The 104,048-nt window shown below is 43.1% G+C and overlaps 1 protein-coding gene and 1 long non-coding RNA gene across 5 annotated transcripts; both read left to right on the forward strand.

Moving 5' to 3' along the window:
* The first annotated feature begins 8,906 nt into the window (after window positions 1-8,906).
* On the forward strand, window positions 8,907-74,484 carry asph (aspartate beta-hydroxylase). 4 transcript variants are annotated; one of them, XM_061731532.1, is made up of 12 exons: window positions 8,907-9,093; window positions 25,576-25,737; window positions 27,230-27,274; window positions 28,491-28,559; window positions 55,286-55,375; window positions 59,290-59,418; window positions 61,059-61,105; window positions 64,296-64,502; window positions 66,541-67,192; window positions 68,952-68,996; window positions 69,695-69,742; window positions 71,114-74,484. In XM_061731532.1, the coding sequence occupies exons 1-12, from the start codon at window positions 9,051-9,053 to the stop codon at window positions 71,119-71,121; spliced, it is 1,545 nt and encodes a 514-aa protein (XP_061587516.1). In that variant the 5' UTR covers window positions 8,907-9,050; the 3' UTR covers window positions 71,122-74,484. The 4 variants fall into 4 exon arrangements, with proteins under 4 accessions (XP_061587516.1, XP_061587514.1, XP_061587515.1 ...); XM_061731530.1 differs by lacking the exon at window positions 8,907-9,093 and adding an exon at window positions 23,212-23,364; XM_061731531.1 differs by lacking the exon at window positions 8,907-9,093 and adding an exon at window positions 23,212-23,364 and having other exon boundaries at window positions 69,698-69,742.
* A 4,642-nt stretch (window positions 74,485-79,126) lies between these two features.
* LOC133451776 (uncharacterized) lies at window positions 79,127-83,188 on the forward strand. The gene is made up of 4 exons (XR_009783211.1): window positions 79,127-79,270; window positions 81,417-81,490; window positions 82,784-82,867; window positions 83,062-83,188. It is a non-coding gene; the product is annotated as an uncharacterized LOC133451776 (long non-coding RNA).
* The last annotated feature ends 20,860 nt before the right edge of the window (window positions 83,189-104,048 follow it).

Below are 104,048 nucleotides of genomic sequence, written 5' to 3' on the forward strand. Positions count from 1 at the left end.
TTTGATTATTATAGTTTGATACTTTGAGTTGAATATTTTGATTTATTTTGTTATAATTCACCTGGAGGACAAATAGCCACTACAATCATAATTATTAATATAATATAATTATTATTTTGTCGGGTTTGGTCCGTGTTTTTCCTTCCTCTCCGTCAATCATCCCTCTCAGTTCCAGGTATTGATTGATTTTTTTTATTGAAATCTTTATTTTGAGCATATTAATTATAAATAAAAAAGAAAAACAATTTAACCAAACATCAGAAAAGAATACAAATTGTCATGACCGGCTCTAAGTCATGGCAAAATAGGGGACAAGAGACGGAAGTGAAACAAATAATTTATTAAGCTTACCGAAAAACAAACAACTGAGGTACCATAACCAACAGAAAAAGCCATAAGGATCCTATGGAGTGTGGAGTCAGTAAGTCAGTAGTGTGTGCGAGTGATGGATGAGTGAAACATAGTGTAGTGCAGGGTGTGTGGATGGAAAGAATACAGAAGAACTAGAACACAAACAAAGACATGGAGAGCTGAGGGAAGGTGTTCTCTCCTAGAGATCTTTAGCCTGAGGTGCAGCTGCTTATATACTCAGAGCTGAGGGACGGTGTTCTCTCCTAGAGATCTTTAGCCTGAGGTGCAGCTGCTTATATACTCAGAGCTGAGGGACGGTGTTCTCTCCTAGAGATCTTTAGCCTGAGGTGCAGGCTGCTTATATACTCAGGATGGAGACACCGGGCCCAGGTGAATCCAATGAGCACAAGCAGGCAATCAACCGTCAATGAGCAGGTTCTCCAGTTTCAGGACTACCTGGAATGTTAGCGTGCATGATGCTCCATATTAGGAGTAATCTATATAGGGGCATCACAAGCAGTCATTAAACAAAATCAAAGGGAAATAAACCTTCATGCCCGAGAAGAAAGAAGTAAAAAACTGAGGTTTTACCCCTTGTTTCTTTTCCAATTTTGTTTGAATACAAAATAAAATAAATATAAATAAATATAACAGCAAGGTTTACTTTATCAAAAAATATGCCTGTTATTACATTATAAAAATATTACAGCACTTCATTGCAATATTATACCTGAGCATTAAAATAAATGATATAAATAAATGATATACCAGAGCACTTATAAATAATATACCTAACACATAACACATATATATATATATATATATATATATATATATATATATATATATATATATATATATATATATATATATATATATATATATATATATATATATATATATATATATGTGTATAAATATAGAAAAAATCATTTCTTTGTATTTGTTTTGACTCTGTAAATGTTTCATTGTTTCAGTCTTTACTCAGACTGTTCCATATTCTCACTCCACTGTCTGAAATGCAACATTTACTTGTGGTTGATTGCTTGATTTGAATACAGGTGTATTGATTAGATGGATTGATTGATCAGCGGTGATTAGATCAGCTCCAGGACTTTCAGCTGACCTGGGGCCTGTACTACGACGCAAGTTCAACATACCCAGGATATCTTTTCCTTATCCAGATTCACTAACCCGGACAATTACAATCACGCTAAGCGGTCACACGACGGTGGTTATCAACTCGGTATATCAACCCAGGTTTCTCCAATCTGGATATGAGCGCGTGCACATAAAAGGGGCGGTGTTTTCAGCGCATGACCAATCGCAAGCATGGAGAAGTCCGCTGTCAGAGCCGCTTATTTCAGTAGCGAAGAGCAAACAATAATTCTACGGAAATATGATGAGTATAGGCATATAATACAGGCAAAAAGCAACACAGTTGCAGCTGCAAAATGAAGGAAAGACAGCTGGCAAAAGATCGCTGACTGTATAAATGCGTAAATTCATAGGGATATAAACATATATTTGAATATTCTGGGAATCTTAATCTTAAACTGTAAACCATGATCAGCAATATTAAAATAATAAAAGGCTGTATATATTGGTTCTATAACTATTGTTGTTGACCGATAACTTGTGCTGATGCTGTACCAAAGAATTGGGTTTTTTTATTTATTTTATTTTATTTTTTATTTTTTCAGGAGGGGGGTATTTAGTATTTTAAAGTGACTTCTCAGAATGTTCGAGGGACGAAATTGAAAATCCCTTTTTTGCTATCCCCTTACAAATGCATCTTCTTTTTGATTTCTTCTTGATTTATTTATTTAATTGGTATTAGTTTTGGATTGACTGTACATCGGATTTTGGGTGATGATTTGTTTTATTTATTCATTGATTGATTTATTTTTTATTTTCTCCTCCACCTCTTTTTTCTTTTTTTTTGGATCGTTCATACAGGTACTCATCAGGGAAAGCAAAGGGGTTTTGGTGGTCCCTGAATACGCGTTCTCTTCGGAGGGATCCTCTCACGATCCGCGCACCAAGCTCCACTGGATTCTCTTCGAAAGGGCATGCCATTTTCCAAGAGAGCTGATTGGTCAGTGGGCGGTGCTTTTACACCCGGCGATCTGTATCTGGAACATAACCTGCTCCGGAGCAGGTTAGCTGTTCAGCATAAGTTACCATGGCGATGTGCCCCGGTAAGAAGTGAACCACCGTCGTAGTCCTGAAAACCCAGGGTTAAACCTGAAGTTACCTCGCTAACCCCAAATCCCGCTTCGTAGTACAGGCCCCTGGTCCTGCAGCAGGTCTGAAGTCCAGGACCAGGTCCACGTGGTCCCTGCTGGACTACAGGTGAAGAAGAGAAAATGAACTTTGTTTGAGAGCCGTCTATTAAAGTTGTACTGTTTCTAGTGTTGTACGTTGTATTGTTTTGGCATGAACAGACAGTAGTCCATCAGTAAAGCGTTAGGGTTAAAAATGCCTAAGATTTGTGCGGAAATAGGCTGTAATAACAATAATATCCATGATCCATCCACACGCTCACAACACTTCCAAAACGATGTGGGGAGAGGGCATGGATGTATTATATAACGGGAGAGGGGCGACCACGCACACGTAGGAGACAGGAAGGTGATACCATTTCATACCATTGGCAGAAACGGTAATGCGTGATCTTCTGTATAGAGAATCTTTGGCTGTACTTCTGAAGCAGGGGCGGAGCTACAGGGAGGGGGCGGGGCTACAGGGGGCGGGGCTACAGGAGGTGGAGCTACAGGGAGGGGGCGGAGCCTTCCCTCAGCCAGGAACCAACCGCCGCAGGCGCTTGTTCAGACCGGTCCAACGGGCCCAACGAGTTCTGGTGTCAGTTTATGGCTGAGCCCTGGAGCCTTTTCTCACACTGGGAAATCATTAACACAACATTATCACAACTCCCAGCATGCTTTGCTGCCGGAGCCGAGTTCCTACAGCTCAGGGCAGCGGCTGCAGTCACCGAACCGTCGGCCAATCAGTACAGAGAGTCACCGAACCGTCGGCCAATCAGAACAGAGAGTCACCGAACCGTCGGCCAATCAGAACGGAGGTTCTGTCGTTGCTCTGAGTCTCAGCCTCCAGGTTCAGGGGTACCAGGGGGTACCAGGGTACAAGGGGTACCAGGGGGTACCAGGGGGTACCAGGGTACAAGGGGGTACCAGGGGGAACCAGGGGGTACCAGGGTACAAGGGGGTACCAGGGGGAACCAGGGGGTACCAGGGGGAACCAGGGTACAAGGGGGTACCAGGGGGTACCAGGGGGAACCAGGGTACAAGGGGGTACCAGGGGGTACAAGGCAGGGACGTAGCCAGAAATTTTGAATAGGGCCTGAAGAAAAGTGGGCGGGACAACTTTTGCCAGAGGAAAAATCAATATAATATCCACTAATGCCTAGCAGAAACAACCTTAAGGTTAATGATTCTATGACCTATTTAAGTGAAACATCGCACCCTGCTGTCCTCAAGTGCACACTGACACAGTCCAGGCAAATTCATCGTACCACTTCAATGAGAAACACCGTGGTTTCCCATGACGCACAGTGTAGGGAAACTTCTTCAATTTTGGCTGGGCAGGTGGTTCATCTAGTTGCGACAAATCACTGGGTGGTCCTTCATGCTGGCGACCGGGGGGAACAGGACACGGCAATGTCCCTGCCCGGCTGAGGTGACGCTGGTGGGGGGCGGCGTGCTGCTAGTCTCTGGAGTGGGAGGTGTAGGAACGGCGGCGTGCTGCTAGTCTCTGGAGTGGGAGGTGTAGGAACGGCGCTGATGCTGCTAGTCTCTGGAGTGGGAGGTGGAGGAACGGCGCTGATGCTGCTAGAAGGTTGTGGCTCATTTTCGAGTCTAACCCTTTTAAAGCCAAATTTACTCAGTTTACTCTGAGCCATGAATGCTGACTAACTTAGCTAATTGCATACGCTGTCTGAAAACAAAATTAAGCAGCAGCGAGCGCAGCACGCAGTGTTCGCCGGAAAATCATTGCTAAAGTTAGTTCCGTTGTAACAGTTGACAGAGAATAAAACGTTTTTATTATTAATACATTTTTATACGTTTTTGTTTGCTTGGAATGTCAATGTTAAGCATATTTTTTAATGAGTGAATAAAAAATATCAATAATAAAAAAAAATAGTGAGAAAAATCATGCAAGTTTTCTCAGGGCGGGCCGGGCCCTGGGACAATCAAAAAAGTGGGCAGGCCTAGGCCCGCCCTGGCCCTGATATGCCTACGTCTCTGGTACCAGGGTACCAGGGGTACCAGGGGGTACCAGGGGGAACCAGGGTACCAGGGTACCAGGGGTACCAGGAGGTACCAGGGGGAACCATTGGGTACCAGGGAGTACCAGGGTACCAGGGGGTACCAGAGGGCACCAGGGTACCAGGGGGTACCAGGGGGAACCAGGGTACCAGGGGGTACCAGGGGGAACCATTGGGTACCAGGGAGTACCAGGGTACCAGGGGGTACCAGGGAGTACCAGGGTACCAGGGTACCAGGGGGTACCAGAGGGCACCAGGGTACCAGGGGGTACCAGGGGGAACCATTGGGTACCAGGGAGTACCAGGGTACCAGGGGGTACCAGGGGGAACCATTGGGTACCAGGGAGTACCAGGGTACCAGGGGGTACCAGGGGGAACCATTGGGTACCAGGGAGTACCAGGGTACCAGGGGGTACCAGGGAGTACCAGGGTACCAGGAGGTACCAGGAGGTACCAGGAGGTACCAGGGGGAACCAGGGGGTACCAGGGTACCAGGTACCAGAGTACCAGGGGGTACCAGGGGGCACCAGGGTACCAGGGAACCAGGACCACTGAAGAAAAAACTGTTCTGAGAATAAAGTCAGAATTCTGACTTCCTCACTTTTTACTCACTGGCATGAACTCACCACGATTGATCTTATTTATGTTTTATGTTGTTTTGTTGTTGTTTCCTGTCTCTTGTGCAGCACTTTGGTCGGCTGTTGTTGTTGATGTTTGTTTTTTTGATTGGATCCCCATTAGCAGCTACTAATCTTCCTGGGGTCCACCCGTAAGTTCACATAGAGTGATGAAAAAGTTCAACTAAAATACAAATTATAATAAGGAAAAACTTACACTAATGGTGACAGCAACCATTGCAGCAATAATTAAAACTATGATAACAATTAAGTAAAATTACAAAACAAAAAAACAGAAACAACAGAAAAAAATAGTACCCAATAATAATAATAATAATAAATAAATAAAATGAAACAGAAATAATTATCTCATACATCAACTTAAGGAATAAAACAAAATAAAACAGTAACAACAATCTTAATCATCATCATCTGTGAGTGTGTATGTGTCTCTGCCCGTGCCTTCGTCGTGTGGCTTCTACCTATTACTATATATTACTATATATTACTATATATTACTATATACTACTATATACTACTATATATTACTATATATTACAATATATTACTATATATTACTATATATTACTATGTATTACTATATATTACTATATATTACTATGTATTACTATATACTACTATATATTACTGTGGGCTGTCAGATGACATTTCAGTAGCCTCTTGAAACCGAGTTTTGTTTTGTTAAAGCACTCTGTTAAAGTGCTTCTTAAATAAACTCAACTATGATAAAAGGATTTATAACTCATTAACATAAAAACACAAACCAAAGTACGTTGTAAAATAATAAAACTATGAACCCAATAAAGCTGTGCGGTTGTTTTATGTGTAATCTGTTAAGATAACATGTTTTTAGGAGTTGATAAATGAAACCAGAGCTGCTTTCTTCCCTCCTGAAATCAACTTAATCAGAATATTTGTACTTTTACAGATATTTATCTGTTTTAGCAAGTTAATGTGTGTTTACTATTTTGATGTTTTATAACAATTGTAAATTGCCGGGGAAGTTTAACAGCGTCGGGACGGTCCGTGAACGCCTCGTGAGGTCCGTGAACGTCTCACCGCCGGTGTTTTGCCAATTTCTGCTCCTTTGCCAAAAAATGCTCCATAGGGGTTTTCTACCTTTGCAGAGCAACAGTTTTACTGCGTTTTACTCCCTAAACCACTTCCTTGTCTCTTGCCAGGCCGTCATTGTAAATAAGAATGTTCTTAATGACCTGCCTGGCTAAATAAAGGCGAATGAATATTAAATAAAGCCATATAATTTTTTGTTATTTTTCTCTTTATCGTATAATGTTCACAAAGTGTAATGCAATTCATGTCATGGGTAGTTTATTTCGAAGGATCAACTACTCCCATCCCATATTATCGATTTTACATTGTGCAAGAAATGATGGACGTGCCAATCAAACTTTGAAAATCCACTGTGCGCATGCGCAAAACCACAAAATAGCAAGGATTGGCAGAACACCGGAGGTCCGTGAACGCCTCATACTGCCGAAGACACAATAAATCAACAAAACATCACAGACAGATAACATGTGTAACAAAACATAAAAACAATAAAAACAAGTAAAGCAAACATACAAAAACAATGCAAGACATAAAAACAAACGGTATAGGCTTTAAATTAAAACAAACTAAAGTACACTAAAACTAACCATCACAATACATTAAACTATAAGGTCCGTGAACGTGTCTTGGTCCGTGGTTTATGAAAATAAGGAAAAAAGAGGAAAAAAAGAGGAAAAATAGAAAAAAGAGGAAAAAAAGAGGGAAAAAAGGGGAAAAAAGGAGAAAAAATGAGAAAAATTAGAAAAAGAGGAAGAAAGAGGGAAAAAAAGATGAAAAAATGAAAAAAGGAGGAAAAAAGATTAAAAAGTATATTAGTGCGTGTGTGAATGAATAAATGAGACGTAAAACGTACATTTCTTTGTAGAAAGGCGCTTTATGAAAATAAGGAAAAAAGAAGAAAAAAAAGGAAAAAAAGAGGAACAAAGAGGAAAAAAAAGAGGAAAAAAATAGAAAAAGAGGAAAAAAATAGAAAAAAAGATGAAAAAAGGGAAAAAAATAGGAAAAAATAGGAAGAAAAGAGGAAAAAAGAGGAAAAAAGAGGAAAAAATGAAAAAGAGGTAAAAAAGAGTAAAAAAGGAGAAAAAGGGAAAAAATGAGAAAAAGACGAAGAAAGAGGGAAAAAAGATGAAAAAAGGAGGAAAAAAGAGTAAAAAGTATATTGCGTGTGTGAATGAATAAATGAGACGTAAAACGTACATTTCTTTGTAGAAAGGCGCTTTATGAAAATAAGGAACAAAGAGGGAAAAAAGAGGAAAAAAGAGTAAAAAAGAGTAAAAAAGTATATTAGTGCGTGTGTGAATGAATAAATGAGACGTAAAATGTACATTTCTTTGTAGAAAAGCGCTTCATGAAAATAAGGAAAAAAGTGGAAAAAAAGATGAAAAAAGGAGAAAAAAAGAGGAAAAAAGAGGAAAAAAAGAGGAAAAAAAGAGAAAAAAGAGGGAAAAAAATGAAAACGAGGAAAAAAAGATGGAAAAAAAGAGTAAAAAAGTATATTAGTGCGTGTGTGAATGAATAAATGAGACGTAAAAGTACATTTATTTTTAGAAAGCAGCTCCATGGGAGGAGGAGGAGACATGGATATGGTTGGGAAGGTGCTTGAACGTCCCGCGGCCGGAGGTCCGTGAACGTGTCTCGGTCCGTGCTTTATGAAAATAAGGAAAAAAGATGAAAAAAGAGGAAAACTAGAAAAAAGAGGGAAAAAAGAGAAAAAAAGAGGTAAAAGAGAGTAAAAAAGGAGAAAAATTAGAAAAAAAGGAAGAAAGAGGGAAAAAGATGAAAAAGGGAGGAAAAAAGAGTAAAAAGTATATTGCGTGTGTGAATGAATAAATGAGACGTAAAACGTACATTTCTTTGTAGAAAGGCGCTTTATGAAAATAAGGAACAAAGAGGGAAAAAAGAGGAAAAAAGATGAAAAAAGAGTAAAAAAGTATATTAGTGCGTGTGTGAATGAATAAATGAGACGTAAAACGTACAATTCTTTGTATAACGGCGCTTTATGAAAATAAGGAAAAAAGAGGAAGAAAAGAGAAAAAAATAGGAAAAAAATAGGAAAAAATAGGAAAAAAATAGGATAAAAGAGGAAAAAAGGAGAAAAAAATATGAAAAAAATGAAAAAAGAGGAAAAAAGATGAAAAAAAGATGAAAAAGATGAAAAAAGTATATTAGTGCGTGTGTGAATGAATAAATGAGACGTAAAAGTACATTTATTTTTAGAAAGCAGCTCCATGGGAGGAGGAGGAGAGATGGATTTGGTCGGGAAGGTCCGTGAACGTCCCGCGGCCGGAGGTCCGTGAACGTGTCTCGGTCCGTGAACGTGTCTCGGTCCCTGAACGCCTCACGCTGCCACGTTCACCCTAACGGGGGGGGCGGGGCCGGGATTACTCCGTCCACACGGTTGAATAAGCCCGGACCGTCGCCCCTCCCATTGGCCCGGGCCCGCGGAGGCCCCGCCCCCTTCCGCAGGGGCCACGCCCCCTCATTGGCCGGGCCGCCTGTCCATCACCCGCCCCGGCCAATGAGCGGGCCGCCCTGCGGGCAGGGGGCGGGGCCAGCGGGCAGGGGGCGGGGCCAGCGCGGTTTACGGGAGTTTTATTCCGAACTCCGACACATTTCTCTCTTTTTTCTTCCTTTCCGCTTCTTTTCCAGGATTATCCAGCAGAACCTGATCCCGGCCCGGTTCCGGTCCACACTCAGCAGCGATGGCTCCCAAGAAAACCGCCAAAGGCCACGCCAAAGCCCGAGGTTCGTGCTCGGGCCCGGTTTAATCCCTCGCTGTTTTTAACGGGTTTACAGCTCGAACCGGGTCAGCTGGTCCCGGTTCTGGTCCTGGTCCTGGTTCTGGTTCTGGACCAGGACCAGAACCAGGTCCACGTCACGGTAGCTGTTAGCCGCAGAGGCTAATGCAGATTAACGGGTTAAACTGGGTTAAACTGGGTTAAACTGGGTTACAGGAGGTTCTGGTTCTGGTGCTGGTTCTAGTTCTGGTTCTGGTCCTGATGATAGTCCTGGTTCAGACCTGGTCCTGGTTCTGGTTCTGGATTTCACGTGTCACCAGTTGTGGGTGGGATGTGGCTACACACACGTATACATACATACATTTACACACACTTATATACACACACACTCACTCACACACACATAATCACACACACATAATCACACAGATATATATATATATATATATATATATATATATATATATATATATATATATATATATATATATATATATATTTATATGGATGTATGTATATATATATATATTAGGGCTGCAACTAATGATTATTTTAATAATCGATTAATCTGATGATTATTTTTTCGATGAATCGGATAAAAAAAACAAAACAAAAAGCACTAAATTCCAACCATTCGAAGACAGAACTGACGGTGCAGATAATGTTCAGAAAGTTCACAAACGGGTTGCTCCTTGAACATCCTGAGCTTTTAAAGTATTGATTAAAAACAAACTAAATCGACTAACACAGAAAACATAATGTTTAATACACATGTATGCTTTACATCTGCCAAATATATAAAAATAAAGTGCGCAAAAGACTCTTTTGTGCACAAGTTTTCAGTGGTATACTTTGTTTAAAAGGGACCTGAGCTGTCAGAACAATAAATAAATTATAAAAAATAAAGAAAAATACAAATAAGAAACAGGATTTGTTTGAACATTAATTTGTTCTCTCACTGCCTTCACTCAAAAAACTAAGAAATGTTCTTATTTCTAACCTAAAAATGCCATTACACCTGATAAAACACATCACTTAAAAGGTTAGCTTTTAAGTGACGGCCAGAAATGATATCATGCGCTTTTACATTTTTATCCTGTGCGTTAATCGCGCGTTAAAAAAAAATTGTCAGCGTTAAGAGGACGCTAAGTTAACACGTTATTAACGCGTTAACTTCGACAGCCCTTTTATTTACATACATACATACATACATACATACATACATACATACATACATACATACATACATACATACATACATACATACATACTCGCACACAAACACACTCTCCTCCACCAGGGCCGATGCTAACTGCTAACCCCTCGGGGCCCCGTTCTGGACCCCGTCCAGGCCCCAGAGCGAAGTGGGCGGAGCCTCCTGGTGGTTGTTGTCGTTGTTGCAGTTTTTATTATCCGACGCGGCGACACGGGAACTACTCTGGGAACTGGGAGTTAAACTTGAAAGAAAATCCTGTTACCACAGCAACACAGGGGACATCACTTTGGGGGGGGAGTTGGTAGAAACAGACTTTTATTTATTCATGTAATTTACAGCGTAAACTTTTTAACTATTTTATCTTTTAGGGGTGATGTGATACATTTCTTTGTAGGAAGACGCTCTATGAAAATAAGTCAATTTACTTGTATTAGTTTACAGCGCAGTCTTGAACATCCAATATGGCGGCGTCTTTGCCGTATCGCAGCAGCGGGCAAGAACACTGGATGGGGCGTCTACGTATATATGTCTATGATGGTAACAGCTACTGCTGCTACTGCTGCTGTGACACGTCACTTCCTCCCAACGGCAGGAAGTGCCGTGCGGCTCTGAGTAGTACGTCCGAATTAATGCATACTACTGATATTTACTCAAAAGTGTGCCAAACTTAAGTATACTTTTTGAGTACCGTAGATGACCAAATAGTCGCCCGCGCGCAAATACGCGCCTGTGCTCTAATAGCCGCCGGGGGTCCGAGCACATTTGGCATAATAAACGCCGGTTCAATTAAACGCCCGGGCGACTACCGGTAATAACCTGGTAATAACACTGTATTTGCATTGTATTGTGTACAGTATCGTTCATACTGCTCTGATCAGCTCCGTGTGTCGCCGTTACACAGACAAACTGTCTTTGATATCAGAGCATGTGAGCGGAGTGAAGCGGCGAGGGGATTCTTTATTATTTTTAATTTAATTTTTTTATATATTAAAATCCCAAAATATCTGTACCGTTTCTGATTGGGTGTGTGCACTGCAAATCATTTTTAGACACTACAAAGAACGCGTACCGCAAAAGTTGTGTCTCGGTGGAGGAACCCGGCGTCCAGCAAAATGAGAAGAGAAAAAGGAGTTCAGCAGACAGCGCACACACTGAAGGCTGATTTATGGTTCCGCGTTACACCAACGCAGAGCCTACGGTGCAGGGTACGCCGTAAGGCTGATTTATGGTTCCGCGTTACACCAACGCAGAGCCTACGGTGCAGGGTACGCCGTAAGGCTGATTTATGGTTCCGCGTTACAACAACGCAGAGCCTACGGCGTAGGGGACGCGGCGACCCGCTCCGTACGTGGAAATGCGTTCTTTTTTTTGCTATTAAAACATGATTTGTAATGTGAATTTGCAAAACTTAAACTACAAATAATAGTTTTTGACGTAACATCAGAGATTGTGCATGCTCTCTGTGAAAGGATGAGGTAAATCTGGTCGCAGCTGCTTCAGCTGTGATTCCTTCACGAGGAGCGACCAGGATTTCAAACACGCTTGATTTTTTTTGCGATCTCACGATTTGTGATCGGGAGCTCATCGTGAGGTGTTGTGTTGTGTACAGTGTGTACAATTTTAGTTCCAGTGGTACTATGGTGATCTCATATGTTCTTTGTAAGTAATGGTCTGGTGCTGCTCATTGCAAAAATAAATTGTAGCCTGGTGCAAATACCCGCCTGGTTCTTATAAACGCCTGGGGTCCAAGTGGATTTAGCATATTAAACGCCCGGGCTACTAAATGGTCATCTACGGTATATACTGTTTAGTTTGGCATTTCGGACGCACCGCTGGTCTGGTTTTCCTGTCGGGGTATTTACAAGTTTAGCAAAGTACCAAAACAAAAGTATGTCCCTGCCAGGGGACGCGGATGTTGCCAAAATAACAAACTAAGCAGCTAAGGAAAAAACACAGTTCTGTCTAACTGTCTAATAAGAATACCAAAGCCTGTCCGCCTAACGACACTAACCAGTGGTAAAATACAGTAGTAGCAACCGTCCCTTACCTAGTCTTCTTCGTGGTGTCTGGCCGTCCTCTATACCAGGTCCTTCCAGTGGGGGGCGCAGGCGAGTGCAGCAGCGTTGGGTTCGGCCAGGTCATCTCCAGTGCATTGGGGGGGGGGTATGCATCTCATGATGGTTCATTGTTTGTGGTTCCCCACACACGCGTTCATGCATCAGAGCATGTTAATTTCCATTTCTTCATGGATGCCTTGCAGCTCCTTCGTCGACCCGCAAACAGTTTAGGGTTTTCCAGACGGCCCATGGTTGGTCATGGCCAGTTGCAAGACATTCATCTGGGATGATGCCTCTCTCTGTCCGTTGGGTTGTCTGGCTGCCCAGGCTGTTCCACTGGTTCTGCCCTGGCTGTTCCACTGGTTCTGCCACTCCGTGGTCCTGGTGACGGATGGTCCCCAGTTCTGGACTGGTAACCAGGAAGCTGCTCCAGTTCTGGACTGGTATCCAGGAAGCTGCTCCAGTTCTGGACTGGTATCCAGGAAGCTGCTCCAGTTCTGGACTGGTATCCAGGAAGCTGCTCCAGTTCTGGACTGGTATCCAGGAAGCTGCTCCAGTTCTGGACTGGTATCCAGGAAGCTGCTCCAGTTCTGGACTGGTATCCAGGAAGCTGCTCCAGTTCTGCAGTGGTGTCCAGTTCTGCTGCTTCTGCACGTGAGCCGTTTCTGGGGGCGAGGTGTTGGTGCAGTGCCAGTGAGTGACGGTTGTCGTGGACCTGCTTGCTGCTCTGCTTTGGCGGTGACTGCTCTGCGGATGTCAGGGGGTGGGATGCCTGAGAGGGCGTAGAGGTGGAGGTGTGTGGGGGTTGTTGTGATGCAGAGGTGGAGGTGTGTGGGGTTGCACCCAGTCACTATCATGCAGGTCTCGTTGAGGACAGGGTCCAGTTTGCGTGCGTGACTTGATTTATAATAGTGCTGGGCGGTATACCGATTCATACCGAATACCGGTGTTTATTTTTCTTATGATATGAATGTTTCATACACCGTAATACCGGTGAGTATGTACAGTAGCTACACAACGTTGGGAACGTAGCGCTACGCTAGCGCCGCTGGACACTGTTAGTGAGGGGACTGTTTAGCAGCAGTGATGCACCGACTGTTCGGTAACCCAAATTATTCGGCCGAAAATGTCAAAAAAACACTTTCGGTGTTCGGTGGAATAAGTGGGAAAAAAACCGAACAATTAATAAATGCGTTGTAATATAAGGAAATAGACTGGCCGCTCCCGTAACGGTTGCACCACAAACATAAATCATTGGCCAACCAAAAAGTAACCACATAAGAATTTTACCAACATTCACCAGGAGGTGGAACCAAAACAACATAATGCTGGAAATTAAAACATGTTCAGTTTTTTATGTTCAATAAATATTTTCTACCTTGTAATTTGTTAAAATATTTTTTTTCTTTGAAAAGCCTAAATCAAATTAATTTGATTTGATTTGACAGTAAAATAAGCCATTCTAAGCCAATTTACTGCAGCAATTCCTTTCCAAATGATTAGAAAATGTGGTTAACACCCAGTTGTGCATGAAAAAAAAAATACCGTGATATACCGTGAAACCGATATAATTCTGAAAAATACCGTGATACATTTTTGGTCATACCGCCCAGCACTAGTTTATACCATGCTGGGCGGGAGTATTGGGCGGTTGGGAAGCGTCGGGCTAGCGCTGTGGTAGCAGCGTGCTTGGGTGGGCTCCCCACTTGGGAGGTTGTTCCTAACCTAGTGTGACTTAGCATAGACTCTACCTACGTGATGCCTGTAGGGGCCCCGTCTTACACCTGTAGGGGCCCCGTCTTACACCTGTAGGGGCCCCGTCTTACACCTGTAGGGGCCCCGTCTTACACCTGTAGGGGCCCCGTCTTACACCTGTAGGGGCCCCGTCTTACACCTGTAGGGGGCCCCGTCTTACGCCTGTAGGGGCCCCGTCTTACGCCTGTAGGGGCCCCGTCTTACACCTGTAGGGGCCCCGTCTTACACCGTGTCCTAACTGCATTAGCGTCAACGACTAAATCAATTCCATGTCTTTATTTTCTATTGGACTGTCCTAACTGGACGCAGCGACACGGCGTTTTGAGCTGAACATTTGTCGGACGCCCTGCTTCTATTCTCTTCCTGTCGCTCGCGTTGAAAGCCGGTTGAAAGCCGGTTGAAAGCCGGTTGAAAGCGCTGTAGGAAATGGTCACGGATGAGGAACGGCTGATCCAGTTAGTGTAATTGAGAAGTTATCTCTATGATTCCTGCTCATTTCACCACAAAAACCTCAATAAAGTTCAGCTGCTGGAGGGAGATGGACAGAGAGACGGACGGACAGAGAGATGGACGGACGGAGAGACGGACGGACAGAGAGATGGACGGACAGAGAGATGGACGGAGAGACGGACGGAGAGACGGACAGAGAGACGGACAGGGAGACGGACGGAGAGACGGACGGAGAGACGGACGGAGAGACAGACAGAGAGACGAACAGGGAGACGGACGGACAGAGAGACGGACAGGGAGCTGGACGGACAGAGAGCTGGACAGAGAGACGGACGGACAGGGAGCTGGACGGACGGACGGAGAGACGGACATAGAGACGGACGGACATAGAGACGGACGGACAGAGAGACGGACGGACGGAGAGACGGACGGACGGAGAGACGGACGGAGAGACGGACGGAGAGACGGACGGAGAGACGGACAGAGAGACGGACAGAGAGACGGACGGAGAGACGGACGGACAGAGAGACGGACAGAGAGACGGACGGAGAGACGGACGGACAGAGAGAGGGACAGAGAGACGGACAGAGAGAGGGACGGACAGAGAGACGGACGGACGGAGAGACGGACAGAGAGACGGACGGAGAGACGGACAGAGTATTTACAGCATCCATGCCATGTGGAAAAGGCGTTGTGTTTGCACGTTATTCTTAGTTGCTGTGATGTGTCTGAACGTAGACGTGAGAGGAAATGCCTGCAGTTAGGACACGGTGATCTGGTGACGTTTACAGCAGCAGACGCCGCCTGGGCGGGCGGGCGGGAGTTCCCACACCCGCCCGGGCGGGCGTTCCCGCACCTCAAACCCAGCCGCCCCCCGGGGGCGTGGCGTCTCTGGAACAGGGACAGCTCGGTGTGAGGTGCAGGATACGTTTCCTTGCTCTGCAGCTTTCTGCTGTAGCAGACGCCGGGTTTAAACGTGCCGTTTGCAGCTCGGATCCGCGGCGTCGTAAATATGTCCCTGATGAAATCCTGTCGGAGTTTTACCGGAGTGTTTCCAGTCCGAAGCCTCAGGCAGGACGACAGTCGTGTCAGTCGCGTCACCAGGGACATGTGGATTCTAGTGTGAAGAGTTTCACTCACACGCGGCTGATGCTAAAGCTAAAGCTTTTTTATTTTAAGATTTAATTCCTCTTTCCACAGGAAAACTAAGGTTTATAGTTTACAACTTGTATCATCTTTTAGAGAGTGACATGTCTGCTGTCTGTGTTGCTGCACATTTTGGACATAATTATTACCACAGGAAGCTGAAGTTAATAATAAACTATACTCACTCTTTATAACTGAGTGTAAATCATCTCTAAGAGTCTCTAAAGTGAAATATTGCTCAAACAGACAATGCATGATACGTTCTCATCTCCTAATTTTTATACCTAATAATAATAATAATAATAATAATAATAATAATAATAATAATACAATATCAGTGTCATAGAATAAACTTTATTGATCTCCCAGAGGAGAAGTTCAATTGTGCAGCAGCAAAACACACACACTTAACGGTTTACACAAAATACACATGAAAGTATGACAAGGTATAAAAAAGTATATCCTAAAAAAAATAAATAAAAATAACCAATAAATAGCTAAATAATAAAAAAAAAAGGGCAATATAAAATGTAGAAAAATGAGCAATGTACAAGAGAAAATAGTAAACCCAAAAATGGATAATATTTACATGTGCAAAAATGGACCTGCGTTAGTCGTGTACATGAGACGACAGTATTGACCAATTTATGGATTTTTTTTATGGATTTTTCACTGTGATCGGCAAAATGGGGATCGGCAGATACTGGTTTTGGTGATTGGTGATTGGTGATTGGTGATTGGTGATTGGAGATCGGTGATCGGTGATCGGTGATTGATCGGTGCATCTCTGGTGGTTCTGGACCTCAGACCTGCAGAGAATGAGGAGGAGAAGGTGGAAGAGAATAGAATGTCTGTATTGTCATTTGTTCAGATACAACGATGCAATCCTCTTTAAGGTGCATGGTTTAAAAAAAATATATATTAAAACAACTATAAAAATAAATAATCTCTAAAATGACACAAACAGGAAGACAACAAACGGTATTCACATTTGGCAGGTATTGTACGGTTGTAAATGTTCAAAAACATGCAGGACGGCGGCTCGAGGACCAGGAGTGAGGATTCTCACTGATTTAGACGATGTTTCGGAGGATTCTGACTGATTTAGACGATGTTTCTGAGGATTCTCAGGAAGTCCAGTCTCTGCTGGGCCTTTTTGATGATGGTGGTGTTGACCCTCCAGGTCAGGGTGTCCTCTATTTCCACGCCCAGAATCTCCACACAGACCCCGGTGATGAACAGGCTGAATGACTGAAGTCTCTGATCAGCTCCTCAGTTTGTGCAGACTCTTCCCCCGGAAGAGTCTGCAGGAGACGAGTCCGACCACAAAGAGAGAAATACAGACTCAGAGAAGCTGCCCATGTGGCCGGTAACGATCAGCGGACGGTCCGTCCAGGAAGACCTGTTGGGATGGGAGGGTTAGCTGTCGGGCCCCGGGTCGGCCGGCCCAGCCCCCCCCCCAGCCGGCCCAGCCCCCCCCAGCCGGCCCAGCCCCCCCCAGCCGGCCCAGCCCCCCCCAGCCGGCCCAGCCCCCCTGTAGCCGGCCCGCCCCCCCCAGCCGGCCCAGCCGGCCCGGGGCGCTGAGGGATTTTCTCCAACAAAGCCAGGAATGGCAGCGTTTCCTGGGCTTTGTAGTCGGGGCTCGTGTGGGTCCAAATCCGGCTCATGGAAGCCAGATGGGTCTGCTGGGGAGGGGGCGGGGCCAAGGCCGGGGGCGGGGCCAATGCCAGGGGGCGGGGCCTGTAGGGATGGGGGCGGGGCATGTAGGGGGCGGGGCCAATCCCGGGGGCGGGGCCAAGCCCGGGGGCGGGGCTCTTGTGTAAGGATCAAACTGAACAGTGTGTTCAGATTTGAGAGTGAAGGAACTGAAAGTTCTCAGAGGACCAGAGAGACCCGGTGGAACCAGGAACCAGGACCAGGACCAGGAACCAGAACCAGAACTAGAACCAGGAACCACAGGAACCACAGGAACCATGCAGGACCCGGCAGGACCCCGCGGTCGGTTCCTGATTCTTACTCTTCTTCTTCTGGACTTTTCTGTTTCCAACGGTCGTCCAGGTGTAAACGGACTCAGAAAATTAGAACATTGTGATAAAGTTCTTTATTTTCTGTAATGCAATTTAAAAAAACAAAAATGCAAGCCTTTTTTTTCTTTTTTATTGCAAGCCTTTTATTATTTTAATATTGCTGATTATGGTTTACACTTTAAGATTAAGATTCCCAGAATATTCTAATTTTTTGAGATAGGATATTTGAGTTTTCTTAAGCTCAAATATCCTGTTTTTGTAAATGCATTACAGAAAATCACAATATTCAAATTTTCTGAGACAGTCCTGCAGATCAATCATTTTTACTTATTTATTTAGCCTTTATTTTAGCAGGTTAGTCCCTTTGAGATCCAGGATCTTTTTCAAGGGAGACCTGGCCAAAGATGGAGCTTTAAAAGTTACAGACAAAACAACAACAACAACAGAAATAGAAGGACAAATGCAAAATACGTCACAAACAGAGCCAGTAAATAAGTTACAACACTTAAAAACAGGCACATGCACCAACAGTCAGCTTTAAAATCAGACACTGACACTAATTTAGCTCCAGGTGTTTTTGAGTTTATTCCAAGCAAGTGGAGCAGAAATAAAGGTTTTCTCCCCTGATCGGTGCTTGATCTGCAGGATTATTTATCATTTAAAACTAAAACTAAAACTACTGACGGCTTTAAACTTGATCAGAGAACAAATGTAACGTGGAAGTTTTACCTAATATAGTTTTGTATATGAATGATAATCTGTAGACCTTCCTACTGAATGTTTTATTTAACGCTTTATTTTAATTTCTTGTTTTCTTATATTTTAGCAAAAGTTTATCTTCATATTATTTTATTATTGTGTAGATTTATTTTAGTTTTTAATTTAAAATATTTTTAGATCAAAGGTATTTTATTCAGTTCAGTGTTTGTTGTGCTGGACTGACCAGCACAACAAAAACTGACCTGAATAAACTACTGGTATTGCTACAGATATTGCTAATTAATAAATGAGAATGGAAGAGAAGGAGGATGATGGAGGGATGATGGAGGGATGATGGAGGGGTGATGGAGGGGTGATGGAGGGATGATGGAGGGATGATGGAGGGATGATGGAGGGATGATGGCAACCTCTCAGTGCAATCTGCAATCATGTGTTGTGCCACAAAGGGAGTGCTGGTTTATTTTTTAAGGCTTAATTATGGTTCTGTTAAACCTACGCCGCAGGGTACGCGGCTACGCCGTAGCCTGACGTAGCACCTCCCAAAAAATGTAACTACACGTCGAGGCGACGCAGACCCAACGCAGACGAGAGGGCTTCTTTGTTTTTTTGTTTTTTTGGGTTGTTTTGTTTTTTTGCACAATAGTTGTCCTGATCTCTTTGATTCACCGTGACCGTAAAAGCCAGAAGCTAAACAAAGTATCAGCTAGCGCTCTGGGGGGTTTTGCACCGCAGAGAAATGGAGTGACGGAGAAGTCCGAAGGTTGGCGACGGCGTCACGGCGACGGCGTCACGGCGACGGCGTCACGGCGTCACGGCGACGGCGTCACGGCGTCACGGCGTCACGGCGACGGCGTCACGGCGGCGGCGTCACGGCGACGGCGTCACGGCGACGGCGTCACGGCGTCACGGCGTCACGGCGACGGCGTCACGGCGGCGGCGTCGGCTCTGCGTTGGTTTAATGCAGCGAGTTATTAATAAAATTGTCTTAGGATAGTCATTAATGATTAAAGTTGCACGCAGCGCGTGCACGCTTGCACGTGCAGTTTTCACCAATAAAGGTCAAGGACTCAAACCTGAGTCCGATGACACCACCACGACTCTTTATGTCAAACCATTCAAACGTTATGGCAGAAAATATTAAATACTGATTAGCTACTAGTATTACTTCCTGTTTAGCGTTGAAGTTTGACGCGGCGCCACGGCCACGCCATTTCACGAAAACTCACGATTTTGATAACTTTTCATCGTTAACGTCTTTTGCGTCTCCTGAGCGGGTTTTATGTGGAACGGACGATCCTGCTAGGAGGAGTTCGTTAAAGTACGACACGTGAAAATGGCATAATTGCGCCAAAATGCAGGTGTGTACCGATTTTCGTGCATGTACGTCAAACCGTATCGTGGGGCTTGAGGCACAAAGTTATAGCAGAAAGTAGGAACTATCAAATATGGACCAATCAGATGAAGGGTGGGCGCGTCTAGCGTCGCCACGGTAACGCTTTTGACTGATAAAAGTAATACCCATCGTTAGTGCTGGGCGGTATACCGGTTCATACCGAATACCGGTGTTTATTTTTCTTATGATATGAATTTTTCATATACCGTAATACCGGTGAGTAGCGCACACAACGTTGGGAACGCCGTGCTATGTTCCGCTGCCCCGCGGAACGTAGCGCCGCTGGACACTGTTTGTGAGGGGACTGTTTAGCAGTAGTGATGCACCGATTGTTCGGTAACCGAAATTGTTCAGCCGAAATGGCAAGAAAAACCTTTGGTGTTCGGTGGAATAAGTGGGAAAAAAACCAAACAATTAATAACGGCGTTGTAATATAAATAGACTGGTAACGTAACGGTTGCACCACAAACATAAATCGTTGGCCAACCAAAAAGTAACCACATAAGAATTTTACCTAACATTCACCAGGAGTTGGAACCAAAACAACATAATGCTGGAAATTAAAAAATGTTCAGTTTTTTATGTTCAATAAATATTTTCTACCTTGTAATTTTGAAAAGATTTTTTTTTTTTGAAAAGCCTAAATCAAATGTATTTATACTAGTGTGGACATTAATGTTTTTATACAATATTTCCTCCTCATGACAGTAAAATAGGCCATTCTAGGACAATTTACTGCAGCAATTCCTTTCCAAATCATAAAAAATGTGGTTAACACCCAGTTGTGCATGAAAAAAAAAATACCGTGATATACCGTGAAACCGATTATAATTTTGAAAAATACCGTGATATAAATTTTTGGTCACACCGCCCAGCACTACCCATCGTCACAGGATGGAGACGCACATTTTGATGTAGAACACACCTGGGTGCACGTTACGGTTCGTATTAACGGCCGAAGAAATGGCATAAATTGCGCCAAAATGACACGATTAATTCAAAATGGCCAACTTCCTGTTGGGTTTGGGCCATGGTGCCAAGAGACTTTTCTTTAAGTTGTGACATGATACAGGTGTGTACCGATTTTCGTGCATGTACGTCAAACCATATCGTGGGGCTTGAGGCACAAAGTTTTCTAGGGGGCGCTGTTGAGCCGTTAGGCCACGCCCATTAATGCAAACCATTAAATATCAAATTTTTCACCAGGCCTGGCTTGGTGCAAAATTTGGTGACTTTTTGGGCACGTTTAGGGGCAAAAAGGGCCTTGTTTCGTCAGAAGAAGGAATAAAAAAATAAATGAATGATCAAAATGAATCGATCAAACGGCACCAGTGGGACCAGCAACCACGCTGTGGCTAGTTTTTGAGAACACTTTGGCGTCTGGCATGAAGAGGTCTGAGCCAAACATTATATTAGTGGAATAAATAATGTTTCCAGAGGGACGGCTTAAGGACATTTCTAAACATGGGGGAGAATAGAAAAGAAAGTAAAAGGCACAACAGCAGAATAACTTCTCACCACCATTTGTTTCCCTGGTGATCAGCTGGACGTGTGGAGCTCCGTGTGGAGGAGTGGTGCATTGTGGGTACAGCAGCTCTTTATAGCCGGGCCTGGGCTGCAATAAATCTGCAGGGGCCCCGTCTGCGATTTGGGATCTCTGCCCAATTAAGGGGCTGTTTCTAATCACCGCAGGGCCGTAAATGCAAAGCCTGCTGGGAGTTTGAGTCTTTATGGAGGTTCCTTTGTTTCAAACCATGAGGTTGATGTTAGATAGGCGTTAAGGCACTGACTCACCAAGCCGACTGTCGGCCGTCGGGCCGTCAATGAGCGTCGGTGCGTCGGCCGGGCTAGTTTCCCCGGTGTGTCCCGCACGTCGCCACAGGTCGGCCGCCCGTCGGGAGCTTTTCAGCCGATTCCACATGTCGAATCGGCGTCAGCCGTCGGTCAAACAGCTCACTCTGTGATTGGCTGTTCCCAGAATTTCCCAGAATGCTTTTCGTCGTCATTTGCCTTTGCCATTTGTCCTTTAACTGAATAAAAAAAAAACATGGCGGACATTTCTTATTTTTTAGTGAATAAAATCAATATTTTGAGTTAGTTTCTGCATAAAAATGCGTTTTTATTACATTTCTAGTGAGAAATATATATTTTACTTTCATAATATTCACTCAGTGAATGTACATAATCACTCGTTTGCCCGTTGTTGTGAAGTGTTTTTCAAACCGCGCCAGAATAAGGGCTGATTTATAGTTCTGCGTTAAATCAACGCAGAGCCTACGCCGTACGCCGTACCCTACGCCGCACGCCGTACCCTACGCCGTACGCCGTACCCTACGCCGTACCCTACGGCGTACCCTACGCCGTACCCTACGCCGTAGGCCGTATCCTACGGCGTACGCCCTACCCTACGGCGTACGCCCTACCCTACGCCGTACGCTCTGCGTCGATTTAACGCAGAACAATAAATCAGCTCCGGAGCCGGCAGGCAGAAATCCCTAAATTTTCGGAGCAAATTTATTAACAGGCGTAGCTACAACTGTTAGATTTCATCTATTAAACCAACATTTATCTTCCTAAATGATTTATTTCAGCCCGCGGAAATTCTCCACAGAGCTGCAGGTTTCTCCCCGGGGCGACGTCGACCTGGCGATCACGTCTGTACGTGAGGGTGGGTGGGCCGTGGGGTGTCGTCTTTGCGGTGTGTCCAAGTGCTTCTTTTTGAGCCCGACACAGGTGGCGCGAGGCGACACAGCAGTCGGCCGACAGCAGTCTTTAGGTAGAGGCAAATCCATCATTGTCATCACACAAGCTTTTTCAAAGCCTTTAACGCATCAATTATGATTGAGGTTGTAGGAAGGAAGGAAGGAAGGGAGGAAGGAAGGGAGGGAGGGAGGGAGGGAGGGAGGGAGAAAGGAGGAAGGAAGGAAATGAGCCTGAAAGAAAGAAAAAAGGATACATTCCCGTTGATACGTTTTCGTGTAACAAACATGTTGGATCTGAGAGCGAGATAGATTTATAGTTACAAAGGTGGAGTTGAATTGGTATTTTTTTAATCTTCATTTTTATCGTTATTGGGATAAATGCCAGAAATTATCGTGATACATTTTTTAGTCCATACCGCCCATCCCTAGTGCAGAGATCGTACTGAAGAGAGACGCCTCACTCCGTTGGAAAAACATGTCTGGGGACAATTGTCGACAACTTTGATTATGGATTTTTGTCGACAACGTCGCCGGATCATTGCAGCTCTAGTTTCCGTGGCGACCCCCCCCCCCCCTTGTCCTTGTCCTGGAGGACGGGGGTCTTTGGGTCTTTGTTCAGCTCTACCAGCTGCTCCGGGTCTATTAATATCCTGGAACGACCTCGGAGCCTCAGTCCCGCCGGGGCAGAGGACGCGGACGGTCGCTTCTTCAGGTCTGAGCGGCGCTGAGCGGCATGGCCGACCCGGCGACCCTGGCGGAGGCGGCCTCCTGCCCCGTCGTCACGGCGACTCCAGCGGTCATAGCTGCAGAAGGTGAGGGGAGCAGGGGGGGCGAGCGGAGTGGAGGTCGCCGTTGCTACGGTACCTGGAGCTGGATGGAGCCTGGATCCCTGAAGACGGACCCGGGTCTGAGCCGGGTCTGAGCCGGGGCAATAAAAGATCAGGTTTAACTCCCAGAACACGACGGGAAATTCCAGCATTGCTGCTTAAAGCGTCTTCTGCTGGCGCCGCTTCGGCATGAGCGGCGTCCTCGCTTCTCCCTAGCAGGAGTCCTCGGTCCCTCGCCGGAGTCCTCGGTCGCTTAGGTTCTTTAGGTTCTTAGTCTCTGAAACCCGAACCCTCGCCGGCTACAAAACCTGCTCATTCTCTCACCACTATTTTAGTTCCTCCCATCATGGAGGACTCCAGGAATAGTTTCTTTCTCCCATCCTGCATTGTGGGAGACTCCAGGAATAGTTCAGGGATCTGATCTGCAGGATCGGAGCAGATACCGATGATGGTGTTTACTAGTTCTGTCCAGGATCGACTGCTTTGATGGAGTTGAGAAGGAAACGGTTTCAGGCCCCGTTTCCACGTATCAAAAACTGTGGTGTTTTCATGCGTTTTGTTCATTCGTTTACACGAAAACGAAGCTCAAAGTTTCCAAAAACCATCATTTCTGAAAACTCCGGCCAAAGTGTAGATTTTTAAAACTCCGTCTTCACGTTTGCTTGTAAACGGAGATAAACGGACATTTATTCTTCAGAACGTCACATTATGAGACAGAAACGTCACCAGCGTCATGAGTGACACCTGTGGTTACAATTAGTTTGTAACCGTCAATATTTTCTTGTATTTTACCTGTTTTATATTCTAACGTCACACTTAAAAGTAACTCCACTTCTCTGTCACTCCAAACCAAAGACTCTGGTTCATCTTGGAAGTAACTGGAAGTTACTCGTGTCATTTGTTGATGTTTTTTTCCAGGATTCTGATTGGCTAGCATGACTTTATCTTCTCGTTACACTGCCCCCTGTAGGTTTGGCTGCTCATAGCACCTTAACAGATATTTATGCAGGTTCCTGGAAATGATGGTATTTTTATAAACGTAGAGGGGAAAATATCCGTTTTTGTAAATACCCGGCTATGTGGAAACGTGGTCTTATTCTCTGAAACGTTCCAGTCTGGCCAGACGTTTGTAAATTAACTTGGTTAAGAGGAAAGTTGAAGATTAGTCCTGAGTTTTTAAATCTAAAGACATAAATGATCCGATTGTCGTGGATCTGAGCTGCAGAACCTTTTTCAATTCAATTTTATTATATTTTATCTCAGGAAATCCCAGGTGTATGGTGCTGTAGAACGAACCAGCATCCCTCCACCTCCATGCTTGACAGGGGGGTCTGAGGTGGTTCTGGACCCGGGGGACTAGACCTGGTTCTGGACCCGGGTGATCAGACCTGTCCACGCTGGTCTCCCGGGTCCAGAGGATTCTTGGTCCAGAGGTTTTGCTGGTTGGTTCAGGTCCAGGTTTGTGGACCTCGGTCCTGCCTTGTTGAGCCGCATTTTGTAATAAACGTCCAAAATGTAATAACTTTTTCATTTCATTTTGTAATAAACTGCCCCATTTTGTAATACATCTTGCCACATTATGTAATAAGTTATTGCATTTTTGAGAAGATTATTATAAAATACACTTGCAACTTTTTTATTTTCTAGGAAATGTAATAACATGGTGCATTATGTAATAAAACCTATTATTGTTGTTTGTTTAACAATTTATACAAGAGTGACTTTTGTTGTTTTTTTATGCAATTTCCCTCAGAGCTATGTAGCCAATAAATCTATGTATAAAACTCCAAATATAACTTTAGTTTCCAATTTGAAGTTTGGAATTATATACTGTAGGCCAATAACAAACAAATAAACTATGTTTTAGAATTGTTATTACATAATGCACCATGTTATTACATTTTCTAGAGAATAAAAAAGTTTCAAGTGCATTTTGTAATAATCTTCTCAAAATGGAATAACTTATTACATAATGCGGCAAAATGTATTACAAAATGCGTTGGGGTAGTTTATTACAAAATGAAATGACAAAGTTATTACATTTTTGGACGTTTATTACAAAATGCACCGTTATTATAAAATGCGGCTCAACACGCCTCCATGTTTGCTGCCCGGCTAATGTCTTCCCCTCCTAGCGTTGGGCTGTTATGCTGTTAGCATGGATGCTAACGTTTGCTAATGTTTTTCCTCTTACAGACGCGACTAAAAGCCCGTCGGCCAGTAAGAACGGGAAGAAGGCGGAGTCGGGCTCCGGCGGCAGCGGCTTCTTCACCTGGTTCATGGTTCTGGCCCTGCTGGGCGTCTGGACGTCGGTGGCCGTCGTCTACTTCGACCTAGTGGACTACCAGGGCGTGCTGGGTGAGTACGGGACACGCCCCCTCACGCCGGGACACGCCCCCTCACTCTCACGGGGACACGCCCCCCCACCTGGCCACGCCCCCTCACGCATGGCGACCCCCCCCAATCTCACCCAGCCGTAGTACCAGGTGTACCAGTAGGAACAGGTGTACCAGTAGTACCAGGTGTACCAGTAGTACCAGTAGTACCAGTAGTACTAGGTGTACCAGGTGTAACAGTATTACCAGGTGTACCAGTAGTACCAGGTGTACCAGTAGTACCAATAGTACCAGTAGTACCAGGTGTACTGACTGCAGTCTGCGTGCATCCTCCTCCACACATCCACCAGGCCGTGGGAGGTCGAGACCCGCCATTGCTGAAAAATAAAGAAACGCTGCAAACAGAAACAAACGCAGCTGCAAATAAAATAAACGCTTAACAAATAAATTAAACGCTTAGCAAATAAAATAAATGCTGCAAACAGAAACAAACGCCGCTGCAAATAAAAGAAACGTAAAGAAAGTAGAAAACGATATAGAGATCCAACAAATCCATTATTTCCAGCTAAAATTGTTGAAATTTCATGAATTAGTAGACTATAGTATTCTGCAAATTATGTTTAAAAAAAATAATAAAATAAAAAATAAAAAAATTTAGTTGCAGCGGCGCTTGTTTTTACTTGTAGCGTTGTTTTTATTTTCAAAGCGTTTATTTTATTTGCAGCGGCGTTTGTTTTTATCTGCAGCGTTTCTTTAATTTTCAGCGGGTCTCGGCCAACGTGCATATGGAGCTAGAACAGTCTCATAATTCACAAATGCACACTCCGATCCACAAATGCAAAAGGACAAAACTCACACGTGCGTAGGAAAAGATACACAAATGTATGTTTGATGCTACACACAAATATAATCTGATTTACACACGTTTTTTTGTCTGTGAGCTGCGCTGGATTTGCGTGTGACTTTTGAGACTCCCCTGACGTGACTCTATCCATAAATGCGTTATGCGAGTCACGTCAGGGGAGTCTCAAAAGTCACATGCAAATCCAGCGCAGCTCACAGACAAAAAAACGTTTGTAAATCAGGTTATATTTGTGCATCAAAAATACATTTGTGTATCTTGTCCTACGCACGTGTGAATCGGTCCTTGTTGTGAATTTTGTTCTGTGCATTTGTGAATTATGAGACTGTTCTAGCCCCATGGTCGGCATGGCGACGGCGACCCCTCACCCTCACCTGCATGCAGGTAGCGGTCGGCATGGCGACGGCGACCCCTCACCCTCACCTGCATGCAGGTAGCGGTCGGCATGGCAACCCGTCACTCTCACCTGCATGCAGGTAGCGGTCGGCATGGCGACGGCGACCCCTCACTCTTACCTGCATGCAGGTAGCGGTCGGCATGGCGACGGCCCCCGCTGACCCTGATCAGCGCTAACGGCTGCTAGCTGCTAGCTGCACGGAGCTTTTCCTGGTTGAACTTGTGTGCTAACGTGTGTTTTGTGTTCTGCATGCAGACAAGGCTAAAGGCTTACAGATTAACCTGTCTGAGACGCTGCAAGGTAAAAACCTTCATCATTCTGCTGTTTTCTGCTGTTTTTCAGCTGTTTTCTGTTTTTTCTGCTGTTTTTTCTGCTGTTTTTTCTGCTGTTTTTCTGCTGTTTTCTGGTTTTTCTGCTGTTTTTCTGCTGTTTTTCTGTTGTTTTTCGGTTTTTCTGCTGTTTTCTGCTGTTTTTCTGTTGTTTTTTGGTTCTGCTGGAACCCGGTTCCAGCCGGACCGGCTCACTCTTTAGTTTAGTTTATTTCGGTCATGACCTCACAAAAAAAGAATAAAAATAAGACAAACATCAAAATAACTTTTATAAAATTAAAAATGACAACAAGGAAACGAATACACTGTTCCAAGAAAAAATTACAAAAAAAAAGTTTCCATTGCCTAAGGCCTCAAAAGGATTATTTAAAGTAATGAAATAAAAGCAAGAAGTAAGAGATAAGACTGCCAGTAAAACGTGTCTCTTTATGGAAAGTTGTTGTAATATCAGTCTGATTAAATCCACGTATTGATTAATTGATTTGAAATCTTTATTTCAAGCTTATTGATTATAAATACAAAAAAAAAAACAATTGGGTCGCTGGTTCACTTAACTTTCTTCTTCTAAATTTGTGACAAAAACTGATCCTTTTAAGGATAAACATTTCTTTAATGAAAAATATACAAATATTAATTTGAAATAAGAAAAAAATGTGGTTGAATTTGGTTTGAACTTTTTTTAACTTTCAGTCAAATGGAAAATAAAAATGTAATACATTTTTTTTGCACGAATGATTAATGAAAATATTGTGACCTTGTCAGTGAAGGAGCTGTAAACAGCGTTCCTACGGGGGCTTGAAATCCTTTAAAGTGCTTGAATTTCAATGTTCAAATAGTTTAAGTGCTTGAAATTATAACTTGTGTCTTTCACAAAATTAGGATCAGACTATATAGTTTAATTATTAAAAGGAGAAATAAAACCAGTAAGATGAAACATAACTAGATGTTTACAGCACGATACAATGTACATAACTGTGTTAAAAAGAGGAAAAAATAATTATGAATATATATATTCCTGTAGATATTTTACCCCAGCGATAAGGTGCTTGAAGATTTAGAAAATGACCCTTGAAAGTGCTTGAATTTGACCTTGAATAATGAGTAGGAACCCTGTGTAAATGACTGAAGCTGAACGTCCTGCCGAAAACGCCACGTTTGACCTCTGACCCCGTTGGTTACCTGTGCAGGTAAACTGGTGGCGTACGACACCGACGGCGATGGCGACTTCGACGTCGAGGACGCTAAAGTTCTGCTCGGTAAGTGAGGACTCTGGTAAAACACGACGACCGCTTTTTCTGTAGGAACAAAAACTGCACAAAACAGAGGTTTGGGTTTCCTTTGGAAGGCTAACGAAGCTAAAGCTAACAAAGCTAAGGCTAACGAAAGGATGACCGGCGCCTTTTTATACCGTCATTAACAGTCGAGATCAGCAAACACTCCAGGACCTTTTGTAAACATTTGAATTTAGAATCCCGATCTTTGGTCTCTGAGCCGCTTCTTTTTGTTGGGTAGGAGATGCTGTACCTTATTTATTTTAGTCGGATGCCCGGCTTGTGTCGGCTGTTTTTGCCGTCAGATGCCCGGCTTGTGTCGGGTGTTTTTGCCGTCGGATGCCCGGCTTGTGTCGGGTGTTTTTGCCGTCGGATGCCCGGCTTGTGTCGGGTGTCTTTATCGTCGGATGCCCGGCTTGTGTCGGGTGACTTTGCCGTCGGATGCCCGGCTTGTGTCGGGTGTTTTTGCCGTTGGATGCCCGGCTTGTGTCGGGTGACTTTATCGTCGGATGCCCGGCTTGTGTCGGGTGACTTTGCCGTCGGATGCCCGGCTTGTGTCGGGTGTTTTTGCCGTTGGATGCCCGGCTTGTGTTGGGTGACTTTGCCGTCGGATGCCCGGCGTGTGTCGGGTGTCTTTATCGTCGCATGCCAGGCTTGTGTCGGGTGTCTTTGCCGTTGGATGCCCGGCTTGTGTCGGCTGTTTTTGCCGTTGGATGCCCGGCTTACGTCGGATGCCCGGCTTGTGTCGGCTGTTTTTGCCGTTGGATGCCCGGCTTGTGTCGGCTGTTTTTGCCGTTGGATGCCCGGCTTACGTCGGATGCCCGGCTTGTGTCGGGTGACTTTATCGTTGGATGCCCGGCTTGTGTCGGCTGTTTTTGCCGTTGGATGCCCGGCTTGTGTCGGGTGTTTTTATCGTCGGATGCCCGGCTTGTGTCGGGCGTCTTTATCGTCGGATGCCCGGCTTGTGTCGGGTGTCTTTGCCGTTGGATGCCCGGCTTGTGTCGGCTGTTTTTGCCGTTGGATGCCCGGCTTACGTCGGGTGTTTTTGCCGTTGGATGCCCGGCTTGTGTCGGGTGTTTTTGCCGTTGGATGCCCGGCTTGTGTCGGGTGTCTTTACCGTCGGATGGGTGTTTCCATCCAACCTACCTATTTCACCAAGACAGTTGGAAGAACCTGACCCTGCTGAGGGTGTAGAGCTGCTCCACTAGGGCTGGGGATTTTTAAGAACCTTAAGAGTCTTAAAAAAGATTCTTTAAAGCGACACTACGTAACTTTTCCACCTTAATATCATATTTCCAGAGTCATTGTGATGGTACATCAACTTCCAACAGGTTTAATGAAACCTCTGTCATGGTCTGAGGGGGTCTGTATCGCCTCCACTGGCACTATGTAACTTTGAGGAGCATGGTAGGAACCATGCCACACTAAAAAACTACAAATCGTTACGACTTTGACTGCTTTACGGCATACGTCACTTCCCCCTCCTTCCCGATTCGCAGTCGAGACGAAAATGGGCGGGGCGTGGAGCTCAGAGCTCCGCAGAACCTGTTGCTGCGTTGCTGCTGCAGCAGCAGCAGCAGCAGCTCCACACAACAGACGTGGGGAAAAAATCCTAATTGTTTAACTTTTCACCGGTTTCCTGCTCGGAGGCAGAACCACGCAGGCCAAGTATCTGATATAACAGAGTAAAAGAGTGAAAGAGTCGTCGGCTCGCTTTGGATCGCGGCTGTAACGACCAAACACACAGTAAAGCCTGATTTATGGTTCTGCGTTAAATCGACGCGCAACGTGCGCAACGTACGGTGCGTATCGCCGCGTACCTTACGCCGTAGGCTCTGCGTCGATTTAACGCAGAACCATAAACAGCCTTAAACCACAAACACTCACACAGACCGGGGTCGGATCAAAACACGGGTTTTATTCCCCACTTCTCCAGCTAAACGCAGTTGCTGGCCAGCTCTCTGCGGTGCAATTAACCCCAATCTTCAGATAAAACTAGTTTGTTGAGGAAAAAATATTAACTCTTATTTGTAGCTGCAGAGGAAAAAAATAATCTCACGAGAAAAAAAAAATATTGCTCACGCCTCGCTCGGAGCCTCTTCAACATAATATGGCAGTCAAAAAAAAGAAAAGTAAGAGGGATACAAAACATGTACTGTATGTTTTACTATTATACAAATGTATTGAAACACATGGGTCTTCAGTAATGATTTCATATGGATCCAGACCGTTAATAATCATTATTTTCTCCATATACTGCTCCCTGGCTTCCTTGTTTAAGGTATCCCGGTAAATTCCAGTTCCTTTCCAGCAGTTTAACATCTTTTTTTGCGTTCCTTCTGTTCACTTGGTGAAACAGAAAAGCGTCCCGTGTTCTCTCATCAAAACAAATGCAGCGACGGGACAGGAGTTTTCCGGCAGTACGCGCTGGTGCTCATGGGAAACGTAGTGTTCTTTCTGGTAAAACACTACCGATTTTGTCCACAAGATGCCGCGAAACTCAGAAAAGCTGAAAGTTACGTTGTGCTGCTTTAAGTTTCGATTCGATTTCGATTCGATATTGATTTAAATGCTTTGATATCGATTCAGTAAGACGTAGACATACACAGATACCTGTTGGCAATTTTCATTATTTTTATTTTCATGCCTATAACACGTGGCATGTTACTTCACATAGAAATGAACTGAGCAATTAAACTTATCAGCACCGTCATGGCTCACTTGTGCATTTGTACTGCAGTACAAAAGTAAAAAAAAACACATGACAGTTCCGTGTCAACATGATCAGCAGGTTTGTCGTGTTGCCGCGCCGAACAGCCACACGACAAACCTGCGGATCATGTTGACACCGAACTGTCATGTGGTTTTTTTTGTTTTTTACTTTTGTACTGCAGTAATGACTTGTTGCAGAAACTCCACCACCTTCTCTCCTATTGGACACAACTTGTCGTCACATGGGGGCACGGTGAAATCAAGAAATGTTCAATTCGGAGCGTTGGGTTGTCAGGCTGCATCCTGGAACTCCTGCTCTAACAACATCCTCTAAATGAAGATTGTTTGCATGTTATTTGCATGTGGTTTCCATGGAGGTTGGTGACGGCCGACCGACCGGTCCCGCCCCCAACACCACAGAAACTGGGGAATCCAGAACCAGTTCTTGTTGAGAAACCGGTTCCCAGTATTTCAATTCCTTGTTTGCAAATGATTCCCTTATCGATTCCAGTGGCCGCGAATGACGTCACCACGCACGTTGTGTAGATACGCAACGTGTAAACATTGTGTAAACACGGGGACAAAGCGGCATAAACGCTCGAAAGTTTGGTTTCATTTTACCAAAAATGATAACAGGGTGACAATACTTGTGATGTGGACATTTCAACAAAGGGAGGAAACTGTTGGGGCTCGGCCGGCTGATGCTTTCCTCCACAACTCTCGGAGTCGGCCGGCGTGGCCAGAAGAGCCGTGCACTCGGCCACGAGAACGAGCCGGGCCGCCCCGGCGGACTGAAGCTCGTCAGCTCATCTATGGGAGAAGTTTAAGAGCATCTACTGCTAACTTCTCCTGTGGACTACTAGCCTACCGCTAACTTCTCCTGTGGACTACTAGCCTACCGCTAACTTCTCCGGAGGACTACTAGCCTACGCTAGCTTCTCCTTTCATCAAGGCAGGGAAGAGTATCGGACCAGAATAGATTGCAGTGACTAAGTTTGTGGTGTTGAACATGTTACTGGACATTCTTGTGTAATTGCCACAGAATCATTTGTTGTATTTAGTTAATTTTTACAGAAGAATATTTTATTAATATTTTATATTAAATACATATTTTATATTACAAATAATTTTGTGGGGACCCCCTGGCACCATTGATGCAGGGAAAGACAGATACGTAGGAAGTCGGGACAACATATACCGCGACTGGAATCGAACCCACGTATAATATAAATTAAATATTAATACTTATTCCAGTGATTCTTAACCATAGGGCCGCGGCCCACACTTGGGCCGCGAGCGCCATCTAGTGGGCCGCGACAAAAAATCAGTTTTGTACGTGTGGGCCGCGAGGGCCGCGGGACTGCATAGCAACTCCCAACCAAATGAGGAGAAGAAGACACTCAGCTAGCTGTACGTGTAATAGTAAGAGAAATGGTGTGTCTTTATAGAGAAAATCCTTCATTTTGCACAGAGTAGGTTTAGATCCGCCAGGATCAGGGATCGATTACTTGGGTCTGCGCACAGAGCGAGCGAGCGCGGCGTGATCATTTATCCTGACGCGTCCCTGAAAATAAGCTGACCATCTTAAAATATGTTTGGGTCCACATACAGCTGTGAAGCAGCTTTCTCCACAATGAACATAATTAAAACTAAATATCGTTTCAGGCTCAACAATGAACATAATTAAAACTAAATATCGTTCCAGGTTCATCAATGAGCACCTTCACATGTGCATGAGAACCTGACACAATCCAGCCCAGATTTAAAGTCCTGACAGGAGAAATTAGAGCTCAGTTCTCTCACTGAACGACAGAAAGTGGGGACATAAGATTATAAGAGGGGAAGAAAGAAAAACTGCAAAACTGTTCAATTGTTAAGATGTGTTTATATTCATTTATTATAAAAATGTGTTGAGACAATTAACAAAGAAAAGGGGAAATTCAAACTGCTGGTAAAGAAATAAAATAAGATAGCATTTGAAAAATAAAATAAAATCAATTTTATTTTTAAGAGAAAAAAAAATGTGTAATTGAAGTTACACATGTTAATTGGCAAATATGTACTTTTTTAATATAACAGTCAGATGCAGATGTTGATACAACTATGAGGCTACTTGAATATATATATATATATATATATATATATATAATATATATATATATATATATATATATATATATATATATATATATATATATATATATATTTTTATTATGATGTTCTGGACCTTCGCTTGAGTACATTTTCTCTAAATGGACCTCTTAAAGTTGAATACCCCTGCTATACAGTGTTAATATTTAACGGGCCCCGGGCCACTCTGTACTGAAAAAATTGGGCCCCAAGGTCAGAAAGGTTAAGAACCCCTGACTTAAACAATGCATCCGGCCAGGCCGTGGTATACGCTCATTATATCACAGCTGAGCGGCGTCTCCGGCCCGACGCCAAGGGATGTGTTGCTTTTATAAAACGGTTACAAATAATGTCAATATGAAAGATGAATACACAATCTATTTGATGTAGTCTTTAATTAATCAGAAATGCATATTATCTACAGCTACTTTTTTCTACCTGCTGTAACCGTCAACAAATCTGTACCAGTTGGTTGTTGTCATGGAAACATTGTTGCTTCCCTGACGTGGAATGATCTGCTGTGATGAGACTTTAGAATAGAAGCCGTGGTATAAGCTCATTATACCACAGTTAACAACCAATCAGATCATTATACCACAGTTAACAACCAATCAGATCATTATACCACAGTTACCAACCAATCAGATCATTATAGCACAGTTAACAACCAATCAGATCATTATACCACAGTTAACAACCAGTCAGATCATTGTACCACAGTTAACAACCAATCAGATCATTATACCACAGTTAACAACCAATCAGATCATTATACCACAGTTAACAACCAGTCAGATCATTATACCACAGTTAACAACCAATCAGATCATTATACCACAGTTAACAACCAATCAGATCATTATAGCACAGTTAACAACCAATCAGATCATTATACCACAGTTAACAACCAATCAGATCATTATACCACAGTTAACAACCAATCAGATCATTATACCACAGTTAACAACCAATCAGATCATTATACCACAGTTAACAACCAATCAGATCATTATACCACAGTTAACAACTACTGATGCACCGATTGTTCAGTAACCGAAATTGTTCGGCCGAAAATGGCAAAAAAACACTTTCGTGTTTGGTGGAATAAGTGGGAAAAAAACCGAACAATTAATAAATGCGTTGTAAAATAAGGAAATAGACTGGTCGCTCCGTAACGGTTGCACCACAAACATAAATCGTTGGCCAACCAAAAGTAACCACATAAGAATTTTACCAACATTCACCAGGAGGTGGAACCAAAACAGCTGGGAAATTAAAAATTGTTCAGTTGTTTATGTTCAATAAATACTTTCTACCTTGTAATTTTGTAAAAGATCAGTCAGACAACACTTAAAGTCTTTATACTAGTGCAAACCTGTATTTATACTAGTGCAAACCTGTATTTATACTAGTGTAAACCTGTATTTATACTAGTGCAAACCTGTATTTATACTAGTGCAAACCTGTATTTATACTAGTGTAATAAACCTGTATTTATACTAGTGTAAACCTGTATTTATACTAGTGTAAACCTGTATTTATACTAGTGTAAACCTGTATTTATACTAGTGTAAACCTGTATTTATACTAGTGTAATAAACCTGTATTTATACTAGTGTAAACCTGTATTTATACTAGTGTAAACCTGTATTTATACTAGTGTAAACCTGTATTTATACTAGTGTAAACCTGTATTTATACTAGTGCAAACCTGTATTTATACTAGTGTAAACCTGTATTTATACTAGTGTAAACCTGTATTTATACTAGTGTAAACCTGTATTTATACTAGTGTAAACCTGTATTTATACTAGTGCAAACCTGTATTTATACTAGTGCAAACCTGTATTTATACTAGTGCAAACCTGTATTTATACTAGTGCAAACCTGTATTTATACTAGTGCAAACCTGTATTTATACTAGTGCAAACCTGTATTTATACTAGTGCAAACCTGTATTTATACTAGTGTAAACCTGTATTTATACTAGTGTAAACCTGTATTTATACTAGTGTAAACCTGTATTTATACTAGTGTAAACCTGTATTTATACTAGTGCAAACCTGTATTTATACTAGTGCAAACCTGTATTTATACTAGTGTAAACCTGTATTTATACTAGTGTAAACCTGTATTTATACTAGTGTAAACCTGTATTTATACTAGTGTAAACCTGTATTTATACTAGTGTAAACCTGTATTTATACTAGTGTAAACCTGTATTTATACTAGTGTAAACCTGTATTTATACTAGTGCAAACCTGTATTTATACTAGTGTAAACCTGTATTTATACTAGTGTAAACCTGTATTTATACTAGTCTAAACCTGTATTTATACTAGTCTAAACCTGTATTTATACTAGTGTAAACCTGTATTTATACTAGTGTGGACATTAATGTTTTTCTACAATATTTCCTCCTCATGACAGTAAAATAGGCCATTCTAAGACAATTTACTGCAGCAATTCCTTTCCAAATCATTAGAAAATGTGGTTAACACCCAGTTGTGCATGAAGAAAAAAATACCGTGATATACCGTGAAACCGATTATAATTTTGAAAAAATACCGTGATATAAATTTTTGGTCATACCGCCCAGCGCTATAAAAACCCTCACTTGTTCCCGTTGCTCCACAAAGACCTGGTTCAGTTTGGTTTCTGAGTTCTGCTGACCTGAACCCGGTCGGTCTGTAGTCCCTGTTCCCTCAGTAGTTCCCTCGGTAGTTCCCTCGGTAGTTCCCTCAGTAGTTCCCTCAGTAGTTCCCTCAGTAGTTCCCTCAGTCGTTCCCTCAGTCGTTCCCTCAGTAGTTTCCTCAGTAGTTTCCTCAGTAGTTCCCTCAGTAGTTCCCTCAGTAGTTCCCTCAGTAGTTCCCTCAGTAGTTCCCTCAGTAGTTTCCTCAGTAGTTCCCTCAGTAGTTCCCTCGCTGCCTAACCTGATCACTGCTGACCTTCTCCTCTTGTTTCTTCCCTCCTTCTCTTCCTCCTCCGTTTAAACACCTTTTCCTCATTTTATCTCACGTTTCTTTTACGCCTTTTCTATGATTTCTCCACATTGTCTGGTCACTTCCACTCGTTTGCCACCTGACCATCCCTCCACCCCTCCGTCCCCTCATCTCCTCATCTCCTCATCCCTCCACCCCTCCGTCCCTCCTCCCTCCATCCCTCATTAGGCCTGAGCGGAGAGGCCGAAGTTCAGGGGGAAGCCGATGTTCTGGATTGGTTAGAAGAAGCGGAGGAGGGGGGCTCGGATTGGTTGAACGGAGTCTTCACGTTCCTGTACGGCCTGATAAACCCGACGGAGCCGCCGGAGGACGGCGAGGAGAGCGGGGGGGTCGCGACGCCGCGCAACGACGACGAAGAGGACGAGGACGACGACGACGACGACGAGGGAGAGATCAGACAAAGAGGAGCCGAAGACGATGGGAATCGGGGCCAAAAGATCGTCATAGTGGGGCTGCACAACCAGTAGCCCCCCGGTGGCCCCCGGTGGCCCCGCATGGTGCCCCCCCTCTGGAACACGGCTGGAACACGGCTGTAACACGGCTCTAACACGGCTGCTCTCAGGTGTCGGGGAAACGGCTAGTTCTCCACCTTCACCTGCTCAGATGTTTGCACCGTTTACAAACAGAAGTCCCACGTCCGACGGTAAAGCTGAGGAAACGTCCGGCTTTAGGTTTAGTTGGCTGGTTTCGTTTGAACTCACTTCTAAGGTCCTTTTTCAGCTTTTTTTGACCATTTCAAAGGGTCAAAATAGTCTTAAGGTGTGGTACTTTCGCCTTCCAAGTCGTCATGCTGCCATTTTTAAAGAGGTGCACCATTGATGGATCTTGGTCACACCAGGAACTTTGTCCTCTGAGCTCCAGCTGCAGGAACTTAATTCAATATACTTTATTTGTTGAACAGGGGCCGTACATAAACACGAGTGTAAATATTAGGGGTGGGTATTGCCAAGGACCTCACGATACAATACACATCACAATACCTGAGTCACGATACGATACGATATTGCGATATCCAAATTTTTTGATATATTGCGATATATAAAGTTTGCTGAAAACTGTAAAAAGCTTTATGGATCTTAAAATCCGAGTTGCACGTTCATCAGATTATAGTGACAATTCATGGGACAAACTGAGTCAAAACAATGTTTTATTATAACTATACAAGCTAAAGTTACAACATATTTGTATATGTTTTTCATATTATTTACATCATATGAAATTAACATAAAATTTTGGTATGAGGTTGCTTTAATTATGTGGCAAATGATAATAAACACAAGAAAGATGGTACTTCAATGAAAAATAGATATTTTATTCAACTTTGCCGCTGTTCATACAAAAAGTAAATAAAATGTCCTAAATCTAAAACCAAGGACAGGCACAGTGATCAGTCAGTATAGATATAAATACATAAATAAATAAACCTCTGTCCATTATTTTTAATTTTTTAAGGACAGGCAATTGTGTTATATAAAAAATAAATTATTAAATGAAATAAAACGTGAAATAAAACCTGAGCTCAGTGCAGGGCCCTCAGGGTTGGTAGAGTGGCAATGCCCAGGACTGTTAGGTAGGAGCACTGGGTGAAAATGGGAAAAAATCGGGGATAAAAAAAAATAAATAAAAAATCGATATTCAAATTTTGAATATCAATATTGAATCAGCTGGAAAAGTATCGCGATATATTGCCATATCGATATTTTTGCCCACTCCTAGTAAATATTCACGGTTGTAGCCAGTAATTTCCACCCTTCGTCCCTGCAGCAAATTAATGCCAGACAGAATCAGAACAGCAGACAAAGGAGACGAGATATGACATTTATACCAACAAAACACAACATTAAAAATACACGACTGAGCTAGATAAATATCATTAAACAATAAAACATGTTACAATTGATAAACTTAAGTGCTAGAGTTTGTAAAGTGCTGATGCAGATCTGCTTCTTTAAAGTGCTTTAATGCTCAGAGTTGTAAAGTTCTGATGCATAAGAGGAACCAGCTTCTTCTAGTTGTCTGTCGCCATGGCGACCTGGCTGGCACAACTCTTCTGATTATCGGTAAAATAACAGACAAGCTGATGTTCTGGGAATATCACAAATGAACATATTCAGGGAGCCGAACCGATCTAAAACAGGTTTTATCAGCTTTACCGTCGGACTGTGTCCCAACTTTGAAGCACAACTTTACCCCCCAACCTTTAACCCCTCCAAACTTTACCCCCCAACCTTTACCTCCCAACCTTTACCTTTACCCCCCATCCTTTACCCCCCAACCTTTACCTTTACCCCCTCCAAACTTTACCCCCAACCTTTAACCCCCCCAACCTTTACCCCTCCAAACTTTACCCCCCAACCTTTAACCCTCCAAACTTTACCTTTAACTCCCAACCTTTACCTTTACCCCCCAACCTTTACCTTTACCCCCCAACCTTTACCTTTAACCCCCAACCTTTACCTTTACCCCCCAACCTTTACCCCCCAACCTTTACCCCTCCAAACTTTACCTTTAACCCCCAACCTTTACCTTTACCCCCCAACCTTTACCTTTACCCCCCAACCTTTACCCCCCAACCTTTACCTTTAACCCCCAACCTTTACCTTTACCCCCCAACCTTTAACCCTTCCAACCTTTACCCCCCAACCTTTACCTTTAACCCCCAACCTTTACCTTTACCCCCCAACCTTTACCCCCTCCAACCTTTACCCCCTCCAACCTTTACCTTTACCGCCCAACCTTTACCCTCCAACCTTTACCCCCCAACCTTTAACCCCTCCAACCTTTAACCCCCAACCTTTAACCCCCCAAACTTTACCCCCCAACCTTTAACCCCTCCAAACTTTACCCCCCAACCTTTACCCCCCAACCTTTACCCCCCAACCTTTATCCCTCCCTGTGTCGAAAGTCTTGAATTTTTTTGTTTCTTTTTTATCAGCACAATCTTTTAAATGGGATTTTATACGACGTCATCCTGCGTCTGGACTTGAAGACGAACCTCAGGAACCTTTTTCTAAGAACTTGGTTCAGATGCAGAACTGATGACCAGATCTCCTGCAGCTCTGTTCAGAACTCCTGATTTTTATCCTGCTATTTATGTAAAAACTGTCCTGAAGATGTTTATTTCACCTCTTTAAAATCTACTTTTATTTACACTTGGATTATTTCATCAGTATCTGGTTTTTCCTGAATGGTGGCGTTAAGGCGCCGGACAACCGCCAAAAGTGTCGTCTCCGGACTCTGAGAAGGAGGCGGCGACACTTCACTTTGGTAAAGAAGCATGAAATTTAGCACAGATTCTCTCCAAGGTCTAACTCTTTGGGAAAAAGGCGCCTGCCACTCAAAATTCCAAGAGGGCGGCCCCTAAAATCTAAGATGTCCGCCCGAAAACGTGCTTTTTCCTTTATAACTCGAAATGCCTTGATTTTAAGCCCCATAAATATATTAAAGTTGAATATAAAGTTGGGTATTGTGGACATTGTGGTACCAAGTGTATGTCTGTATCCATTACGGTTCTTGAGATACAGCATATAGAAACTTGTATAAACCCGGAAAAGTGAGAATTTTGTAAGATTGATTGTTGTTATGAGAATATAGATTTATGAAAATGTTACACTCATAACCTGATATTTTCAGTAGGCTTACTTACTATTAAGACAACCTGACAACCTGTATTTAAAATCAAGGCATTTCGAGTTATAAAGGAAAAAGCACGTTTTCGGGCGGACATCCTAGATTTTGGGGCCGCCATCTTGGAATTTTGAGTGGCACGCGGCTTTTTCCTAAAGAGTTAGACCTTGGAGAGAATCTGTGCCAAATGTTGTGCTTCTTTACCAAAGTGAAGTATCGTCTTGTAAAAATGAGTAACGACGTGGACGGGGCGATTGATCTGTGCTAACTCTGTCGGGGGAAACGGACCGCGCCATAAAGGAGGTTTGACCCAAAACTAACGACAACCGAAGCAACAAAAGGACCCGCTTGTTCTTCTGTTTTGGTTTCAAACGTCGAGCATCGGAGGCTTCCGTTTGGGCCAAAGTTACGCTCACGCGGCAGCGTCGGCGCTCCTTCTAACTTATGGAGCTAAATCAAGGCCAAAAGTTTTGCTAATTTGAACCTGAAAATTCTTTTTTACAGTTTAAATTTTTTTTTTTTGGTATCAATCTTTTTTTCAGTTTCAGAACTTTTTATTTCAGTTCCAAATCTTTTTTTCAGTTTCACATCTTTTTTTTTCAGTTTCACTTCTTTTTTTCAGTTTCACTTCTTTTTTTTCAGTTTCACTTTTTTTTTTTTCAGTTTCAAATTTTTTTTTCAAAAAAATTTGAAACTGGAAAAAAAAAAGATTTGAAACTGGAAAAAAAAGATTTGAAACTGGAAAAAAGATTTGAAACTGAAAAAAAAAGTTCTGAAACTTTTTTTTCTGAAACCAAAAAAAAAAAAAAAAAATTGAAACTGGAAAAAATAATTTTCAGGTTCAAATTTTATTTTCAAATTAGCAAAACTTTTGGCCTTGATTTGGCTCCATACTAACGTGCCTTCGTCAAACCTTCCTGAACCACTTTGTCCCCACGTCTGGTTCCAGCGGCCGGAGCTAGCTGTGGCGCTAGCTGTGGCGCTAGCTGTGGCGCTAGCTGTGGAGCTAGCTGTGGCGCTAGCTGTGGAGCTAGCTGTGGAGCTAGCTGTGGCACTAGCTGTGCAGCTGCAGTCTGATTGGCCGAGGCCTGAACTGAACTTTTGATGGAGGCAACGCTCTGTGACATCACCGGGTTTAAGCAGAAAGATGGGGATGAACGACATTTTGGTTCGGGGTTGAAACCAACGTTGGCTGACGATTACCATGTTTACCAGAATATTGAATATCTGGGGTTTATACTTTCTGTAATGACATAAAGTCTACAAATTAGCCTTTATTTCTTTGTGTTTTTATGACGCGGCTCATGAAGCTCGGCCTTGTTGAGACGCATTTTGTAATAAACGTCCAAAATGTAATAACTTTTTTATGTCATTTTGTAATAAAGCCGCATTTTGTAATAAACTGCAGCATTTTGTAAAAACTACCCCAACGCATTTTGTAATAAATTTTGCCGCATTATGTAATAAGTTTGAGAAGATTATTACAAAATGCACTTGCTACTTTTTTATTCTCTAGAAAATGTAATAACATGGTGCATTATGTAATAACAATTATAAAGCATAGTTTATTTGTTTGTTTATTGTATTTTATTTTAAAGTATATGTAAAAGCTAGGCACACCAAAACCACATCAAGAATAGTTATAAACATCTAACAAACCTAAATGCTTCTTATAATACAGAACAAAACTCTGGGTATCAAAATTTAATCCATTCGTAAACATTGTTATTACATTTCCTAGAAAATAAAAAAGTCGCAAGTGAATTTTGTAAAATGTAATTTTGAAAAATGTTTTACAAAATGCGGCTTTATTACAAAATGAGATGACAAAGTTACATTTTGTGGGTTTTATTACAAAATGCGGCTCAACGAGCCTCTTTTCAGTCGGAGGTTTGGTCACGTGACCCTCCACGCCTGATATTTGGGGTTTTAGATCTGGATCCAGAAGTTCTGGTTCTGGTCTTGAACTCGTTAAACTTAAACTTTGACGGTTGAGTCAACGATGAGTCCATCGTCCGGGTTCAGGTTTCCCCTTAATCCTTCCCATTTTTCTGATTCCTCCTCCTATCAGGACACAGAACTGTGAAAGAAACCGGAGCCGTCCGGTTAGTCGATGCTCATTCTCTGATTCACAGGATTCAAATGGCAAGATTCAGAATCGATTATCAGGATCTGATTTGATTCCAATATTGATTTGGGTTATTTTCAGCTGTTGCATGAATTACATGACTGTAGTTCTGCAACATATTAATACTAGTATTATATTGAGATTCAACAGCAAGTATTGCAGCTAATGATGCTGTAAGGACCAATCAGCTCCCAGAATGCTGATAGAAATATATATATATATATATATATATATATATATATATATATATATATATATATATATATATATATATATAATTAGTTTTTTTTTTTTATATATAACTGTTTTCAGAAACATGGTGGGTCAGAATTACCAAACACATCCAGGGAGGAAACACAGACGCATGAAATCGCTTTTAGTTTTTCCCACATTCCGTTTTAATTGGTCTATTTCGGTTTTTAATTTTTGAGAATTTGTATTTTTAGCGTTTTATGCACATGTAACCCCAAGACAGTATATAAAGTAATAAGAAATGTAGACAATTTATGCAATTATAACTGAAAACTTTAATGTTTTCATACCTTTAAACATATTTAAAGGCAAAAACATGGCAGTAGTTATTCTGGTGTCCAACAAAACATTCCTTTTAGGGCATAAACACAAAAATACCAAAAGTTGTTATGTAATGAAGTAAATTAGATTAGATTATCCTTTATTTCTCCTTCAATGGAAAACTCACTTTGTGCAGCAGTAATTTAACACACATGCAGGGGAAGGGGTAATAAAGTAAAAAATATATAATTACGAAACATAAACAATATACATTGGAATGAAAATAAAAGTAGCTTAGTACGGGAAAGAAAGAGAAACAGTGCAAAAAAAGCAGGTAGGATGTGTTTGAGGTAGACAGATATTGCACGTTATAAATGAATCGATCTTTAAACATGCAAATCGATTTTTAGGACTGGTTTTCTCAGGTGAACGTCATTTGTGCAGAAAGGTTAGATTTTTACCGTCTGACTCTTTGGGAGACGATGTGTAAAATTCCTGCAGATAATGATAAGGATCATCTGACGCTGCGTCTGCAACGTCTCTCTCTCCACTGGTCATGTAAAGACTGCACCGGGCTCAGGCCGCCGTTGTTATGCTAGTGTGCTGCATTGTGGGTAATGTAGTGTGAAGTCGTCATCTCGTCGAGTATTTTAAATGTGCCGCCCACTGGTGAAATGAGAAGGATTATTCCTTAATAATTGGACCTAAACAGTGAAACTGAAACCCACGTAATCTGAACAAGTTCAGATTCCAGTTCATGTTCACGTTTTTTATTTGCAAATATGTTGCGTTCAGTTCGACGTTCTCACAGAAATGAACGTGTTCAATGAACGCGTTCATTCCCAGTTTTTTTGTTTTTAAATAATCAGAAAAACCATTTGACGGGACCGTGTTTGTTCTCTGTTCACTCCGTGTACTCAGAGTTGTGTGCAACACTCTCAAAGAGGGTGAGGAGACCTGAAACTTGGACTTGTTGCTGCATGGACTCTCTGAACCGACTGATCCGTGTCGTTGTCTGTAATGACTCGGATATTAATGCAAAAGGATTGATTTTATTTTATTTACCTGTAACGCTTGGTTGTCTTTATGTGACGTCAGATGAGAAACCTGGAGACGGAGTCAGGAGAGGAGCTAAGAAAGGTATCGTCCATGAAACTGTTCTCTGCAGTGACTTACCTACTCACCAGTGTGTGTTTGGGGAATTAAAACCACTAAAACTGTTCGTGCAGTGATTTATTTGAGACGGAGGTTTCAGTTTAAGAAAACGTGAAACCACGATTAGTTGGTCCGTACGTTTGCGTTAAATTAATTTAACAAATGAAAATAGGCTTAACATCTTACCAAGGCGAGTCCGTTTTGTTCAACATCCAACGTGATTTCTCTTCAAATGCATTACCGACGTGCTCCGGTGAAAAGCAACGTCGGCTTTGCAAACCTTTGCAAACCTTTGCAAAGACATGTTTTTATTCTCCGTATCGAGGCTGAAATTCTCCCAAACTTTTGAAGTTTTATTACTATCGTGCTGCACGACTCTCGGCAGAGATTGTATTGAAGTGAGACGCCTCACTCCGTTGGAAAAACACGTCTGGAGACAATTGTCGACAATGGAATTCATTGTTGACAATTTTGATTATCGATTTTTGTCGACAACGTCGACGAGTCGTTGCAGCCCTATCGGCTATACTGCAGTAACAAACAGGAAATACATTTGTTTCAAAGAATCAAGGTCCACAGATAGTTTCCTAAACCATTTTATTAAGCTACAAATATTATTAATCATTCAAATAAATAATCGTTTCACCAAATAAATTAAAAGAAATGTGAAAATCCCTCATGTCTCCGTCCTGCGGTAGCCGGCTCTTCTTCTCTGAATCTCTGTTGCCGTGGTTACCACCTGAATCTCTGTTGCCGTGGTTACCACCTGGCAGTTGATCCAGTAATGATATTAAAGTTATCAGGCAATTTGACCAAACTTGTTTTCTAGTAGTGTAGGTTAAAAGTGATAACCTCCACCTGCCAGCCAATCAGAATCCAGTATTCAGACAGACCGTGGTATAACAGGCCGATACCGATCGATCGGTGCATCTCTAGTCCGTTTTGTGACGAAACAAGTTTAACCCCCAACGCTGGCTGAGCTGTGTCGGTGGACCGGAAGGTCGTGGTTTGCTGTGATTGGATGCCTTGAGTTCTGAGTTCAGCTAAACCTGCACGATGTCTGGCGTTTGCACGGTAACGGTGAAACCTGAGCGTCGCTCCTTCGCCCAACGCCAAACGTCTCTGTTGATCGCCCCAGAGCCGCCGTTCCCCACCAGGGACGCACTGAGAATTCATGCCCGCACGGCGCACAATAATAGAGATGCATCGATTTAGTGTCTTCTCCCGTCCCGTAAGAGAAACGTCCAGACAAATCTATCTGATTTAATGTTAACATGATCATTGTGGAGCTTGATGGATAATTGACAGTTCATAGGTCACCTGACTGAAAGTCAGATGCAAATCCATCATTGTCATCAGCGCACAAGCTTTTTCTCCTCAATAATGTGATTGAGGTTATAGCTATGAGAGTAGCCGTGAGTGGCTCAAATAACACTAATAAATAACAAAGTTAATGAATGAAACAAATATAAATAAGCTTAATATCTCACCAAGGCAAGTCCGTTTCGTTCAACATCCAACGTGCTTTCTCTTCAAATGCGTTACCAACGTGCTCCTGTGAAAAGCAACGTCGGCTTTGCAAACCTTGTAAGTAATCTTTTTATTCTCCGTATCGAGGCTAAAATGCTCCCAAACTTTCGAAGTTTTATTACTATCGTGCAGACAACTCTCTGCAGAGATTGTATTGAAGTGAGACGCCTCACTCCGTTGGAAAAACACGTCTGGAGACAATTGTCCACAATGGAATTCATTGTTGACAATTTTGATTATGGATTTTTGTCGACAACGTCGACGAGTCGTAGCAGCCCTATCGGCTATGCTACAGTAACAAACAGAAAATACATTTGTCTCAAAGAATCAAAGTCCACAGATAGTTTCCTAAACCGTTTTATGAAGCTACAAATATTATCGATCGATCAAATAAATAAACGTTTCACCAAATAAATCAAAAGAAATGACAAAATCCCTCATGTGTCCGTCCTGCGGTAGCCGGCTCTTCTTCTCTGAATCTCTGTTGTCGTGGTTACCACCTGAATCTCCGTTGTCGTGGTTACCACCCGGCAGTTGATCCAGTAATGATATTAAAGTTATCAGGCAATTTGACCAAACTTGTTTTCTAGTAGTGTAGGTTAAAAGTGATAACCTCCACCTGCCAGCCAATCAGAATCCAGTATTCAGACAGACCGTGGTATAACAGGCCGATACCGATCGATCGGTGCATCTCTAGTCCGTTTGCGTGACAAAACAAGTTTAACCCCCAACGCTGGCTGAGCTGTGTCGGTGGACCGGAAGGTCGTGGTTTGCTGTGATTGGATGCCTTGAGTTCTGAGTTCAGCTAAACCTGCACGATGTCTGGCGTTTGCACGGTAACGGTGAAACCTGAGCGTCTTCCTTCGCCCAACGCCAAACGTCTCTGTTCATCGTCCCAGAGCCGCCGTTCCCCTCCAGGGACGCACTGAGAATTCATGCCCGCACGGCGCACAATAATAGAGAGCATTGATTTAGTGTCTTCTCCCGTCCCGCAAGAGAAATATCCAGACAAATCTATCTGATTTAATGTTACCATGATCATTGTGGAGCTTGATGGATAATTGACAGTTCATAGGTCACCTGACTGAAAGTTAGATCCATCATTGTCATCACAAGCTTTTTCTCCTCAATAATGTGATTGAGGTTATAGCAACGAGAGTAGCTGTGAGTGGCTCAAATAACACTAATAAATAACAAAGTTAATGAATGAAACAAATGAAAATAGGCTTAACATCTTACCAAGGCGAGTCCGTTTCGTTCAACACTCCGACGTGCTTTCTCTTCAAATGCATTACCGGCGTGCTCCCGTGAAAAGCAACGTCTGCTTTGCAAACCTTGTAAGTCATATTTTTATTCGCCTTATCGAATAAATATAAAATGCTCCCAAACTTTTGAAGTTTTATCACTATCGTGCTGCACGGCAAAGATTGTATTGAAGAGAGACGCCTCACTCCGTTGGAAAAACACGTCTGGAGACAATTGTCGTCAATGGAATTCATTGTCGACAATTTTGATTATGGATTTTTGTCGACAGCGTCGACGAATCGCTGCAGCCCTGATCAGATCAAATCCCATTTTAACAGTTTGAACCTCCAGTCCATCGGCTGATTTAGGTTCAGAAAGAAATCACTGGCTAAAACCAGAATTGATAGATTTCAGACGATGTGATTGGCTTGATTAGCTAGTTAGGTAGCCCGCTAGGTTTCAGTGGTTAGCGTTAGCCTTTGTGCGAAGTGTCTCAACGTTTTTATTGCCCTAGTTTGGAAAACGGCCAACGGAACCGCTTCTGTTTCTAGAAGTGTTTGTTTTCTAGCTGTTTGTAGACTTGTGTTTTTGTCTCCAGAACTTGCAAACCTTGCAATTCATCTTTTTATTCGCCATATCCAGGCTAAAATGCTCCCAAATTTTTGAAGTTTTATTACCCGCTACCGCTCGGCAGAGACGCTATCGTGCTGCGCGACTCTCGGCAGAGATCGAGAGACGGCTCACTCCGTTGGAAAAACACGTCTGGGGACAATTGTCCACAATGGAATTCATTGTCGACAATTTTGATTATCGTTTTTTGTCGACGAGTCGTTGCAGCCCTACTGGTGGACCGGAAGGTCGTGGTTTGCTGTGAGTTCTGAGTTCAGCTAAACCTGCACGAGCCTGGCGTTTGCACGGTAACGGTGAACCTTCGCCCAACGCCAAACCTCTCTGTTGATCGCCCCAGAGCCGCCGTTCCCCACCAGGGACGCCGGCCTGAAGCTCCGCGAGGCCCTGAAGCAGCAGCTGACCATGATCCACCAGAAGGTGGAGGCCCGGAAGCTGGCCCGGCTAGCGCTGGCCGAGGTCCGGCAACTACTGGCCCGGGAGGAGGAGGAGAGGAAGGAGCTGGGCAGGAAGGACCTCACCAGGGACCTCACCAGGGACCTCACCAGGGACCTCACGGCTCGCGTCAGGGACAGAGTGGCCTCCCGGCTCAAGGAAGAGGAGGACAAGATCGAGAGGGAAGAGACGGAGAAGGAACTGGAGACGCTCCGGAAAGAGAAGGAGAAAAGGCAGGAGGAGGAGGAGGAGGAGGAGGAAGAGGAGGAAGAGAGCAAGGAGGGCGGAGAGAAGAAAGGAAAGAAGGGAGGAGAGAAGGAGGAGAAGAAGGTGGAGGGGAAGAAGGGAAAGGAAGCTCCGAACGAGGACCCGGAGAAAGGGAAAGATCCAGGGAAAGAGAGGAAAAAGAAAAACAAAGCTGATAAATCTGTAAAGAAATGAAACCGGGGATTTAGAAACTCTGGTTCCAGAAAGATGTTAATCCCGCTGGAAGTAACTTCCATAATCCCAGGTAATCCCTCCAGATTCCAGGTAATCCTTCCAGATCCCAAGTAATCCCTGGTAATCTCTCAGATCTCTGGTAATCCCTCCAGATTCCAGGTAATCCCTGGTAATCCCAGGTAATCCCTCCAGATTCCAGGTAATCCCTGAGATCTCAGGTAATCCCTCAGATCCCTGGTAATCCCTCAGATCCCTGGTAATCCCTCCAGATTCCAGGTAATCCCTCAGATCCCTGGTAATCCCTCAGATCCCTGGTAATCCCTCAATTCCCACTGGAAGTAAATTAAGGGGTCAGGAAAGTTTCCTTCCAGAGGAATTTAGATCCCAGACGAAGTTCCAACGGGACTCCGTTCCCACTGGAATCCTTCTCCATCCCAAACAAAGTTAACGAATGAAACAAATTAATTTAACAAATGAAAATTAGGCTCAATATCTCACCAAGGCGAGTCCGTTTCGTTCAACACTCCGACGTGATTTATCTCCAAATGCATTACCGACGTGCTCCCGGGAAAAGCAACGTCGGCTTTGCAAACCTTTGCAAAGTCATGTTTTTAATCGCCGTATCAAGGCTAAAATGCTCCCAAACCTTTGAGGTTTTATTTAGTGATGCACCGAAATGAAAATTTTTGGCCGAAACCGAAAATAATAATAAACACTTGGCCGAATACCGAACATGGTTCTTCACAGTTTTTCATTTATTTTGCCAATTTTTTCACCATTGCATAAATCAAATACATTTGATTTAGGCTTTTAAAAGAAAAAAATCTTTTACAAAATTACAAGGTAGAAAATATTTATTGAACATAAAAAACTGAACATATTTTAATTTCCAGCATTATGTTGTTTTGGTTCCACCTCCTGGTGAATGTTGGTAAAATTCTTATGGGGTTAGTTTTTGGTTGGCCAACGATTTATGTTTGTGGTGCAACCGTTACGGAGCGGCCAGTCTATTTCCTTATTTTACAACAACGTTATTAATTGTTTGGTTTTTTCCCACATATTCCACCGAACACAAAGTGTTTTTTTGCCATTTTCGGCCGAACAATTTCGGTTACCGAACAATCGGTGCATCACTAGTTTTATTACTATCGTGCTGCGCGACTCTCGGCAGAGATCGTACTGAAGAGAGACGCCTCACTCCGTTGGAAAAACACGTCTGGAGACAATTGTCCATAATGGAATTCATTGTCGACAATTTTGATTATGGATTTTTGTCGACAGCGTTGACGAATCGTTGCCGCCCTGATCAGATCAAATCCCATTTTCAACAGTTTGAACCTCAAGTCCATCAGCTGATTTAGGTTCAGAAAGAAATCACTGGCTAAAACCAGAATTGACAGATTTCAGACGATGTGATTGGCTTGATTAGCTAGTTAGGTAGCCCGCTAGGTTTCAGTGGTTAGCGTTAGCCTTTGTGCGAAGTGTGTCAACGTTTTTATTGCCCTAGTTTTGAAAACGGCCAACGGGACCGCGGTTTGTTTCTAGATGTGTTTGTTTTCTAGCTTTTCTAGCTGTTTGTAGACTTTAGTTTTTGTCTCCAGAACTTCTGTCAGAAACGTCAGAACGGGTCCATTAGCAGATTCTAGTTCCATCTATGTCTAAGAGTTAAGTAGTCGACATTTCTGCCGTTTTAACATAAATGTTTCAATATGAATCAGATTTGAGTTGGATTTGACTGTTTTTGTTTTTGCCAATAAAGTTTTCTGGTCTTTGAAGGAGCAGTTTTGTGTGTAAATGTGTAAATGTGACGAGTGTTGATGAAACTCAGTTAGCCGCTGCCGCTAACTGTCACAAACCCAAATCAATTTTCTTCTTATTCAATAACTTCCTGATCATTGGATCAATAATAATTTTTATTAGTCGGTAAAGATCTTACAAAAACACACTGAAACTGTTCTTTTAACCCATCGCTAGTTGGACTAGGAGACATGGCCACTTCAGGGTTGAGTGCCTTGCTCAGGGGCCCAGAGTGGTGGGTTTCCATCTCCAGACCAGAACCAAGACCACTTCTGTAGACACTGGCACAGCGGGCGGCAACACAACATGTTTTACAGCCATATTGGACCAAAAACACAAAAAACTAATATGTCTGGAGCCGCAAAAAATGAAAAGTCTTGTATCAGATTAGAATGAAGACACATGTGCTGCATGTTTGTATATTAGTTATATTAGCTACTATCAAAATGACTAAGTTGGCTACAAATACATAAGAGTTAACATACCTGCATAAAAGTCTGCTCAATATCGATCACATCACATGACTCAGTACAATAATTGAGTTTGCTGGCGCTGAATTTATGTCCTTGATTGGCTGATCAGTGATGTTACCTGCCATTTTAACCTGCTGTAAAAGTCGCCCAAAACGCCTATCCAAGTTCTACCCAAAGTAAATGTAAAGCTGTTTTTGAACCGTTTGAAGTTCATGGATGGTTCTGGTCTCTTTTCAATTCAATTCAATTTTATTTATTTAGCGTCTAATACAACAGAGTTGTCTCTAGACGCTTTCCAGAGACCCATACCCAGAACATGACCCCCGAGCAGTTATTACATAAACAATGGCAGGTAAAAACTCCCCTAGTGGGAGAAAAACCTTAAGCCAAACAGTGGCAAGAAAAACTCACCTTTAGGAGGGAAGAAACCTTGAGCAGGACCAGGCTCATAAGGGGGGACCCTCCTGCCGAGGGCCAGACTGGGGGTCAGGGACGGCAACAGCACAGCAGGCAGGTGGAAGCAGCAACGGGATGACCAGGGGGGGGGACCGCAGGCCAGCAGCAGCTCCCGAAGCTCCGGCCCAATCAGCAAGTCCCAGGTTGGGGTGCAGGGTCAGGGAAAGGTTTGAGAAGGGGCAGGGCCAGGGAGAGGAGTGTTGACGGACAAACCTTCTCCCCCGCCTGCCCGGGCTGTTACCCTGCCCCTCTCACTTCCACGCTGCAGGTTCCGGTGTCCGGCAAAGGATGCTGCAACATGGACAAAAGAGAGAAAAGGGAGGAGAAGGGGGGGCCAGCACAAGAAACCACAGGAGCGACTCTGACACACTAGAGTTTACACTACCTAGAGATTTACCAACACCAGCTAGAGGTTTACTAAACACTAACTATAGGCTTTACTAAACAGAAAGGTTTTAAGTTTAGTTTTAAAGGTGGAGGTGGTGTCAGCCTCCTTAACCCAGATTGGAAGTTGGTTCCATAGTAATGGTGCCTGATAGCAGAACGCCCGCCCTCCAAATCTACATTTAGATACTCTAGGAACTACGAGTAAACCTGCACTCTGGGAGCGGAGAGCTCTGCCAGGAACATAAGGCACTATCAGGTCTTGCAAATAATGCGGAGCTAAGCCGTTTTGGGCTTTATACGCAAGTAATAAAATTTTAGATTGGATTCTGAATTTTACGGGTAACCAATGGAGCGACGCTAACATTGGAGAGACGTGGTCTCTCCTGCTGATTCCTGTCAGTACTCGTGCTGCTGCATTCTGGATCAGCTGGAGCCTATTCAGCAAATTACTTGGACATCCTGCTAACAACACATTACAGTAATCTAGTCTAGAAGATACAAACACATGAACTAGTTTTTCTGCATCACTCTGCGGAGGATTTTCCTAATTTTTGCAATATTACGGAGATGGAAAAAGGCTATTTTACAAACCTGATTGACATATGGTTTAAACGACAAATCCTGATCGAAAATAACACCAAGGTTTCTCACAGTTGCACTGGAAGCCATCGCAACACCATCTAGTCCCTTCCTAAGATGCTAGTTGTTACCTCAGGTAACAATCTTTCTCCCCCAACTGTCAGAATCTCTGTAACTACTACTATAATTCAGTAATCTCAGTTTGAACACACTGAAATAGAAGGTTTTTATTTCAGCCGGATATTAGTTTTGTAATCAGATGTTGGAGATGAATCTGTGACTTATTGGTTTGAAAACACACTGAGACACGGCCTTTAGCCTCATCTAGTGCAAGTTCAAATTTGATAACAATACCAAAAGAAAATGAGTATTTTACACATGTTTTTGTAAGATTATGTCTTACAAAGAGTTTTATTATAACAATTATGTCCCATGGGCATAACTTTTGAACCGTTGAAGATACCACGTACATATATCGTTGTGTTCAGCATTTCATTTGCTCTACAACTGCACCATCTTCTGGGCGAATGCTGCAGTTGCCCAGGTTTCTCTCATGACAAAAAGCCGGACGTGCTCGTCCCGCCCCAACACAGACGCTCGTTCGCTATGAGGGGACAGGAAGCTCCTGATTGGCCGGATGACTTGTCAATCAAAGGAGAGCGTACGCTCCATTTTAGCATCGCGCTCTCCCGTCTGAAAACGTGCAGGACGGAGTTACAGACGTGTAATAACGTGTTCTTCTCCGACCACGGTCCAGATGAAGAGGCTGTTTGTGGATATTTACTGGTATAATCATGTATTTTGGACTAAATACTTCACTGGATTGGATCTAATTCACCAGTGGTCCTCAACCTTTTTTCAGTGATGTTTCCCCCTGTGAAATATTTTTTCAGCCAAGTTCCCCCTAACCAGATATATACCACCCTAACCAGATATATACCAGCTGATATTTACCACCCTAACCAGATATATACCAGCTGATATACCACCCTAACCAGATATATACCAGCTGATATTTACCACCCTAACCAGCACAAAACACTTCTGGTTGTAAAAAAAAGACCTAAAACAGAGCACTTTGCCATCAGTAACTGATTTATTAAACAAAAATATTGCTGCTACGCTTCAACCACGACTCCATCGTCGGTCCAGGTGATTGACAGGTGAAGCAGGTGATTGACAGGTGAAGCCAGGTGGCATTTGACAGGTTAGGTCAGGGGTCTTCAACTAGATTATTCAGGGGGCCGCACTGCGTGTGCACACAAAGCGCGCAGGCGGAAAATTTGGGGGTTTTCAAAATGTATTTTGCACTCAAAGACGAACATTTATGTATATATAATACATTTGTGCTCAGGAATGAGCAGGAGAACATCTGTCTAGTTTACACATGAATTATGTATGAATTGTCTCCAGATTTAGTCATTGTGAATGTTAAATATAATATTCAGATAAAGAAATATTCTAAATGCAAGTTCATTTTGAAACCATGCATTGTACAAACTTAATGAAATTGATATTGACCTACTTTTAATAAAACACGCCATAATGACAAAGCACCACTTTCCACCGAGATTTCCTTATTTGAATATTATATTAAACATTTCAGTCCATAGTAGCCAGTTTGATGTTGTAAATAAGCAACCAAAATATTAACCATAAGCTCCTTTATTAATGACACATCTGTGCATTATATCAGCAAAACAAAACAATCACATTAAATTATAGGAGGCTTAGAAGTTCCATCTGAAATGCAAAGTCCTCATTTAGAGATTCAAATGAAAAACATTTCAGGCCAATCCTAGAAACCTAATGATGTAAACAAGTATAAACGGAGGTTAAAAACAAATAATGTGACAAACATTATCAGTGTGCAACACTGGCAAAAAATCTGTAGTAGTAAAAAACATCTCTAGCAGAGATTAACATGTACAAACTCTGTCCAATGAATCATTAACCAACTGAAAACTACCAAGCATCTTAAACTTTTATTAATTAACAAAATGCGATATGTAAACCATGTTAGTTTCGCTTACTTTGTCACTTCCGGCCGGCTGGAAGTGACAAAGTAAGCGAAAGGTGGAACCATCCTGGTGTGGGGGATACTCTGCGGTTTTAGGATAATAAGTTGAATAGCCTACTCCTGAAGATAAAATTCATTTTATGAATTTAGACTTATATTTTCCTCAATTATTTATGAAATATTTATTTTTAAAGGATTTTTGCATGGATGCTACTTTTTAGATATATGTATATTTTAAAATCTCGCGTACCCCCATTTGAGAACCACCGTAATAGACCTTTGGTTTGTACAAGATTTGTAAATTTTGGAGTGAGTGTGCACCGACTATGGGCTGGAGGGGGCGAGGGAGGGCCTCCATGCAGCGACGGGTTAACGGCCTTTTCCTTCACTGTCTTAGTGCAGAGAGTCTGGATTATCTCAGTTTTGTTTTTGAACTCTGCAAACGGTTTTCCACGCTTTATCTCCCCGGTTGCAACAAAACCTGCAGCAGTAGTGGAGTTTGAAGATGCAATCCACTTCTTAAATCTATTTTTGCACTCCTCTAATTTCTCCAGAAATAATGCAATCACACTTTTTCTCTCACTCCCAACTGGGAACTCTGCTGCAAATGTAGCATTTCTGTCCCTGGAAATGTCTTTCCATATTACTCTTTTTGTTATTGGACAACTTCTCACTACAGAGCAAACATTAATGATTCGCTCCAAGAAACGTTGAATCCTCTTTTTCTCCTCAGTTATTTTTCTGTTTCCCTTTGGCCGGTTTGTTTCCAGCAGCTCCTGCCTGGCGCCCCCTGCTGGTAGAAACACGCGTTGCAGGCTCTGATGCAAACTTCAATAACAGAAATGTTGAAATTTAATATTTATTCTACACATTTTTACAGCATTGGAAACGTTAAGAATGTTTGTGTCATGTTTGTCCTACAGAAACCAAAAATATATTCCTCCCCCTTCTATTTCCATTTTCAAACATTTCTGAAGAAGCTCCAGGAGCCACTAGGGCGGCGCTAGTGAGCTGTGGGTTGGTGATCCCTGATCTAGAGACCACCAACCCCCAATAAAGAACATGTTATACCGACTCTGCATGCTGGTCAGATCCAGCTTTACTCCGCTCTGATTGGTCGGTGCCTGAAGGGAAGGTTTGGGAAGTAAATTCCAACTTTCCTCTTCCAAATCTCTGAAACTCGGAGTCCCAACAGGATAAAAGTCTCCAGTTCGGTGAGAAGTTTCTGTGTTTGGGTTTTAAATGTGTGAACCGAACAGATCCGAGGCCTGAATGAAGGAGCAGGAACGAAGTACAAATACTGCGTTAGGTTGTTTATTACAGCAAAATCTGAGCCGGCAAAGGAAACCCAAACCTTTTACCACAAGTTGTGGTGCACAACTAGACCCGTTTACACCAAACTAGACCCGTTCAGACGAGTCTCTGCTGTATTTCTAAACCTCCCTCCGATGCAGGGCTGAAAGAGAGAGACGCCGTCGTCGCCTCCGGCCGCCACGAACAAGCAGCTGCTGCTCCAGAAGATCCAGAAGATCTAGAACCAGAAGGTAAGAGAACCAGAACCAGAACCTGGTCCAGAACCAGAACCAGAAGGTAAGAGAACCAGAACCAGAACCTGGTCCAGAACCAGAACCAGAAGGTAAGAGAACCAGAACCAGAACCAGAAGGTAAGAGAACCAGAACCAGAACCTGGTCCAGAACCAGAACCAGAAGGTAAGAGAACCAGAACCAGAACCAGAAGGTAAGAGAACCAGAACCAGAACCAGAAGGTAAGAGAACCAGAACCAGAACCTGGTCCAGAACCAGAACCAGAAGGTAAGAGAACCAGAACCAGAACCAGAAGGTAAGAGAACCAGAACCAGAACCAGAACCAGAAGGTAAGAGAACCAGTTCACGGTGGGATACTTCCACTGAGTGGCAGCGTAAACTTTCAGTTTGAGCAACTGGAAAATATCTAAAATGTAGGAAAGAGAATCAGGGCTTTATGCACTTCGAGTAAAATGTAGTCGAAATGTCGAGATAAAAGTCGAGATTAATGTTGAAATACAATTTCAAGAAAAAAGTCAATGTTGAGAAAAAAGTTGAAATCTCGAGAATGTTGAATTACAATTTCGAGAAAAAAGTCAAAATGTATTACAACTTTTTTCTTGAAGTGCACAATTAAAAAAAAACAAATAAAATCTTCCTCCTCTCAAATATTTTTTCTCCTCCATGGCCCTGATACGCTAACCCAGGGGTGTCAAATGTGCGGCCCGAGAGAGGTTTCCAACGCAAAAAAACGAGATGTTAATTTACTAAAAAGGAAGGCATAAATAATTGCCATGAATCGCAGCATATCCCATAATATATTTCTTCTACAAATCCATCGTTATTCCACAAAGCAGATGTGCAGCAGATGCAGCAGTTTGACATTTTTTAGTTTTCTAGAATGCATTTGCCGATTTTATTTCTTTGTAGACGGTCGTTTATTTTTATCAACTGACTAATATTATATATTTTCGCAGGAAAAATTTCACTACTATAGAAGATATTTATTGGGAGAATTTCAGTCTTGAATACGAGGATAGTGACAAAGTAAAACAGTTAAAAGAGAAGTGCTGACTTTTTGGGCACACTGGCGTAAATATCCGCGCCAATTTTTAAAAATAAATACACTTAATTGTACTGGAAAAATCTCTAAATCACAAAGAAACACTCTCGGATGTAATAAGAAAGATTTAGCTTTTAATTAAATTTCTTATAAAAAACCGAAATATAAAAAAAACATACTTGTTTCTGTTTATCTTTGTAAAATGATATTACAAGTATCTTATACATAATTTAAAAAAAATGAGAAATTTCAAGAAAAGATCCTGAAGAAATATATTTTACATAATTAGAGTGTAAACAAAGTGCATATTTCCTTTAAAATTAACTAAACTGATATTGCTTAGATAACAATAGTAAAAAAAAAAGAATTGGAGAAAAAATTTCGCACCGTTTTTGTTATTTTGAGCGTGCAGCCCACGAGAAAAAAATTGGTCAAATCCGGCCGCCAAGAAAAATGAGTTTGACACCCCTGCTCCAACCTAATTATTCCTTCAGTTAAAACTATTGAAATGTCTTGAATTAGTGAAAGATCATAAGAACATTTTTCAATTCAATTCAATTTTATTTATATAGCGTCTAATACAACAGTTGTCTCCAGGATCTTTCCAGAACCAGAACATAAACATAAACCCCCGAGCAGTTATTACATAAACAATGGCAGGTAAAAACTCCCCTAGTGGGAGAAAAACCTTAAGCCAAACAGTGGCAAGGAAAAACTCCCCTTTAGGAGGGAAGAAACCTGGACCTGGACCAGGACCAGGACCTGGACCTGGACCTGGTCCAGGTCCAGGTCCTGGATGACCAGAGGGGGTGGGGGGAGACCGCAGGCAGGTGGAAGCAGCAGTTTGGCAATATTTTAAACTAATCAATATACAGAAAAAATTTGAAAAAAAAAGAGAAAATAAGTATAATTTAAAAGGAACAGAGATCTTTGAAAAAAAAATAAAAAAAAAATTCAGGAGCAAATTAATGGAATGTTTTTTTTCAGAAACTAGAAAGGGGGTTTATTGCCAAGTTTAACACACACAAGGAATTTGTTGTGGTGATTGGTGCAATACAGTAAAAATAAAAATAAAAATATAAAAACAAACAAATATATGGAGATAAAATAAGAGATAGAATAAAATAAAATGTATAAACAGAAATGTACAATATGAGGATTAAAAAGTGCCGGATATGAGTCTTAATCGGTGAGCGCACCTTTGACCAGAATGTCCAATAATTCCACTGATGGTAGGAGAAAAGTGGGAAATAAATCCGCTGGAGTTGTTTCCCTAATGTTCATCAGCTCTTCCCTGGTGAAAGAGTGCCGGGAGTCATAGCAGAAAACTGCGTTATTTAACAAAAAGAGACAAAGTAACACGCACCAAATCACCGTGGCTGCCATCGTCTACGGCGCCGGAATCTCATGTGTGTTTCTGTAAAAGGTTTCAGTTTCTGGAACAATCTGGATACACAAGCCAAAGAATGCAAATCAAACATTACATTTAAAAGAAGAATAAAAGCCAGTTTGATGAAGAAATATCATAATAATTGTTAAGTTAGGTGGGTTTTCTTTTTAGCATCATTGTCTTATTTTTTTTTTTCTTTGAATCAAAAAAGAATAGAACTATCTGTGTTTGACAGCAGCTATTTTGTTATTTTATAACTTTGTTGTAGTTTTGTTTTTTTGTTTTTTTTCTTACCTTTATTGGAAAGTTGTCTTTTTAAATTGTGTAATTTGTTATTAGTTTTTTTTATTATTACATTAATTGAAATGTGATTTCTTAGGAAAAATAGACAGATAAAATAAGCTTCGTCTTCTTTCTGTTCCCTTTCATTCAAGGAAAGAGATTTATTGTAATTATATTGGACTGTTTAGTTTTTTTTTAATGAATGAAATAAAGTATAAAAATTAAATAAAATAAAAATGTAGCGCGTGTTGTCGGCCGTCCGTCCCCGCACTCACTTCCTGTGTCTGATTTGACCTTTTGTCTAGTGATGCACCGATTGTTCGGTAACCGAACAATTGTTCGGCCAAAAATGGCAAAAAAACACTTTCAGTGTTCGGTGGAATAAGTGGGAAAAAACCGAACAATTAATAACGGCGTTGTAAAATAAGGAAATAGACTGGCCGCTCCGTAACTGTTGCACCACAAACATAAATCGTTGGCCAACCAAAAAGTAACCACATAAGAATTTTACCAACATTCACCAGCAGGTGGAACCAAAACAACATAAATCAATCTATTCCAGGTTTAGATGAGGAAATCAAACGTTAGAGCGTGGAGTGAAGTGGTGCAAACATGTCAGCAGTGTGGAAGTATTTTAGAGTGGCAAAGAATAAAACAAGAATGGCTGTTTGACATGAATGTTCTGCTCAAATATCTAGAGGGGAAACATCTGCAAAGTCTTTCAGCTACAAGTTTGATTTATCATTTGAAATGATAAAAAACCCTGAGCGCTTAATGCATTTTTATTGTTTTAAGGCCTATGTTACAATGTTCAGTCAGTTAAGCCTAATGTAAGCTCAAAGATGGCCAAAAAATGTATTTTGCTAATTTATTTATTTTAAGTTATTGTTCTTTGCTGGTATAATGTCTGCTGGAATATTTAAGAAATGCTGGGAAATTAAAAAATGTTCAGTCTTTTATGTTCAACAAATGTTTTCTACCTTGTAATTTTGTAAAATATTTTTTTCTTTTAAAAGCATGCCTAAGTCAAATTTATTTGATTTCTGCAAAAAAGAAAGAAAAAGAAAAAATTGGTAAAATAAATGAAAAACTGCAAAGAACCATGTTCGGTATTGTTCGGTATTCGGCCAAGTGTTTATTATTATTTTGGGTTTCGGCCACAAATTTTCATTTCGGTGCATCACTACTTTTGTCCTCAGATGTTGTTGAGCCCGACCCCGAACCCGTGGAGGACGGGGAGGAGGAAGAGAGGGAGGAAGTGATGGAGGAAATAGTGGAGGAAGTGATGGAGGCCGCCGCGGCCCAGCAGGCTGCAGCAACACCACCAGGTCTGTTTGTTTATATCTTTATTTGTAAGGATTCCCATTAGCTCCGCCCTTAAACACAGCTAGTGTTTCTGGGGTCACATTAAAAACAATACATTTAAAACATACAGTTAAGAACCAGACATAAAGAAAGAAAACGAAATTAAAGCTGCAAACAGCGATGAACGGGCCCTTTAATTTTCACCAATTATGGTCAAGGACTCAATACCGAGTCCGATGAACCACCCATGACTCTTTATGTCAAACCATTCAAAAGTTATGGCAGAAAATAGGAACTATCAAATATGGACCAATCAGCTACTAGTATCACTTCCTGTTTAGCGTTAAAGTTTGACGCGGCGCCACGGCCACACCATTTCACGAAAACTCACCATTTTGATAACTTTTCATGGTTAACGTCTTTTGTGTCTCCTGAGCGAGTTTTATGTGGAACGGACGATCCTGCTAGGAGGAGTTTGTTAAAGTACGACACGTGAAAATGGCATAAATTGCGCCAAAATGACAGGATTAATTGAAAATGGCCGACTTCCTGTTGGGTTTCGGCCATGGCGCCAAGAGACTTTTCTTTAAGTTGTGACATGATACAGGTGTGTAGCGATTTTCGTGCATGTACGTCAAACCGTATTCTGGGGCTTGAGGCACAAAGTTTTTTCTGTATGGACCAACCAGATGAAGGGTGGGCGTGCTTTTTGGCGTCTAGCGTTGCCACGGTAACGCTTTTGAAAGAGAAAAGTAATGCGTGTCGTCGCAGGATGGAGACGCACATTTTGATGTATAACACACTTGGGTGCACGTTACGGTTCGAGCTGAATTAACTGCTGAAGGAATGGCATAAATTGCTCCAAAATTACACGATTAATTCAAAATGGCCGACTTCCTGTTGGGTTTCGGCCATGGCGCCAAGAGACTTTTCTTTAAGTTGTGACATGATACAGGTGTGTACCGATTTTCGTGCATGTACGTCAAACCGTATTGTGGGGCTTGAGGAACAAAGTATTCTAGGGGGCGCTGTTGAGCCGTTAGGCCACGCCCATTAATGCAAACCTTTAAATATCACATTTTTCACCAGGCCTGACTTGGTGCAAAATTTGGTGACTTTTGGGGCACGTTTAGGGGAAAAAAAGACCTAATTTCATCGGAAAAAATAAAAACAACAAAAATTCCTACAGATACATTAGGGCCCTAACACTGTCAGTGCTCGGGCCCTAAAAACACGACAAACCTACATTAAAAAGGTTTGTTCGTCAGGAAACTTGATCAACGAAAAACTTGATCAAGCCAAACTCGACAACGCCGGAAAGTAATTGTGTCCAACAAAACTTTCCTTTTTTGGGCATAAACAAAACAATTAAAAAAGTTATTTGTATGAAATAATAACTAAGAAAAAAATAACTCAAATATGCCTTTCAATATCCATTAAAAGTGCAAAAACAGAAAGAAGTGGCTACAGCTCAACAACGCATGTGTGAATTAAACGACTACTGGGATTAAAGTTCACCAGGCGAAAATGTAATAATGAAAAAAAAAAGATCTTTAAACATACGAATCGATTTTTAGGAATTAACATGAGAATCGATTTAGAATCGGAAAATTGATTTTTTTCAACACAGAATTAAATCTCTCTGTTCTTCTTTTTTCTCCAGAGCCTGAAGCATCTGAGCCAGAACCAGAACCTGAGGACCGTCCTGAGGTATGAACGAATGAATGAATGATCGAATGAATGAATGAATGAATGAATGAATGAATGATCTGAGCCAGAACCTGAGGACCGTCCTGAGGTATGAACGAATGAATGAATGAATGAATGAATGAATGAATGAATGAATGAATGATCTGAGCCAGAACCTGAGGACCGTCCTGAGTTATGAATGAATGAATGAATGAATGAATGATCTGAGCCAGAACCTGAGGACCGTCCTGAGGTATGAACGAATGAACGAATGAATGAATGAATGAATGAATGAATGAATGAATGATCTGAGCCAGAACCTGAGGACCGTCCTGAGGTATGAACGAATGAATGAATGAATGAATGAATGAATGAATGAATGAATGAATGAATGATCTGAGCCAGAACCTGAGGACCGTCCTGAGTTATGAACGAATGAATGAATGAATGAATGAATGAATGAATGAATGATCTGAGCCAGAACCTGAGGACCGTCCTGAGGTATGAACGAATGAACGAATGAATGAATGAATGAATGAATGAATGAATGAATGAATGAATGATCTGAGCCAGAACCTGAGGACCGTCCTGAGGTATGAACGAATGAACGAATGAATGAATGAATGAATGATCTGAGCCAGAACCTGAGGACCGTCCTGAGGTCGGTACCACGTCTTTCCTGATGAACTAAATCAGGGCTCGTCAACCCGCGGTGTTTTGGGAGAAATCTCACTTTATGCTCGAGAGCGGTCGGCTGTGCAAAAATGAATCAGACACACACTCGCTTTTGCTATAAGATATGAATGCATTTATTAAAAGCAGTGCACACAAGAAGACTCACACACAACTGCCCTTTGCTAGAATAACTGTGTCAGGTTATCCCCCGCAAATGACAAAACAACAGACAATTACACAGGGGCTAGGCGATGTACCTCTTACCTTAACACAGAAGGGCTGGAGAGCCGGAACAGTCCAGGCAGAGCAGCCATCAACCCGCTCGGCGTCCCTGCACAAACCCGCAGCAGACTCTAAACCCGGACTTCCGGCTCTCGCGTCTTTATACCTTTCTCGCGGAGGGGGTTGCCCCTTCAACCCCCGCCTGCCAGTTCCCCCGCCAAGTCTAAGTCTTGGTTCACACGGGAGCCAAGCACCTCTCTCACAGTTACATTAAACAGGTGCATAGCTGATATGACTGTTTTGAGAATCAAGGACATTCAGGACACAAAACTTATTTTTTCTTCCTTCATTACACCTCTTGGCCTGAAAATGTCCTAATTCAAAAACAAGCATAATACATGAGAAACAAGCATAGCATAATTAATATGAAAAGTTGAATTAAGGGCATTCCAGGACACCAAACATATTCCGCCTCTCACGCGGCTCTCTAGCGCCGCCCTAGTGGCTCCTGGAGCTTCTTCAAAAATGGTTGGAAATGGAAATAGATGGAGGAGGGAATTATATGTTTTGTTTTAATATGGTTTCTGTAGGAAAACATGACACAAAAATGTTTAACGTTTTCCAATGCTGTAAAAATGTGTAGAATAAATATTACATTTCAACATTTTCTATTAAGAGTACAAAAGAAATAATATTTGAGAGGGGAAGATTTTTTTTTAATTGTGCACTTCGAGAAAAAAGTCGAAATGTCGAGAAACAAGTTTAAATGTTGATAAAAAGGCAAACTGTGAAGAAAAAGTCGAAATTTTGAGAAAAAAGTCAAAATGAAAAGAAAAAAGTAGAACATTCTAGATTAACGTTGAAATACAATGTTGATAAAAAAGGTTTCGACTTTATTCTTGAAATTGTATTTCAATATTAATATCGACGTTTAGACTTTTTTCTCGAAGTGCACAATAAAAAAAAAATCTTCCCCTCTATATATATATATATATATAATATTTTTTCCGTACAAATTTTCGTTAACAGAAATGTTGAAATGTAATATTTATTCTACACATTTTTATAGCATTGGAAAACGTTCAGAATGTTTGTCATGTTTGTCCAACAGAAACCATATTAACACAAAAACTATATTCCCCTCACCCCTTGGATTTCCATTTTCAAACATTTTTAAAAAAGCTCCAGGAGCCACTAGGGCGGTGCTAGAGAGCCGCGGGTCGCTGATCCCCGTTCTAGACTCATGCAAACCTGGTTTTGGGCCCTAATTCATCAACAGGCGATACATTTTAGAAATTAATTTATCTGTGTTCCTAGTGCTGGGCGGTATGACCAAAAATTTATATCACGGTATTTTTCAAAATTATATCGGTGTCACGATATATCACAGTATTTTTCTTTTCATGCACAACTGGGTGTTAACCACATTTTCTAATTTCCTCTCATGAGGAGGATGCCTAAATCAAATAAATTTGATTTAGGCATGCTTTTCAAAGAAAAAAATATTTTACAAAATTACAGGGTAGAAAATATTTATTGAACATAAAAAACTGAAAATGTTTTAATTTCCCAGCATTATGTTGTTTTGGTTCCACCTCCTGGTGAATGTACTTTTTGGTTGGCCAACGATTTATGTTTGTGGTGGAACCGGTACGGGAGCGGCCAGTCTATTTCCTTATATTACAACCTACAACGCCGTTATTAATTGTTCAGTTTTTTCCCACTTATTCCACCGAACACCGAAAGTGTTTTTTTGCCATTTTCGGCCGAACAATTTCGGTTACGGAACAATCGGGGCATCACTGCTGCTAAACAGTCCCCTCACAAACAGTGTCCAGCGGCGCTACGTACAAGCGGAACGTAGCGCTACTGTACATACTCACCGGTATTACGGTATATGAAAAATTCATATCATAAGAAAAATAAACACCGGTATTCGGTATGAACCGGTATACCGCCCAGCACTATGCATTCCCCTCATAAAGAAATCTCTCAACATCGTTCATGACCGGCAGTCATTTCAGGACCGAGGTTAGCTCTCAGAAACGATCTTAGCTGGAGAAAAAACAGAAACGGGTCTGGACAAGGACACATGTCTGAACGTCTTTGCTGCTCTCCGCACATCTGGAACGGAAAGAAAATTGGTGTTTTTATAGGAGAGTTTGTCGCCGGGCAACAGAACGGACAGTTTGAGAAAGTCTAAATGGTTTGTTTAAGGTTAAGCTAAGAAGATTAGCTTAATCCTGGTTTTTGAGAAATGCTGGTCTCAGCTGAGAACCAGGTGATGGATGTTGGATGGTTTACTTCCTTCCAGGTGCTGGAGGAGGATCCAGAGGTGCTGGAGGAGGAGGAGCTTCCTGCTGAGGAGGAGGAGGAGCTTATTCAGGAAGAGGAGGAGCTTATTCAGGAAGAGGAGGAGCTAACTCCTGAGGAGGAGGAGCTTCCTGCTGAGGAGGAGGAGTTTATTCCTGAAGAGGAGGTTCCTGCTGAAGAGGAGCAGCTTCCACCTGTGGAGGAAGAGGTACGTGACGTAGATAGTGAGACATCATGTCCCAGTGGTTCTGTATTTAACTCCGCTTTTGTGTGAATAGAACCAAAAATTAAAGCTGCAAGCAGCGATGAACGGGCCCTCGCGTGCAATTTTCACCAATAAAGGTCAAGGACTAAAAACTAAGTCCGATGACACCACCATGACTCTGTATGTCAAACCATTCAAAAGTTATGGCAGAAGATCTATCAAATATGGACCAATCAGCTACTCGTATCACTTCCTGTTTAACGTTTAAGTTTGACGCGGCGCCACGGCCACGCCATTTCACGAAAACTTTTCATCGTTAACGTCTTTGTGTCTCCTGAGCGGGTTCTTGACCAAATCCGTAAAGATTTCAGCAAGTTATGAGTATTTTTGTCTGTACAGACCACTCACCTTCCAACAGCAACAACGATAGCGCGCCTAAGAGTGTCCTGTGGTAAGATGGCCGCCAGTGAACGACGCTGGAGACTCCGCCTTGAGTCATCCAGCCTTTATATATATCTATCCCGATGACACCACCCACGACTCTCGATGTCAAACCAGTCAAAAGTTATGTCAAAAAATAGGATCTATCAAATATGGACCTATCAGAAGAAGAAGGGGCGGGGCTAATTTGGACAAATGAAGGTCAAGGACTCAATACAGAGTCCAATGACACCACCCATGACTCTCTATGTCAAACCATTCAAAAGTTATTGGACTATAACATATCAACCAATCAGAAGAAGGGGCTAATTTGTATATATAATATACAAATGTATATATATATATATATATATATATATATATATATAATAATAGTAATAATATATACCATGAACCGGTTCCCAGCAGGACTGTTGATCATCTAAGGTCAAAAGGTCAGAAAGATTTCTCCATTTTCCAGGTTAAAGTATATGAAGTCTGTACTGACTGAGTCATGTGACCAGTTCTGTTTCAGTCTAATCACTCAGCAGCTGAGCTCTGGTTGCCCCGGCAACAAGAACCTCGACTTAGAACCTTCCGGTTTGGCTGTGAGAAAAAAACAGATTTTGCCTTGCTACAAGTTCTCAAATAACTCCGACCGTAGCTCCTAGCACAAAAACAAAGACATCGTGAGAGACACAGAACCTGGCAGATTCTGACAATCTTAATTTTATTCAGATATTCCTTAAAATGTGTTAGTAACGGCAGTGCGAAAACAAAGTGAGATTTTTTTGAAGAAAACTTTTGATTACATTACAGTCAATGGAGACCGAGGCAGGAATTGGCGTGGCTGTTAGCCCCCCCGTTTAAATTTTGTGCATACCCCGCCTGTCAAAGTCACATTTTATGAATCCCAACACGTATGTCTACATTCTGACGGAAAATTATTTGTCCAGCTTTCACGGTTTGGCCGTGAGCTCGAGTTACAAATAAAAATTAAGGTAATTTTTTTACTGTCTCTCCCACTCTAGAAAATGACAGCTCCACTCTAGATTTGACAAAAAAGTGATTTCCAGTCCTCGCTTGAGTGCTCATATCTTGAAAAGTGTACATTTTAGGAAAAAACTGTTTGGGGTTTGGAGAGAGAAGAGAAGTTTTCCTCCGTTTTGAAGTTTGAATGACATTTCTACGTGCAAGTATGAGAAAGTTAGGTGACTCAGAAAAAAGGTGAATTTTGTCTTTTTTTTCTCGACATTTTCCCATCCGCTTTGAATGGGTTTTTTTGGACGTTTTTTGGGGAATAACTTTGGGAAAAATGGGAATTTCAACACCAAAAGTCATAGCACACGATTCCCGGTCGAGACACACATGATTCGCCTGGGTCCTCCGAAATCTGTAGGAGGAGTAGCGAACCGAAATCTGTCCGGAAAATGAATAATAAGATGAAATCGTGCCTCTTGGCGCAGCCGTGGCACTAATAATAATGGATCCAGACCCTAGTGGTCTGTAGTGGACCTGCAGGTCTGGATCTGGAACCACAGCTAAGTTAGACCCCGGCTAAGTTTGTCGTGTCTCATGTTTTCTCAACATTTGTTCTCGTCTCTTGTATCTCTGGACTCAGGCGGCTCCTGCGACGGAGGAGGAGGAGGTTTCTGAGGGCATGATGGCTGACGAGCCGGCCGAGGAGCCGGCCGAGGAGGCGGCGATGGACGCCGGAGAGGAAGAACCGCTGGCTGAAGAGGAGGAGGAGGAGGAAGCTCCTTCACAGGACGCTGAGGACCAACCTGAGGTTCTTTCACACGACGCTGAGGATGAGCCTCAGCCGGAGGAAGCTGAGGAGGAGGCAGGACTTCCAGAGGAAGCTGAGGAGGAAGAGGAGGCAGCAGAGGAGCCTGCTGAAGAGGAACCAGTCACAGACGAAGCTGTGGACGATGCTCGGACAGAAGAAGAGGAGGAAGACGCACCTTTAGAAGATTACGCTGACGAGGAGGTGAATGCAGAAGAAGAAGCTGAAGAGGAGGAGGCAGCGCCTTCAGAAGCTGAAGAAGAGACAGAAGCAGCGATGGAGGAAGCTGTCGGGGGGGATGAAGCTGAAGAAGAGATAGAAGCAGCGACGGAGGAAGGTTCGGAGGATCCAGCAGCGGCGGAGGAAGAGGAGGAAGCTGCTCCTTCAGAAGACGCTGCTGTCGAGGAAGAGGAGCAAACTATATATGAAGAGGAGGCGGCCGAAGACGCAGCAGAGACAGAAGAAGTACAGACTCAAACAGCAACAGGTGAGTGTTTATCGGCTGGTCAGCGACTACGTTTACTTCAGTCAAAACTAAGGTTAAGGTCAATATTCCGGTTACTGAAACGTTCGGAATTAAAGCTGCAAGCAGCGATGAAAGTCCGATGACACCACCATGACTCTTTATGTCAAACCATTCAAAAGTTATGGCAGAGAATAGGGACTATCAAATATCGACCAATCAGACGAAGGGGCGGGGCTAATTTTCACCAATAAAGATCAAGGACTCAAAACCGAGTCCGATGACACCACCCATGATTCTTTATGTCAAACCATTCAAAAGTTATTGCAGAAAACAGGAACTATCAAATATCAGCTACTAGTATCACTTCCTGTTTAGCGTTGAAGTTTGACGCGGCTCCACAGCCACGCCATTTCATGAAAACTCACGATTTTGATAACTTTTCATGGTTAACGTCCTTTGTGTCTTCTAAGTGAGTTTTATGTGGAACGGACGATCCTGCTAGGAGGAGTTCGTTAAAGTACGACACGTGAAAATGGCATAAATTGCGCCAAAACGACACGATTAATTAAAAATGGCGACTTCCTGTTGGGTTTCGGCCATGGCGCCAAGAGACTTTTCTTTAAGTTGTGACATGATACAGGTGTGTACCGATTTTCGTGCATGTACGTCAAACCGTATTGTGGGGCTTGAGGCACAAAGTTTTCTAGGGGGCGCTGTTGAGCCGTTAGGCCACGCCCATTAATGCAAACAAATAGATATCACATTTTTCGCATCAAAATGAGCATAGTTGAATATCTCAAAAACCATAACAGCTAGCATGATGAGACTAAAATATGTTGTAGTCCAACGCGTCCCGGGTTTGTCACTGTTGTAACGATGTCTGTACGAAAAACCGTCCGAAATAAAATAGATTTTTCTTTTTAAATTGAAAGTTACATATTGCGAAAACTGTAATAAGTAGCATGATGAGGTTGTACGGTCCTTTAGTGCCAATCGGGCCGATTGTTTGTAAATTTGAACGATGTCTCTACGATAAAGTTCGGCCGAGCAATGAGCGTCCGAATTTTCGCCTTTTTTTGTGAATTTGTGATCAATCCCCGCCAAGCCGGGTACCCAGCTTCTCCAAGGTGTTCCCCATCTTGTTAAAGAGCTCAAAGACCCCTGCTAGCCTACGATTCTGTTCAAGAATCGCATCCAGCTTGCGGCCCTGCTCACCCAACGTTAAAGTCTGAGTGCGGAGCCCCGTGCTCAATCCTTCAGCAGCTTCGGGCAGCTCAGAAAGGGCCAGAACGGCTCCCGCAGACTTACGCGATTGTCGATAGGCCAGGAAAATCCCCACTCCAATTAGGAGAAATCCTGCTATCATAAATCCAATTATGAAGGCGTTCTCAATATCCTCGACGGATAAAATTTTGAGACACATCGGACGCCAGTTGTACGCGTCCATCGTGTATCCAGCAAAAAATGTCCCGTCGGGGCAGGAGGGCTCCCTTACCCCCTGACTTCTCGTTGCAAAGATTTGGTCAATTGTGCTGAGAGACCAGTTAATCAATTCCATGATGTAGAGTTTTCGGAGGAGTGAAAAAGGAGAGGCTCTGAAGTGACAGGACAAAAAGCAGGCAGGCAGGGAAGGTTGATTAATCTCGACATTTCGACTTTTTTCACAACATATCGACTTTTCTCGACATTTCCACTTTTTTCTCGAAGTGCATAAAATCTTATTTTATGTTCTCCTGCCGGACCGTGATACTGATGAAGTTTTCTCCCCGTTGCGTCTCAGGTTCAGCAGACGTGGCAGCAGAGGTGGAGGAGGCAGCAGAAGAAGGTGAGGAGATGGAACATCTGGGCTCACTCCGGGGACTCCGGTGACTCCGGGGACTCCGGTGACTCCGCTGACTCCGGGGACTCCGGTGACTCCGCTGACTCCGGGGACTCCGGGGACTCCGGGGACTCCGGTGACTCCGCTGACTCCGCTGACTCCGGTGACTCCGGTGACTCCGGGGACTCCGGGGACTCCGGTTACTCCGGTTACTCCGGTGACTCCGGGGGACTCCGGTGACTCCGAGGACTCCGGTGACTCCGCTGACTCCGGGGACTCCGGGGACTCCGGTGACTCCGGTGACTCCGGTGACTCCGGGGGACTCCGGTGACTCCGCTGACTCCGGGGACTCCGGGGACTCCGGTGACTCCGCTGACTCCGGGGACTCCGGGGACTCCGGGGACTCCGGGGACTCCGCTGACTCCGGGGACTCCGGTGACTCCGCTGACTCCGCTGACTCCGGGGACTCCGGGGACTCCGGGGACTCCGGGGACTCCGCTGACTCCGGGGACTCCGGGGACTCCGGGGACTCCGGGGACTCCGGGGACTCCGGGGACTCCGGGGACTCCGGGGACTCCGGTGACTCCGGGGACTCCGGGTACTCCGGGGACTCCGGTGACTCCGGTGACTCCGGGGACTCCGGTGACTCCGGGGACTCCGGTGACTCCGCTGATGTTTATATCTAAACGTTTGTTTCCTCGCAGCAGCGGAGTTTGCTGAGACGGAGGAACCGATGCAGGACGAGCCCACAGGTAACTGAGATAAACCCTCCGACTGAGACGGGTACGAGCTTTAGTTCAAATAACAAACCGGTACCGAGAATTGGACAACAAATGATCCGTGGTGCAGTCCTGTTAGATTTTACAGCTGCATTTGATGTATTTGACCACAAACTCCTTCTAGAGAAGCTGGAGTCTTATGGATTTAGACCGTCTGCATCGGCCTGGATGGAAAGTTATTTAATGCATAGATTGCAGAGAGTATTCTTTTAATGGAGATTACTCAGATAGCATATGTTTAGAATGTGGAATTCCTCAAGGAAGCTGCCTAGGTCCACTTATGTACGTCATCTTTACAAATGATTTACCTTATATGTAAGAAGCTAAGGCCCCGTTTACACGTAGCAAAAACGGTGGTGTTTTCATGCGTTGAATTTTGAGAAAAAAGTCGAAATTTTGAGAAAAAATTTAAGAAAAAAGTCAAAATTTGGAGAAAAAAAGTCAAAATTTTGTGAAAAAAGGATGAAATGTTGAGGAAAAAAGTCAAAATGTCGAGAAGAAAGTCGAAATTTTGAGAAAAAAGTTGAGAAAAAAGTTGACATTTTGAGAAAAAATTTAAGAAAATAGTAAAAATTTTGAGAAAAAAAGTTGAAATTTTGTGAAAAAAGATGAAATGTTGAGAAGAAAGTCAAAATTTTGTGAAAAAAGATGAAATGTTGAGAAGAAAGTCAAAATTTTGAGAAAAAAGTCGAGAGAAAACTAAAAATTTTGAGAAAAAGAAATTTTGAGAAAAAAGTCCAAATTTTGAGAAAAAAATTGAGAAAAAAGTTGAAATTTTGAGAATTAAAAAAAAAAAAGTTAATTTTGAGAAAAAAAGTCAAAATTTTGTGAAAAAAGATGAAATGTTGAGAAAAAAGTCAAAATGGCGAGCAGAAAGTCGAAATTTTGAGAAGAGTCGAAATTTTGAGAAAAAAGTCGAGAAAAAAAGTTGACATTTTGAGAAAAAAGTCAAAATTTTGAGAAAAGATTTAAGAAAAAAGTCAAAATTTTGAGAAAAAAGTTGAAATTTTGTGAAAAAGAAATGTTGAGAAAAAAGTCAAAATGTCGAGAATAAAGTCGAAATTTTGAGAAAAAAGTCAAACATTTTTGAAAAAAATTGAGAAAAAATTTGAAATTTTTAGAAAAAAGTTGAAATTTTGAGAAAAAATTCCAGAAAAAAGTCAAAATTGTTGAGAAGTGACTCCACTTCTCTGTCACTCCAAACGAAAGACTCTTAACAGCGTATTTATGCGGATTTGTGTCAATGACGTTATTTTTCAAACCGTAGAGGGGGAAATAGCTGTTTTTGTAAATACCAGCTACGTGTAAACGTGGCCTAAGAGGCTGAACTTCTCTCCTCCACAGAAACGTAGAGCCAGCAGGGGGTGCTGTGGTGAAGGAGCAGACACCCGCTGACGTCAGCAGCATCTGAGCGCGCTCAGAACCAGGATGCCCCCCTTCCACCTCCAGAGACGTCGTCATGACAACACTCCCCCCTCTGTCTCCAACCCTGCTTAGGTTTTTGATTTAGACGAAATGTGAGACCATGAATGACGTGTTAATTATTGTGGTACTTCTACTTCCTTTGAGTTGTTGTTGTTGATGCTTCCTCCTTTTCTTCTTCTGCTGTTTTCTGTTCAGGCTCTTTTGTTTTGTTTTGTTTTATTTTATTTTATTTTTACTACTTTTACCAGATTTTCCAGTCAGAGTCTTAATCTGCAGGTGCAAAACTCGAGTGTTTGGAACTTTGTGCTGAGTGTTTGTCTGTTGTTTGTGAAGTTCTGCTGCCAGAAAAACAAGTTCGCCGGAGTCGCCAGAGTCGCCGGACCCGAGTGGGTTTTGGGTCCGGAGGGGGTTCTAGTGGGTTCTAGAGGGTTCCCCGTTGAGCTGCATTTGGTAATAACGGTGCATTTTCTAATAAACGTCCAAAATGTAATAATTTATTCATTTTGTTTTGTAGTAAATCCGCTTTTTTTTAATAAACTGCCGCATTTTTAAAATAAACTGACACATTTTGTAATAAACTACCCCAACGCATTTTGTAATAAATTTTGCCGCATTATGTAATAAGTTATTACATTTTGAGAAGATTATTACAAAAATGCACTTGCAACTTTTTTATTCTCTAGAAAATGTAATAACATGATTCATTATGTAATAATTCTAAACATAGTTTATTTGTTTGTTATTGGCCGATATAATTCCAAACTGCAAATAGGAAACTAAAGTTATATTTGGAGTTTTATACATAGATTTATTGGCTACAAAGCTCTGAGGGAAATTGCATAAAAAAAACAACAAAAGTCACTCTTGTATAAATTAATTGTTAAACAAACGACAATAATAGGTATTATTACATAATGCACCATGTTATTACATTTCCTAGAAAATAAAAAAGTTGCAAGTGCATTTTATAATAATCTTCTCAAAATGCAATAACAAAATTTATTACAAAATGCGGCAGTTTATTACAAAATGAAACGAAAAAGTTGTTACATTTTGGACGTTTATTACAAAATGCGTCTCAACAGGGTTTCCCTCCGGAGTGGGTTCTCTAGTTTTGCCGTTTGTTCTTCTTAATGTTATTTCCTGATGCTGGAGCTCTACAGGTGAGGTGGGCGGGGCTACACTAGGGGTGGGCGGGGCTACATGTGAGGTGGGCGGGGCTACAGGGACCTGGCACCGCTAGTCTCCCACGGCGTCGACATCAACGCGGTTTTATTCTGAAACTTTAAACTTCCTGTTTCATCCGGACGAACCGATGAAACTTTTGTTTCGGGCTAAAGCCGGACCGGTTCTGTTCGAGCCGTCAGCACATGAACTTGGTGTGTGTGTGTATGTGTGTGCGCGTTTACCTTTTACCTTTTACTTCAGAACTTCCTCACCTGAAGCTTCAGATCTTTGAACTGTGACGTAAACGAGGACTCGGCCTCTTTTTTTTTTCCCAGCATGCTTAGCTGTGCCCGGCTAGCTGCAGACGCTAGCCTCCGTTTTTTAGCTTCAGTTGTTGTTGATAAAGATAAATACAGATAATTCCTGACGTTAGCGGTTACATTCCTGTGGAAGTGGGAAACGTTCTCCCTCCGGTGAAACCTTTTCTCTCTGCGTCGCTGCCTCAGGTGTTAAAGGGAAACGTGAGAAACCTTCGCTCAAACATTCCTCTTCCTGCAGAGATGCACCGGTTCTGCTTCCTGGTCCAAGCCTGTAGTAAACGGGTCCAAACCAGTACCAAACCGGTCCAAACCGGTAGTAAACTGGTCCAAACCAGTAGTAAACGGGTCCAAACCAGTACCAAACTGGTCCAAACCAGTACCAAACTGGTCCAAACCGGTTCCAAACTGGTCCAAAACCTGTACACTGCAAAAACTCAGAATCTTAACAAGAATATTTGTCTTATTTCTAGTTAAAATGTCTAATTTTTAGTAAAAAAAAATCTCATTACACTTAAAACAAGAGTCATCACTGGAAAAAAACCAAAAATTGTCATCTGTTTCAAGTAGATTCTCACTTAAAATAAGTAGAAAAATCTGCCAGTGGAACAAGATTTTTTTTGCTTGTAATGAGAAGATAAATCTTGTCCCACTGGCAGATTTTTCTACTTATTTCAAGTGAAAATTTGAAACAGGTGAAAATTGTCAAATAAGTTATTTTTCTAGTAATGACTCTTGTTTTAAGTGTAATGAGATTTTTTGACTAAAAATTAGACATTTTAACTAGAAATAAGACACATTTTCCTGGTAAAACGGGTCCAAAACCAGTACCAAACGGGTCCAAACCAGTTCCTTTGTTGGGGGTTAAACCACCTCGGAGTCTGAAGGTTCTGAACCGCCTCGTTGTCACGTCCCCTAGAATAGAATAAACTTTATTGATCAAATTCACTTGTGCAGCAGCAAACATACACACTCGACAATTTTTACAAAATATACACGAAAGTGTATATTTTGTACACGCCCTGCGATGCACTGGCGACCTGTCCAGGGTGAACCGGCCTCTCGCCTGAAAATAACTGGGATCGGCTCCAGCAGAGCCCCGTGACCCTGCAGAGGATAACGCGGGTATAGATAATGGATAGATAATGGATACACGAAAGTATGAAAAGCAATAAAAAAGTATATCCTAAAAAAATAACCAATAAATAGCTAAGTAATAAAAAAAAGAGCAATATCTGGGACTTGGACGGCTAGCGTCGGATCGGTGCATCTCTGTCTTCCTTGGCGACGTCAGAGTTGGCGTGATTTTGGTTTCACGCAGACCCACGTCGTGACACTAGCGGTAGTTGGGGTCGTTTGCCGTAGCTGTTTATTTTATTTTATTTAGTGTTTTGTTGTGATCCACCAGCTGGTTTTTGTACTTCCTAACACTTCGTGAGTCAATGTGAACTGAAACCTTTTTAACGTCAATAAGTTCGTTTCCAAGAAAAAGCCTCTAAATTTTTAAAAGGAACATTTATAAAAAGGACTGGGGGGGGATTTTAATGTTCAGAAAATGCTCTGAGTAAAGTTTAATGAAGCCATAAGCTGTTTGACGGCAGGTTTACGAGCCGCGTCTCTTCAGGACAAACTTGTTTATAAAGTAAAAGGCGGCGGCTAGCGGGAGGTTCCGCCGCCGCCGCCGCCGCCAGGTGAAGATTTGTGTGGTGATGAAATTATTACAGTGTTTTTGAGATGGAAATGACTTCGGTTTGTGTGAAAACGTCTGTTTTGGGAGCTGAAATAAAATGTTTGGGACGACAGAAACCAGTCCACTGTTTTCATTCGTGAAGGTTTTCACAGACGGAGCTTTACGGCGGCGGCAGATCCAGCTCGTCCGGGTCGGACCCGGGTCCGTCCAGTTACCAGCAAACTCAAGCCTCCCAGGATTCCTACAATGTCAAATTTTTGTGCTTGTAGTTGCTGTCAAAGGTTTCCTCCTCTAATTCGAAACTGGAAGACTCTTATCTTGTCCACCAGATGGCGCCGGTTTCCCACCTGACTTTTTTGTTTATTCAAAGTAGTACAATACAAATATCTTCTTTCTTTTTTAGAAAATTACTTTTTTATAAATTACTGCATTAAAATTACTTATTTGCCCTCTGGTGGGCATGCAAATTACTGCATTAAATGCATTTATTTGCCCTCTGGTGGACACATGGAGGAGGAAGACGCACCGCCTTCAGAAGATTACGCTGACGAGGAGGTGAATGCAAATGCAAATGCAAAATTACTTATTTGTCCTCCAGTGGACATATAAATTATTGCATTTAAATGCATTTATTTGCCCTCTATTGGACATACAAGTTACTGCATCAAAATACATTTATTTGCCCTCTTGTGGACACAGTGGCGGCCTTTGGCATCAGGGGGCCCGTTTCAATATTTAATATGGGGCCCTATTTATTATTATATTTGCCAGCTATGTGTCCTGCGTCCGTGACGCATTATAAGCTGAAAGAACGCAGTAAACGCATCCATGCGTCCCAAGGACGCACATATTTTCCCATATAAAACGATACATTGTGACCAAGTGTTAAAATCATAACCAGGACAAGAAACCAGGACTCAGCAGAAAAGGCCAGGATTCAGGTTGGTTTGCAACACATAATATATATAAGGATATGGAAACTTTATTGTCCCTTACAATCCCCTCCAATTAAATTAACAACAAAAATAATGAGTGCTCCGCGTTATTTTTGTCCAGCTGTGATCAGAGCACTCTCTCGGTCAGAGAAACGGAAATAAAAGAGAAACAACCTTCTACAGATTTGTTTTCAAAATTTAGCAAAAAAAATCAAAAATTCAAAATTCTCAACTTAAATCAACAACAAAAATAATGAGTGCTCCACGTGATTTCAGCACCATGGACAGCTGTTATTAGAGTTAGGGTTAGGGTTAGGGTTAGAGTTAGAGTGGGCGGCAGCCGCTGCTGTAGTCGCTGCAGATGCTGGACCAAAGAAAGAGGTCACTTTCGGAAGACTACTCACAGCTTTCTTTTTTATATCTGCTAATTTTCGCTTTTCAGCACCACTCTGGTATGTTCGTTTCATTTTTCTTGGATGTTAGCTGGTTAGTTTAATGGCGGTTAGTGATTTATTATTGTGTCTAGACCCTTTTTCAGCCTACGTCACATAATGTTGCGCGCGCATCTTGGCAACAGAAGTGGCGTTGTTCTCCAGCAGTTCTGAATGAAAGCAAGCATTTAACAAACTGTTCCCAGCATCAACATGTCTGGTTGTTGCGTATACGGTTGTACGAATCGCTATTCCACCGGCGGACTGAAGTTTTATAGGATTCCGACAGGAATCACGACCATTTCAGAGCCACGGGGACCCCGCACACCCGCTCCGCCCGCCACCGCAGGCTCTCCAGGGCCGGCCGGAGCCGCTCGGATCCTCCAGGGGCCGCTCCAGAACCTCCGGGGGCCACTCCGGACCCTCCGGATCCATCCTATATGAATGTAGAAAGACTAATTCTATTTTATTTTATTCCTTTATAGCTCTTACGGTTTGTTTGCAGTGCATTTAGACACTGCAAAAACAAGGAATAAAAACATCATGAACCATCAGTTTGAGAGTCATCCATCATCAGGGGAAGCTACAGAAATATTTTTTTCTCTCTGTGCGGCCCGGTACCAGATGACCCACAGCCCGATTCCGGGCCGGGGCCCGGGGGTTGGGGACCACTGCTCTAGTGGACACATGAATCACTGCATTTAAATGACTTTATTTCCCCTCTAGTGGACACATGAATTACTGCATTCAAATGCAGTTATTTGCCCTCTAGTGGACAAAGAAGTTACTGCATTTAAATGCATTTATTTGCCCTCTAGTGGACAAAGAAGTTACTGCATTTAAATGCATTTATTTGCCCTCTAGTGGACAAAGAAGTTACTGCATTTAAATGCATTTATTTGCCCTCTAGTGGACAAAGAAGTTACTGCATTTAAATGCATTTATTTGCCCTCTAGTGGACAAATAATTTACTCCATTTAAATGCATTTATTTGCCCTCTAATGGACACATAAATTACTGCATTAAAATTATTTATTTTCCCTCTAGTGGGCATATAAGTTACTGCATTTAAATGAATGTAGCCTCTAGTGGACACATAAGTTACTGCATTTAAATGCATGTATTTGACCTGTTATGGATATATAAATTACTGCATTTAAATGCATTTATTTGCCCTCTAGTTGAAATAAAAGTTACAGCATTTAAATGCATTTATTTGCCCTCTAGTCGTCACATAAATTACTGCATTAAAATTATTTATTTTCCCTCTAGTGGACATATAAATTACGGCATTTAAATGCATTTATTTGCCCTCTAGTGGCCACATAAATTACTGCATTAAAATTATTTATTTTCCCTCTATTGGACATATAAGTTACTGCATTTAAATGCATTTATTTGCCCTCTAGTGGACACATAAATTACTGCATTTAAATGCATTCATTTGCCCTCTAGTGGACACATAGATTACTGCATTTAAATGCATGTATTTGACCTGTTATGGATATATAAATTACTGCATTTAAATGCATTCATGTGCCCTCTAGTGGACATATTAATTATTGCATTTAAATGCATTTATTTGCCCTCTAGTGGACACATAAAATACTGCATTAAAATATTATATTTGCCCTCTAGTGGACATATAAATTACTGCATTTAAATGCATTTATTTGCCTTCTAGTGGACATAAAAGTTACTGCATGTAAATGCTTTCATTTGCCCCTCTATTGGACATAAGAGTTACTGCATTTATTTGCCCTCTAGTGGACATATAAATTACTGCATTTCAATGCATTCATTTGCCCTCTAGTGGCCACATAAATTACTGCATTAAAATTGTTTATTTGTCCTCTAGTGGCCACATAAATTACTGCATTTCAATGCATTCATTTGCCCTCTAGTGGCCACATAAATTACTGCATTAAAATTGTTTATTTGTCCTCTAGTGGACATATAAGTTACTGCATTTAAATGCATGTATTTGCCCTATAGTGGATACATAAATTACTGCATTTAAACAGGTCCACAGGTCCCGGAACGCACATAAAACGACGCTCAAAACAGCACAGCGTGCCACAGCAGAACTTTAACCCGCATTGCAGCGACAGTATCAGTCTTTATGTATAAAGTGGCATCTTGAGCAAAGGCGACTTCTGTGTCCAGCGGAGAAATGAACAAAACACACACTTTGTTAAATTGAAGGAGAATTCAAGGGACACCACGGCTCCTTTACGCACATGCTGCGCTGTGAGGTTTTGGGAGATGCTACTAAATAACTGCTAGTAATGACATTTAGAAGTTTTGATTTTTTTAGCAACGTTTTTTTGTGGAGTTTGAGACCCCTGGTGTAAGCGTTTCAGTAGTATCTGTGATCACATTTCAGTTGTATATGTGAGTGGATACATTTACAGTTGAATGTATAAGAGCATTTATGCATTAATGGGCGTGGCCTAACGGCTCAACAGCGCCCCCTAGAAAACTTTGTGCCTCAAGCCCCACAATACGGTTTGACGTACATGAACGAAAATCGGTACACACCTGTATCATATCGCAACTTAAAGAAAAGTCTCTTGGCGCCATGGCCCAAACCCAACAAGAAGTCGGCCATTTTGAACATTCTGAATTAATCGCGTAATTTTGGAGCAATTTATGCCATTCCTTCGGCAATTAATACGGCCCGAACCGTAACGTGCACCCAGGTGTGTTATACATCAAAATGTGCGTCTCCATCCTGTGACTACACGCATTACTTTTCTCTTTCAAAAGTGTTACCGTGGCGACGCTAGACGCCAAAACGTGCACCCCCCTTCATCTGATTGGTCCATATTTGATAGTTCCCCAAAAGTCACCAAATTTTGCATACAAGTTAGGCCTGGTGATAAATGTGATATTTCATGGTTTGCATTAATGGGCGTGGCCTAACGGCTCAACAGCGCCCCCTAGAATACTTTTCTCTGCCATAACTTTTGAATGGTTTGACATAGAGTCGTTGGTGGTGTCATCGGACTCGGTATTGAGTCCTTGAGCTTCATTGGCCTGAATTAGCCCCGCCCCTTCTTCTGATTGGTTGTCCCTATTTTCTGCTATAACTTTTGAATGGTTTGACATAGAGAGTCATGGGTGGTGTCATTTCTGATATGCTTATGGGGGACGGTGGCCGTGAGTGCGAGGGCCCGTTCATCGCTGCTTGCAGCTTTAATTCAGAATTATGTCCTTCACGGCACTTCATAAATATAGTTGTCTTTTACTCTGCTGCTTTAATTTGCAATATAAAACCATCAGGCCAACCTGTTACATAATCATATGTGATGAATGTCAGATAGTCGTGTTCAGCCTATAAATAGCTTTGTTGATCATGTGGACACGTTATGGCTCTGAGCGTAGTGTCCTTGGGCAAGACACTTGACCCACCTTGCCTCGTGAATGTGTATGAATGTTTGGTGGTGGTCGGAGGGGCCGTTTGGTCGATATTGCAGCCACGCATCCGTCAGTCTGCAGGGCAGCTGTGGCTACAAACGTAGCTACCACCACCGGTGAGAATGTGTATGAATGAATAATGATTTCTGTAAAGCTCTGGGTGCCTTGAAGGAGCTACATAAAACAAAGTCATTATTATTATGAGTGCATGAGTGTTATAGTTCACTGTGTTTGCTTCATTGGGCAGCAATGTGTGTGTGTGGTTATGTTTTTGTGATGTTTTTTTTAGGACACGCATAAAGTGTGGTGGTTGTTTTATTAATTATTATTATATATTATTATACTTATTATATATTATTGATTTTAGAGCATGTCATATGTACTCTCATACATGGATATGTTTTTTATAACTGATGAGAGCACACACAACTTGTGGATATGTTTTGTACTATTAATAATGTTGGGTATACATGCTTTTGAATGTTTGTGGAAGTGTAACGTCCAGATTTGTTGAAAATAAATTTGGCACACCCAGTCTTTCCTGGTGCACAGCCACTGATCTGGACCAGCGGCTTCAAATGCTATCAGTCCACTGAATAGGAATGTATCATGTGTAATCAGAGCCTTGAATGGTGTGAGTAGATACTGTCTACCCGGTAGATTTTTGTCATTATTCTTTGGGTTGATAATGGCTTTCCCAGCTGCTGCTATTGAAAACGAAACTAGATGTTTTGTAGCTAAAACCTAACCCTAACCCTCACCCTAAACCTAACCTTAACCCCAAATTCTAACCACATATAGAAAGCCATTATCATTATTCATATCATTATGTGTGTGTGTGTGTGTGTGTGTGGGCTCTGAAAGTCGGATCCCGTCGCCTCCCGATACTCCCTCATTGTTCAGTCCGAACGGCATGGCTCCCAGGAGTTCCAACGGAGCGATAGCAGCGATCTTGGCTTTCCTGCTGGGATCCATGGCCGCCTGTCAAGAGCCAGACTCTAAATCCCCGGAACTAAAACACTGGACTCTATCTTCTCTACTTCGGCCGGGGCTGCATTTACAAAATGTGAGCCTCTGTCTGGACTAATTAGGGCCCGAGCACTTACAGTACGAAGGCCCTATTGTATCTGTAGGATTTTTTTTTTTACTCGTTTTCCTTCCGACAAAATTAGGTCCTTTTTTCCCCCTAAACGTGCCCCAAAAGTCACCAAATTTGCACCAAACCAAGCCTGGTGAAAAATTTTATATTAAATGGTTTGAAATAATGGGCGTGGCCTAACAGCGCCCCCTAGAAAAATTCGTGCCTCCAGCCCCACGATACGGTTTGACGTACATGCACGAAAATCGGCAATATTTGAGAGTCCCTATTTTCTGCCATAACTTTTGAATGGTTTGACATAAAGACTCGTGGGTGGTGTCATCGGACTCGGTTTTGAGTACTTGACCGTCATTGGCATGAATTAGCCCCGCCCCTTTTTCTGATTGGTTGATATTTTAGTTAGATAGTTCCAATTTTCTGCAATAACTTTTGAATGGTTTGACATAAAGACTCGTTGGTTCTGCCATAACTTTTTTTTATCCCCGATTTTCCCATTTTTTTTATCCTACCTAAGTAACAGTCCTGCCATCCTCTACCAACCCAGGGAGGGCCTGCACTGAGCTCAGGTCTCCTCCTTAACCTGAAGAGTGAGCAGGCTCCATCTTTTCACCATCTTTCACAAAGGATCACGTTATTCCGGCTGGATCCTCCCCACCCCATCTGTTCCCCGGTTGGCCAGAGGGGGCAGTATAGCCCAGGACTGTTGCATGTTTTTGTGAGGGTAGCTCACATCCCTCTCCCCAAGGGAACACGGGGAGAACATGCAAACTCCACACAGAAAGATCCTTTCACCAACCCTACTCAGGGTGTGGCCCACAGCGTCCCCGGCGGGAATCGAACCCAGGACCTTCTTGGTGTGAGACGGCTGCACTACCTGCTGCGCCACCGTGCCCCCTGCCATAACTTTTGAATGGTTTGATTTAGAGAGCTGGTTTCATCCTCTAAATGTCCAGGCCTGAAGAATCTACATCCAAGTCATACAAGCTTCCACTGCAGCCTGAACGTGCACAAGGGTGCGAGGGCCCGTTCACCGCTGCTTGCAGCTTTAATTATGGTTTTTATTGCCACTGCAAGGTTTACACTAAAAATGTCATTGTACAAAGTACAATGAAACTAAAGCTCTTTTCTATTCTATTCTAAATTTTAAAATTTCTGCTTTGAAGGATATCCAGACAGATGTGATGATTGTGTCTCCATTCGCTCAGAGAAACAGTTTCCTTCCTACACCACAACTGAGGTAAACACTGCATTTATCTTTGTTTTAATAATTTTAGAATAAAAGCTTTTCTAACTTCTCTCCAAAGCAATCAGGAGTTATGAAAGAAACGTATAACATTTTAGTTCTATCACTGTTGAGGATTAATGGGATACTATCGCAAAAAATACAAAAAATACAAAAAACCAAAAAACATACAAACAAAATTAACTATTTCAATTTCGCATCACCTTCATTGTTTTGTCAGATTAAACTGTACATCTGTGGTAGTAGAACTGTTGGTTTGTGGCACCGCCGGGTATTTGTTGCTATACACACCCTTTCACACCCGGGTGTAAGAGCGTCGGTGAATGTGGTGGGGGCCAAGTCCGTCTGGCCGGGCCGTAGGAAGGACGTCAGCGCCTGGGCGGCTTCCTGTGTGGCGTGTCAGCGGGCCAAGATACACCGCCATCCCAAGGCCCCCCAGGAGCCGTTTCTCATTCCTGAAAGGCGGTTCAACCATGTCCATATCGACCTTGTGAGCCCACTTCTGCCATCTCAGGGGTTCACGCATCTCCTCACCGTGGTGGACAGGACCACCAGGTGGTCGGAGGTTGTTCCCCTGTCATCCACAACGGAGTGGAGACCCCAACCTTGCCACGTCGGCGGCGGGGACGTACCCCCTGCCCCGACCCATGCCTCTTCCAAGTTGCCTTTGGCAGAGAAATATAGTCGTTTTGGCCGAGTGGTCAGACCTCCTAAGAGAGGTTATTGACACTGGGTGTAGTATTGGTTGGGGGGTTGGTTGTACTGTACGTAATGTCTATTCTGAGTGTTCAGGGGGGGGGGGGGGGGGCTGTGTGGTGGACACTAGGTGGAGTTCTCACCTCAGAATGGACACTGGCCGTGGTAATGGGAGGAGTTACAAGGGGATAGAAGGAAGAGCTGTTACAGTTGTGTTGATGGATTTGTAAGGAAGTAAAGTTCACTGAGACTCCCTGCTCGTCTCATTTTACTCACTTCCATAGTATATTGTATTTACTGGTTAAATTAAAATATGCAAGACTTAAAACAAAGATGCCTGGACTTTGTAAGAAAATGTTGCACTAAATGTATATCATTTAGTTTGAGTATTAAAATCATCCATAAAATTTTATTGAAGGAAAAAAAATGCAGATTAAATCGCAATATTGGGGAAAAAAAATCGGAATTAGATTATTTTATCATTCAGCCCTAACACAAACACACTAAATATTGATACACATATATAAATATTGATAGCATATGTTTATGTTATGTCAAGGTAATGTTGATTTTTATATATTCATCTTTCAGGAAGAAACTGCCTCGATTTGAAAAACTTCACCTTACTGAGGAATCACGTGCAAAAAACCATCTAGCACCATCCTTGACAACCAGGTCTGCCTCACTCAGCTGCACCCCTCACTGTGTATTTCTTTGTACAATTTGTATAATCTTTTTGTATTTTTTTGTATAATTGCCCTGTAAAATTGTAAATAGGTTATGTTTATTTTTTATTCAAAACTGTCCCTTTTTCTTTTCTTTTCTTTTTCTCTCTCTACCTCAAACTGCTGCACCTTAAATGTTTATAGTGTTTATTCTGTATCATAGAAATTCCACATTTGTTTTATTGTTTATTCTATTTTATCACCAAAGAGCGAAATTACCGGAGTCAAATTCCTTGTTGGACAATGCCAATAAAGATGATTCCGCTTCTGATTCTGATTCTGATTCTGAACACGTCAGCCACAATGGGGGACACACCATCAGAATGCAACATGGGCGACCGCCTGAGATGTTGCATTTGTTCTAAAGTTCTACCTCCATGCTGCGACTTCGATAATATACATAAAATGACTTTTCATAGTCAGTACGTATATGCGTTCAATGGAGGTGAATACTTCAGAGAAGTTGGCCACCATAATATGTACAAGTGTCAATACTGCTTTCTAAAGGAAGTCAGGCATCAACAGGAAATGAGAGATGAAGAGGAGAGAAGAGGAAATGAGAAGAGAAGAAGAGCAAAAGAGGAGATGTAGCAGTAGGTCAGCGGAGGGACCAATCAGAGGAACACAGGAACTCTGATTAACAGCAGGTGTGACGAAGGGTGTCACTCTCTCTCTGTCCTTTGTGTGAGTTGGCTGTTCTTGACTCTCTGCCCCGCGGTAAGGAACATTTAGGGGTTTTTAGCATTGGTTGATTTTATGTCTAGTAGTTTTATTGTTAGGGTAATGTAGGGGTGCATGTATATGCACCCTGAGGGATTTGTATTTTATTTTTTTTTTTATTTTATTTTTTTTAAATATTTTTATCCCGGTTTTTTTCCCAATTTTTACCACCCTGTGCTCCTACCTACTGACAGTCCTGGGCATTGCCATCCTCTACCAACCCCGGGAGGGCCCTGAGGTATTTGTATTTTAATGATTTTAATTGTGGGTCTCTCTGTTTGTAGGACTGTAACTTTCACTGTTTTAAAATGTAGAGGTATGTAAAAGATGATTTAGATGAGAGATATCTCAGAATCACAAATACACCCAATCAATATTAGCGATCACGCACCTGTTTCTTTCACTCTGGGGAAGAGGGGGAGCGTATCATCCTCCAAAGTTTGGAGATTTAATACATCATTACTCAAAGACCCCGACTTTACTAACTTTTTTAAGAAAGAATGGGACATTTTTTTGCAAATTAACGACCAGCCGGAAATATCAGCAAGCGTTCTATGGGAAGCTGGGAAAGCAGTAATGCGAGGCAAAATAATTTCCTTTTCGTCAAATAAAAAAAGAAAAGACAACTTAAAAACAAAAGAATTAGAAGGTGAAATAAAGACGCTAGAGGAGGCCTTCCAGACTTCTGCAGATGAACGTATCCTTAGCAAAATAAGGAAAACTAAAATAGAATTAAATAAAATAATTGACGCAAAAACGCAGTTTCTAGTACAAAGGCTTCGCCTGGAAAACTTTGCACATGCTAACAGATCAGGAAAATATTTAGCCAATCAATTAAAAATAAACAAAGAAAAAACAACCATAACATCTATTAAGGACCAGTCAGGGGAAGTTACACATGATCCCTGTTTAATAAATTCAATCTTTAGAGACTTTTACTACAAATTATACTCGTCACAAATTGAACCATCTGATCAATCCATTAATGAGTTTCTTGGAGAAATTAACCTGCCAAAGTTACATCAGGAACAGGTTACGAATTTAGATTCACCACTCTCAATAGGAGAACTCCATGAAGCTCTTCAACATATGCCCAATAATAAAGCTCCGGGCCCAGACGGTTTCCCAGCTGAATTTTATAAGGAATTCTGGAGCATATTAGCACCAACATTTTATAAAATGATTCTAAATATTAGGGAAAATAAAAGCTTACCCTTAAATATGAACTCTGCTAATATTAGTCTTTTATTAAAACCGGATAAAGATCCCTTGCTCCCATCGAGCTACCGCCCAATTTCATTAATAAATGTAGACCTTAAAATAATTAGCAAGGCCCTTACTGAACGTCTGAAAAGAGTCACCCCTTCTATTATACATCCGGATCAAACAGGCTTTATTAAAGGTAGACATTCCTCTACTAATATTCGCAGATTATTAAATATTATAGATTATTCCAGTATCAATAAACAGGAAACTACTATTATATCCTTAGACGCGGAAAAAGCGTTCGATAAGGTAAATTGGAAGTTTCTATTGGCAACCTTACATAAATTTGGATTTGGTGAATCTTTCATTGACTGGGTAAAAATATTATACAGCTCTCCCAAGGCACGTGTAAGGACAAATGATCAAATCTCTACAAGCTTTACCTTGCAAAGAGGCACTAGACAGGGTTGCCCTCTATCTCCCTCATTATTTGCAATATTTATCGAACCTTTAGCAGCAGCTATTAGACAAAATCAAAATATTAAAGGTATACAATGCAAAATAGTAGAGCACAAAATAAGTCTTTATGCGGATGACGTACTCCTCTTCCTCCAGAACTCACGATCTTCACTATCACAGACAATCGCACTTATAGAGGGATTTTCATCTCTGTCTGATTATTCTATTAATTGGTCTAAATCCACCGTTTTGTGCGTGAACTGCAATTTTAGGAATATATCCAATACTCAATTACAATCAGGGAACATTAGATATTTAGGCATAAACATCTCCCCTAGGCTGTCAGAGTTAATAAAATTAAATTATGTTCAGCTTATAAAGAAAATAGAAGATGATCTTGCTAGATGGAGCTCTCTCCCCATTTCACTCATGGGTAGAATAGCCACCATTAAAATGATGGTTTTACCAAAAGTAAATTATTTTTTCTCAATGATACCATTCAAACCCCCTATTTCCTGGTTTAAATCGCTGGACTCAGGTGTTTCAAAATTTCTGTGGAAAAATAAAACTCCACGCATTAGTTTAAAGACATTGCAGAAATCTAAAGAATATGGAGGTTTAGAGCTACCTAACTTTCAGTATTACTTCCTTGCCAATAAATTACAGTATATTGTAAAATGGTCAAAGGATCATCCTTTAGATAGTCAATGGCTGGACTCAGAGCAAGTGTTTTGCAACGAACTAGGAATCTCAGAGTTACCATTTATTAGTCAAAGTATCAAACGTCATCAATGTTTCAAAAGCATTAATATTAGCACAACTTTATCAGCTTGGTGGGAATTTCTTAAAGTAGCTAAAATTTCACTTTTTCCATGTGACCGTACACCCATATGGAACAACCCAGACATCGTGAAAAATGATAAAAAGATGGTTAACTTCGTTCAATGGAGAGATCAAGGAATACGGTATTTACAGCACGTAATTGTAGGAGGACAGTTTGTACCTTTCAATATACTTATTGTTCAATACGGAGTTAGCAGGAGTAAATTTTTAGAGTATCAACAACTCAAGGCCATAATAAATAAAACATACAAAATTAGACAATTAGACTTACAACTTCCCGCTAAGATAATAGATTTATTAAATCTAAGCAATTTAAAGTTGTTATCAAAACTTTACAGGTTAGTGTCTAAACTGGACGAGTCAGTCTCTCTCCCGATCTCCAAGTGGGAGGCGGATCTCTCTCTGAATACCGACCAGCTTTCTTGGTCACAAATATGCTTAAATACGTTTACTATGACTAAAAACCCAAACTTACAACTTATACAGTATAAAGTTCTTCATAGAATACATTATACTGGACAAAGGATGTTCCAGATGGGCTTTGTCACCTCTAATATCTGTTCACAGTGCACAGAGAACACCCCAGATAATTATATGCATGCTTTATGGTTCTGTACACCGGTACAGAGGTTCTGGAAGGAGATTTGTGAGGATTTATCCACATGGATCGACCACAGAATCCCAGTGTGCCCCACGGTGTGTATATTAGGTCACCTGGGAGACACTCAAATAGATCCTAATTGGACACACCGGGTTCTTACTGCCTTATGTATCGCAAAGAAAACCATTCTAGTAAATTGGAAACAAAAATCCAGTTTATGTATTAACCATTTTAGGAATCTTTTATCAGATCATATTAGTAGTGAGATAATGTCTGCCTCCACTGAACAACACTCGGCTGAATTGCACTCTCTGTGGTCCCCGATTATTGGCCTCGTTACCTAGTGGGGGCGGGGGGGGGGGTGATCTCGTAGCCCTTGGGGTTGGGGGTCGGCTTGGGGGGTCTGGGGCGCGGGCCTCTGGTGGCCCCTGGGGGGCGGTGGGTGGGGCCGCGGGGTCCTGTCCCTGGCCGGTGGGGGCCTTGGGGGCCTGTGGGGGGGGGTACCTCATGGCGGTGGGGGGGGTGGCTGGGGAGGGCTCGGGCGGGGGGCGGTGGCTTGGGCGTCTCCGGGCCTCCTGGGGGGGGGCTGGGCCGTGGACGTGGGGGTCCCGCCCGGAGGGCCCGGTCCTGCCTGGGTGGGGGGTGGCTGTCTGCGCTGGGGGGGCATTGCTGCCTTGGTCCTCCGTCGCTGGGCGGGGGCCAAGTGCCCCTGCGGATGTGGGGACTCCGTGACCCTTGGGGTGTCCGCCGGGGTGGCCTCGGGGGGGGGGTGGGGCCGGGTCCGGAGATCGGGCCTCCCCTGACCGGGGGGTGCACGGGCGGGCGCGGCGGCGGGGTGGCGCCATTCCCAGGTATCTATGTCTTATGTTGTCAGTATGAATGGGAGGATGTTGGACCGTTTCCCCCTCCGTCTGGGGGCTCCGGCGGCTCCGGGGGCGCCCGTGGAGGTACGGTGGGGCCCTGGCCCGGCTCGGGGGGCCGGCCCCCGTCTACTGGATGGCCGGTGGGGGGACGCGGGTGTCTTATCAGGGCCAGCTTTGCTGGTCCTGCCTCCTGGCTTCGGCCTCCGCTCCCCCTCTTGCCCCCCCTACACGATTCATACGCACATAGGCGAAAGGCGGGGGGTCCGGGTCGTGGGGGGCACTGTCCCGCGTGGCCCGGCACTCCCCGCCTCACGGTTTTAACAGCAAATTAGACACTGCACATTCAACACTTTATAAATACACTTGACAAGGACACGTAGTTCGGGAGGGGGGGGGGGTCGGTGTCAATCGATACTTGGCCCTCCCTCCTCCCTGTTTTTATGGCATTAATCACATGCACTCAACACAAGGGGCGGGAGGGGGTCCCACATCACCCGCGTTCCCTCACCGGCCTGGGCCTCGGACGGGTGGGTCGGGTTACCCGGGCCTGGCGGGGCCCGCCGTGCAGCCTGGGGTGCCTTCTGGCGGTGCTGGACCCCCCCGGGGAGGGGGAAACGGTGCGTGATTGTATGTCTGTGTCGGTGAGAATGCGGTATGGAAGGGTCCTGCCATGGAGGATTTGAGCCTCCATTGGCAGGACATCAAAAACTTAATAATTTATCAATATTATATTATACAAAGATGGTTATTATTATTTTTATTATTATTATTAGTAGTATTATTATTATTATTATTATGTATAGTATATTATATTATTATTAGTATAGGTATCGGATAGGTGAATGGATGAATGAATGGGATGCCTGGGTCTGGGGCCCTCCGTTGCCGGGCCTGCGCGGGTGTCGCCTTGTTGGGGGGTTCCCTCTCTCCGGGCCCGTCTCCGGTCCCCCCCGCTGCCTCTACGGCGGGGCGCCCCTCTGGTCTTGGAGGGCCACTTTCGTGGGGGACGGGTGCGCCTGCCCGCGTCGGCGGCCGGGGCGGCTCTGTCTCTCCGGGCAGGCTGGCCCCCTGCCGGGTGGGGGTCGTTGGCCTGAAGGGTGAGGGCCTCCTGGCCGCGTGTCCGGCCCGGACCGGGTGGCCGGGGATTGCCTGGGTCGCGGTCCGCCGCCGCGGGATCCCTGGCTGCTTCTTTCCGCGCCGTGGGGGCCCCGCCCGCGGGCCCCCTCGGCCGCCGCCGGGCGGGGGGGGGGCCTCGCAGGCGGTGGGTTGCCTCCCTCCTACTTCTCCCCTCTGTGGGGTTTGCCGGTGGCCTGGGTTCTGGGCTCTTCCTTGTCGGCCTCTGGTCTCGCGGGTGGCGGGGTCGCTCCCCCCCCTCCCCCACTATAGATACACTTCAGGTGGAGCTTTGTTTGGTTTATTTCACACACACACACACACACACACACACACACACACACACACACACACACACACACACATACACACATATAGTCATTTAGTCACATGCACACACACACACACACACACACACACACACACACACGCATGATCATATACATACACACACACACACACACACACATAGACATACACACTGGCTTGTTCACCTGCATGCTGGCTCTCTAGTTTTTGGGTTTAGGTAGCGGTAGCGATAGCTTAGCTCAGACTGCGATCAGATCTCAAGATTTAGGTCGATTGCTGTTCGTGTTTTGGTTGGCTCCGTGCCAGTTTCGTGCTTTGTTTGTGGTTTTTTTTGTTGCAGATTTCCAGTGCTTGACGTGTGTCTCCGTGTGTTCCTGCTTCCTGGATTGGCAGCGGATGTCGTCACCCCCCCCCCCCCACCCCCTCCCCCCCCCCCAAAAAAAAAAAAAAAAAAAAAAAAAAAAAAAAAAAAAAAAAAACACTGGGTTTGTATGTGTATATTTATGTATGTGTACGCATATGTGTGCGTATATATATGTATATATTACATATAGTAATAATGCACATATATACACTTTTGGTTTCTACCGTCATGGTATAATTCAATAATATGTGTGCAGACAAGGTAAAAAAAAAATTTAAAAAAAAAAAAAAAAAAAAAAAAAAAAAAAAAGATGATTTAAACCTCACAACACGTCCTACAAACAACATTTTAACAGTGCTTTCTTTTACTTTTAGGCATAGCACTGACTGCCGTTTATTTTAGTTTGGTATTTTAAGTTTTAGTTATTTCAGTTTTAACATTCTGTCTTCTCCTGTTTTCTAGTGTTGCGTCTCTCTCTGTCCTTTGTGTGAGTTGGCTGTGTTCTTGACTCTCTGCCCCGTGGACTGAAACTTTCACTGTTTTAAAATGTAGAGTGTTGCGGTTGGCGGTGTCCTCCATTCACCGTGTGGTCGAGGCGCTGGGAGTTCACTTAGATGGTGATATGGTTTGTGGTGGCACTTTGATTTAGTGTGGTGTTTTCTTTTGATGTGTGTTTAGGTTTATACTTATTTTCTTTGATATTTCTGATATTTACTTTACTCCCAGTGTCCTAGGCAGTGAGTGGTTGGCTCCCCAGCCGTGATATGTCTGTTTATCTTCTTTTCCTTCATTGACTGTGGTATTTTAGAGTTTTATCCATTGTAAAATAAATGGCAGATTGACCCACGCTGACCGTCTTGGCCTCTTTAATGGAAGCCCCTATGTATCAGCACATCCGCAAGGTTACAGAGAGAAGATGAAATAAAAAGAGAAGAGCTTAATCAAAGATTACAAGAATCAAAGAACAAAGCTGAAAAGCAGCACGAAAAACAAGTTACACACACCATTTTACAGAAGTCGCAGAAAAAAGTTCTGAAAGGACATTTGGATGAATTTGAGGCCGACTACGAGTCAGATAATAGCAGTGATGATTTTTTAGCAACCCTCTCTTTGAAATGTGACATTGAGGTTTCAGATCTCAGTCTCACTGAATTGACAGCTGATCAGCTGGGGAAGATCCTTCCGGTTCTGGACAAACTGCTCTTCAGTGAATGGATTATTGATCCACCATCACTCAGCACTCTGCAGCACACCCAGGTCTACGTCACAGAGCTGACCACCCTGTCTCTGGAAACTTCTGAGGGAGTTTTCTTACAAGCCATCTCTGACCATGTGCACTTCCTGGTGGGGTCTATTGACAAATCAGCATTTAATTATTTTGAAAGTTTGACACTGACTCAAGCACTATATCTCACCTTGATACACTTCTTGGATGAGACTGGAAGGTATAATGCTGATGCCGTCCTCATCGCTAAACAATGGATGGGAGATGAGCTCTCCACTGAAAAAATCTTTGTTGTTGAGTTCCTGAGCGTCCTCACATCATCACTGCAGAGTGCAATTGAACGGAGCTCTGTGTTTATTACAAAGATGGAAGTAGAATGCTTGAAACTTTTTTATCAGCGCTCACAGATTCAATGCAAACGTACTCCGAAACCACAAAGATTATCCTAACACTTGTAGAAAAAAACCAATGGTCTCCAACTGAAGCACTTAATCTGCTCAAAGAACTGTCACAGAAATGTGCACAAGGTGATTCAGTGGTTAAAGTCTTGACATTGGTACAAGTGAATGACATATCTCCAGACTGGACAGATGAACACGGGCAGTCTCTCACACAAGCCCTTGGTAATATGGACATCCATACCCAGGATTTCCAAAAGATTATCAGAAGGAAATATTGTTGTGGTATGGTTTTTAAAGGACCCAAGTGCAGGGAGAGAGAGGGAGGCCAGAGGCAGGAGTTCTCAAAAACAAAAGGATTTAATCCAAAAAAGGCAAAACACAAGGCGCTGCAGAGCAGGATAAACAAAAACCAGGAACAGGGAAAACCGACGAGGAGACATGGAGGGAAGAACCAGTACGGACCGACAGGGAACCAAGGAATGACAAGACAAGATATACTGAGGGGATAACGAGACAAGACGAGACACAGGTGTGGACACAATCAGGGCAGATGGGACACAGGCGGGGCAAGACAGAACTGAAAGTTACAAACACTGGGGGGAAGTGTCAAACCCTGACAGTACCCCCCCCTCAAGGGACAGATCCCAGATGTCCCCAGAGTCCTAACCCAGGGTGGGCGGAGGGGGCCTTGAGGAGGGCCCAGGCCACACACGGCCAAAGTTCCGGGGGCCGACCTCGGGACCGGGCAGACCAGCGAGACCGCTCGGGGGGGCGTCCCCGAGGCCTAGGCCTGGGTCTTGGCGGGGGGCGTGACGGGGATTCTTGGCATGGCTCGGGGACTTGACAGGGCTCGGGAACCTGACGGGGCTCGGGAACCTGACGGGGCTCGGGAACCTGACGGGGCTCTGGGACCGCCTCAGGAACCGAGGGCTGCGGGACCGCCTCAGGAACCGAGGGCTGCGGGACCGCCTCAGGAACCGAGGGCTGCGGGACCGCCTCAGGAACCGAGGGCTGCGGGACCGCCTCAGGAACAGAGGGCTGCGGGACCGCCTCAGGAACAGAGGGCTGCGGGACCGCCTCAGGCACAGAGGGCTGCGGGACCGCCTAGGGAACAGAGGGCTGCGGGACCGCCTCAGGATCCGGAGTCGGGGCTGACAGGAGGCGGGGAGCCGGAGTCGGGACTGACAGGATGCGGGGAACCGGAACAGGAGCAGACAGGATGCGGGGAACCGGAACAGGAGCAGACAGGATGCGGGGAACCGGAACAGGAGCAGACAGGATGCGGGGAACCGGAACAGACAGGATGCGGGGAACCGGAACAGACAGGATGCGGGGAACCGGAACAGACAGGATGCGGGGAACCGGAACAGGAGCAGACAGGATGCGGGGAGCCGGCGTCGGGGGGCAGAGGATCCCCGGAGCTGCCCGAGTGGGGACCCGGGTCCGTGGGGCTGGCTGCGGGGGTACCCGGGTCCGAGGTGCCGGCTGCGGGGGTACCCGGGTCCGAGGTGCCGGCTGCGGGGGTACCCGGGTCCGGGGCGCTGGCCCCCCCTCAAGGGACAGATCCCAGATGTCCCCACAGTCCACATCCAGGGCGGGCTGGGGGGGAACACGGGTCCTAGGAGCTGGCTGAGGGGGGGCACGGGTCCTCGGAGCTGGCTGAGGGGGGGCACGGGTCCTCGGAGCTGGCTGAGGGGGGGCACGGGTCCTCGGAGCTGGAGCAGGAACAGGGGTCGATGCGTCCAGGACCACCGCTAGAGCAGGAACAGGGAGCGATGCGTCCAGGACCACCGCTGGAGCAGGAACAGGGGGCGATGCGTCCAGGACCACCGCTGGAGCAGGAACAGGGGACGATGCGTCCAGGACCACCGCTGGAGCAGGAACAGGGGGCGATGCGTCCAGGACCACCGCTGGAGCAGGAACAGGGGGCGATGCATCCAGGACCACCGCTGGAGCAGGAACAGGGGGCGATGCGTCCAGGACCACCGCTGGAGCAGGAACAGGGGGCGATGCATCCAGGACCACCGCTGGAGCAGGAACAGGGGGCGATGCGTCCAGGACCACCGCTGGAGCAGGAACAGGCTGGGGCTGGCGCTGGCGCCGTCGCTTCCCCTGGGGCTGAGAACCCCCGGGCCCGCCTCGAGCCAGGCGTGTTCCCCAGAAGGGGGGAACAGGCTGGAATGCGTCCAGGACCACCTCGGGAACAGGAAGAGGTGCGTCCAGGGCCCCCACCGGAACAGGCTGGGGCTGGCGCTGACGCCGTCGCTTCCCCTGGGGCTGAGAACCCCCGGGCCCGCCTCGAGCCTGGCAGGTTCCCAGAAAGGGGTCCCCATTTTTCTCTGCCTCTCGGCGGAAGAACTCAAAAAGAGTAATATACTCTCCCGCTGGGTCCATGTTGGTCGGTCCGTTCTGTTGTGGTATGGTTTTTACAGTTTTTCTCAATCACTTTGGTACATTTTTCCAATCATTCTTGCAATTTGCAGAAGATCAAGTGCATTTCTCAAAACAGTTTGAACAAATAGCAAAACACTGTGGATAACCTGCAAAAGCCAGTCTCTTGCTCAAAATCCTTAGTCCATCCCTCAAAAGCAAGTTTTTGTGTCAATATACTTGTCAGTGCCATCAGAATGTTTAATCATTGTGTCATTGTGTACAGATAAGACAGTCAAATTCATTAGTCATGTTGGCAATTGAAGGCACTTTGAAGGGACATGTTGATGTAAAATGTGGTTTAGGTGTGATGACAAGTGTTGTACATTTGACCTCATATAATGTATACGTGTAAGATTGATTGGAAAAGACAAGATTCACATTTACAGAATGACTTCTTCATTGGCAAACATTGACATTGCAGTCCGTAAAGAAAAAAAAAAGACAGCACTGCACATAACAAAGGTGAAATACAATACGTAAGTGTAAACATAGGTCAAAAATATAAACATAGGTCAATGGCATTGTATAGAGCATCAGTGGAATAGGCTACTGTAATTTTGTATGGGGCATTACTGTATTGACATGTAAATACAGTAAACTCCATGTAATTCAGCACATACTGTTAGATTACACACCTGTTCTCTCTGCGGAAAGTTTGAATAATTGAGGACACAGTTGTTCTGCCAACATTTGGCTGCACCCTTCTCCCCGCTTCAGCCATAGTCAGCCCATGATTCAAAACATGGTCTACAAGTGTTGCTCTGATTTCATCAGGAACACGCATGTGTCCGCCTCTTCTGCCTCTTCCTCTTCCTACTCCTCCACCACGCAGCCTCACCCCTCTTCCTCTCCTTCTTCTTGGCTGTTGTCCTTCCATTGTCAGACATTGTAACTTTCTATTGTGCTCTGGTTACCTATATACTCCCCAGTAGATTGTTCATGAGATGCTCCCTTGAGCTCATTCAGAAAACTGTCGATCATTGGTTGATCAACTCTTTTCATTAGAGAAAGTCTAGATTCACCTGGGAGGAATTGACCAATTTAGATCATATTTACAGACAAATGTCTTATGGAAATGTATATATGCTTGACATGTTATGATGGCTTGGTAAATCATTTTGCATGTGAAGACTTATATGATGAACTATAGCCTAAATTTTTTGGGGAAAGAGACTATTTGATAGATTCCTATAACAAAGCATTTTGATTAGCATGACAAAAGCAATTGATAATGTACGAAAAAACTGAGAATTGTACACAATCATTTGCATGGATGGACAAAAGCATTTGCAATTTGTTCAATGCAATGAGAAACTGCCTTTTTCATCTGCACAAATGGCATGATGATATGAAAACTGAACAAGAACTTTTGAGAATTTCTATTCTGATGTGAGAAATGTACCAAACCAATTGAGAAAAACTGTAAAGGACCCAAGTGCAGGGAGAGAGAGGGAGGCCAGAGGCAGGAGTTCTCAAAAACAAAAGGATTTAATCCAAAAAAGGCAAAACACAAGGCGCTGCAGAGCAGGATAAACAAAAACCAGGAACAGGGAAAACCGACGAGGAGACATGGAGGGAAGAACCAGTACGGACCGACAGGGAACCAAGGAATGACAAGACAAGATATACTGAGGGGATAACGAGACAAGACGAGACACAGGTGTGGACACAATCAGGGCAGATGGGACACAGGCGGGGCAAGACAGAACTGAAAGTTACAAACACTGGGGGGAAGTGTCAAACCCTGACAAATATGAGCACAGTCTATTTCCTTTTTTTTTTTTTTTTTTTTTTTTGTAAGCAAAAACTTTATTTTATTTATTTATTTTGTTTTGATATTTTTATTAGGGGGTAAGGCACAGTTGAACAGGAATAAACAAAAAAAAGATATACAGTCTACCTCCTTTTTTTTTTTTGGGATTAAGAACAGAACAAAAAATCCACACAAAACAATGACAAATACACGAAAATTATTATATTCTTATATATAAGTAATATTTAAGTATTTAAGCTAAACAGTATGAATTAAAAAAATAGATGAGTAAAAAGGGGAAAAAAAAAAAAAAAAAAACCCAAAAACAAAAGAAAAGTAAATAAAAAGATAAATAAAAAGGAGGAAGAAAGAGAGGAATGAGAGAAGAGAGGGAGGGGGGGGGGGATCCGTCAATCAGGAGGCAGGGACTGGAGAGAGTGGAAGAATGTAAGAAAGGGAAGCCACTTATTATAAAATTTGTTGCAACTACCCTTCAGTGAATATTTAATCTTTTCCAGCTTCAGAAAAAACATGGTGTCGTTGAGCCACTGGGTACTAGAAGGAGCCTTAGTCGACTTCCAGTGGAGAAGAAGGTGGCGTCTTGCCAGTAAGGAAGTAAAAGCCAAAATGTCTATTTGGTTTGAAGTAAACCGGCCATGGTCCTCTGGGAGCCCGAATATGGCAACATGGGGGGAGACTTTTATATTCACCGAGAGTATTTTTGACATGGTGTCAAAATAATTCGACCAAAAGCGAGAAAGTAGTGGGCAAGAGTAAAACATATGGGTTAAATTGCAGGACGAGGCATGACATTTGTCGCATTCGTCAGTGACACTGGGATAGATCTGTGAGAGTCGAGCTTTAGAAAAGTGGACTCTAAACAGTACTTTAAACTGTATAAGTGTAAGACGAGCGCAAGATGAACTTGTGTAAATTTTTTTAAGAGCAGCGTCCCACCAGTCATCCTCCAAATTTAGATCCAGTTCATCTTCCCAGACAGCCCTAACTTTAATAACTGGAGAGAGATCGAAAGACAGAAGGTCATCGTAAACCTTAGAGATCAGTGATTTTTGAAGTGGATCATGGTTTAAAAGCACCTCCCACTGTAGAGTCGGCGGAGAGGATGGAAAAACTGGAAACAAAGCTTTAGCGCAGTGTCTAATCTGAAAGTATCGAAAGAGATGAGAAGGCGGGAGATTAAATTCACCTGAGAGATCTGCAAAGCTGCGAAAGATACCATCCTTGTAAAGATCTCCAAAACTTTTCAGGCCCTTATTATGCCATATGAGAAAGGTTGAATCTGTAAGCGGAGGTCGAAATAAATGATTGTTCAGTAATGGAGCTAAAGTAGATGCTGACTTAAATTTGAAGTGTTTTCTAAATTGATACCAAATTTTAAGTGTGGAGTGAACCACTTGATTATTTGTAAAGACAGAGAGGTTGGATGGAATAGATGAGGTAAGTAGAGCAGGTAAAGAGGATGAAATGCATGACTGTGCCTCCAAATTACACCATGGCATATTCACCGATTTGAACCAAAATGAAATTTTTTGAATATGTGCTGCCCAATAATACAGTTGGAAATTGGGAAGTGCCAGTCCGCCATTGAATTTACATCTCTGAAGTGTGGATTTGCGGATTCTAGGAGCCTTCCCACACCATAAGAAGTCAGAAATAGTTTGATCAATTATTTTAAAAATGTGTTTTGGTAAGAAAAGTGGAAGACAATGGAACAGAAATAGAAATTTGGGCAAAATATTCATTTTAACTGCGTTATTTCTTCCAATTAATGAAAGAGGTAAGCTTTTCCATCTATGGAGGTCAGATTTAATTGTAGACATTAAAGGTGAGAGATTAGCAGAAAAACGAGAGCTTAACGTTCTGGTTACGTTGATCCCAAGATACCTAAAGCCGGAAGGACTAATCTTAAAAGGGATATCTGACTGTACGAGCTGTGTTGCTGAGTCATTAATGGGATAGCATTCACTTTTAGATACGTTCACTTTATAGCCTGAGAAAGACCCGAATCTCTGGAAAGCAGATAAAATTGAAGGAATGGAGAGGACAGGATCCGAGACATATAACAGTAAGTCATCAGCGTAAAGTGACAGCTTATATTCTGTTCCCAATCGGGAGATCCCAGTAAAAGTGGGGGAGGACCTCAGAAAGATTGACAGGGGCTCTATAGCTAGTGCGAATAATAGGGGAGAGAGGGGACACCCCTGTCTGGTGCCACGGGCTAGAGTAAAAAAATTGGACTGAATGCCATTAGTGGAAACGCTTGCTTGTGGAGACGTGTAAAGGAGACGAATCAAAGAAATGAACCCATTCCCCAGCCCAAACTTCTTCAGTACAGTAAATAAATAGTCTCATTCAATCCTATCAAATGCCTTTTCAGCATCGATCGAGATTACGACTTCAGGTGTTGTGGTGACAGTTTTAGAGTGAATAATATTTAAAAGTGTCCGCACTGTCTGTTCATTTGAGACAATAGTTGGCACAATGTTCTCCAAGCGATAAGCCAAGGCTTTAGCAAGGATCTTAGCATCTACATTTATTAACGAAAGAGGTCTGTATGAGCCGCAGAGAGTTGGATCCTTATCTTTTTTTAAGAGGAGACTTATGGAGGCTTGCCTTAAAGTGGGAGGGAGAGTGCCATGTTCCAGTGATTCCTTATAAACAGCATGCAATAAAGGGGACAATTTATCCTGAAATTTCTTAAAAAATTCCACTGGAAATCCATCAGGGCCAGGAGCTTTGTTATTTTGCATACTTCTCACAGCGAGATTAATTTCTTCTACCGTTAATGGCGAGTCAAGATTTTTAGCAGCATCGGAGCCTATAACAGGAAAGTTGAGGCTATCTAAGAATGAATTCAATTCAGTGGAGCCAGATGGAGATTCAGACGTATATAAAGAGGAATAAAATGAGTGAAAGACAGAATTAATGGCGGTGGGATCCTGATGCAATGAGCCTGATGAATCTTTTATCTGAAGGATCATACGTGAGGCTGCCTGGCGACGTAGCTGATGAGCCATGAGCCGACTTGCCTTGTCTCCATGTTCATAATATACGGAGCGTGATCGTAAGAGAAGTCGCTCTGCGTCATTAGTGGTAAGGAGATCAAATTCAGTCTGTAAATCGACACGTTGCTTAAGAAAACTGGGAGAGGGGCAAGTAGCAAGTTGTTGGTCCAATTTTGTGATCTTAATAGAGAGTTCTTGTAATTTGGCTTTCCGGGACTTATTCAAGTGAGCAGAGAAGGAGATAATTTGTCCCCGCAAATATGCTTTTAATGATTCCCACAGCAGTGAAGATGAAATTGGTTCCATATCATTTTGATTTATAGAGATGTAATCATCAATTTTAGTTGTAATAAAATTGGTGAACTTATCATCTGAGAGAAGTAATGTATTGAACCTCCAAGATGTTGAGTAGCGTGGCTGTGAAGAGAACTGAATATCCAAAGAAAGAGGAGCGTGGTCGGAGATCACAATAGGATGATAATCAACAGACAGTACTTTGGGAATTAGTTTAGCATCAATAAAATAATAATCAATCCGAGAGAAAGATTGATGCATCTGAGAAAAGAAGGAATATTTTTTGGTACAAGGGTTATAAAATCTCCAAGGATCGGTGCAACCGTTCTTGGACACAAAATCTGAAAGAGACCTCGACATTGAAGAAGGAGTCAGATTTCGTGGGCTGGAGCGGTCTAGTTTGGGGTCAATTACGCAGTTCATATCCCCGCCAATTATAAGAAGACTGTCGTTCAATGAGGGGAGACATTCAAAAAGCTTGTTCATAAAGTGTGGGTTGTCAAAATTGGGGGCATATATATTAACTAATAATATGGGAATATGAAATAGCGTACCCGCCACAATTAAGTATCTGCCGTTTTTGTCTGAAATCACCTTAGATGCTGAAAACTGCATTGACTTACCAATTAATATAGCAACCCCCCTGGCCTTAGAGTTGAAATCAGAGTGAAACACCTCAGAAACCCAGGGACATTTAAGTCTGACCTGGTCTTTGGTGCGCATGTGGGTTTCCTGAAGGAACACTAAGTCAGCTTTAAGACGTCTCAGGTGAGCAAATATTCTCGATCTCTTAATTGGACTCCCCATGCCTTTAATATTCCAGCTCAACAACCTCACAGAAGTACCAGTATTAGTGGCCATATGTTAAATTCCTAAAGATAGAGATGTACCGAATGCGGATCCCCAAGGAAGGAAAGGAAAGAAAGGGATGGAGGGAGGAAAGAAAGAAAGAAAGAAAGAGAAAGAAAGAGGAAAGAAGAAGAAGAAGAAGAAAAAAAAAATTAAAAAAAAAAAAAAAAAAAAAGGGAGAAAAAAAAATAAAAAATAAAAAAAATAAATAAATAAAAAAAAAAAAAAAGGGGGGGGGGAAATTGAAAACAACAACAAACTTAACCTACTGAACCCCCCACCCCCGACCCCCCAATTGCACTTACAACGACCCCATCCCCAAACGATGGAGAACCCAGTGCAAACTCCAGAAGGAGTCAGATCCCTGAAAAGAACACTTACGGCTTTAAGCATAACTAACAAGATAATAACTAACAAGCTTCGTGTTGAGCTCCTGCAAGCCCAGCAACATTAACAGAGAGGTACAACCAATCACGACCAAGTTAAACTGAAAACCACATACCGTGTATATATGGGAGAGAGAAAAAAAAAAAACCGACACAGATGAACTGAAAAAAGTTCAACTAGACTTTGAGCGACGTGATGAAAGCGCTGGCCTCCTCTGCCGACCTGAACTCCCTCTCTGCGCCGTTGTGAGTGATGCGGAGGCGGGCGGGGTACAGCAGACCGTAGCGGATCCCCGGGATCTCGCGGAGCCGGCGGCGGACGTCATTAAAGGCGGCTCGGGCACGGGCCGTCTTCTGGGTGTGGTCGGGAAAGACAGAAAAAGTCAACTCTCCACACGTAATCCGTTGCTGAGCCCTGGCTCGGCGCAATATATCCACACAGTCTGTATGATAGTGCAGACGGGCGATGATGGGACGAGGGCGCTCTCCGGGCTTCGGCTTCGGCTGGAGGGTGCGGTGCGCCCGGTCCAGGAGAGGCTCCTTCTCCAGGCTGAAAGCCTCCTTGAGCAGAGAGGGAATATCCGTAACAGCAGAAGAGGTGGAAAAATCTTCAGGAATTCCCACGATCCGTATGTTATTGCGCCGGGATCTCGCCTCCAGATCCTCGCATTTACCATCCAGCCTCATCAGTTCAGCTGACAGATGCTCCACTTTAGCCTGTAAGGTTGTGATGTCATCGGTGCAGGATGAAAGAGATGTTTCCATTTCAACCACGGTGTTCTTCAGAGCGCGCACATCAGACTGGATGTTTGTAATGCTTTTTGATAATTCCGACTTCACCGCTTGCAGCTCAGTCTTGATGCTCGACAGGTTTTCATTTAAAGCAGCCTGAAGCTCCGCTCTAAAAACAGCCGCCATCTCAACGCGGAGTGATGCGAGCAGCTCGGCCTTAAAGTCGTGTGAAGGAGCGGCCCCGGCAGCCTCGGCCAGGCTGGACGGGGGGTCACCACGAGGCGGGGATGCTGCGTGCGGAGAGGGCCGCGGCGGTGGTGCGGATAGTTTGAGTTTTGGAGGCATTTTGGTCGGCAAAAATACGGGGCCAAAGTAGAATAATGAAGGTCGGGAAAAATAAACCGAAGGAAGATGAAAAAGCTGTACCAAAAATAGATATTTTTAAAGGTTGTTGCAGGAGCTCAAAAAAACACGTCCTAGTCCATTAGTCGCTACACCGGAAGTTCCAGCACAGTCTACTTTCACCTGTGGCAGAGTTAAAAATGTCACAGCATTTGGATGATGATGAAATTTGTTTCATTAAAAACATCACCGCTGGTGTTATAAAAAAAATAGAAAATGTACCAACAAATTCTCCATCTTCAAGATATTCAAATGCATTAATTTGCCCTCTAGTGGACACATACATTACTGCATTTAAATGCATTAATTTGCCCTCTAGTGGACACATTAATTACTGCATTTAAGGCTGCGTCCCAATACTCCTTCTCGCCCTCGTTTTCTTCACTAACCCTAACTTTTGCGCGTTCCCGTGAAGGTAGTGGTGTCCCAATTCCTCTTTTCACCTAGGGGGAGGGGGCATAACGAGGGCGAGGGGCTGAGAACAGCCCCTTCAAATCGAGGGATTTCAGATGCTGACTTCGCGAGCGAGGGGGTATGAGCCGTAGGCTCTGCGTCGATTTGACTCGCCGACCGAAGGCAAACAGGCAGACTCGTCTCAGAGAAATAGAGAGAAATAATCCTGTGACTCGTCAGATTTGTTTTGGATGTTTCTGATATAATAGTTTTCAGAAACCACAAAGTAATCCAGCTGTTATCTGGGTAATTTACACACTTTCAGATAAAGTTGCCGAAGATCACGCCAGAATAAAGGGATTTATGGTTCCGCGTTACACCAACGCAGAGCCTACGGCGGACGTTACGTACCCTACGCCGTAAGCTCTGCGTCGATGTACGCGGCGACGCGCGCCGTACGCCGTACCCTACGCCGTAGGCTCTGCGTCGATTTAACGCGGACCCAAGCTCCGGAGCCGGCAGACAGAAATCTCTAAATTTCGGAGCAAATTTCTTAACAGGCGTAGCTACAACTGTTAGATTTCATCTATTAAACCAACATCTTCCTAAATGATTTATTTCAGCCGGCATAATTCTCAACAGAGCTGCGTCCCAGAGAGAGTTTCTCTCCCGGGGCTGACGGAGCAGCCTGACCCGGCGGACACGTCTGTTTTCGGGCTGTGAGCTGAGGCTGCTGCTGCTGTTACCATGGTAACAGCTGCTGCTGCTCCCCGGGGGCGGCTGCTCTTCTCATCTCCGAAAACATCGGGTCAAATTTCTTAACAGGCATTATTTGGATAAACTGAGCCCAGGCTGGGGATCTTAACGGTTACTTTTATACCTGAAAAAATATTAAAACTTAATAAAGTGCCATATTAACAGCGCTACAGCTGAAATTAAAACAGCTTTTGGCTCTCTGCTTCCTGATCAGGTTAGGGATGAAAACGAGGGGGAGTAGGAGAAATGGGACAGGCACCTGGGCCAAGTGCCCTAGATCTCAAGTGCCCTAAAATCTCCCCCCTTCTTTTTTAGGGCTTAGGGAAGAAAAGAAGTGAGAGTGGAGAAAAGAAGGGCGAGTGAAGGAGAATTGGGATTGGCCCTAAATACATTTATGTTCCCTCTAGTGGACACATAAATTACTGCATTTAAATGCATTTATTTGCCCTCTCGTGGACATAATAATTACTGCATTAAAATTACTTATTTGCCCTCTAGTGGACATATAAGTTACTGCATTTAAATGACGTTATTTTGCCTCTAGTGGACACATACATTACTGAATTAAAATTACTTATTTGCCCTATAGTGCAGTGATTCTTAACCATAGGGCCGCGGCCCACACTTGGGCCGCGAGCGCCATCTAGTGGGCCGCCAAAAAATAAAAATCAGTTTTGCACATGTGGGCCGCGAGGGCCGCGGGACTGCATAGCAACTCCCGACCAAATCAGGAGAAGACCCTCAGCTAGCTGTACGTGTAATAGTAAGAGAAATGGTGTGTCTTTACCATGGATGTATTATAGAACGGTCTTTACAGAGAAAATCCTTCATTTTGCACAGAGTAGGTTTAGATCCGCCAGGATCAGGGATCGATTAATTGGGTCTGCGCCCAGAGCGAGCGAGCGCGGCGTGCTCATTTATCCCGACGCGTCCCCGCGGCCGGGGAGGTCGGCTGAGGCTGCCGCTCGGGCGGCGGCTCAGTCGTTACTGCTGAAGGATGGTAGATGTAGATGCGTGGGCTGTCGTGTCTGCTGGACTGGACTGTTCGGGCTTTCGAAAAAGCATCGGAAAGTAACTGCTGCAGCGCGACCAGAGAGCTGCGGTGCTGGCTCTGCCCGTCGCAGCTGATCAGGCTCGGATGAACCCGACACACTGAGTCCTGACAACTTATTAATGTAAATAACTTAAAGTAAAATCAAACTAAGTTTTGTCCTCGCTGTATTTTTAAATATGCAACCCGGAATGGACAGATTCATCCTGTTCAGTCTTCCCACTGGGACAAAACCAGTGTCTCATACGTTCAGAGACCGTGGCGTTCAAAGTGCGAAAGTGAAACGCCACTGAAACAAAACACAAAGTTTATCATCAAACATATCCACTCAAGTCTGAACTGAAGTCACAGAAAAATAAGCTGAGCATCTTAAAACCAGCTGCCCATATTTGGGTCCAGATACAGCTGTGAAGCAGCTTTCTCCACAGTGAACATAATTAAAACTAAATATCGTTTCAGGCTCATCAATGAGCACCTCCACATGCATATGAGAACCTGAACCTGAACCTTAAATTGTTAAGATGTGTTTATATTAATTTAGTATAAAAATGTGTTGAGACAATTAACAAAGAAAAGGGGAAATTCAAACTGCTGGTAGAGAAATAAAATAAGATAGCATTTGAAAAATAAAATAAAATCTACTTTATTTTTAAGAGAAAAAAATATGTTTAATTCAAGTTAAACATGTTAATTGGCAAATATGTACTTTTTTTAATATAACAGTCAGATGCAGATGTTGATACAACTATGAGGCTACTTGAATATACACACACACACACACATATATATATATATATATATATATATATATATATATATATATATATATTATGATGTTCTGGACCTTCGCTTGAGTAAATTTTCTCTAAATGGACCTCTTAAAGTTGAATACCCCTGCTGTATAGTGTTTATATTTAATGGGCCCCGGGCCACTCTGTACTGAAAAAATTGG

This window comes from Cololabis saira, chromosome 10, assembly GCF_033807715.1.
Source record: "Cololabis saira isolate AMF1-May2022 chromosome 10, fColSai1.1, whole genome shotgun sequence".
Classification (NCBI taxonomy): domain Eukaryota; kingdom Metazoa; phylum Chordata; class Actinopteri; order Beloniformes; family Belonidae; genus Cololabis; species Cololabis saira.

Coding starts and splice junctions, on each gene's coding strand:
- asph (XM_061731530.1), top strand. CDS start 23,286: ATGGCCGACCCGGCGACCCTGGCGGAGGCGGCCTCCTGCCCCGTCGTC. Junction 25,738..27,229: donor GGACTACCAGGGCGTGCTGG/GTGAGTACGGGA, acceptor TTCTGCATGCAG/ACAAGGCTAAAGGCTTACAG. Junction 28,560..55,285: donor GGACGCTAAAGTTCTGCTCG/GTAAGTGAGGAC, acceptor CCTCCGATGCAG/GGCTGAAAGAGAGAGACGCC.